The sequence below is a fragment of the Adiantum capillus-veneris genome, chromosome 7, assembly GCF_014529385.1.
Source record: "Adiantum capillus-veneris isolate H3 chromosome 7, ASM1452938v2, whole genome shotgun sequence".
Lineage (NCBI taxonomy): Eukaryota > Viridiplantae > Streptophyta > Polypodiopsida > Polypodiales > Pteridaceae > Adiantum > Adiantum capillus-veneris.
The window spans coordinates 96,050,952-96,195,130 of NC_140937.1; the positions used below are offsets into that span (position 1 = coordinate 96,050,952).

The 144,179-nt window shown below is 42.8% G+C and overlaps 1 protein-coding gene and 1 pseudogene across 1 annotated transcript; one reads left to right on the forward strand and one right to left on the reverse strand.

The window, feature by feature from the left end:
- Positions 1-1,262: 1,262 nt before the first annotated feature.
- Positions 1,263-68,224, reverse strand: LOC147454263 (oxidoreductase, 2OG-Fe(II) oxygenase family protein). The gene is made up of 7 exons (XM_086516295.1): positions 68,037-68,224; positions 31,431-31,570; positions 30,933-31,318; positions 30,154-30,289; positions 29,965-30,031; positions 2,100-2,221; positions 1,263-2,005 (listed from the first exon to the last, which is right to left on the reverse strand). The coding sequence occupies exons 1-7, from the start codon at positions 68,150-68,152 to the stop codon at positions 1,872-1,874; spliced, it is 1,101 nt and encodes a 366-aa protein (XP_086372421.1). The 5' UTR covers positions 68,153-68,224; the 3' UTR covers positions 1,263-1,871.
- Positions 68,225-136,503: 68,279 nt separating this feature from the next.
- On the forward strand, positions 136,504-139,242 carry LOC147454264 (uncharacterized; annotated as a pseudogene).
- Positions 139,243-144,179: the final 4,937 nt, after the last annotated feature.

A 144,179-nucleotide genomic window follows, 5' to 3' on the forward strand; every position in this document is an offset into this window, starting at 1 on the left:
ATCTTAAATCCATACTTCAACCAGAGCATTTTTAACACGCGATCAATGACTGCTGGCTGGCCGAGGCTTTTCATTTTCCAAGTGCTACTTCAATGAGAACTCGATAACCCATAAGTTTTATTTTTGTGACTAACTTGGGAGTTACCCACACATTGTTTGTCGCAAAATAGATGGTGGGTTGCTATTTGTCCTTGAAGAACAAAGCCAAATTTTTTATTTTGCCAAAATTGATAACATATTAGATTATGGTGATAAGTTGTAAGATGAAAAAATCATAAAGATTTATTACAACTTTAACAAAAAAATTATAAATTGAATATAACTTCTCATCAAAATAATAGTTATTATAGACTTCAAGATTTATGTATGAAAAAAAAAAATTATGACAAGAACCACCAATTTTTGTTATAATAAAGCAACCCAAAGTTTGAAAATGTTGAAACAAAAAAAACATTGGTCTTTCAAGGCCTCTTTCATTAACATGATAAGGTTATGAGAACAAAAGATCTATAATGTATCTAAAGCCAACATCTATTAACTGAGCATTTTTCTAAGTTTCAAACTCAAAGTCTTGTAATTTAAGCTCATTTAAGAAAATTTCTAATACATAATTTCTTGAAAAATGATCATTGCTACGCAAATCCAATCAATGTGTGCATATATATTCCCCAACTGTGTCCATATGAAGTAGTTGTATACAACTAAATGAGATAAATCAACAAATTCAAAAGTGGACTAAGCTAAACTTTTATAAATTTAAAAAAAAACATCAAAATGCGCAATTTTTGGGATATGGTATAAGAACCATCAAATAATGTCATCTTTAAGTAATGGAGTGGTAGGTCTAGTATGTATGCCGCATAAAACAATGCAAATTTAGATGAATTAAATGTTTTACGTGGCCGTTAGTTGAATTCACAAATGTTGCATATTTGATCCACACGGCTTTCTATATTTAATTCTAGTCACAAAGATTTTTTTTTCACATGAGTTGAAAAAATGTCAAGCATATATACGAAAGTGGGGGACTATAACTTTTATGAGTACTTTGGCTAACATTTTATAAGGTTGTAAAAGCATTTCTTGAGATCATTTCAGATTTCATGTACCATTCTATTTAAATTTGTGAATAAAAGAAACTAAAGTGTCCTTTTTGGTAGCAAACTAGTGTTAACTAATCCGCTTCAAGCCTCATTAAAACACTTTTTGCAACACAGCAACCCAATTTCAGCCAGGACACTTGCTATCGAACAACCACCGGAAAATGGAAGAGAAAAACAAACTAGCAAGGTGTATCACCACGAGTCATTTAAACAATATAACAAATTCATGAGGTATCTGCCGTCAGTTCATTCAGTTTGATTCTCTCAGCTGTGCAACATGTACATGATTCTATGAATGTCCTTCTAAGTAAACTCTCCAGCTTTTGCAAAATGCTGATACTTCCAGGGAAAACCAATATTGCGATTCATAAAAGCAGGATTTAAGCCGAGTTATCCCATTGCCTTCAGTCTATTGCATTACAATGTTCAGCATGCCTCCATTGCCCTGCTACAAAGAATTGCTCTTTCAAGCAAGTTCAACGGCTTGCATTAGCACAAAACTGATGTTTGTGAGCACTCGACATCAAAATTGGTTAGTAATGGGGTACAATTGGCCTCTCCGCTTAGATTGGAATATGCATTGTATACTCTCCACCAGCTAAAAGTGCACTTTTAACAACCAAGAAATCAGGTGGTCACTTCCCTGCAATCCATCCCAGCTTGTTCTCTTGCAAACAATTGCTCAAAATGACCTCTTCCACGAAAGCTGCAGGAGCAGAGAAAGAGCCACTCTATCCAGACTTCTGACAGATGTCTTTGACTATAACATCAGAAAACTTGCCGAATGTTCAGATTTATCCTTGATGTCCTTATGTAATCTATGAATGTCTGGCATGAAAGATCACAGCTGCTAAAATCTGGCAGATCTGACTCTTTGGGATCCACAAATATACGTGGAATGCCTGCTACAATTAAAAGTAAATACTTAAATCCCTGCACCACCCAAAATCTCAACAAACAAACACACCAAGTATTTGATATGATAGAAAAATTAACCATGAAAGCAGCCCCTAGCAGGTCCTGCCATTAATACTACATCTCCACTTCTGAGAAACATTGCAGTAGGACTGTCCTCTCTTGATGGACCACCCAGTAGAAAGATTGCCTTGCATCCGAAACTGTCAAAAATCCATATCGAAAACTAAGTGTCAAAAGTGGTGGAGACACAAAAAAACACGAACACACTAGAAAAACTATGACAACACAATTAAAAAAAATGCTGATCACTTCCAACAGGAAGGTTTAACCACATGAGCCATTTCAAGATTTTCAGCTGCCTCGTGCCTCCAATAACCTATCATGCTAGGGTATGCGGCCCTAGAGATCCTAGAGCGCCGATGCCAACAAGCACATTTTCAGGAGCACCACCCAAACTGAATATTTTCACACCGGCTAGAGACAGATGGAGAGGCCACCGATCGTGATGCTTTCACAGGTCATCCGCACAAAATCCTTAATTCCAAAATGATATTATTAGAGCAGAGCTACCTACCCAATCCATGTTAGGAGACCTATGTTTCATTCAGAGCATACGATAGCAGCCACAAGATACACTCTCATACACGTAGACTCTCATATAGAGCCTTTGAAGCTTCAAGACAGCTAGTAGAGGCAGGAGAGAGCAGATCAAGGTATTCACAGGTGGTGAAATGATCCAGAGCACAATCCACATTGCCTCAATAAAGAGCATCTACCACACTTCCAGTATCACACGGACTCCCAAGTCCCCATTCACTCACGCCCCACACGATAAGAGAAATCCAGTCCATAGAAATGATGATATCTTGCAGCTCTACAATAGAGACATGGATCAACATACATGGCCTGTTTCATGACATCCATTTGGACAAAGCTGCTGCATACTGTTAGCAGTCAGTGGGATTCTTCAGCCGGCTCCTCCAGGGCAGCGGAGAAGCATCGATGCCTCTTTCTCCACATGGGCACGATCGTCGGTTTTTTTCCGTCAGGATCTAGGCCACATCACATGGCATTATGCACCCCCATAGTGGTTCATTCTACATTCGTCGTACAGACCACCTTGATGTTTACACATCGCCACTCCACTTCCTCTGAAAGATAGGCAATTGAGCATCTCCCGAGGTCTCTTATGTACATAGTATATAGCCCAGTTTCTCCACACACAAGAGACATGACATCTCTGAGAGAGAGAGAGAGAGAGAGAGAGAGAGAGAGAGAGAGAGAGAGAGAGAGATCTGGCAAAGGCTCTCCATGCTGATAACAAGCTGCTCATACATGTGACCAAGGGTGGTCCGGCATAGAATTGTCATGCCCAATGGATAGACCAGAGGTACACACACAACTGCGACTGCTACTAACACTGCCAACTGCTCCTGCACATAAGACCGTGACATTGTGCCCTCCTCAGGGCAGCTGGTCTCCTCCTAGCATCGAGAGAGAAATGGAGAAAGAGAGGTACGATGTACATAAGGCTACAAGCATGGCTGCCATCTAGAGGACATCTTGGTCTCTGCACTCCTAGGCCTGCACCAAGGACTAGGTGCTCTGCCTCTATACTGAATGCCCATGGGGATCGTTGCACATAGCTGCCGGTGACATTGACCTACTACTAGGGATGACAAACGCTGGAGCTGAATGGGAAAACGCAGGGTTGTCTGCAGCAAAAATGATTGGCTGACCTGGACCAAAAATGCTGGCTAATCTGGATCCCTCTCCTAGGGCGGTCCTCCCTAGGGGTGCCTTCCACCCAAGTGACTCTGTGCACACTACCTCCCTGCATAAAAACCCCCAGCGGTCTGGGTCGGGCAGCTGTCTACCAGCCCTCACGACCTAATAAATGGGTAAAATAGCAGGTACGCGCACCATATGCCCAGAAGGACCATGGGAAAAATACCGGCAAGGCTGGGGAAAAATACCCCTAGTCTACAGGAGCCTAATGGCCATGGAAGCAAGCCGAAACCCCGAGCTAAACATGGCTAAACACATCCTGACATGGACAGCCACAAAACAGCCCTCACTCCCTAACACCTGTCCTTTGGAGAAACTTGAACCGACTGGACGAATCCAGAGAGATGCGTGAACTCTAACACCCCCTCTCAGATCCTGGAAAGGAAGACGGACTAGGAAGCTGGAGTGAGCAATTTGCAACTGTAAAGAGAGGGTTTCATGGACGAGGATATCTGCAACAAGTCTCAGCAATAGAAAAGTACCTGTAGCATACAATGCAACTGCTACCCCGAATGACCTCCGGGAAGTAATATGTTGTCTGATGAAAGTAAATCCAGCCCTATCAAGAATCTCCTCAAGTCAACCAACTCACAAGTCGCACAACCAGCATTTGCAGAAAGTAAAAGTATTGGTGTTGACTACTCCAAGAGAATGCATCAAAACTCAAGGTAAAGGCATAAACTATTGGTATTCAAATCATTTCCCGACTCTAAAGTGCTCCACTCTCGAGGAAAGAGTCCGAAACATGCACCTCCGGTCATATACCACATGCCAGAATCTCTAAGCTGCTATGGGAAGTCCATAGAAATCAATTGTCCGATGATGAAGAACAAAAGAGTTGCACCAACCACCATATACAAAGATGAACTACAAACTACATCTGGAGGAACCACATCGGAACAGAGAGTGAAAACTACTTATTGATCTTCATCTATCTGGAATACCGCTCAAGAGAACATCACCCCACTCTTAGAGAGAATCGGGAACAAACATCCAACAAAAAGGAATACACATCAATATTGAGACTACAGCTAATACGGCAAGATCAAGAGACCATGCACCCAAGCTCTAAGAGAAGAACAAGGTGCTATAGAAAGTCACCAATTAGGCTATCAATCTTGTCCGCTACACATGGAACCACCAAAATGAAGGAAGTTGTCACAAATTGCTGACGTGTCAAGCCACTAAAGACCCGAGCCAACATGCAGATCCTTGCCGAGGGGCACAAACCCTAAGGCTGCCCATTGCAACACACATCAACCCTATAGACCCCCGGAGATACTCTCTACCCTGTGGGAACCCCAGAGAGCATCAGAAAATGCTGATGTGTATGATTGTTCCGTAAACTGCGGAGGACTGGCCACATGGCAGCAATACGGACGTCCGTGATTTACGGCGCTTTTTGCGGCCTGCGTCAGAATTTGGCCTTGCTTTTTGCTGCGCAAAACAGCATGAGAAAGAGAGAGAGACTCTTGCTTTTTGAAGGCTCCTTTATTAAAGCACAAGAGCTTGAGAGAGAGAGATTACTTCTGCTTTATTTATGAAAGCTTTTAAGTTTTCAGCTTTTAAAAAGAATACTTTTGGCATCCCTTGTACTCTTTAAATATGTGAGCAGGCCTCTCACAACTCAGAGCATATGGACGCAGAGTCTGAGTGTGAGCGCCTGCCCGCACCCTTGTACTTTGAACACAGATTAATACAAAAAGAAATACCGAAAGGGGCGCCAGTCTTTGGGGCCAATATCTCTAGGCACAGAACTCCGCCGGGCCACTGTTGAATCAATTGTGAACTATGAACTGTTTTGAAGTGGAAATTTGGTGCTGTTGCGGTAGATTCTTGACTTCGAGTGTCCAAGTCTGTTACAGTGGTATCAGAGCACAGCCAATTTTCTCTTCTACGGGAAATCGGATCCCAATTTTTTTTTCCACAGCACCTATGGCTTCAGGCAAGGATCAGTCGACTCCCTCTGCATCCAGAGATGCGGGAAGGGATCACAACGAAGATTCCGACAAGGAGTATGGCCCGCCTCGGCCTACTCAGGCGGAGCGTCGAGAGATGGAGCATCGTGAATTAATCGGCGATGCAACAAAGATGATGCTCAATTTTGCGAAGGACCCAAAATTTGCAAAATATATGAGCGAGACTTCTTTTCAGGAAGTGCATGCGCAGTGGCAGAAAACCACAACACCACCCCCAAAACCCGCTCTCAAGAAACCTTCTGCTCACAAGAAATATTCAGAGAAGGAATTAGAAGAGGTGGTTGATGCACGGATTGCTCAGCTTTTTGACGCACAAAACAAAGCTAAAAAGCACGGCAAAAAGCAGAAGAACGGCACTGACTTCCCGGGTTATTTGGGTCGTCAATCGACATTTGAAAAGGCAAAGAAACAGAAGAAGCGTGTTCGATTTGAAGAAGTCCCAGTTCTTCTTCTTCTTCTTCTTCTGACAGTTCTTCTAGCTCATCTTACTCGAGCAAAGAAGACCACAAAGGCAAAAAGCGAAGCAAGAAACAACGCTTCGGAAAGGGCAAGAAAAAGGCAAAGAAGTCTAAATCTCGCCCGGTGAGTGACAGTTCTACAGAGAGGACTCGTCTACAGACAGTTCAGACTCTGACGATAGCAACTTTTATGAAAAGAAGAAGAATTTTATAAAGCCAACCAATATGACTTTCTGGAAGATAAAAGCAAGAAGGTCCAAGAGTTTAAGGAAGGTGGACAGTCAATTAAATTTGACACGTTTTCGGGATATAGAGATGCTTCAAAGGCTTTGTCTTTTGTACAGTAGTTTGACATCGCTTTCGCGAGAGGACGCTACTCAGAGCACTCTAAGATTGGGAGAGCTGCCTCTTACTTTAAGGGGAATGCTCGAACTTGGTGGTCCACGCTTCTTTTAAACAAGACTGCGCCAGTTAAATGGCTGAAATTTAAGAAGCTTTTTCTTTCTTCTTGGCTGACTCAAGAGTATGAACGCGATATACGAGCTGCTTGGAACCATCTTCGGATGACCAAGAAAGATACAGCGGACGCTTATTACGAGAGATTCTGGAGCTCTTTTCTACCCGTCTCTTCATTCAAGAAGATCTCGTTCAGAGAACAGATTAGGCAGTTTACCTTGGATCTACCTACAGAGATTTGAGATCACTGCTTGGAACAGAAGTCAGCTTCTATTCAGGAGTTGATGAGTCATGCGAAACGGGGTTTTGCCATTCACTCTGGCAGTCTGACCTACCCCACTGATGAGGTCATGACACAACGAGCCGAACAGACTTCAACAAATGAAAGTAGAAAGAGAAAGAGCAACCCAGAAAAGAAGGATGCACGACCCAAGCTTACTCCTCAGGAGAGAGCTCGCTTCATTTGGGAGGGGAACTTGCCATACCTCTAAGTGGCGTGGATGGTGAGATGATCGGTTTTTCCAAAAAAGGCCAGAAAGCAATAAAAAATTCTAATGTGAAACCTTCCCAGCCAGGTGGTTTTCAATTGCCCATAGAACGCAAGGCTTCCTTTATCTTCTCTTCTGTAAAAGGTTGATCTAATACTATTGCATCACCAGGAGAGATAATAGATCGTACAAATTGCAAAAGTTCACAACAACTAGCCTCCAAAACATCCCACAAGACATTCAAAGTAGCGGCAAAAGAAGAAGAAAAGTAGAGTTTAGCACAATCAGCCAATTCTTGCAAAGAATTAGACCATTTTCGTGGGAAAATGTGTACGAAGCATTTAAATGACGTTGCATCCCCTCCGGGGGGTCAAAAATCAGCACAATATCATCAGCATACTTCGAATTAAATCAGGAATTTACAATATATGGTCATTTTAGAAAATGTGAAAAATGTATAACCCAATCTTCACCGTTTCTTTGTATTCATCTTCGATGTGCATTTGTACCCCTTTCGTCTTTAGCAGCTTCTGTTAACTAACGCCGGCTCAGTTAACATTCCCCCCTTCCGATTTTAGTGCCCGTCCTCGGGCACTGTTGAAAAGTGTTCGTGGAGGCTGTGGAAGGTTTTTGATTGGTTGATGATGGGCTGTCTTCATTTTTGTCGTTGATGAGGTTCATTCTATTGTAGGATCTTCATTGGTCCAAATTCGTTTCTGATATGAGAGATGATGTCGCATTTGTCCATTGTAGCAGCATAATGGCGAGGATGGATATGTGATCAGACCGGCCTACATGGACACTCATTTATCGTACACTATTGGTCAAATGTGCACATCATTGCACTAATTAGAGATTGCGACTTGCAAATTTAGAAGTGTACTTGCAGAAGCCAAGATATGCAAGTTGTGTCATATAGAGCTAGAGACAGAGTTACATCATATTTGTCATCGTCCGGTATACTATGAGATACGAGGCCGCTTTCACTATCTATTCAAAGAGGATTTTGAACCGTTGGCTAGAGTCATGAGATATCAAGATCAAAGATGCTTTGCTAGAGCTGCGCAGACATAGGGAGAGTTTCTTGAGGAGACTAGGCAATGGGAGACATTCACAGAGGGAGATCACTGACTTCTTTAGAGCAGGGACTGAGCAGCTAGCTGAGCATGCTTTACAACAGACTTCAAAGCCCACTCATACCAAAGGTATAGTAGTGGGCAGAGCCACTGAGCTCGGGAGAACTAGACGTCCACGTCCTCGAGGGCGACCACGACATCGACGGAGGCTCCATCAGAGGATCAGGACTATTCTAGCACGATATGGGAGACCGATATGGGAGACGCCCAGTACGATTGTTTACAGAGGCGGACATTGACGAAGCTCTTCGGTGACCAATGTAATACTTTCTCGGACATCCACCCGATGTCGGGCATCCTTGGGCATTGATGATGATGATGATGATTTCACTCTGACGATTTTAGTCTTTTAGTTTAGTCTTTCACTTTAGTTCATTTTATCTTTGTACCCAGACATTGGATCACATCCACAAGGATTGTATCAGTTTGGTCTCATAGGTCATTTTGGCCTTTTGAAGACCTTTAATATAACATTTCATTTCATTTCATCTCTCTCTCTCTCTCTCTCTCTCTCTCTCTCTCTCTCTCTCTCTCTCTCTCTCTCTCTCTCTCTCTCTCTCTCTCTCTCTCTCTCTCTCTCTCTCCTCTCTCTCTCCCTCTCTCTCTCTCTCTCTCTCTCTCTCTCTCTCTCTCTCTCTCTCTCTCTCTCTCTCTCTCTCTCTCTCTCTCTCTCTCTCTCTCTCTCTCTCCTCTCTCTCCTCTCTCTCTCTCTCTCTCTCTCTCTCTCTCTCTCTCTCTCTCTCTCTCTCTCTCTCTCTCTCTCTCTCTCTCTCTCTCTCTCTCTCTCTCTCTCTCTCTCTCTCTCTCTCTCTCTCTCTCTCTCTCTCTCTCTCTCTCTCTCTCTCTCTCTCTCTCTCTCTCTCTCTCTCTCTCTCTCTCTCTCTCTCTCTCTCTCTCTCTCTCTCTCTCTCTCTCTCTCTCTCTCTCTCTCTCTCTCTCTCTCTCTCTCTCTCTCTCTCTCTCTCTCTCTCTCTCTCTCTCTCTCTCTCTCTCTCTCTCTCTCTCTCTCTCTCTCTCTCTCTCTCTCTCTCTCTCTCTCTCTCTCTCTCTCTCTCTCTCTCTCTCTCTCTCTCTCTCTCTCTCTCTCTCTCTCTCTCTCTCTCTCTCTCTCTCTCTCTCTCTCTCTCTCTCTCTCTCTCTCTCTCTCTCTCTCTCTCTCTCTCTCTCTCTCTCTCTCTCTCTCTCTCTCTCTCTCTCTCTCTCTCTCTCTCTCTCTCTCTCTCTCTCTCTCTCTCTCTCTCTCTCTCTCTCTCTCTCTCTCTCTCTCTCTCTCTCTCTCTCTCTCTCTCTCTCTCTCTCTCTCTCTCTCTCTCTCTCTCTCTCTCTCTCTCTCTCTCTCTCTCTCTCTCTCTCTCTCTCTCTCTCTCTCTCTCTCTCTCTCTCTCTCTCTCTCTCTCTCTCTCTCTCTCTCTCTCGCGCGCGCGCCTGACACTTGGAGCCTATCTACTATTGTACCTATCTTCAAGTCAAGAGACCCTATGGAGGTTGTACGCATCCATTCTTAAGCAGCAACTCAGTAGATGGGCAGAGAGGGAGAGGATACGCACAGGCGGGCAAGCCAGCTTCAAGAGAGGCTTTTCTACTCTTGACCATATCTTGACACTCAGAACCATCATTGAGGAGGGCAGATCACATGGGAGACGGATCTATTGTAGCTTTGTGGACTTTCGCAAAGCATTTGACACAGTACCCAGAGCTAGATTGATGCGCAGACTACAGGAGATGGGAGTACCTACAGAGCTCATTTGGGGGATCGTGGCATTATACAGGTGTCAGTAGTGGGGCATGTACGCACCTCAGAGGGTCTATCTACACCGGTTCACTCCACTATTGGGGTGAATCAGGGCTGCCCGCTCTCTCCTACTCTATTCAGTATGTATGTGGATGAGGTTTCTGACTACATTGAGAGCGATGGTGATAGAGGTGCACAGCTGGCAGGGACATGGATTCCACTATTGTTATATGCGGGGAACCTGGACATATCTCCACGAAGTGCCCTAAAAAGGCACAGAAAGAACAGAATGACAAGGACAACGAAAGGCCTGAGAGTTCGAGAGCAACTGAGGAACGTGGAAGAAAAGACAAGATGAAAACAGGACTAGTTCCACATTGTGTGGGTACCGATCCCAACACAATGGACGAGAGTACAGAACTTTGTTGAGCTTGGGGCAAAGTGAAAGACCAAGAGGCCCTGATCTTCTTTGATGGAGGAGCCAAGGCCAACTTCATTTCACCGGAATTGGCGGCGTGGCTCGAGATCACTCCCGATTGGATGGGACCACTTGCAGACCGGCAGGGACGTAGCCATTACACCTATCATTGGCAAACTTCGGTTGCATTGTCAGGGGTATTTGGGGCATGAGCACTTTTACATAATGCCTTTGGAAGGTTGTGGTGTTCTCATAGGAATTCCCTGGTACCGCAAGAACAACGCCGTGGTCGACTATCGGGCGAGGAAAGCGACTTTGACTATAGAGAAGGGCAGAACCATTGTACTTGACATTAAATTGAAGGGCGAGTCTGTCCCTATTGTATCGGCTTCGGCCATTTCTAAATTAATGAAATCCAGTCTGTTTGTTTACTCGATCTTTATGAAAGAATTGAGTGATAAGGATAGGACAAATATGTCTAAACTTGATAAAGAACACCAAGATTTTCTCCACTCTCACGCCGATTGCTTCTCAGAGGGCCTACCAGGCGAGTTACCACATGCTCGTCCTGAAGATCATACCATTGATCTGATACCTGGAAGCACACCACTGAACCGGCCACCTTACCGTGTGAGCCGAGCACAAAATGAAGAGATTATGAACCAAGTGAAAGACCTCTTGGAAAAGGGTCTTGTCTGGCCTAGTACTTCACCGTATTGCTCTCAAGTGTTGTTGGTTTTGAAGAAAGACGGACCTTGGACAATGCGCATCAATTATAGAGCTCTCAAATGTTGCTAAATTGGCTTTATCTTTTAGAAAAATAATTCTAAATGAATTATTGGATTTATAAGTGAGAGGGATTTCTCGCTTGGAACACCAAGGAAAAATAATTCTAAATGAATTATTGGAATTTTAAGTGAGAGGGCTTTTCTCACTAGAGACATCCGAGTACAGAGTATTCCTAGTGCGTCATTCAAAGTAATGACGGGAACACTGAGAACGGGAATATCTGTAAGGCCACCAGGAACGGGTACTTCTGATGCGTCACATCGGATGGGTGACAGGGAGCATCGGAAGAAGTATCCGACCATCCGGGAACGGAGATCTGTGATGCGTCATAGGATGGGTGACATAGAGCATCGTGAAGGAGATTGTACCGTAAGTTCGGTAGGAAAGGACTAGGTGATGGGTATTCCTGATGCGTCACAAGGTGGGTGACGGGTGCATTGGAAAGGGAATATCCATAGTCGGGAGGAAATTCCGAACTGTGTTAGAATTGTGCACAAGGAAGAAGCAAGCACTTGAATGAAGATCGGTTTAGAGGAAACTTTGAGGAAAAACAGATGCTTTTTGAGAAAGCGGGATTGCTTTTCGAGAAAGCAGATGCTTTCCCGCGAGGAAGTCTATGTCTGCATTTCAACTGTGCATGTGATTGCATCCAGGGACGCCTGGGAAGTGCTGTGAAAGCATTCTTTTTAACTTATAAGGTTTTATTGAGTTTTTGGGCAGGTTCAAACTATTTTTTTTAAAATACGCTCGCCGCCCACTTAATAAGTGGGCAGCCATCTAATAAATAAGGCAACAGATCAGCCAGCGTTTTCTCTCTCTTTTTCTGGCAGAACAGAAAAAAAAAAAAACGGCCGCGATCTCTACGCGAGCAGCTATTCGTGCTCGTGGCTAGGAGCTATAAAAGCATCACATGCCCTCACTCAGAGGGGAGGACCAATCTTTGCAAGGAGGAGATGCTGCTGCAGATTTCAGCCGTAAAGAAGACGTTGCCGGTGATGCCCATGGCTGCCCCAAGTGTACCAGATGTCGCCAAGACCCAGTGCGCGAGTTCCCTCGCAAAGAAGTGCCTACGAAGCGTGTTTCCATAGAGACAAGTTGCTGTTTTTCTCTGTTTTCAGCCCATAAACGTCGTAGACGGGGCTAATTTACAAGAAGGAACCCGAGAACACACCTCTTTTGTGTGTAGGATTGGAAGAGAGGATTTTCTATGGAGAGATCTCTTCCGGGGAATTGCTTTTCGAGAACGGAGTTGCGTTTCGAGCGTCGAGACTTTGAAGGTAACGATTTTCATGTTATGAACTCTGAGTATTTGTTTGCAGGTGTACTTCCTCTTAGTGAGGGAGCAGGAGCAGAGGAAGGTATAAGCCTCTGCAGGAGAAAAGCGCTCTGAGGAACTAGAGCCAGATCAGCCCAAGGGTTTCGTACCCGAGTTTGGGAAGTAGATCCACGGAACGGAGAGAGGTAGTCTCTCAAGTTGTGATCCGGAAGTTGGGATTCCCAAGTAAGGATTTCGTGTCCGGGAAAGTAGAGTTGTTCTGCGGGAAGAGGACTCTGGAAAGAGAGTTGGAAAAGAGTTGCAGGGATGCCATGCCCTGAGTCTGGAAGGTGAGATCCAGAGGCGAGAACCTTGATTCTCGAGGAATTGGAATAAGGAATGGAAGTTCCTTGGAATAGGGTTTTGCCCTAGGAATCGGAAGCTGAGGCTTCCGGGAACCATCAAGTCTTATTCTAGAACGAACGTGGTAATACATTCGGTTCAAGTGCTTGTATAGACTTCTCCTCAGTAATAACGATACTATTACGGGGGGGGGACCAGCCCATCTTCTGGTCCCGAGTACTGTGTCGATCTTCTCACTCTCTATCTCTCTCTCTATTTATTTCTCTCTATATCCTCTGGCTTCAGTAATAAGTGATAAATCCTATTTATCCGAATGTATTTTATATTGTTATGCGCTCCCGTTTGTGACATCAACAAAATCACCATCAAGAACGGATTTTTGATCGATGATATACTCAACAGATTACAAGGATCCTTGTGCTTTAGCAGGATTGATTTAAAGAGTGGATATCATCAGATCAGAATCGCGCCGGGAGACGTCTACAAGACAGCATTTCGGATGACTTTTGGGTTATTTGAGTTTTTGGTGATGCCTTTTGGCTTAACCAATGCTCTTGCGACATTTAACCGGATGATGGACAAGATTTTTCGAGAGTGCAGGCTATTTGTTGGCACTTTCTTTGATGATATCATTGTTTTCTCCAAGAATGAGGCAGAACATAGAGATCATCTGCTTCAAGTCTTTCAGGCATTACGAGATCACAAGTTAGTGATTAATGCAAAGAAAAGTGAATTTTTCCTACCAGAGATACACTTTTTGGGACACAATGTCTCAGCAGCAGGAGTGCAGATGGATCCGGCCAAGATAGAGACTATCCGTGATTGGCCCGATTTAAAGAATGTCCATGAAGTTAGAAGCTTCTTGGCATTGTGTTCGTACTACAGGCAGTTCATTCGAAAGTTTGCAGAGGTTGCTTCCCCTTTGCATATCTTGACACAGAAAGGAGTCCCTTTCTCGTGGGGACCCACAGAGGTGACTGCCTTTCAGACTTTGAAAGAGAAATTGACTACGGGACCAGTTTTGACTTTGCCGGACTTGCAAAAGTTATTTGAAGTATATTGTGATGCTTGTGGTCGTAGTCTCGGTGCGATCTTAATGCAAGAAGGCCATGTCATTGCTTACGAGAGCCGATTGTTCTCAAGGCCGGAATTGACAGCACAGATTTATGAGAAAGAGCTTTTGGCGGTTATCCATGCTCTTACTCAGTGGCGACATTACCTACTCGGAGCAGATTTTACTGTCTTTACAGACCATCAGAGTTTGCGCTACTTCTTGTCACAGAAGCAGCTATCGGAAAAGCAGATGCAGTGGGCGAACATCTTGCCACAGTTTCACTTCCAGATCGTCCATGTTCAGGGACAGAAGAATTTGGTGGCAGATGCTTGGTCTCGAAAGCCGTTGGTTCTAGCTATTTCTGCGATACATCATAGGAGCTTCGAGGATATGGTCGACCAGTATGCCATAGATCAAGATTTTGCAGACGTTTTCACACAGATACGGAATGGGGAGACAGTAGCGGGATATTCCATTCGGGATGGCTACTTGATGAGGAAAACCATGTTGTGCCACAGCCGTTGAGGAAAAAGGTTATGACTGAATGCAATTGTCCACCTTTTACGGGTCATTGTGGCATTGCTACCACCATGAAAGGGGTAGAGAGATACTTCTTTTGGCCGAGACTCAAGAAGGATGTGGAAGAGTTTGTGCGCAGTTGCCTGGTATGCCAAAAGGTCAAGTTTGAGAGGCATAAAGCACAAGGATTGTTACAGTCTTTGCCCATACCCACCCGCCCCTAGGAAAATATTGCAATGGATTTCATTTTTGATCTCCTGAGAACACAGAGTGGTCACGATGGTATCTGGACTGTTATTGACAGATTTAGCAAGCAGGATCATTTCATTCCAGTGAGGAAAACAGTCAAGCCGGATCACTTAGCGAGAATGTTTGTGGCCCAGATTTTCAGATTACATGGCATGCCTGAGACAATTGTCTCCAGCAGTGACCCAAATTTACGAGTTTGTTTTGGAAGGCAATTTGGGAGAACTTTGGCACGCGGTTGCAATTCTCTTCATCGTTCCACCCGCAGACTGACGGGCAATCCGAGATTGCCAATTCAGTGGTTTTAGATTTATTGAAGTCTTATATCTTGGATCAGAAGACTCAATGGGAAAAGTATCTACCTTTGGTGGAATTTGCCTACAATAACACGATACGCTCTTCGACACGGAAGGCGCCATTTGAGATTGTTGAAGGTGTTGCGAAGGTTCCACCCTTCCTAAGCACGAAAGATAAGATTTTTGAAGCGGATGAGTATACGCGCGACTTAGACACGGCTTTTGCCAAGGTCCGCGAGGCTTTGCAGAAATCTCAAGAACGACAGAAAAAGGCAGCGGATCACCATCGTCACGATTTGAAATTGAAGGAGGATGATTGGGTGCTCTTACGTTTGAGAAGGCACGCCTGAGAAAGGAGAAGGGAAAGGAGAGGCTTTTTCCAAAGCTTAGTATGCGATACTACGGACCTTTCCAGATCTCTGAAAAGATCAATGATGTCTCCTTCCGACTGAAACTGCCTGACACTTGGAGGATTCACAATGCATTCCACGTGAGTCTCTTGAAACCTTTTAAAGGTGATGTGCCTGATGATGGGGAACCTGATGAGCAACCCGAAGTGGAAGAAAACGAGGAGATCCTTGTTCCTGAACAGATTTTGGCACATAAGTACACAAAGAATAAAGGTAAAGTACGAAGGCGGTTCTTGGTTAAGTTCAAAAACTATCCTACATTGGATGCGAAGTGGATGGAGGAGGAGGACCTAGAAGATACTCCTCAAATTGTGAAACTTTACCTTGAAGCTTTTGGTTTAGCATAGTCTACTCCAAATGGAGCCCAGAATTCAGCTTGGCCGAAGATCTAGTGCAGTGGGATGCACAAGAGGGGAGTTACTCCGCTCCTTTGTCAACAGATGCCTTAATTTTTGTATATTAAAGTCACTGATGTCTCTTTGAGCTTCAGGGATACTAAGAGCTGATAGTATTCTGCTGTATGACTTTATGAAATGGAATTCCTGAATATGAAACTGATTTGTTCTTGACTTGTTTGTAAGTGCATGCAACATTTTGGTCTAATTGATCTCGAATAGACATGGTTGCAATAGGGGTTAGTCGATCGGCCATCTATGAGGTCCCGATGGATCTAAATGCGATTGCTAGCTACATTGCCGATAAATCATGGTCTAAGATCCAAATGAATGTTGAACGTCATGTGATGTCCTGTGATGTCTAGTGATGTCCTATGATGTCGTGTAATGTGACTGTCGATTGGTACACGTGCTAGATGTGTGTTCCTAGTACGTAGGTACTAGCAATCAGTGTCTTTATGGCTTCTGTCTGTTTTGTAGGTGTAATCGAGGGCGATTATAATGCTTTCAAGAGGGGGGTATGTCACAAACTGATGACGTGGCTGCCCATTGCAGCACACATTTAACCCTACAGGCCCTCGTAGATACTCTCTACCCTGTGGGAACCCCGGAGAGCATCAGAAAATGCTGACGTGTGACTGTCCCGTAAATTGCAAAGGACTGGCCACGTGGCAATAGTACGGACGTCCATGATTTACGGTGCTTTTTGCGGCAACCTGCGTTAGATTTTAGCCTTGCTTTTTGCTACGCAAAACAGCATGAGAAAGAGCGAGACTATTACTTTTGAAGGCTGCTTTATTAAAGCATAAGAGCTTGAATGAGAGAGATTCCTTCTGTTTATTTATGAAATCTTTTAAGTTTTCAGCTTTTAAAAAGAAGCTTTTGGGGCTCTGCTTTTGGCATCCCTTGTACTCTTTTATATGTGAGCAGGCCTCTCACAACTCAGAGCATCTGGACACAGAGTCCGAGTGTGAGCGCCTACCCGTACCCTTGTACTTTGAACGCAGATTAATACAAAAGGAAATACCAAAAGGGGCGCTAGTCTTTGGGGCCAATATCTCTAGGCACGGAACTCCGCCAGGCCACTGTTGAATCAATTGTGAATTGTGAATTGTTTTGAAGTGGTTATTTGGTGCTGTCGTGGTAGATTCTTGACTTGGAGAGTCGAAGTCTGTTATTACAGGGACCCCGTCTGATGGGGCCCAAGTGGCTAGGATTAAAATAAAGCAAGAGCGCACACACAATGACTTGCACATAAATTGATGACGTGGCAGGACTGTACAGTCATCCCGCGAATTGCATTGACATGCCAACGTAGCAACTGTACGGACATCCACGTTTTCCGTTGATGGTGTGGTAACTCTACAGATTTCCATGAAACGCACTGGCAGCTTTGGGCGTCAACTTTTGGGACCAAATGCTGTCACAAAATGTGATGACGTGGCTGCCCATGTGTACACACACACCTTGCACAAGCCTGGAAAATACAGAGACGCTAAAATGCTGACGTGGCTGACTGTACCGCTGCACGATCCCGAAAATTGCGGAAGGCTAGACACGTGGCAGGCTGTACGGACTTCGGCAGATTGCGGCGTGTTTGGCGGGCTGATCAGCGGCAGCTTTGCTGCTTTTCCTACGCAAGGAGAGAGAGACAGCCTTCTCCTTTATTCTACGCAATTGAATAGAGAGAGAGAGAGAGAGAGAGAGAGAGAGAGAGAGAGAGAGAGAGAGCTTTACTTTTTGAAAGCCTTGCTTTAATTTACAAGCAAAAGAGAGAGAGAGAGAGAGAGAGAGAGAAAGAGAGCGAGAGAGCCTTGCTTTAAATTTTTAAAGGCTTTTAATTTCCAGCTTTTGGGCTCTGCTTTTGGCATCCCTTGTAAACTTTTAAAAGAGTCTCTGGGCTCTCACACTCTCAGAGCATCTGGATGTAGAGTCTGAAAGTGAGTCCCGCCCGACTTACTTGTACTTTGAACACAGATTAATTGTCACGTGACACATCCCAACCCTATGTGTCCGTGGACAAGCTACACCACAACAGGGTTCCCGTCAATCAAGTTAGTTTAGATTAGCAGTGATCTGGCACTTTTGTGAGTCTATTCGTAGACCGTGCATGCCTAGTCACTTAGCATAGATGCATATCCTCCGGTTGCACGCAGCATGATCATTGGAATTCCCATCAGAATCCATTAGCATCAGTTAGGGGAATTTTCCATTGCATTTAGCCTATTTTCCTATTTTTGGTTATTTTCAATTATTATTTTTAAGTGACTTTCCAACAAAAGTAGGTAGGGCAATTTTGCTAAGTTAATATATAAGCAAACCCAAGTTACCACTTTCTGGAGAAGAGGCAGCAGAAGCTTCCCGCTCAACAGACAACTTCTCAGCAGTACCCCCCCCTCATGACCCCCTAGCGTTTTTGCATCCTGACCCCATCCTTGGCGATCCCTTCCACAGCAGGCCATCACCATCCATCTTCAGCCCCTAGGGTTTGCAGATCCCCGCCATCGCCAGCAAATTCATCAAGCTTCCCTAGCGTTTTCCCAAAACAGCCCAATCAACGTTTTTGGATTGCAGAGCCAGATCAGCCTAGCGTTTTTGGCTAGCAGCAGGACCAATCAGCGTTTTTGTTTTCAGCCCTAATCTGCATCAGACCACAGCGTTTTCAGCCTTATGCACAGTAGCAGATCAGCCCCAATTTGGTTGCAGATGTTCCCCCATTTTCAGCCATAAAAACGCAGCCAAAACAGTCATTTTCAGCCACCGAAACAGTCCCGAATTTCAGCAGATAGAAGACCACAGATTTCAGCCATCAAGTCGTCGTTGTCATCACTGTCGTCGTCACCGGCATAGTCCCATTGCATACGCATTGTACACCTTTGTGCAATCAAAGTAGACCACTCTCGCCGACGAGAGTGGGGCCTTGGGAGGAGGGTTTTACAACCTCTCGGCTGTCGTATCTCTTCTCTCTCCTTCTCACGGTCTCATTCACTTGCACGCACAATATCCACTCACTTTGTTCGTGATCACAGCACTCTACAAGACGGAAGGCTCTCTCCTTCCCTAAGAACTAAAAGGAACCTTGAGCAAATAAAGATCACTAATCTTGAGAAAATACAACATTCATTCCGTTGCACCTAACATTGGTATCAGAGCTTTGGAAGTGTTCTGCATTACTCAAGGAAAGAACCACAAGAACCACAAGAATTTTTTTTTGCTTGTTGCGATCGCACGAACCCAAGTTTACTTGGACGTGGCGATTCCTAACCGTGTTTTGTTGAAGAGTGACAGGAATCCCAAGAAAGAAGGGCTTGTCCAGCCTCCCCTTGTGTCTCTTTTCACTCATTGAGAGCGGACCGTGCATTTAGCGGCCGGCCAATCGACGTGAGGTGGGAAAAAGCAACCTTGGCGTGAGCGCAAGGCCACCAATGGGTGCGCCCACAGAAAAGAGTAGAACTCGGGTGAAGAGAAGATCCTTCTCAACGCGATTTGCAAGAGAAAGAAAACCTCAAGAACCTCAAGAACCCAAGAACCAAGACCCTCAAGAACCCAAGTTCCTCGCGAGCTTAAGACCCCAAGATCATAGTGCATGGTCGTCACCCGAAGCGGAATGGATACTTCGCATACAGGTGATGAGCATGAGAGAGGCGACAAAGACTCGTCCCCACCCGGAGATGATTTCTTCAACCCTCCCCCTTCGCCATCTACGCAACCAAGTGCTATGGAGGCACTAGTCAAGCAGATGATGGCCATGACAGATAGACAAGAAGCAAGTCGCCTTGCTCAAGAACGTGAGCGCGATGAAAGAAACGCAAGACTTGCCGCAAAACAAGAAGAAAATCGACTTCCTAAGGAACGTGAGCGCGATTAAAAAAACACAAGACTTGCCGCACAACAAGAAGAAAATCGACTTGCTCTCGAACGCGAGCGCGATGAACGAAATGAACGAAAAGCAGAAAAGGACGCCGAGCGTGAAGCTCAAAGGGAGATTCGCAATCAAGAATTTATTTCCCAATTGCTAGCCTCGAAGACCGAACCACCCAAAGATCGTGGGAGTTCGTCAAGTGAAGCAAGCCACGACGCGGATTCCAACCATCCAGTTACAGAAAGTTGACTTTTAATAAGTATGACGGTAAGATGGATGCTACAGTTATTCATTCTTGGTTGCATCAATTTAATGCTTATTTTGCGACAACTAAGAAGACAGGGAATAGCAAAGTTTTGACGGCAGCTATGTACCTTGCCGGTGATGCCATCAATTGGTACCACGCATAGCAAGAGGCACAGCTAGCCGCGCACCTAGAGGCAACCGACGATTTCACGCCCCTCTCTTTTAGTTGGGCTGATTTCCAAGACAAGCTCAAGGCGCGGTTTATACCACCTCAGTACCTTGCACGATTGAAGGACGATTGGCGCGCTCTCAAGCAAAATGGTATGCCGGTTATGTCTTTTTCTAATCGTGTTTTGCAGCTAGGTACCCAATTACGCATGTCCGATGATGAGCGCAAAGAGGCTTTTCTCTTTGGATTGGACGAGTATATCAAGTACGATGTCAAGGTATTCGATCCAATCGATCTCAACAAGGCGATAGCGATTTCTCTCGCACAGGAGATGAAGCACAACAAGGGAAAGCCTAAGGAGAACAAGATTTCCACAAGTACCTAGCAGACTTCTCAGAACCCGCAGAACGGTAAGAATGGTAAGAATGATAACTCTTCTAACCAATCTTCCAACAGTCTCTCATCAAAGAATTCTTCCAATGAATCTAAGGGTAAGGCTAACACAACTGCTAAACCTAAGCTTACTCCAAATGAAAAGGTAGCACAAGGAATTGTAGGAGGATACATCACGTCGGAAGAACAAAGCACTTATTCTAAGGAAGGTCGTTGTTTTCATTGTCACATTAAGGGTCACATAAAACGAACATGTCCTAAGCTTGAATCGAATGAATCTAAAGAACCCACAGCACCCACTACATCTGTCAATGCAATGAATGATAACACGATTGTGCCCAAAGTTTCTCAGGACCCTCCCATTGATGATTCTCTCATTAAATGTTATGGTCGTACCTCGGGGCACCGTTTTGTCATATTGTTTGACCCAGGTAGTATGCATGATGTGATCAGCTCCTCTCTTGTTGAGAGAGCCCGCCTTGAAGTTAGTCCCAGATCTCCTATCAAGGTCTCTGGCTTTCGTTCTGGTATGGACGCTCTCATCACAGCGGAGTGCCTTGATGTGTTGTTTGCAATTCAATAGACTGCCTTCACTAGAAGATTTGTTGTTTCTCCTGTCTCAGGATGTGATATGATTTTGGGCATTCGATGGTTTCGTGAAACTGATGCTTTCATAAATTTTGTGGCTAACACTATAACTCTCAAGCCGACAGTGATTCTCCTACTGTCTTTCATGGAGTGGACACTGCTCCTTCTCCATCTCTCATTGCTAATATGCAGGACAAGGTTGAAAGGATTCGAGATAAGGAGACTCTCTCAGTCTCTTTTTCTCCACAGCATGACACACAGAACTTGCATGATTATGAGAAGCATGATGATTTGAATGATAATGATTTGCATGATAATTTGGATGAAAAAGACGAGCATGATGAATTGCATGAAGATGATGTGATTGTTCACAAGGATGATGAGTTAGTGGATGCTTTTTCTAGCGAAGCTAACCTCGTTGTAGATTCGATCAATCACCAAGAATTGATCTTGGCTTTCGAGTCAAGGCCCACAGATCCCCCACAAGAAGATTCGATAGATCCCGAAGAACCGATCTTGGCTCTCGAGCCTTGGTCCAAAGAACCATCACAGGAAGTATTATGTGTTTGCATGATTGATATGCACGCATTGTTCGAGTGTTTCATTCGTGAAGGTTTCCTGTATTTTAGTCAGCATCGTTATGTGATCCCTTTTCCTAGGCATGACATATTGTATGTTGAGCACGTTTCTCTCATGGATGAGCACGAATGTATGCGGATTGTTCATGAAAAGTTGAAAAGTTTGTATATAAGGAAGTCACATTCCATGTCTCTTCCTTGGCATGACACATTTTCCGAACGAGCACATGATTGTATGAGCACCAAGCATGGGCATTTCCATTGTGATTTGCCACAGTGGATTGATTTTGATCAAACAGAAAAGATTCGAGCGCATTGTTTGCATGTGTTTGATGAACGGGTTGTCACTCCGTCTCTATGTTCATCGACATGGCATACACAATCTTTAGAGAAGACAAGATTTTTTTCCTTCACTTTACATGGAATGGGTATGTTCATGGTTTTGTGTTGGAGATGGTTTCAGGAATTTTCAGCCATGGAGATTCTTGAAGACGAAAGAAGCAGATCTCTAGACGAAGTTGACGCAAGAAAGGAGATTCAAACGACTTTGTGTCGCTCTCGCCGCGACCCAAAGAAGCAAGCATTGCAGACCTTTATGAAGTTCAAGTACCGCTCGACCCACACAGTAGAGTGGGCCGACGAAGAGTCCCTTCCAGGATTCCGGATGCTGTTGGCGATCTCTCTCGACGCCATACAGTTCGGTACCAGTACCTCACTTTAAAAAGGAGGGGATGTCACGTGACACATCCCAACCCTATGTGTCCATGAACAAGCTACACCACAGCAGGGTTCCCGTCAGTCAAGTTAGTTTAGATTAGCAGTGATCTGGCACTTTTGTGAGTCTATTCGTAGACCGTGCATGCCCAATCTCTTAGCATAGATGTATATCCTCCGGTTGCACACAGCATGATCATTGGAATTCCCATCAGAATCCATTAGCATCAGTTAGGGGAATTTTCCAGTGCATTTAGCCTATTTTCCTATTTTTGGTCACTTTCACTTATTATTTTTAAGTGACTTTCCAACAAAAGTAGGTAGGGCAATTTTGCTAAGTTAATATATAAGCAAACCCAAGTTAGCACTTTCTGGAGAAGAGGCAACAGGAGCTTCCCGCTCAACAGGCAACTTCTCAGCAGTACCCCCCCCTCATGACCCCCTAGCGTTTTTGCATCCTGACCCCATCCTTGGCGATCCCTTCCACAGCAGGCCACCGCCATCCATCTTCAGCCCCTAGCGTTTGCAGATCCCCGCCATCGCCAGCAGATTCATCAAGCTTCCCTAGCGTTTTCCCAAAACAGAACAATCAACGGTTTTGGATTGCAGAGCCAGATCAGCCTAGCGTTTTTGACTAGCAGCAGGACCAATCAGCGTTTTTGTTTTCAGCCCTAATCTGCATCAGACCACAGCGTTTTCAGCCTTATGCACAGTAGTAGATCAGCCCCAATTTGGTTGCAGATGTTCCCCCATTTTCAGCCATAAAAACGCAGCCAAAACAGTCATTTTCAGCCACCGAAACAGTCCCGAATTTCAGCAGATAGAAGACCACAGATTTCAGCCATCAAGTCGTCGTCGTCATCGGCATAGTCCCATTGCATCAATCCATTGCATACGCATTGTACACCTTTGTGCAATCAAAGTAGACCACTCTCGCCGACAAGAGTGGGGCCTTCGGAGGAGGGTTTTACAACCTCTCTGGTGTCGTATCTCTTCTCTCTCCTTCTCTGAGTCTCATTCACTTGCACGCACAATATCCACTCACTTTGTTCGTGATCACAGCACTCTACAAGACGGAAGGCTCTCTCCTTCCCTAAGAACTAAAAGGAACCTTGAGCAAATAAAGATCACTAATCTTGAGAAAATACAACATTCATTCCGCTGCACCTTACATTAATACAAAAAGAAATACCGAAAGGGGCACCAGTCTTTGGGGCCAATATCTCTAGGCGCGGAATTCCGCCGGGCCAGTGTCGAATCAATTGTGAACTGTGAACTGTTTTGAAGTGATCTTTTGTGGTGTCGTGGTAGATTCTCGACTTGGAGTGTCCAAGTCTGTTACAAATGCCTTTGAACTGGAAGCTTTTCATGTAAACTGCTTTTAGAGGCCAAGGGCCTTTAAATATGACTCATGGGCTCTTACTCTGCCAATCTACCCGTGCGAGATGCAAAGCAGAGCCATGAGAGTTCTACCTTGTTGAAGCAATATAAAGAAACACCAAAAGGAGCGCCAATGTCACGAAGTGATGACATGGCATGGCCAACTGGAAGAGAAATGGCTGAGTGGACAAGAAACACTAAACGGACCAACTTAAAGAACTATGGAGCACCGGTCGAGAGGCTTAAAACCCTAAACACCATAATCTTGACATCTGGAAGAGATTTCCGTAAATCGCGCTAACATGTTGACATGGCAGTCCATACGCATGGTGACGTGGCACGACTACACGGATTTTTTGGATTTTGCATTGCTGGTGCCACGTGGCATGTTGCACGGACTTATTAGCCACTCCCACCCTTTGTCCATCGCGCATCGGGTGCGCTCCCGTCTTCATCGCTCTATCTTAAAGGTGCATAAGCCATAAAGAACCCCAGATTACACATGGGTTTTCGTGTAAAATCTAACAAAGATAACACCTCTTGGTGGGCAGGTAAAGAAAAGTTGGAATTGAAGAAAGGAATGAAGAAGTGGGCAAATTTTTCAAAAGGGAAGTTTGCCAGAGTGAAGTACAAACGTCAATTGCAGGTTGACATATGTGTGAAAAGATTGATGAAGTGCTTCAGAGACCCGAGATTTGAGAAATACCTAAAGATTTACACGATGGATGAAATTCGCTCGAGATGACGTGAGGCCATTGATCCTCCTCTCAAGTCGAGAAGAAAGCTGAAAGGACAGACGAGTGCAGAAAAGCGGAAGCTGTACTTGCAAAAAGAGTTAGTCAAAACTCTTGAAAAGAAGATAAACCAGATACTGAAAGGCTTAAAGCACTCTCAAAAGAAAAGGAAATAGGTGGGTTTCCCCGGTTATTTGAGCCGGAAGTCGAGTTTCGAGGTGGCAAGCAAATCCAAGAAGCGTGCTCGTTTCAAGGATTGCCTCTGATTTTTCTTCGTCTTCAGAAAGTTCCGACAGTTCGCCGTCCAGTAGTTCTAGAGAGGATGAGAAAAGACGGAAGAAATGGAGAAAAAGAAAGAACAGCAAGAAAAGTAGATTTCTAAAAAAGTCAGGAAGGCATGGAAGGCCATCTAGCAGTTCGGAGGAGGAGAGCTCGTCCTCTTCTGACAAGTGAGCAGATGAGCAAGAAGACCAAGGAGTTCAAGGAGGAGGATCAGGCCGTTAGGTTTGAGACGTTTTCAAGCTATCAGGACACCCTTCAAACCCTTGAGTTTGTACAGCAGTTGGACATCGCCTTCTCAGGAGTTGTTCACGGAACACTCTAAGGTGCGAAGGGCGGCATCTTACTTGAAAGAAATTGCATGGACATGGTGGTCTACTCTTGTTACGCAGAGAAACACCTGCGACGTGGGTAAAATTCAAGAGAATTTTCACATCAACTTGGATATCAAACGAATATGAAAGATGTCATCACAACTTGGCATCATTTGAGAATGATTAAGAAAGATACATTGGATGACTACCGCCAAAGGTTTCGGGATACTTATTTGCCAGTGTCTTCGAATCAGGAGATTACTTTGAGAGACTAGATTGAGTGCTTTTACTGTGGTTTGCCAAAAGAGATTCGAGAGCATTGTCTGTAACAGAAGTCTGACTCTATTCAGAGACTTACAGGACATGCTAAACAACGATTTGGGATGCATGCCGGCTCATTGACTTATCCTCTGGACAGGACAGCATCCATCTCATCAGAGCAAGAGTCTTCCAATAAAGAGAATAAATCAAAGAAGCCAGATGACAGATCATCACAGGATTCCGGAGCAGTACGAGCATCGAATGATAGCGCATACAACGAACTAAGGGAACCTGATGCAAGGTCATCAAAGGAGAACGAGGAAAATTATGAACCCAGTGAAAGAGCTTCTAGAGAACGGTCTCAATCCGCCCAATACATCACCTTATTGTTCGCCAGTGGTGTCGGTTCTAAAGAAAGATGGATCTTGGAGAATATGCATTGACTATCCAAATTTGCTCCTAGGGAAGTCTATAAGACTAACACCCAGGACGTCTCTTGGCTTGTACATGTATTTGGTGATGCCTTTCAAATACTCCAGCAATGTTTAACAGGATGATGGACACGATTTTCAGAGAGTATAGGTCATTTGTGGGTACCTTTTTTCGACCACATCATCGTCTTCTCAAGAATGAGGCAAAGCACAGACACCATCTGTTACGCGTTTTTCCATGCACTGAGGCAACATCGGTTGGTGGTTCATGGGAAGAAGAGCAAGTTTTTCTTACTCGAGATCCATTTTTTGGGACACATCATCTCTGCGGAGGGTGTCAAAATGGGCCCAGCCAAGATGGAGACCATTAGAGATTGGCCCAATTTGAAGAATGTCCGAAGCTTTGTGGGTTTTTGCTCTTACTACCAACGGTTCATTCGAAGATTTGTGGAGATTGCTTCTCCTCTACATGCTTTGACACAGAAGGGGTTCCTTTCGCAGAGGGGACCATTTAAGATTCATCTTTCAAGACTCTTAAGGAGAAGTTGACGACTTGCCAAGCAAAATCCATTTGAGGATATGAGAGCCAAACGTTTTCCAGACCAAAACGGGTTGCACAGATTTATGAGAAGGGGCTTTTGGCAGTCATTCATGCTTTTACTCAGTGGCGACACTTTCTACTTGGAGCCGATTTGGCAGTGTTTCACCTATCATTAGAGTTTGCACTATTTCTTGTCTCTGAAACAACTTGCAGATGTAGTGGGCAAACACTTGGTCACAATTTTACTTTCAGATTGTGCATGATCAGGGACAAAAGAGTGTGATGGCGGATGCACTCTCTCATAAGCCTTAGGTTTTAGCTATTTCGACAGCTCATCACCACACCTTCGAGGATATGGTAGATTAGTACACCACAGATCCAAATTTTGCAAGCATCTTTGATCGACGACAGAGTGGGGAAGTGGTTGCGGGCTATCTGCTCATGGAAGGCTCTTTGATGCAAAAAAAACTACTTGTGTGTGACACAAGCATGGAGAAATAAAGTTTTGACAAAGTGCCACAGTCCACCTTTTTGGGTCATCGCGGCATAGAAACCACCAGCGACAAGTGTGCAGCGGTTCTTCTACGGGCCGAGGATCAAAAAGGATGTGGATGAGTTTGTTTGATATGCCAAAAGGTCAAGTTTGGCAGGCATAAGGCACCAGGTCTTTTGCAACCTTTACTGGTCCCTAGCCAACCATGGGAAATTATAGCAATGGATTCCATTTTTTATCTTCCCAAGACTCTGAGTGGGCAGGATGACATTTGAATAGTCATCGACAGATTTAATAAGCAGGCTCATTTTTTTTCGGTTAGGAAGACAGTTAAGCCCAATCATTTGGCTAAACTGTTTGTTTCACAGATTTTCCGATTACATGGTATGCATAAGTCCATTGTTTCAGACAAAGATCCCCGATTTACTAGTTTGTTTTGGAGGGCAATCTGGGAGAACATTGACACGCGGTTGCAGTTCTCGACTAACAGGCAATTTGAGATAGCCAATTCAGTAGTTTGGGACTTTTTGAAGTCCTATATTTCGCATCAAAAGGCTCAGTTGGAAAAGTTTTGCCCGTGGTGGAGTTTGCAGACAACAACACAGTGCATACAGGGAAGGTGCCATTTGAAATCATCGAGGGTGTTGAGAAGGTTCCACCTATTCTAGGCACCCGGGATAAGATTTTTGAAGCAGATCTGTATGATCTAGATTTGGATACTGCTTTTGCCAAGGTGCGCGAGGTTCTTGAGAAGTCTCAAGCAAGGCATAAGAAGGCAACGGACAAGCATCGACATGACTTGCAACTGAAGGAGAATGATTGGGTGCTTTTATGGTTTAAGAAGGGACGCCTATAGAAACGGAAGGGTAAGAAGCGGCTTTTTCCAAAGCTAAGTATGTGATACTATGACCCTTTTTAAATCCAAGAGAAGATCAATGATATATCCTTCAGATTAAAGTTACCAAATACTTGGAAGGTTCACACTGCATTTCATGTGAGTCTGTTGAAAACCTTTCAAAGGTGAGGTGCCAATGGACAGAGAGTCACCTAGGGCTCTAATACCATGTCAAAGGTAGCAGCGGAAGATGCAATGAAGACAAGAACAGGCTCGTGATCCAATGGACACCTTGACTCCAATCTAGAACACCTGCAATGCCACATACAAGAACACGGCACCTATGGAGAAGAGAGATCACCTAGTTAGAAAGAGACAGGACATCTGAGAATGAGAGAGAGAGAGAGAGAGAGAGAGAGAGAGAGAGAGATCAGGGAAAGACTCTATGTTGATAACAAGCTGCTCATACAAGTGACCAAGGGCGGTCCGCCAAAGAACTGTCATGCCCAATGGATAGACCCGAGGTACACTGTCACAAGACAAGCACCACGTGCCAATAGAAAAGAACAGACTGAACAGACTTTTAGCACTTCAATAACAACTAAACTGAACTAGAGAGAGAGTGCACGTGACACGGAGTGGTGGAATTCCACCCCAAAGAGTATTGGCCCCAAAACCTTGGCGCCCCTTTCGGTATTTCTTTATACTATTATAACTCAATACAATGCCGGTACTTCAATCCCTACACCTTCTCACCGAAGCGTGCCAAAGAATGAGCCCTAGCCTCATATTTAAGGCCCTTGGCATGAAAAGCAGTTACAGTGAAAAGCTTCAAACTCAAAAGCAATTGGTCCAAAAAGCTACAACAAAAAGCTGCCAACGTGATTTACGGACATTCGAACTGCCACGTCAACAGTCAACGCAAAACGTGAAAATCCATACAATCTGCCACATCATATGTCAGCACAAAATCGGGGTTTTTCGTATTGTTCTGCCACGTCATCAACTCTCTACGCAAAGTGGATCTTGTTTTATTTTATATCCTTTGCGTCACTTGGGCCCCATCGGACGGGGCCCCATAAGTTGGTGGGAACTTCAACTTCTTCTACTTCTTAGGGTTTAGGCCCCTCGACCGGGATCTGCAAGTTGGCTCAGGTCTTCAGTGGCTTGACACGTCAGCAGTTTCTTGAAAGAGAGTAATCGTCCGCAATTACCATATATCTGCAAAACAACTCAAGTTAGCTAAAAAAAATCCGCAAGACATTCCGAGGGACAATCAGTTTGCTCTTTTTGTTAATGAGTTGGCTTATCCTTTCTGCTCTTTTTGTCAAGGAGTTGGCTTCTCCTTTCACTGGTTTTTTGTAATGTCTGGGGCATTTCTGCTTTCTTTGGAATGTCGGGCGCATTTCTGCTCGACAGAGCCTTGGTTACAGCCTGATGAACCACGCTACACATTCCAATCAGCCAAGTATACGCATAATGATGGTTTCTTACCTAAGGTGCACAACATGTTCTCTCCGACCAATTTCCTGTGGTGTTTCAGAGGCTGGAGCAGCTTGTGGATATATTGAGGTTCCTCTAAAGTTCGATAGCTACTTTCCGAAACACTCTGTGTTCAAAGCTCACATGTCTCAGATCATTGACAGATTTATTGTTGTATTGCCCTCGTTTGGTCTTCAGGCTTAGGATATATATGTTGCCAATGTCCATAGGTGGCACTGCAATGTGGTGTTCATAATGCATGTGCTTCCACTCTGGATATCATGCTAAGTAGGCATATAACAAAAAGAAAGAAAAATGCGGAAAAAAACTATACTAGCTTTGGAAAACTTTTATGACTCCTAGAGTTGGGACTAGAATGATAATTAACCATTAGAAGGTGGGATTTTCTGCCATATCAATGCTAGGAATGTCCATTTCATCCTTGAGGGGGGTGTGGCATGGAAATATCTAATTTTTGTTTCCCTCCTCTGTAGACTGCCCACTTTCCATTCTTCATGGCTTCTCTAGCTTTTCCTAGTTCTTCTAGTCTATTCTTGAGTTGAAACAGGGTCGTTTCATCAGCCATCCCTCAAGGTCTGCTTCGTAACAGCTATTTTCTCTCCCATGTTACTGTAGGTAGCTGCCTATTTACATTTACTGCAATGAGCATAGGATCTCCTAGGTCAGAGAGAGAGAGAGAGAGAGAGAGAGAGAGAGAGAGAGAGAGAGAGAGAGAGAGAGAGGAGCCATTCAAATGCATTCTCAGGAAAATAAAGGGAGCAGCTGATCTGGAAACTATGTATATAAATAATGTTGCCACCAAAGAAAATTCGAAGTGGAACATAAGATCTCTAAACACACCTGATGCTCACAATTGGCTTACTCCAATCCTTTTCCATATCGTCAAGGTGCCCTCCCAGCATATCATCTAAGCAAAAGAAGAGTGTTCATCAATGTAGTAATTTCTTTTGTATAATACTTGAAACTTCTAATCCACACCAATGAATAATTGAATTCACTGCCATTGCCGACATTAGTATTAGCAATTACCACATCCAAAATAATTCACAATGGCAGCTTCAGCATGAAATTGGGAATTATTCATAGCAGGCTTTGCAAGCTTGCTCGCCAGTTCATAAAGGTCTTGTGGTATCTTATTGTGAGGTAGAGACAAATCATAGGCCCTCTGTAAACACCAGGGAGATGAAAACATTAGTGCATCTCTTGCTAATCCTTGCATATGAAAGTTTTTCTTATGAAGAAACATCCAAATCCACCGATGCTTCATTCCGTACCACTACATCAATGCAAAAATATAGTTTTGATGAACCTAAAGCAACGAGATTGCTTATAAATTCTTTCAATTTTCTAATCTGTACTTTTAGGTGCCACACAGATGAAATGGGACATAATCTGCCACCTCACGGTCACACTCACAACCCAAGCCAATTAATCTTCCCCGTTCTCGGCCGCTAAGTACCTTTGTAACTATACTTTCTGAGGATATTAGTAGACATTTGCTTTTGATGAAATGATGATGCAAATCCCACACTTCACATGCCATTTACTTGAGGCTTGATTTGTATCATGAGCACTTCAATCATTAGTGAAATATCTATAAGTGCACCCAACCATTTGCTCATTCTCCGCCACATAATATGCAACTTACATCATTCAAAGGCAACAAGACCGCCAAACACACTTAGCTTCTGAAACTTTTTCAGTCGGCCTTTGTTACTAATAACAAACCTTTTTCATGCAACATGGCAACAAAACAACAGCTCATTCATTCAACAGTCATAAACTGTCCACAATGAATTGAAACAAACCTTTGACCAATCAAACTGCAATCCAAGTGTGGCCCATCGCAGCTTACGAAGAAGGTTTTTCATGGGTATCACCATTGAGTGGCTATGTTTGTTGCTCTCAGACGTAGAAACTTCTACCGCGCTCCACATAGTTTGGTCAAGAGCTTGGGGTGTGACAGTTGAGTGGGAGGCGTGCTTGCCGAGCATGGCAGGAGTAGAATTGTTGCTTTTTTCTGTTGGCTGCTCTATCGTTTCTCCACTTTGAGCTCTACTCCACAAATCAGAAATCGGTCCATAAGTAGCAGTGTGATTGGTCCGATTTGGCGGCTGAGGAAAGGTTGTAAGACTCTCTTCGATCCAATGCATCTGTTCTTCCACTCCCAAGGCTTCGGGAATAAAATAGAATCCTGAAAGTAGTTCAAAAAATATTGCATAAATCATATTACATTGTGCTTCAAGAGATGCCAAAGGTGATGCAAATTCAATATCCATACAACTCCTTTCGATAATATGTCATACCGGGATGTTTCTCCATCATGAAAACAGGCCACTGCAACCCCTCATCTACCCTTTTTATACCACTTTCCTTCGTGAGTCTGCTGCACCTAATTTTTCGAAAGTCTAGTACCTCCGACAAGTCTGTTGGTGGAACTGACTCCCTGCCCAAAGTTCAAGATAAAAAGTCTTCATACATTCCCACTTGTTATATACAGCCATACAAACATCAACAAAGTCAAACACCAAGCTTTTCCATAGTTGAGACATTTCTCTTAGCAGATACGGGTACCGAAATCTTCTACTCCTGAAACCAGCATTCAAGTATAGACAACATTGACAGCCGGTACCAAACTTATCATGCCGGTACATAAGCCTTAAAGTATGTACACACACGAGAGAACAAAGTAAAATTTAAATTGAGAGTTTTGGCATCCAATCATGAAAAAATGCCCTTCTACTAGCACCTTGTATTTGGATTTGAATTGTTAAAAGTTTCAAATTCCTGTCAGTCGGTGGTGGCTCCTGTATCTCCCAGGAGCTGATTAGGGAGTGAGGGCTGTTTTGTGGCCGTGACTGGCCGTACCTCAGGTAGACGGACTTTTTCAATCGTGCACTCCACTATTGTGCCCACTCAGTAGGCTGGCATGAGGCGGGACCCCTATTCCTAGGGTTACCCAAGGTCAAAGTCTCCTACGTTTTGCATTTCCCCTTCTAGAATGTGGGCGATATGTTGCTTAAGCCTTAAGTGACTTTTACACCTTTTATTAGGGCCTTGGCATATATTTTAGGGTCGTGGGGTTTTCCATGTGGGTAGGGCATGGTGAGTAGCAGAGCTTGCTAGCATTTGGGTCACACCCTCTCTCTAGCATGTGTCTGATCACTTCTCTCTAGAGTTTTCTCTCCCCAACGTTTTTTCTCTCCTTGGCGTTTTTGCCAGTGATCCAGCTCTCTCTCTCTCTCTCTAGTGCTTCATCTCTCCACTGCTCCCTCTCCCCTACTTGCAGGAAGAATTTCATATTATACCACTTGAGGGTTGTGATGTGTTATTGGGTATCCCATGGTGTTACAGGTTGCATGCTATGGTGGATACTTACAGCAAAAAGATTACCCTTGTACATAAGAGGAAAGACTCATGTCCTTGATGTAAATCTTAAAGGCGATAATGTTACCACTTGTTTCTGCTTCTGCTATTTCATCTGCAATAAAGAATCATCTTTTTGCGTACTTGATCTTTGCAAAAGAAGTACCTGAAGTTGTATCCAATTTGTCTACCTTAGATAGAGGTAAGTCAACTTTTTTGAATGGTTTCAGTGATTGTTTTTTGGATTCTTTGCCAAGGGAGTTATGTGAAGAACACGCTTACTATGTGTGTTTATTCATACTTAAACTTAGATGAAAACTGAACTCCGAATAGAACTTGATAACAAGAGACTCAGAGACTAAATGTGTTTGATTGATTGAAATGTGTTACAAGGGCGTTCTTATATAGAACCTGAAGAGACATGACCATAGGTCAAAAGACACGACTCTAGGCCAATAGTCATGTCCATCTGCTGTAGAGTCATGACCATTAGGCGTAGAGGTGCAGCCATTCGCTAAAGAGGCATGGCTATTCGCCGAATAGGTGCGACTCTTGGACGAAGAGGCTCATCCTTTCAAGAACAGGGGTCTCTGATCTGGTACATCTTCGTATCTGCAAGAGAACCAAGCGAGGAAGGTAATACAAACATAAAGAATACGTCACAATCGTGACATTTCCTCCCGTTTAAAATAAAACCTTGTGTATTAAATTATAGACATTCGTTTATCAAAGAACTCTTGTAGAAGTTGAGGGTATTGTTGCATCTCCTCATCTATTTGCCATGTAGAATCTGATTCATCAAGATCCATCCACTTGACTAGGAATTCTATAGTAATCTTCCGTCTTGTCTCCTTTTGACAAACATCAAGAATAAGTTTTGAAACTAGAATCAATTGTTCTTCTTCTATTTTTGGAACATAAGATGAGACATCCCGAATAATTGAATCTCCTCTAATATATTTCTTTAGCCAAGAAATATGAAATGTTGGATGAATTTTTCCCCATGCTCGGAAGTTCAAGTCTGTAACTGACTATAGAATACTTCTTCAAAATCTTGAAAAGACAATAATATTCGGGCCATAACTTAAGATAGACAGACTTCATTGTCTTATATCGATGGCGACGATGTTTATTTGCTTGCTTTTGATAAGTCTGTCGAACATGTGTCAACTTGTCCTTGATCTGAATAAGAATATCTTGCATCTCATTTACCAATTGATCTGCCAAAGCAACCTTATGTTGTATCACAAAATTTGTAGGAATCAATGGTGTATGTCCAAAGGCTGCTTGAAAGGGAGTCATGCCAATTGCTGAGTGAAAGGAGTTATTGTAAGCGAATTGCACCAATGGCAAATATTCTTCCCAAGAATTAAGTCGAGTCTTTATATAATGTCATAACATTTCCTCCAATATTTGATTCACTCATTCAGTTTGCCTATCAATCTGTGGATGATAAGCTGAACTGAATAAAAGATCCATTCCCAATGATTTGAATAAGGAGGTCCAAAACTTTGGATCTCAATCTCAAATGATTGATTTTGGTAATCCATGGATTCGAAGTATATGTTGTACAAATAATGAAGCAATATCTGGTGCTGAAGCAGTAATTCTGCAAGATATGAAATGTGCCATTTTGGAAAATCGATCCACCATAACCAATGTCTGATTATTGCATTTTGAAGATTTGGGCAACGTTGTAATGAAGTCCATGTTGATGCTTTCCCAACATTCATTTGGAATTGGTAAAGGTTGTAACAATCCTTGTAGTAATTGTTGCGACGCCTTCATAGTTTGGCGAGTGACAAGCTTTGACAAAGTTCACCACATCTTGCTTCATTTGAGGCCAATATTAAACAGTTGTCAACAGTTTGTACGTTTTGTTGATGCTTGGATAAGCAGCATAAGGTACTTCATGATATTCTTGAATAATTATCTTTCGCAAACACGAATTATGTGGTACACAAATTCTGTCCTCATAATACAACAAATCGTCTTCTATTGTATATGTTGCAAGTCCACTTCTGCCTGTATAGGAGTGTTTGTTCGAAGCACTAGAAAAACTTCAGCAAAATCTCGATCAGTCAAGTATTCATCCTTAAAACAATCAAAAATATCAAATGTAACTATAGATATCACCATATTCGTAGCTTGAGGCATTCTACTAAGTGCATCTACTGCCGAATTTTGAAGTCCTGGCACATATATGACCGTGTGGAAATTTGCCAAAAATTCCACCCAACATCCTTATCGAGGATTCATAACTGGTTGCGTAAAAATATATTGTAATGATTGATGATCCGTCTTGACAACAGTCAGCTCCCAAAAGGTAATGTTTCCATGTACGATATGCATGGACAATGGCTAGAAACTCTTTGTCATAGACTAGATAACGGATCTGTATAGCAATAAATGACCCTCTCATTTTGCATTAATACGCCGCCAGAAGCACGATCTGAAGCATCTGTCATCACAAGAAATGGTTTTGTGGGATCCGCAATGGCTATGACTATAGTTGTTGTCAAAGCCTGTTTGAGATCATTAAAAGATTTCTCTGCTTCTGAAGACCAAGTAAGCTGGAGCAGCAATGTCCGAAAATTTGTAAACCTTGGTATGATAAAAATTTGCTAATCCCAAGAATGAGTGAACATCAGATATTGTTGTTGGAAGAGGCCACTCCACAATGACTTTAATTTTTTGAGGGTCAACTACTGTTCCATCAACTGATATAACATAACCAAGAAAAAATTTACTCTTTTTCTTGTTGACATAAAGCACATTAGTCCGCAATACTAAAAACACCAAACGAAGATATTTTTTGTGTTCTGCAATATCCTTGCTAAAAACCAGAATGTCATCCAAGTAAATGATGAGAAATTTATCTATATATGGACCAAAAATTTCATTCATTAAGGTCATAAACAATGCAAGAGCATTGGTTAATCCAAAAGGTATTACCAAAAATTCATAATGTGCATATTGTTATGAATGCCGTTTTATACTCATCACTTGCTTTGATTCTGATTTGATGATAACCAGACTTCAAGTCGATCTTCGAAAATACTTTAGCACCCAAAAGTTGGTCAAACAATCCATCAATCCGTGGAAGAAGAAATTTGTTTTTAATTGTTAATTTGTTTAATGCGCGGTAGTCCATACACAAGCAACCATCTTTTTCTTTACCAACAAGATTAAAGCACCAAAAGGGCTTTTACTTGGACAAATATGACCTTTATCTAGTAACTCTGCCAGTTGTCTTTGACTTTCCTGAAATTCAGAATATGAGACTCGATACAGAGCTCATGTAGGCGGAGCTCTACCAGGAATTAGATCAATCGGATGATCTATTGTTCTACGAGGAGGTAAGGTGCTCAGCAAATCATCAGGAAAAATATCCAAGTAGGGTTTATAAAAAGGTTGCTCAAGGTAAGCTGTTGGTTTTGGTGTTGGTTTGGATTGGACTAAATCAGCTACGACATCTTCGGTGCTACGTATCATCAAAAGTGTTGTGAAGTTATCGGGTTTTCGTACCATCCATTTAACTTGTAGTGCAGAAACAACAGTCACCGATTGTACGCGGAATAAGTCGGTCAAAGTAATAAGCTGACCATCCTTGCAAAGGGTTATAGTATGTCCTCGGAAGCTGATAAGAGGATCATATCAGTATGACCAACATTGGCCAAGAATCATATTAATCTACAACGAGGTTAGCTTCGCTAGAAAAAGCATCCACTAACACATCATCCTGGTGAACAATCACATCTTCTTCATGCAACTCATCATGCTTGTGAGAAATCACATTTTGATCATGCAAATCATCATGCTTGTCATTGTCATCCAAATCATCATGCTTATCATTGTCAATCAAATCATCATCATGCTTCACACAATCATGCAAATCCTGTGTGTCATGCTGTGGAGAAAAAGAGATTGAGAGAGTCTCCTTATCTCGAATCCTTTCAATCCTGTCCTGCATATTAGCAATGAGAGATGGAGAAGGAGAAGTATCCACTCCATGAAAGACAGTAGGAGAATCACTGTCGACATTGAGAGTTATAGTGTTAGCCGCAAATTTTATGACAGCATCAGTCAAAACCACTTAATGCCTAAAATCGTATCACATCCTGAGAGAGGAGAAACAACAAATCTTCTAGTGAAGGCAGTCTGTTGAATTGCAAACAACACATCAAGGCATTCCTCGGTGATGAGAGCGTCCATACCGGGACGAAAGCCAGAGACCTCGATAGGAGATCTCGGACTAACTTCGAGGCGGGCTCTCTCAACAAGAGAGGAACTGATCACATCATGCATACTACCTGGGTCAAACAATATGACAAAACGGTGCCCCGACGTACGACCATAACATTTAATGAGAGAATCATCAATGGGAGGGTCCTGAGAAACTTTGGGCACAATCGTGTTACCATTCATTGCATTGACAGATGTAGTGGGTGTTGTGGGTTCTTTAGATTCATTCGATTCAAGCTTAGGACATGTTCTTTTTATGTGACCCTTAATGTGACAATGAAAACAACGACCTTCCTTAGAATAAGTGCTTTGTTCTTCCGAAGTGATCTATCCTCCTACAATTCCTTGTGCTACCTTTTCATTTGGAGTAAGCTTAGGTTTAGCAATTGTGTTAGCCTTACCCTTAGATTCATTGGAAGAATTCTTTGATGAGATACTGTTGGAAGATTGGTGAGAAGAGTTATCATTCTTACCATTCTTACCGTCCTTACCGTTCTGAGGAGTCTACGAGGTACTTGTGGAAGTCTTGTTCTCCTTAGGCTTTCCCTTATTGTGCTTCATCTCCTGTGCGAGAGCAACCGTTACCGCCTTGTTGAGATCGATTGGATCGAGTACCTTGACATCGTACTTGATATACTCGTCCAATCCAAAGAGAAAAGCCTCTTTGCGCTCTTCATCCGACATGCGTAGTTGGGTACCTAGCTGCAAAACACGATTAGAAAAAGACATAACCGGCATACTATTTTGCTTGAGAGCGCGCCAATCGTCTTTTAACCGTGCAAGGTACTGAGGTGACATAAACCGCGCCTTGAGCTTGTCTTGGAAATCAGCCCAACTAAAAGAGAGGGGCGTGAAATCGTCGGCTGCCTTTAGGTGCACAGCTAGTTGTGCCTCTTGCCATGCGTGGTACCAATTAATGGCATCACCGGCAAGGTACATAGCTACCGTCAAAACTTTGCTATTGCTTGTCTTCTTAGTTGTCGCAAAATAAGCATTAAATTGATGCAACCAAGAATGAATAACTGTAGCATCCATCTTATCGTCATACTACTGAAAATCAACTTTTCTGTAACTGGATGGTTAGAATCCGCGCCATGGCTTGCGCCACTTGACGAACTCCCACGATCTTTGGGTGGTTCGGTCTTCGAGGCTAGGACTTGGCAATCAATTCTTGAGTGCGTAGCTCTCGTCGAGCTTCACACTCGGCCTCCAAAGCCAATCTATGAGCGGCACAATCGACCTCCAATGCTGCGTTTCGTGCTGTTGCTTCTTCCTTCCTTAGTTCTTTTCGTTCTTTTCTTGCGTCGCGCTTGCGTTCCAAAGCAAGGCGCTTGTCTTCCTGTCTATCCATCATGGCCATCATCTGCTTCATCATTGCCTCCATAGGGTCTGGCGTAGATGGCGAATAGGGAGGGTTGGAAAAATCTCCTGGTGGGGAGAATCCTTCGTCGCCTCTCTCATGCTCATCACCTGAATGCAAAGTATCCATGCCGCTTCGGGTGACGACCATGCACTATGATCTTGGGGTCTTAAGCTCGCGAGGAACTTGGGTTCTTCAGGTTCTTGAGGTCCTTGATTCGTGAGAATCTTGGGTTCTTGAGGTTCTTGAGTCTTGAGGGTCTTGGGTTCTTGGGTTCTTGAGGTTTTCTTTCGCTTGCAAATCGCGTTGAGAAGGATCTTCTCTTCACCCGAGTACTACCCTTTTCTGCGGGCGCACCCCTTGGCGGCCTTGCGCTCACACCAAGGTTGCTTTTTCCCACCTCACGTCGATTGGCCGGCCGCTAAGTGCACGGTCCACTCTCAATGAGTGAAAAGAGACACAAGGGGAGGCTGGACAAGCCCTTCTTTCTTGGGATTCCTGTCACTCTTCAACAAAACACGATTAGGAATCGCCACGCCCAAGTAAACTTGGGTTCGTGCGATCGCAACAAGCAAAAAAAAATCTTGTGGTTCTTGTGGTTCTTTCCTTGAGTAATGCAGAACACTTTCAAAGCTCTGATACCAATGTTAGGTGCAGCGGAATGAATGTTGTATTTTCTCAAGCTTAGTGATCTTTATTGCTCAAGGTTCCTTTTAGTTCTTAGGGAAAGAGAGAGCTTTCCGTCTTATGGAGAGTGTTGTGGTCACGAACAAAGTGAGTGGATATTGTGCGTGCAAGTGAATGAGACTGAGAGAAGTAGAGAGAAGAGATACGACACCGAGAGGTTGTAAAACCCTCCTCCGAAGGCCCCACTCTCGTCGGCGAGAGTGGTCTACTTTGATTGCACAAAGGTGTACAATGCGAATGCAATGGACTCATGCAATGGGACTATGCCGATGACGACGACGGTGGTGACGACGACGACTTGATGGCTGAAATCTGAGATCTTGTAATCGCTGAATTCGGGGACTGTTTCGGTTGCTGAAAATGACTGTTTTGGCTGTGTTTTCTTGGGCTAAACTTGGGGGGACTTTTGCAACTGAATGGGGGCTGATCTGCTACTGTTCCATATGCTGAAAATCTGCGTTTTTAGGCTGCAAACCAAAAACGCTGACCTGCTGTCCTAGTGTTAGTGATTTGCTGAGCGTCTGCCGCCGAATGGCTGGAAACAGGAAACGCTAGGACTGCTATTCATCTGCTGATGAAATCGCTACAAAGTTGATGTCTGCTCTGCTGAATGCAATGAAGAAAAACGCTGAATTGACCAGCAGATCCAGCGTTAGTAGATGGCTGCAAAAACGCTGAGCTTGCTGGACAAAAACGCTAAGGCCTGAAGTGATTCTGTCGCGGGAAAACACCGAGGGCGGGGCTGATCTGCAAGGGGACTAACGCCAGAAGGGGGAGGACTTCAAGCGATGCTGATGCTCTGTGAAAACGCCGAGGAAGTGGGAGGTATGGCGATGGGGGTTCATGAGGGGGGGTATTGCTGAGAAGTTGCCTATTGAGCGGGAAGCTCGTGCTGCCTCTTCTGCCAGAAAGTGCTAACTTGGGTTTGCTTATATATTAACTTAGCAAAATTGCCCTACCTACTTTTGTTGGAAAGTCACTTAAAAATAATAAGTGAAAATAACCAATAAATAGGAAAATAGGCTAAATGCATTGGAAAATTCCCCTAACTGATGCTAATGGATTCTGATGGGAATTCCGATGATCATGTTGTGTGCAACCGGAGGATATGCATCTATGCTAAGTGACTGGGCATGCACAGTCTACGAATAGACTCACAAAAGTGCCAGATCACTGCTAATCTAAACTGACTGAACCCTGCTGTGGTGTAGCCTGTCCACGGGCACATAGGGTTGGGATGTGTCACGTGACAAATGAAGTGAGCTTGCTTGCTAAATCTGTCAATGACAGTCCAAATGCCATCATGCCCACTCTGTGTCTTCGGGAGATAAAAAATGAAATCCATTGCAATACTTTCCCAAGAGCGGGTGGGAATGGGTAAAGGCTGTAAATAGTTTCCCTGTGCTTTATGCCTGTCAAACTTGACCTTTTGGCATACCAAGCAACTGCGGACAAAGTCGTCCAAATCCTTCTTGAGTCTCGGCCAAAAGAAGTAACGCTCCACACCTTTCAAGGTGATGTCAATGTCGCGGTGACCGTGGACAATGGCATTCAATCAGAACCTTTTCCCTCAACGGTTGTGTAACGCACAACATCGTTTTCTTCATCAAGTAGCCATCCCGTAGGGAATATCCCGCTACTACCTCCCCATTCTGTATTCGAGTGAATACATCTGGAAAATCCGGATTCGTGGCGTACTAATCAACCATGTCCTCGAAGATTCTATGATGAATCACGGACATAGCCAAGACTAACGGCTTCCAGGACAAAAAGCATATGCCACCAAGTTCTTATGTCACTACACATGGACAATCTCGAAGTGAAATTGTAACAAGATGTTAGCCCACTGCATCTGCTTTTTCCGAAAGCTTCTTCTGTGACAAGAAGTAGCGTAAACTCTAATGATCAGTAAAGACCGTAAAATCGGCTGCGAGTAAGTAAAGTCGCCACTGAGTAAGAGCGTGGATCACTGTCAAAAGCTCTTTCTCATAGATCTGTGTTGTCAATTCCGGCCTTGAAAACAATCGGCTTTCATAGGCAATCACATGGCCTTCTTGCATTAAGACCGTTCCCAGACTACGACCATAAGCATCACAATATACTTCGAATGGCTTTTGCAAGTCCGGCAAAGCCAAAATTGGTCCAGTAGTCAATTTCTCTTTCAATGTCTGAAAGGCAGTCAACTCTCTGGTCCCCACGAGAAAGGGACTACTTTCTATGTCAGAATGTGCAAAGGGGAAGCTACCTCTGCAAACCTTTGAATGAACCGCAGGTAGTAAGAACACAAGGCAAAGAAGTTTCCAATTTCATGAAAGCTCCATTAATGCACATTGCTCTTTTGCAGATTGTCACCCTTTGGATCCCTATTTTCCCTCCTTTGGATCCCTTTCCCTCCTTTGGACCCCTCCTGAGAACAGTCTGGTAGCCTTACCAATATTCTAGCGTTTACTCCCCTGGTACCTCCCCATATAAAAAGATCAATTTAACATGAGAAAAGCATTTGGGAGAATTAGATATTAGTTTTTAGGACATTACCTCTCTCTTGAAATCATAGTCGTCCTCGACTATGAGGTAGAGAAGATAAAGCCTAGTCATAAGTCCGTTTGCTAGCAGGTAGAGGATCCCTATTTTACCCTACGACACCATTCCAGAATGGATGACTAGTCCATTCGGTGCTTGCGAGCCTTAGCTGCCGCAAGCATGTCTGCACGTCAGAGTCAATCATCGGAACCCTAAGTCGCACTATCATTTGATTCCGCTTTCTCACGAATCCTTTGATAAACTTGCATCTGGTTCCCTTAGTTCGTCGGAACCCTCTGATTCTCCAGAATCCTATGATGAGATATCATCTCGTTCCCTTGATTCATTCTCTTCACTGGTAGATTCTTGCCTTTTTGAGGTGGATACTATCCTGCCCTTCGCATAAGTCAATGAGCCAGCATGCATTCCAAATCCTATGATGAGATATCATCTGGTTCCCTTGATTCATTCCCTTCATTGGTAGACTCTTGCCTTTTTGAGGTGGATACTATCCTGCCCTTCGCATAAGTCAATGAGCCGGCATGCATTCCAAATCATTCATGTCTCCTAAGTCTCTAAATGGAGTTAGACTTCTGGTTTAAAGTATAGTCTTGAATCTCTTTAGCAAACCACAGCAAAACCGCTCAATCTGGTCTTTCAGAGTAACTTTCCAAAACGAAGACTCTCGCAAACAAGTATCCCAAAATCTCTGGCAGTAGTCATCCAATGTATCTTTCACAGTCATTTTCAAGTGATGCCAAGTCATGATGACATTCATCGACACCGTTCCTTTGAAGTAATATGCCGCATGTCGCACCTTGGAATGTTCTGAGAGCCACTCTCCAGAGAAGGCGACGTCAAACTGTATGGCTGGGTCTATCTGTACCCTTTCTACTGAGACAATGTGTCTCAAGAAATGTATCTCAGGCAAGAAAAACTCGCTCTTTTTTTCACATTTATAAGCAATTTATGCTTCCTCAGTGTCTGGAAAACCCACAAATAATTGTTATTCTGTGAAAATCCAAAAAATCGTCCTGAAAGCTATCTTGTAGACGTCTCCAGGAGCAATATAGATCTGATGATAATCACTCTTCATATCAATTCGGCAAGTAGAATTCTGAAGTCTGTAGAGTATATCATCGATCCTCGTAATGTGGAAATCTGTTCTAGTTCACTATTTCTTTATCTTGGCCTCGACTAACGCTGTAAGGTGGCCAGTTCGGTGGTGTACTACCATGAATCAATCATGTGATCTTCACGACGTAAAGGAGGTAGCTCGCTTTGTACGCCTTCAGAGAAACGGTCGGCCTCTATTGCAGAAAAAATCTTGTTGTTTCTTTTCAAGGTCAAACATATTTAACCTTCAATTGTCATTCAGTTCTCTCAAGAAAAATCGAGTAAAGAAACTAAATTTCCGTAAGTACAATCTCTTTGCCCTTCATTTGTTAAAGTCGCTTTCTCAGCCCGATAGTCAACCACGGCGTTGTCTTTGTGGTACCAAGGGATTTCGAGGAGGACGTCACAACCTTCCTAAGGGCATTATGTAGAAGTCCTCGTGGCCTAAATACCCCTGACATTGCAAACAAAGTTTGCCAATCTTTGTTTGCCAATGATCGGTGAAATGGAAACATCCCGTCCGGGTGCCTCTGCCTGTGGCTTCAGCTTGTCAAGAGTAATTCCAAGTTGAGCCACCAATTCAAGAAATTGGCCTTGGCTCCTCCATCAAAGAAAAAATGAGGCTTCCTGGTCTTTCACTTTGCCCCAAGGGCGACAAAGTTTTGTACTTTCATTCATCTAATTCGGGTTGGGCCCCACGCAATGTGGTACCAGTTCTGCTTTCATCTTTCCTTTTCTTCTGCACTCGACTGCTTCTCTGTAACATTCAAATTTATCTTCTTATGGTCCTTTGGTTCAGCTTCTTTTCAAAGAATTCTTGTCCATCTCTTTCTGAGAGTATAGGTTTTGCTTTTCTGCACTCGTCTATCCTTTCGGCTTTCCTCCCTACCTAAGAGAAGAAGCAATGGCTACATGCCATCTCGAGTAAATCTTATCAATCAGGTAATTCTTCAAGTGTTTCGCTAATCTCGGGTCCCTGGAGTACTCAATCAATATATTCACACATATGCCAATCTGCAGTTGATGTTTGTACTCCGTTCTAGCAAACTTGTCCACCGAAAAAAATTTACCTAAATCTTCTTTCTTTTCTTCAATTTCCGTGCCGGATTTTCAACTTTTCTTTGCCTTCCCACTGAGAGGTGTCATCTCTGTCAGATTCGTCACGAGAACCATGTATAATCTGGGATTCTTTACGGCTTTATGACCTGTAAGATAGAGCGATGAAGACGGGAGCGCGCCCGATGCGCGATGTATGAAGGGTGGGAGTGGCTAATAAGTCCGGGGTCGGGCCACGAAGATTCTTTCCCAAAAGCTGTGTGCGCTGCAAAAAGGATCGGATCCTCCGTAGAAGAAGAATCTTTCTGTGCTCCGATACCACTATAACTGTCACGTGCACATCTAACCCTATCTGTACGTGGACAAGCTACTTCATGACATGGGTTCAGTTCACTTAGATTAGGAAGTGATCTGGCACTTTTGTGAGTCTGTTCGCAGACCGTGCATGTCCAGACACTTAAGGTAGATGCATATCCTCTGGTTGCACAAGTATGATCATCAGATTTTCATCAGAACCCATCAGGAGCATTTTTACAGTGCATAGACCTATTTTGCATTTTTCCTATTTTAGCCAATTTTCACTTATTATTTTTAAGTGACTTTTATTGGAAACTGGGTAGGGCAAATTAGCAAGTCAAGTATATAAGAAACCCTAGCGCTAGCACTTTCTGGCAGAAGAGGCGGCAAGGACCAGACATCCAACAAAGCACCTTCTCAGCAAGACCCCCCCCCCCCCCCCCCGGGCGGATGACCTAGCGTTTTCAGCCAAGAACAGCCATCGTTTTCTTCCATTGCAGATCAGCCCTAGCGTTTTGCAATTGCAAGCAAACCTAGCGACAGCAGGACTCATTATCATTAGCGTTTTTGCAGCAGGACACACATCAATCCTAGCGTTTTTTGAATTTACAGAACATCCTAGCGTTTTGCAGATCCTCCGCAACAGAGTCAGCCTTTTGCAATTTCAACAGATAGAGTCAGCAGTAGAACCCCCAAACCTCGCAGATCTCACCTTCCCGCAGCAGATCCTCGCTGCACTATCAGATCAGCCAGCATTTGTAGATTCAGCCCGCAAAACGCGGATTTCAGCATCTACGTTTTCAGCACGTCGTCGTTGCATCTTCGTCATCGCCGTTGTCACCGACATAGAGTCAGAATTCAGCAGATACAAGATTTGCAGATTTCAGCCATTAGCGTTTCCAAATTTCAACCCATCTCGTTGTCGTCCTCATCGTAGACGACATCGTCGGCAAGTCCAAAGCATTGTAAAGAGTTGTGCAATCAATAGTAGACCACTCTCGCCATAGAGAGTGGGGCCTTCAGAGGAGGGTTTGACAACATTTTGGTGTCGTATTCTTCTCTCTCTATCTCTCAATCTCAGTACCTTCATTCACAGTGTTTATCCACTTTGTTGTGATGATTTGCACTCTCTCACTAAAGGAACGGAAGGCTCTCCCTTCCGTAAGTAAAAGGAACCTTGAGCACAGCTCGGAGCACTCATCTTGAGCAAAGTTCAACATTCACTTCCGCTGCACCTTACATTGGTATCAGAGCTTTGGTAGTGTTCTGTATCACTCAAGGAAAGAACCACATAATTATTTTTTTGCTTGTTGCGGTCGCACGTAACTCGGGTGTGGCGATTCCTAATCGTGTTTTTGAAGAGTGACAAGAAACCCAAGAAAGGAGGACTTGTCCAACCTCCCCTTGTTTCTCTTTTCACTCATTGAGAGCGGACCGTGCACTTAGTGGCCGGCCAATCAACGTGAGGTGGGAAAAAGCAACCTTGGTGTGAGCGCAAGGCCGCCACGGGTTGCGCCGCGGAAAAGAGAAGAGCTCAGGTGAAGAGAAGATCCTTCTCTAACATAGACTGCAAGCTAAAGAGGAACTCAAGAACATCAAGAACCCAAGAACCAAGAACCACAAGACCCAAGTTTCTCGCGAACTTAAGAACCCCAGACTTCAGTATATGGTCATCACTCGAAGCGGAATGGATACTTCGCATGGAGGTGATGAGCATGGAGGTGGCGAAGAAGAATTCTCCCCACCATGAGGTTTTTCCGACCCTCCCCCTTTCCCATCTACGCCAAGGATTATACCAAATCCTATGGAGGCTTTGGTCAAATCGATGATTGACATGATGTTACAACAAGAAGTGGATCGCGTTGCCTTGGAAGCACGCGAAGAAAGAAAGGAAGCTATTGAGCTTGAGCGTGAGCAAGCGCGCTTGGCAGCCGAAGCAAGAAAGGAGGCGGCTAAAGAAAGACGAGAGGCCTTGGAGGCCGAGAGTGAGATACAGAGAGATCTACGCATACAAGAGTTGGTCCGACAAGTTCTCACCTCGAAGTCCGAGTGAAACCAGCCTGTTCAATCCAAAAAGGGCGGTAGACTTTACTTTAAACCTTGATTTAGCTTTCACCCATTTAATTTGTCGTCCACTTTACCTGTACTTTCAAGACACAACAAAGGGGAGAGGGATATAGGCTGCTAGATTGCACCTGTATGAGTAGACCGACACCAGATTGGCCCCTAACTTAGGCGCCCCTTTCGGTATTTCTTTATTGTTCAAAAGAGGGAATGAACGCTGTGGATCCCTACAAGCTGCCCCGCACACACTTGGCTGAATTTCAACTGTTCCGGCCCGATTTCGGCAACATAACTGTACTAGGACCCTTCACAGTCAGTATTCCCACCCATTGACTAACTTTCCCGACGCATACGGGCACTTTGCAAAACCTGGCGAGAATCTGCAGCATGCTGAATTCTCTGTTTTCAGCCCCGAAACTGCGCCAGATCACCTGTACAACGGTCCCCTTGCGTCCCCCCACCTCCTGGGGGTATTAGGGACCGTTTAGGGCCAAAACCCTAAACCTGCAAAAATACACAGCAGGCTGTAATTTACTGTTTCGGGCTCCGTTACGCGTGCCAGTCGCATCCGTAGCAAGTCCTCGAGCTCCCGCACCTGTAGGGCTACTTGCCCTTTGAATCGGACGAGATTTCTGGCGTGAAACCTCTCCGAATTCACCTGCACCTGCGGGGGATTAGCCGCTAGCTAATCCAGTACCTGTGCAAGAGGCTCTTGCCTCGGCAATCGCGCATGAACCCACACAACTGTACATTGGTCAAATGAAGAGCCCACTAGTGGGGCATAACATACTGCCAAAGGGGAGAGAGAAGGCAGTGCGTAGCGTGCAGGGCATCACTCCTGGCACCGCACTGTGCATAAGAGGGAAAGCAAGCACTCCATAGCTCTTAACCTGTGACAAAATCTGAAAATGAGCCTCTTTGCTCTTCAAATTCAGCGCCCCCTTCTTTTGCATGAGGAAAGTGCACCAGAAGGTGCCACTTGGCACATTTATAAGCATTTTCCCGTTTCGGGGTTGCCGCCTAAAAATCTCCCAACCGGTTGCCCAGTTGACTTCACGGCAGAGTAAGAAAATGTTCCCCTTGTCATTCCGGAGGTAATGACGCAAACACATTTTCAGGTCCCAAAATAGCAGTTCCCTAAATTTTAGGAGATGCTGCCATTGTATCTTTCTAGGTCATCCGACCCTCTTTGTACACTGTGGCCACATCCGGAACTGAAATGTAGCCTCTGTAGCAAAGGATTCCACTTTGGCTAGTCAATGACCCCACTTTGGCTAACCATAGTCCTTGTCCAACCTTAGTGCTCTCTTGCCCTCAGGCCTAGACTCCCTCTGGACAGTTCCACACTAGCTATGCAATGCAGGGCAGTTAGATTTCCCGAGGGGTGTTTCCAAAAAGTGAAAGTAAATAGATAATAAGAAAGAAATCAACAAAAAGGATAGATAGTAGTCACACGCTGGTGACATACCCCCCTCTTGAAATCTCAAACGTCCTCGTTTGCATCTATGTCATGTATGCTTACAGTCAACATTGATGCATTCAACACCTGTCGACACATGTACGACACATACATGCTCATTGTCAACCGTGGTGTATTCAACACCTCGTCGACTCATGTATTGCCTGCGTGTAAACCCTGTCCCAATGACATAGTGGTAGCTACACATTTTGCCACTGTCTTATAGTACACGTTGGATCCCGTAACACTTTCGAGCATACCCAAACCAACAGTTTAAGAATGCAGTTACACATGTACTCTTTAATAGAAGCAATTACTGTATCCTTGACAAACTGACAAGAAATACTCACTTCTATAGCACTAACCAAACTTTTGGACATTCCATAAGAGCAATTGCCAAACTGACAATTTGTACAGCTCTAACATTCATGTAACAAGTATTTCATTTGAGCTCACTTTAAATACCATGTACATCATTTGTTTCAAAAGCCATTGTCACACTGACAATCCATGTAGCTTTGAAACTCAAGGGGTCAAGGTAGGTTGCAAATCCAAGGCTTCAAGGTAAAGTGATAACACAGTTGGTGACTCTACAAGTTCACCTTCTTCCATCCACTTAGCATCCATTGGTGGATAGTTTCTGAACTTTACCAAGTAACGCCTAGCAACCTTGCCTTTCACTTTTCTTTCCTTATGTGCCAAAATCTGTTCGGGAACCAAGATCTCATCAAGTTCCTCGACTTCCGGCTGATCTTCAGCTGGCATATCTTTTGGCACATCACCCACATAGGGTCTGAGAAGACTCACATGAAACGCATTATGAATCTTCCAACTGTCAGGCAATTTCAGCCTATATGCAACATCACTGATTATGTCGCACACTTGAAAAGGCCCATAGTAACGCATGCTGAGCTTTGGAAACAGTCTTTCCTTGCCCTTCATCTTCTTTAACCTTGCCTTTTCAAAGAGTAAAAGCACCCAATCACCAAGTGAATATACCACTTCACGACGGTGACGATCAGCTGCCTTCTTTTGCTTTGCCTGAGTCCTTTCTAAGGCCACTTTGACCTTCTTGTACATTTCATTCATGTCCTGAACATACTTATCTGCTTCAAATATCTTGTCCTTTGTATGCAGTATGGGAGGAACTTTCTTGTCACCTTCAACTATCTCAAAAGGTGCCTTGCCAGTTGATGAATGCACTGTATTATTGTATGCATACTCCACCAATGGCAAATACTGCTCCCACTTTCCTTTATGCTCTGACACATAGCACTTCAGCAGATCTAGGACATTAGAATTTGCCTCTTCTGACTGCCCATCTGTTTGAGGATGAAATGACGAAGAGAATTTGAGCGTTGTGCCCATATTCTCAAACAAGCCTCTCCACAACAAACTTGTCATGCGTGGATCACGGTCGCTAACAATCGACTGTGGCATGCCATGATACTTGAAAATATTGCTCATAAACAAGCGTGCCATCTGCTCTGGTTTTATCTTCTTCCTGACAGGAATAAAATGAGCCTGCTTGCTAAATCTGCAAATAATGGTCCAAATACCATCGTTTCCTGCCTGCGTTCTCGGAAGATCAAAGATAAAATCCATAGCAATACTTTCCCATGGTTTATCTGGAATAGGTAGTGGTTGCAATAACCCTGGTGCCTTTTGCCTGTCAAACTTGACCTTCTGGCAAATTAGGCATTCTCGCACAAAGGATCCACATCTCTTCTCAATGTAGGCCAATAGAAGAATGTCTATAACTGTAGCATCGATACCACGATGCCCTGCATACGGTGGGACATGACTCTCTTCCATAACTTTGCGTGGCAATGGCTTTGTGACACACAATCTACCATGCATCATCATGAACCCGTCTTTAAGAAGATAGTGTTCATGACGTTGTCCATCCATTAGTTGCTCGAAGACCCTTGCAAAATCTTCATCATTTGCATACTGTTCTCTCATATCATTAAGTTCATGATGATAAGGAATTGACACAGTTGAAATTTGTGGCTTCCTTGACAAGGCATCAGCCACAACGTTCTTCTTGCCTTCCACATGCACAATCTGAAAATGAAACATGGACAAGATATTTGCCCATCGCATATGCTTCTCAGATAACTTTGTCTGTGTCAAGAAGTATCGCAAGGTTTGATGGTCCGTTTGGACAACAAAGTCTGCACCTAGCAGGTAGTGTTTCCAACTTAAGAGCGCATGAATCACAGCCAGTAACTCTTTCTCATAAACCTGCATGGTCATCTCTGGCCCTTGCAAAATTCTGCTCTCATAGGCTACTACCCTGCCATCTTGCATTAGCACTTCACCAATGCTACTACCATAGGCATCACACTGGACCACAAATGACTTCCTAAGATCTGGCAACACAATGACTGGATCTGAAGTCATCTTTTCCTTTAAGAGATTAAAAGCTGAAATCTCTTTCTGTGTCCATCTAAAGGTGACTGCCTTCTTTTGAAGAGCATGTAAAGGTGAAGCAATCTCAGCGAAATTTCGGATAAACCTTCCGTAATAGGAGCATAGTCCCAAGAAACTTAGGACATCGTGCACCGTCTTCAAATTTGGCCATGACTTGATCACTTCAACTTTTGCAGGATCCATTCTGACACCATCCTTTGAGACAATGTGTCCCAGAAAGTGGATCTCTTCCAGAAAAAACTCACTTTTCTTTGCATTGATGAGCAACCTATGACTGCGTAGCTCTTCGAACACAATGGCCAAGTGATGCCTATGATCCTCTTCATTCTTTGAGTAGACTATCATATCATCAAAGAATGTACCAACAAACTGCTGGTGTGGACGAAAAATTCTGTCCATCATCCTATTGAACGTAGCAGGAGCATTTGTGAGACCAAAGGGCATCACTAAAAATTCGTAAAGGCCAAACGTCGTTCTAAAAGCAGTCTTGTGCACATCCTCTGATCTAATGCGCATCTGATGGTACCCACTCTTTAGATCTATCCTGCTAAATATAGCTGCTCCTTCTAATTTGTCCATAATATCATCAATTCTAGGTATAGGGAACCTATTCTTGATGGTATTCTTGTTCAGTGCACGGTAGTCTATGCACATACGCCATGAGCCATCCTTTTTTTGCACCACCAACACTGGAGAACAGAATGGAGATGAACTGGGCTGAATCAGCCCCTTTTCTAACAGCTCCTGTACTTGGCCCATTATCTCTTTCTGCTGAGCCGCACTAACCCTGTACGGAGGCTTATTTGGTGGGCTACTGCTTGGCACCAAATCTATCGCATGGTCCTCAGGTCTCTCTGGCGATAATTGAGACGGTAATGAATCGGAGAAACAGTCACTATACTGTTGTAAAAACATTGACCTTTCTTTATCTAACACAGATAAATTTGATTCATCACAATCTCATACTTCACGTGCAAAAACCAAGTACGCAGAAAGATGCTTTTTCATTACAGAAGTAATAGCAGAAGCTGATACAGTGGGAATGGACTCCCCTTTAAGCTTTACATCCAGAATGTGAGTCTTTCCCCTGCTCTGTATAGTGATCTTTTTGTTGTAGGCATCAATGATTCCCTGTACACGAAACAACCAAGGAATACCTAACAACACATCACATCCGTCCAGTGGCATGATGTAAAATTCTTCAGCATCTACATAGGACTGGATATGTAGACGCAACTTTCCAATGATGGGTGTCACAGCCTCTGTATGGCCAAGACATGCCAAACCTGCCTCTGCTGTATACCCCATCTCTTCAGGTCCGATTCCCAACTTTGAAGCCAATTCTGGGGAAATAAAGTTGGCTTTGGCACCTGGATCAAAGAAGATAAGCATTGTTTGATCCCTGACCTTTCCCCATGCTCTGCAAAGCTCACTTGCATCTGAATTTGGCTTGTCGCCCACCATATCTAGCACTAGACCAGCCATGGGCTTCTTTCCTTTCCTATCCTCCTTGTCTTCAGAATCAGCTGGCCTTTTCTTTGTAGGACAGTTGTAAGCAATGTGGCCAGACTGCTCACAGATAAAGCATTTGTTCTTTGACCTCAGGACCTTCTTTTGCTCTTCAGACTTGCGAGGAAAACGTCTTTTCCATTTCTTCGCTGGTCCCTTTTCTGATTCAGCCGAAGCTTTACCTTTCCCTGCATTGGCTGGCTCCTGAGTCACTTTAGGAACCTCCTTGGAAACATACTTCTTTGCTGAATTTTTCTTGGCTGATCCTTCCTTGACTTCTCCCTTGAACAAACCATTGCCAGTGTTTGCTACCTCGATGAGCTGCGTCAAAGTAGTGACTTTTGTCTTCGTACAGTACTTTCTCAATCCTTTAGGTAGGCCACAACAGTATTTTTCAATCTGTTCTGTCAATGGCACAAACCTATAGGAAGTTACTGGAAGTAGAGCTTTCCAAAACTTCCGATTGTAATCATCCAGATTTCTGCAAGTGGCAGCATTAAGCTGGTGTCATTCTGTCAAAGTCATCAGATAACCATGCTGCTGCAAAAATCTGCTTGAAGTAAATCCATGTGGACGGAGCTTGCCCTTGAAGCAATAAAGTTGTCCACCATTGTCTCGCATTCCCTGTCAAGAAAGTGGTTGCCTTGCGGACCTTTGAAGCCTCTGTAAAGTTTCCCCCTGCATAGGACTTGTCAAACTGCTGGAGGAATGAGAGAGCCTTCTTCCTGTCATCAAACCCTGTAAAGGTCGTGAATGTCACACCTTTGCCACCTTCTTTGTACGGAGTTGGCCTCTCCAGCGGCGTCAAATTGTCATATGGAAGTGACTGAAACATGGGAACACTGTTAGGGTTCATTTGTGTTCCCTAACCGCAATTAAGTTGACCTGGAAATGCCATATTTGGCTGCTGATTTGTAATTCCAGCCATACCAAAATTTGCCTGTGGCATCCCAAATTGGCCCTGAGTGCTCTGAAACCCTGGTAGCATGCCCGTGACACCATACATGGGGTTAGGCATCATCGTTTGAGCACCCCCAAACATTGTTCCTGGCGTGTAAAACTGATTTTCAGGTGCATGACCAGCCATGCTCTGGAATACCGATCCACCTCCAAAATAGCCAGGGTGTACTGAAGGTGGTGGGAAGACCTGTTGCATAGCCTGTAGGTTGCTTCCCTGCCCATTAGAACCAGCTATAGGCTGCTGAAAGGTGGCGGACTGAACTGGTACAGCTTGAAAGACTGGCATCTCAGCCACCTGTTCTTGCACCTTAGGCACAGGTTGTGGAGACTGCATGTTCGCCGTCAAGTGTACAGGTGTTTCCATTGACTGTGCAGTATGAATCACCTGTGCTTGAGTCTTAACAGGCTTTTGAATATGATCCAGTGACCCAACTTGCTGAGAGGAACAGGAGGTTGCAGAAAGGCTAAAAACCTCGGATTCTGCATTACTTGTGTGAACATAGCCACAGCAGTAGCCAACTGGGTCCTGAATATATCATCATCCGTCTGTGGTGGTCTTGAGGACTCACCCACTTCATGTGTCTGTTGACCCTGTGAAGAGGAAACCTCTTCAGTCACATCATCTGGTCTGTCAGTCATAATTGCTATTCCCTGTGTCTGGTCTATTATCCCCTGTGTCTTCAAGCCCAAACTGACCAAGGCTCACTTCTATGGGAAAAAGTGATTTAATCCCGTCGATGGAACCATGAAACCGGCCTGTTCAATCCAAAAAGGGCGGTAGACTTTACTTTAAACCTTGATTTAGCTTTCACCCATTTAATTTGTCGTCCACTTTACCTGTACTTTCAAGACACAACAAAGGGGAGAGGGATACAAGCTGCTAGATTGCACCTGTATGAGTAGACCGACACCAGATTGGCCCCTAACTTAGGCGCCCCTTTCGTTATTTCTTTATTGTTCAAAAGAGGGAATGAACGCTGTGGATCCCTACAAGCTGCCCCGCACACACTTGGCTGAATTTCAACTATTCCGGCCCGATTTCGGCAGCATAACTGTACTAGGACCCTTCACAGTCAGTATTCCCACGCATTGACTGACTTTCCCGACGCATACGGGCACTTTGCAAAACCTGGCGAGAATATGCAGCACGCTGAATTCTCTGTTTTCAGCCCCGAAACTACGCCAGATCACCTGTACAGCGGTCCCCTTGCGTCCCCGAACCTCCTGGGGGTATTAGGGACCGTTTAGGGCCAAAACCCTAAACCCGCAAAAATACACAGCAGGCTGTAATTTACTGTTTCGGGCTCCGTTTCGCATGCCGGTCGCATCCGTAGCAAGTCCTCGAGCTCCTGCACCTATAGGGATACTTGCCCTTTGAATCGGACGAGATTTCTGGCGTGAAACCTCTCCGAATTCACCTGGACCTGCGGGGGATTAGCCGCTAGCTAATCTAGTACCTGTGCAAGAGGCTCTTGCCTCGGCAATCGCGCATGAACCCACACAACTGTACATTGGTCAAATGAAGAGCCCATTAGTGGGGCGTAACATACTGCCAAAGGGGAGAGAGAGGGCAGTGCGTAGCGTGCAGGGCATCACTCCTGGCACCGCACTGTGCATAAGAGGGAAAGCAAGCACTCCATAGCTCTTAACATGTGACAGGTGTCACAAAGTGATGACGTGGCGGACAACAGAAACCCTAAAATTCCTGCAAACCCTAATTTTTGCCAAAAACCCTAAATTCCGGAAATCGCGGAGGCGGATTATTATTATAAAATTAAAAAAAAAAAAATTGGAAAATGATGAGCGACGCGAATTTTGCTTTTGCTTTTTTTTTTATATAAAAAAGAGAAAAGACTCTCTAAGAGAGAGAGAGAACTGATGCTTTTGATTTTAAAAGCTTTTGGGGCTCTGCTTTTGGGCATCCCTTGTAACCTTTAAATTAGTGGTGAGGGCCTCACTTCTCAGAGCATCTGGACGCAGAGTCTGAGAGTGAAACCCTAACCGCTCTCTTGTACTTTGATGATTGATTAATATAAAAAGAAATACCGAAAGGGGCGCCAGTCTTTGGGGCCAATATCTCTAGGCACGGAACTCCGCCGGGCCAGTGCAAATCTATTGTGATCTGTGAATTGTTTTGAAGTGGTTATTTGGTGATGTCGCGGTTGATTCTTGACTTGGAGTGTCCAAGTCTGTTACAGTGGTATCAGAGCACGGCCGATTTCTCTTCTACGGGAAATCCGATCCCCGAATTTTTTTCCGAGGCACCTATGGCTTCAGGCAATGATCAGTCGACTCCCTCTGCATCTGGAGATGCGGGCTGGGATCACAACGAAGATTCAGACAGAGAGTATGGCCCGCCTCGGCCTACTCAGGCGGAGCAAAGAGAGATGGAGCGTCGTCAATTGATTGGCGATGCAACAAAGATGATGCTCAATTTTGCCAAGGACCCGAAGATGGCAAAATATATGAACCAGACCTCTTTGAAAGAGGTACAGATGGAGTTGCAGAGAACCACAACACCACTCCCGAAACCCGCTCTCAAGAAACCTTCTGCCTCCAAGAAATATACGGAGAAGGAACTAGAGAACGTGGTTGATGCACGGATTGCTCAGCTTTTCGACGTGCAAAAGAAAGGCAAAAAGCACGGCAAAAAGCAGAACAAAGGTACTGACTTCTCGGGATATTTCGGTCGTCAGTCGACATTCGACAAGGCAAAGAAATTGAAGAAGCGCGTCAAGTTTAAAGACCTACCCAGTTCTTCTTCTTCTTCTTCTTCTGAGTTCTTCTAGCAGCTCAGATTCGAGCGAAGAAGACAGAAAAGGTAAAAAGCGAAGCAAGAAGCAACGCTTTGGAAAGGGCAAGAGAAAGGCAAAGAAGGCTAAATCTCGCCCAGAGACTGACACTTCTACAGAGGACTCGTCTACGGACAGTTCAGACTCTGACAACGGAAACTTTTATGCGAACAAGAGGAATTTTTACAAAGCCAACCAGAATGACTTTCTCGAAGATAAAAGCAAGAAAGTTCGAGAGTTTAAGGAAGGTGGCCAAGCACTTAAGTTTGATACTTTTTCGGGATACTCCGATGCTTCGAAGGCTCTGTCTTTTATACAGCAGTTTGACATCGCTTTCGCGGGAGGACGCTATTCAGAGCACTCCAAGATTCGGAGAGCTGCCTCTTATTTTAAGGGCGATGCTCGCACTTGGTGGTCCACGCTTCTATTAAGCAAGACTGTGCCAGTTACATGGCTGAAATTCAAGAGGCTTTTTATTTCTTCTTGGTTGACTCAAGAGTTTGAGCGAGATATACGAGCTGCTTGGAACCATCTCCGGATGACCAAGAGCGATACAGTGAATTCTTACTGTGAAAGATTCTGGAACTGTTTTCTACCTGCCTCTTCATTCAAGAAGATCTCGTTCAGAGAACAGATTGAGCAGTTTACATTGGGTCTACCTACAGAGATCCGAGACCACTGCTTGGAACAGAAGTCGGCTTCTATTCAAGAGTTGATGAGTCATGCGAAGCGGGGCTTTGCAATTCACTCTGGCAGTCTGACCTACCCCACAGATGAGGTCACAACACAACGAACCGGACAGACTTCTGGGAATGAAAGTAGAAAAAGAAAGAGCAACCCAAAGAAAAAGGATGCACGACCCAGACTTACTCCTCAGGAGCGGACTCGCTACATCAGGGAGGGGAAGTGCTTTGGATGCGGGGAAACTGGACATATCTCCGCGAAGTGCCCTAAAAAGGCACAGAAAGAACAGAATGACAAGGACGACGAAAGGCCTGAGAGTTCGAGAGCAGCTGAGGACCGTGTACGAAAAGGGAAGATGAAAACAAGACTGGTTCCAGATTGTGTGGGTACTGATCCCGACACCATGGATGAGAGTACAGAACTTTGCCGAGCTTGGGGCAAAGTGAAAGATCAAGAGGCCCTGATTTTCTTTGATGGAGGAGCCAAGGCCAACTTCATTTCACTGGAATTGGCGGCGCGGCTCGAGATTACTCCCGATCGGATGGGACCACTTGCAGAGGCAGTTCTAGCGGCACCCGACAGGGACGTAGCCATTACACCTGTCATTGGCAAACTTCGGTTGCATTGTCAGGGGTATTTGGGGCATGAGGACTTCTTCATAATGCCTTTGGAGGGTTGTGATGTTCTCTTAGGGATTCCCTGGTACCACAAGAACAACGCCGTGGTCGATTATCGGGCGAGAAAAGCGACTTTGACTACAGAAAAGGGCAGAACAATTGTACTTGATATTAAACTGAAGGGCGAGTCTATCCCTATTGTATCGGCTTCGACCATTTCAAAATTAATGAAATCCAGTCTGTTTGTTTACTCGATCTTTATGAAAGAATTGAGTGGTGATGATAGGACAAATATGTCTAAACTTGATAAAGAACGCCAAGATTTTCTACACTCTCACGCCGATTGCTTCTCAGAAGGCTTGCCAGGAGAGTTACCACCTGCTCGTCCTGAAGATCATACCATTGATCAGATACCTGGTAGTACACCACCGAATCGGCCACCTTATCGTGTGAGCCGAGTACAGAATGAAAAGATTATGAACTCAGTGAAAGACCTCTTGGAAAAGGGTCTTGTCCAGCCTAGTACTTCACCGTATTGCTCTCCAGTGTTGTCGGTTTTGAAGAAAGACGGATCTTGGAGAATGTGCATCGATTATAGAGCTCTCAACAAAATCACCATCAAGAACAGATTTCCGATTCCTAGGATCGATGATATACTCGACAGGTTACAGGGATCCTCGTGCTTTAGCAGGATTGACTTGAAGAGTGGATATCATCAGATCAGAATAGCGCCGGGAGACGTCTACAAGACAGCTTTTCGGACGACTTTTGGGTTATTTGAGTTTTTGGTGATGCCTTTTGGCTTAACCAATGCTCCTGAGACATTTAACCGGATGATGGATAGGATTTTTCGAGAGTACAGGCTATTTGTTGGCACTTTCTTTGACGACATCATTGCTTTCTCCAAGAATGAGGCAGAACACAGAGATCATCTGCTTCAAGTCTTTCAGGCATTACGAGATCACAAGTTAGTAATTAATGCAAAGAAAAGTGAATTTTTCCTACCAGAGATACACTTTTTGGGACACATTGTGTCAGCGGCAGGAGTGCAAATGGATCCGGCCAAGATAGAGACTATCCGTGATTGGCCCGACTTGAGGAATGTCCATGAAGTTAGAAGCTTCTTAGGACTATGTTCGTACTACAGGCGGTTCATACGAAAGTTTGCAGAGGTTGCTTCCCCTTTGCATATCTTGACACAGAAAGGAGTACCTTTTTCGTGGGGACCCACAGAGGTGACTGCCTTTCAGACATTGAATAGAGAAATTGACTACGGGACCTATTTTGACTTTGCCGGACTTGCAGAAGTCATTCGAAGTATATTGTGATGCTTGTGGTCATAGTCTGGGTGCGGTCTTGATGCAAGAAGGCCATGTCATAGCTTACGAGAGCCGTTTGTTCTCTAGGCCGGAGATGACAGCACAGATTTATGAGAAAGAGCTTTTGGCGGTTATCCATGCTCTTACTCAGTGGCGGCATTACCTACTCGGAGCGGATTTTATTGTCTTTACAGACCATCAGAGTTTGCGCTACTTCTTGTCACAGAAGCAGCTTTCGGAAAAGCAGATGCGGTGGGCGAACATCTTGTCACAGTTTCACTTCCAGATTGTCCATGTGCAGGGACAGAAGAATGTGGTGGCAGATGCTTTGTCTCGGAAACCGTTGGTTCTGGCTATTTCCGCGATACATCATAGGAGCTTCGAGGATATGGTCGATCAGTATGCCACAGATACAGATTTTGCATATATTTTTACACGGATACGGGATGGGGAGACAGTAGCGGGATACTCCCTTCGGGAAGGCTACTTGATGAAAAAGACTATGTTGTGCGTTACACAGCCGTTGAGGGAAAAGGTTATGACTGAATGCCACTGTCCACCTTTTACGGGTCACCGCGGCATTGCTACCACCATGAAAGGGGTAGAGAGATATTTCTTTTGGCCGAGACTCAAGAAAGATGTGGAAGAGTTTGTGCGCAGTTGCTTGGTATGCCAGAAAGTCAAGTTTTGACAGGCATAAAGCACAGGGATTGTTACAGCCTTTACCCATACCCACCCGCCCCTGGGAAAGTATAGCGATGGATTTTATTTTTGATCTCCCGAGAACACAGAGTGGTCACGATGGTATCTGGACTGTTATTGACAGATTTAGCAAACAGGCTCATTTCATTCCAGTGAAGAAAACAGTCAAGCCGGATCACTTAGCGAGACTGTTTGTGGCCCAGATTTTCAGATTACATGGCATGCCTGAGACAATTGTCTCCGACAGAGACCCCAGATTTACGAGTTTGTTTTGGAAGGCAATTCGGGAGAACATTGGCACGCGGTTGCAGTTCTCGTCATCGTTCCACCCGCAGACTGATGGGCAATCCGAGATTGCCAATTCAGTGGTTCTAGATTTATTGAAGTCTTATATCTCAGATCAGAAGACTCAATGGGAAAGATATTTACCTTTGGTGGAATTTGCCTACAATAACACGATACACTCGTCGACAGGGAAGACGCCATGTGAGATTGTTGAAAGTGCTGCGAAGGTTTCATCCTTCCTGAGCACGAAAGATTAGAAATTTGAAGCGAATGAATATTCGCGAGATTTGGATACGGCTTTTGCCAAGGTTCGCGAGACTTTACAGAAGTCTCAAGAACGACAGAAAAAGGCAGCGGATCGCCATCGTCGCGACTGGAAACTGAAGGACGATGATTGGGTGCTCTTACTTTTGAGAAGGCACGCCTAAGAAAGAAAAAGGGAAAGGAGAGGCTTTTTCCAAAGCTTAGTATGTGATACTATGGACCTTTCCAGATTACTGACAAGATAAATGATGTCTCCTTCCGATTGGAACTGCCAGATACTTGGAGGATTCATAATGCATTGCATGTGAGTCTCTTGAACCCTGTTAAGGGTGATGTGCCTGATGATGGGGAGCCTGATCAGCAACCCAAAGTGGAAGAAAACGAGGAGATCCTTGTTCCTGAACAGATTTTGGCACATAATGATACGAAGAAAGGTAAAGTCTGAAGGCGGTTCTTGGTTAAGTTCAAGAATTATCCTGCACTTGATGCGAAGTGGATGGAGGAGGAGGACCTAGCAGATACTCCTCGGATTGTGAAACTTTACCTCGATGTTTTGGTTTAGCATAGTCTACTCCAAACGGAACCCAGAAACTCAGCTTGGCCGAAGATCTGGTGCAGTGGGATGCACAAGAGGGGAGTCACTCCACTCCTTTGTCAACAGATGCCTCGATTTTGATACTAAAGTCACTGATGTCTCTTTGAGCTTCAGGGATACTGAGAGCTGACAGTATGCTGCTGGATGACTTTATGAAATGGAATTCCTCATTATGATACTGATTTGTTCTTGACTTCTTGTGAGTGCAGGAACTGATAGACGAAATGACTGCAGCATTTTGGTCTACTTGATCTCGAATAGACATGGTTGCAATAGGGGTTAGTCAATCGGACATCGATGAGGTCCCGATTGGACCTAGATGTGATTGCTAGCTACATTGCCGATAAATCATGGTCTAAGATCCGAATGAATGTTGAATGTCATGTGATATCTGGTGATGTCCTGTGATGTCGTGTGATGTGACTGTCGATTTTGTACATGTGCTAGATGTGTGTTCCTAGTACGTAGGTACTAACAGTCAGTGTCTGCTAAGACGGTTTATGGCTTTTGTCGGTTTTGCAGGCGTAATCACGGTCGATTACAATGCTTTCAAGAGGGGGGTATGTCACAAAGTGATGACGTGGCGGACAACAGAAACCCTAATTTCTGCCAGAAACCCTAAAATTCCTGCAAACCCTAATTTTTGCCAAAAACCCTAAATTCCGAAAATCGCGGAGGCGGATTATTATTATAAATTTAAAAAAAAAAATGAAAAATGATGAGCGACGCGAATTTTGCTTTTGCTTTTCTTTTTATATAAAAAAGAGAAAAGACTCTCTAAGAGAGAGAGAGAACTGATGCTTTTGATTTTAAAAGCTTTTGGGGCTCTGCTTTTGGGCATCCCTTGTAACCTTTAAATTAGTGGTGAGGGCCTCACTTCTCAGAGCATCTAGACGCAAAGTCTGAGAGTGAAACCCTAACCGCTCTCTTGTACTTTGATGATTGATTAATATAAAAAGAAATACCGAAAGGGGCGCCAGTCTTTGGGGCCAATATCTCTAGGCACGGAACTCCGCCGGGCCAGTGCAAATCTATTGTGATCTGTGAATTGTTTTGAAGTGGTTATTTGGTGCTGTCGCGGTTGATTCTTGACTTGGAGTGTCCAAGTTTGTTACAACAGGCTGAAAATGAGCCCTTCTCCTCTCTACAATCAACGCCCCCTTCTCTTGCATGAGGAAAGTGCACCAGAAGGTGCCACTTGGCACATTTATAAGCATTTTCCCGTTTCGGGGTTGCCGCCTAAAAATCTCCCAACCGGTTGCCCAGTTGACTTCACGGCAGAGTAAGAAAATGTTCCCCTTATCATTCCCGAGGTAATGACGCAAACACATTTTCAGGTCCCAAAATAGCAGTTCCCTAAATTTTAGGAGATGCTGCCATTGTATCTTTCTAGGTCATCTGACCCTCTTTGTACACTGTGGCCACATCCGGAACTGAAATGTAGCCTCTGTAGCAAAGGATTCCACTTTGGCTAGTCAATGACCCCACTTTGGCTAACCATAGTCCTTGTTCAACCTTAGTGCTCTCTTGCCCTCAGGCCTGGACTCCCTCTGGACAGTTCCACACTAGCTATGCAATGCAAGGCAGTTAGATTTCCCGAGGGGTGTTTTCAAAAAGAGAAAGTAAATAGATAATAAGAAAGAAATCAACAAAAAGGATAGATAGTAGTCACACGCTGGTGACAGGGACCGTTTAGGGCCTAAACCCTAAACCTGCAAAAATACACAGCAGGCTGTAATTTACTGTTTCGGGCTCCGTTTCACGTGCCGGTCGCATCCGTAGCAAGTCCTCGAGCTCCCGCACCTGTAGGGCTACTTGCCCTTTGAATTGGACGAGATTTCTGGCGTGAAACCTCTCCGAATTCACCTGTACCTGCGGGGGATTAGCCGCTAGCTAATCCAGTACCTGTGCAAGAGACTCTTGCCTCGGCAATCGCGCATGAACCCACACAACTGTACATTGGTCAAATGAAGAGCCCACTAGTGGGGCATAACATACTGCCAAAGGGGAGAGAGAGGGCAGTGCGTAGCGTGTAGGGCATCACTCCTGGCACCGCACTGTGCATAAGAGGGAAAGCAAGCACTCTATAGCTCTTAACATGTGACAGGCTGAAAATGAGCCCTTCTCCTCTCTAAAGTCAGCGCCCCCTTCTCTTGCATAAGGAAAGTGCACCAGAAGGTGCCACTTGGCACATTTATAAGCATTTTCCCGTTTCGGGGTTGCCGCCTAAAAATCTCCCAACCGGTCGCCCAGTTGACTTCACGGCAGAGTAAGAAAATGTTCTCCTTGTCATTCTGAAGGTAATGACGCAAACACATTTTCAAGTCCCAAAATAGCAGTTCCCTAAATTTTAGGAGATGCTGCCATTGTATCTTTCTAGGTCATCTGACCCTCTTTGTACACTGTGGCCACATCCAGCACTGAAATGTAGCCTCTGTAGCAAAGGATTCCACTTTGGCTAGTCAATGACCCCACTTTGGCTAACCATAGTCTTTGTCCAACCTTAGTGCTCTCTTGCCCTCAGGCCTAGACTCCCTCTGGACAGTTCCACACTAGCTATGCAATGCAGGGCAGTTAGATTTCCCGAGGGGTGTTTTCAAAAAGTGAAAGTAAATAGATAATAAGAAAGAAATCAACAAAAAGGATAGATAGTAGTCACACGCTGGTGACACCGAGCCGGCCAAAGATGTTGGTAGTTCATCAAGTGGTGCAAGCCGAGATTCGGACTACAACAACCCCGTCACAGAGAAGATCACATTCAGTAAGTATGATGGTAGGATGGATGCTACGATTATTCATTCTTGGTTGCATCAATTTAATGCTTATTTTGCGACAACTAAGAAGACTGGAAATAGCAAGGTTTTGACAGCAGCTATGTACCTTGCCGGTGATGCCATTAATTGGTACCACGCATGGCAAGAAGCACAGTTGACCGCGCACCTAGAGGAAGCTAAAGAAGGCACGCCCTTTCCTTCAATTGGGCCGACTTCCAAGACAAGCTCAAGACGCGGTTTATGCCACCACAGTACCTAGCACGGTTGAAAGACGATTGGCGCAGTCTCAAGCAAAATGGTATGCCAGTTATGTTTTTCTCTAATCGTGTTTTGCAGCTCAGCACCCAATTACGCAAATCGGATGATGAGCGCAAGGAGGCTTTCATTTTCAGGTTGGACGACTATATCAGGTTTGATGTCGAAGTCCTCGACCCAATCGATCTCAACAAGGCAGTAGCGATTGCTCTCGCACAGGAGATGAAGCACAACAAGGGAAAGCCTAAAGGAAACAAGACTTCTCCAAGTACCACTCAGACTCCTCAGAACGATAACAACGGTAAGAATGGTAAGAACGGTAACTCTTCTAACCAATCTTCCAATAGTCTCTCAGAAAAGAACTCTCCAAATGAACCTGAGGGTAAAGCAAAGTTCAAACACAATTGCTAAACCTAAGCTCACTACATCTGAAAAGGCAGAACAAGGAATTTTAGGAGCATACATCACGTCGGAAGAACAGAGCATTTATTCTAAGGAAGGTCGTTGTTATCATTGTCACATCAAGGGTCACATAAAAAGAACATGTCGTAAGCTTGACTCTAATGAATCTAAAGAACCCACAGAACTCACTTCCTCTGTCAATGCAATAAATGAAAACACGAGTGTGACCCAAGTTTCTCATGATCCTCCCATTGATGAGTCTCTCATTAAGTGTTATGGTTATGTGAAGGGTCAACTTTTTGTCATGTCGTTTGACCCAAGCAGTATGCATGATTTGATTATTGACTCTCTTGTCGAAAGAGCCTGCTTGGAGGTTAGCAAGACATCTCCTTTCGAGGTGTCAAGCTTCTCTCCCGTTATGGACTCTCTAATCACGCACGAGTGCCTTGATGTTTTGTTCACTGTTCAACAAGCGTCCTTCCACAGAAAATTTGTAGTCTCTCCTCTTTCACGATGTAATATGCTTTTGGGCATTCGATGGTTTCGTGAACATAACCCTCTCATTGATTGGGCAGAAAATACGTTCACTTTCAATGCCAAAAGTGACTCTCCCATTGTCATTCATAGAGAGCAAGTTGTTCATTCTTCATCTCTCATTTCTAATGTGTAGGCGAAGATTGAAAAGAATCCGGAGAAGGAGACTCTCTTAGTCTCTTCTTTTCCAAAGCATGACACACATGATTTGCTTGATAATAATAAGCATGATGATTTGCATGATCAAGATGTGTTTATTCACGAGCATGATGATTTGCACGATAAAGATGTGATTGTTCACAAGGATGATGGTTTAGTTGATACTTTGTCTAGTGAAGCTAACCTCATTGCAGATTTGATCGATCATGAAGAACCGATCTTGGCTCTCGAGTCTAGGTCCCAAGAACCTCCACAAGGGGCGCCAACGTTTGGGGCCAACAGGGTGTCATTGTCTACTTGGGAGCACTCTAGCTACCAAGTCGTAAATTGTTGTGAAGTAGTGAATTCCAGCTACAGGTTTATTTGTGAGGTTACTTTGTGTCGTAAAGTACAAGTAAAGTTAAACAACGTATAGATTGGGTGAAAGCCAAAGTTTACCGTCCTATAGTAAAGGCTACAGGTTGATTTCACGCATTCTGGGCTAGCAGTCTTCCCATACATCCACCATTTTGACAACCATTTGGACTAAGCTGCTACATACGCTTTGCAATCAGTGGGATACTTCAATAGGCTCCTCAAGGTCGAAGCAGCGTAGATGCGCCTTTCTTCACACATGGGCGAGATCGTCACTTCTTTCCAGTCGGACCATGCCCACATTACATGGCATTATGCACCTCCCCAGTGGTTCATTTTACACTCATCGTGCAAGCCACCTTGACATTTACATAGCCCTCACATTGTTATCTCGCTTTTGTACTTCCTTTGGGTGATAGGCCATTGAGCATCTCCACAGGTCTCTTTTGTACACAGAATACAACCCCTTTTCTCGCCACAAAAAAAAGAGACGGAGAGTTCTTTTTACGACTATTAGCGGCCCAGGTCGGCCTATGAGACAAATCAAATATACATGTGTGTCATCCATCCATCGAGAAAGGACAAAAGTACAAAAGTAACAAAATGTGGTCATGTGGTAGGGAGGAGGAGGTGATTCATGGGAGGCTAGGATACAATATACATGGATATGTGGGGGGGGGGGGGGGGGGGGAGCTTTATCTCTGGGGGTATGGATGCACATGTGTATGCTCATGGAAGTATAATCATGAAGTACATCAAGCTGACTAGCTCCAACCTATGTCAAACTCGGGGTGTAAGATCTCATACATGGCTGGGCGTGGTGTAAGGGCTACCGGTCTGTCAACATCTGAGCAAATCTCTCCTTGGCTGCCTGGTGGTGGCAAGTCTGGATCTCTTTGATCTGTATTCGATGCAAGGCTGTTTACGTACATACGTACGAATCCATCCGTACAAGTCTCTTTTTTTCTTTTCTTTTTTTTGGGGGGGGGGGGGGGGGGGGGGGGGGGGGGGGGGTTGGGGTCTGAGCCATTCCATACACTTTTGGGCACAAGGAATCATTCAGTTATATTGGTGTGTTATTTCAGATCTCATTTGAACTTTGATATGCCTGTTTTTGGTATTGGTGTGTTATTTCAGATCTCATTTGAGCTTTGATATGCCTGTTTGGAGTTCAGTGTTCAATGTCATCTAAAGTCTCTTGCAATAGTTACACAGTATGACCATATGTAGATGTCTTGTAAAACATGTCTTTAAATCAGAGTTACCGGGGAACGCCATCCCATGGGCAGGGAACGCCGGAACGGCGTTCCGGGGGGGTTACATGGTCCGGAACGGCTGGGAATGGGCAGATTTTCAGATTTTGGTGATTTGTCTTGTGAGCCTTCCCCTTGTTAAATGTCCCTTCCCCCACCCCTTACCTTCACTATGCACACAAGTTTTCAAGGGCCAAAGCTAAAGCTCTACCCTCTCGACTCTCGACTCTCAAGCTCTAGCCTCTTTCAAGCTTTGAAGTCTAGACTCTAGAGTCTACAAGGCTAAAAGCTCTCCGCCTCTCTCTCAAGCTCCCTCCCTCTCTCTCTCAACTTTAAGCTCTCTCTCGAGTCTCTCCCCCCTTCCCTCTCTCCCCCTCTCAAGCTTTCAAGTCTACACGACACACGTTTGTCATAGTAAGACTGAATGGTCTTCAAATCAAGTGTTTTGTGAGTGTTAAGAGTCAAAGGACTCTGATACTACTTCTATTCAATCACAAAGAGCTTGAAATTGCATTATTTGGGTGTTTTTATGCCTCCCGTTCCGCGCCGTTCCCGTTCCGGGCCCCTCCCCGTTCCCCCGTTCCGCGGGGGATCCCGTCGCCGTTCCCGTTCCGCGTTCCGGGTAACTATGCTTTAAATGTCTCTAAAAGCTTATGCATGTAATCTTGTTTTTAATTGGAAATGTCCAAAAAGTTCTGTAAATTGAGGTTTTATAACAAGAGTGACAATGTAACCTTTAATGGCCTAAAAACTTGTGTGTAGCGGAAATTAACATGAACATAGTGGGCATTTCATTAGAATAGATTCCTAATGAGAATTACAAGAGTGCTTGGGTGGAGAGAGCAACAAAAAGCATAACACCTAGTTAGATAGCATCAACAATACTTTCAAAAGAGAGAGAAATTAAGCTATTGACAACAATTGAGGACCGGATTTGCATGGAGCCGGTCCCCTCTCCAAAAGGCTTTGTATTATGGTTTCTCCCATCAAGAGAGACATTGTACAATACAATTCTTTGTGTTCCTTCAAGACTAGCTAGTGCAATGAAGATGAAAGCTTCATGCACTAAGCAAAACACTTAGCAAACACAACTTAAATTATCCCCGGTCTCAAACCCAAGACCTCACACCTTCGAAGATGGTGAGAGCTAGCAGGGTATGAGAGTAGATTGAGAGGAAGAAGGAGTATCTTACGAGAAAGATGTACATCTCCTCACATAATCACTCATATTAGCATAGCTTAGCTTAGTAATTAGCATGGTAGAGGAGATGAACATGCATTGAAGCTTGGCTCTTGGTTGGATTTGCATCCACATGCCAAGAGTGTGTCGATGTAGGCTTCTATCTCACAAGCTTGAAGTAGGTGATGAGCTCTCCATTAAAGCTTGGGAAGAGAGTCTTTTCTTTCTTCACACATGAGATTGTGTGAGTGTGTGTGTCATAATGCCTTGCAAAAATCAGCCCCCTCTCTCTCTTGGGCGACCCTCTTGCTATTTGCTCTTGCTTTTCCCCCATTGGACCTCCCCAAGTCAAGCCAATGGCTGTTAAGCAGCATAAGTGATAGCCTTCTGACATGTGTCCCTCATTCCCTTTGTGTAAAGGGAGCCTGTGTGTGTGTGTGGCTTTCTCTCTCATCCCCTAGAAGAAAGGCTCGCCCCCTCCCAAGTAGGGATGTACAAAGACTTTTTTGGTCACACACAAAGCATCCAATTCCCCTAGGGTTGACCTTTGGACATAACTTTTGAATTTTGGAACCTTAGCATTTTGGAAGTCTTAATAGGCTGAACCATAGGGTCTTTTTAGCCCATTGTTGCACATGGCTCTTTTGCAGATGGCCCCCCCTTTGGATCCCTACTGTGGCCAGTCTGCTAGCTTAACCAATATTCTAGCTTTTTCTCCCCTGGCACTTCCCCATATTAAATGATCAGTTTAACATGAGAAAATCATTTAGGAGAATTAGATATTGATTATTATGATAGACAGCATACAATACATGCAGATCTGCCACGTCCAGTGCGTTTGGAACCACCTTGATTCGATAGTCTCGCAGCTCTCTATCCAGAAGCTTTTTGGCGTCTCCTAGCTCTACCAGTCTCAGCTTGCTGTAGTGTATCCCCTCTCTGTGTCTGCGTGACAAGTGGAGGTAGGGTTGTCCTTTGGAAGAAGTTCGTAAATTGTGACTGTCTACCACCCTCTAATGCCACTACAGGTGTCAGCAATGCCTCTCTATGTCTATGTATCTCCAATAGAGAGTTTTGCTTGGCCTTGTAAGGTTCGTCGAGATGTCAAAGGGCTTTGTGCCCATATTGTGCCAGTTTTGTGTCAGCCTCCATGGGCACTCTATCTTTTCGGTATGTGACTCTTTATATTTCTTTTATCGAGTCGTGCACGAACACTTGGAATTGGGGAAAGGGGGCAAGATCGGTGTAATATGTACTCACTCTTGTTTAGAGGTGCCTAGCAAATCTTCTCTTGCTGCCAGACTCCCATCTTCCACCACAACCTTTGACATATTCGTCATTTACTCTCTCGCTTTCCTAGTGGTGTTTTTAGAACTTCCAAAATCATTTCTGGTTGTTTGGAAAACAATAATCATCATTCCCACAAGATATGCTTGGGTCAAATTTTGGATGCATTCGACAATTCAGAGATCCCATGCTCTTCTCGTATTTCATAATGAAGCTGCCGATCGTTTTTCCTTAAGTAAGAGGCAGATGATGGTTGATTCAAATTGCAGATGCTTCTAAGCTTTCTACTTTTGATAGTATTGTGAAAAAAGTCTGCCTGTGTGTGTGTGTGTGTGTGTGTGTGTGTGTGAGAGAGAGAGAGAGAGAGAGAGAGAGAGAGACCTGTGCTTTGTCGAGCGCGCAGAGGTGGAAGAGTGCTTGTAGAATTTGTAGCGCTTCTCCGCCCTCCTGAACGCAGTTCGCTCGGCATCGCCGACTTGAGCATCTAGGTAGCCCATCTGAGCAGTGCGAAGTGGAAATTGCTTTCCAGCCAGTGACGTGGAAACTATGCACGAGGTCCCGGGACTTCTCATCGCCGTGGGTTTTAATTTTTGACGATGATGGGTGGGATTTAATTTATTCTGTTATCTATACTATGTATTAAGGATGTTATCTATACTATGTATTTAGGAGACCGGTTTTCCAGTGCGATGTGTCGCAATTTCTTTTATCTGGCTTCAGTGAGGACAGTGTGCACACAGGGGGGGAGAGAGAAAGAGAGAGAGGCGGCCGAAGGCCGCCAGCCACACTAGTCCTCCTGAAAGCAGAAGGAAATTGGAAGCAAAGAAATCTTGCTATACTCAAAATAGCAAGATTGACTTCTTTTGAAGTCTAGGTCTCTCTCTCTCTCTCTCTCTCTCTCATCCACAGACGCCCCCCCCCTCTCTCTCTCACTCCCTCTTTAGTGAGAGCTCTTGTAGGAGCGCAAGTCGGAGGGCTCTCTCTCTCTCTCTCTCTCTCTCTCTCTCTCTCTCTCTCTCTCTCTCTCTCTCTGTGCATCAGAGCTCAGGTAGTATCGACTTCGCGTGGAGGTATAGCTAAGGGGGGACATTGTCCACATGGAGCTCGTCTTACCTGTCGCAACCAATGGGAGCTTTGCGGTAGAGGGCAACTATGCCTTCGATGAGGTGTAGTTGTCGTAGGCAAAGGGAGGTCGACGACAACGATGCCTTGGACGTCGTAGGCTGAGTCAATTCCCTTGAGTGTCGCTTGTTAAAATGCCACATAGTGGCATTTCAATAAAGCTACTATAAGGAAATAGGGCGTAGTTAATAGTTTAGTTAATGGAGAGAGATAATTTTCATACACGAGAGAGATTAGAGAGAGAGAGAGAGCACACACGATATACGTGGTTCACCCAATGTAGGCACCTTGATGGAACTGTAGCAATGAAGCAAGGTGCATGTGAGGCGGTGAGAGTGAAGCAAGACGAGAGTTCCATGTGGTTCCATTGAAAAAGATTTAAACAACTCCTCTTTTAGGTCTTTGATATCCTACATGTTAACACTTGCAATCAGCATGTCATCAACATACAACATTAGGATGATGAACTTCCCATCTCCCAAATTCTTCGTGTAGACTCAGTGATCTGAGTTGCATTTCTTGAATCCATGATCCAACATCCATCGATCCAACTTCAAGTACCACTGTCTTGATGCTTGCTTTAGACCACACAAGCCCTTCTTTAATCTGCAAACCATTTTCTCCTTACCTTTACTTCATACGCCTTTGGTTGAAGCATGTACATTTCCTCCTCTAGGTCACCATGAGGAAACGTCGTATTTACATCCATTTGCTCAAGATTTAAGTCATGAGCAGCCACAAGGCTTAGGACAAGCCTAATTGAGGTCATTTTTACAAGAAGAGAAAATATTTCATTAAAATCAATACCTTTCTTTTGAGAAAACCCTTTTACCACAAGCCTGGACTTGTACCTTTTCCTCCCACCTTCTTCTTCCTTCAGCTTGTACACCCATTTGTTCTGTAGTGTCCGCTTACCTTTAGGCAACTCAACCAACTCCCACGTTTGGTTGCGATGTAATGAGTACATATCCACTTGCATGCTCTTCATCCAACCTTCTTTGGATTCTTGTTGCATATCTTCTTCATATGCTTCCCGCTCTCCAAAATCTAAGACTAAGAGATGGTTGAAGGAAAGAACGAACCTTTCCGGAGGACTACATGCTCTCGTAGATCTTAGGGGCATAGGTTGAGGCTCCTCATATGGTTGACATTGTTGCACGTTGTCACCGCTTACAGTCCTTGAGTCTTCACCGTCCTCAAGCTCCATGTACTCATCACCTGTATCTTTTGTTTGTTTTCTTTCCAAATAATCTTTGTACATATTTTGTTCGTTGAAACTTACATCACTACTTCTAGATTTTACAATCTTCAAGATTCCATAGGCGATACCCAAAGTCAGCTTCTCCATAGCCAATGAAGAAACACTTTTTGGACTTTGCATCTAGCTTTGACCTTAGGCTTCTATCTATGTGCATAAAAGCTTCGCACCCAAACACTTTGAGAAATGCATAATTCACCGGTCTATCTGTCCATGTCTCTTATGGGACTCCTCCATCCAGTGTTGTTGAGGGTGACCGGTTGATTAAGTACACAAACCTACTTACTGCTTTCGTCCAAAGCTCAAGTAGTAGGCCTGCATGTAGCCGTATGCTTCGTGCTCGCTCCATGATTGTTATGTTCATCCTTTCCAAAACGCCATTTTGTTGAGGCATCCTTGGGTTTGTTCTTTGTGTTGGAATTAGGGTTGCAGAGAAACACATACAGCTTGGAGAAGACGAAGGAAGCTCCAGGCACACAATAGAGAGTGTGTTACTTAGTATGCAATGGAAAGATAGATAGCCCTAGAGTGATGGGCGTATATACAATGCTCGGGGGGGAAAACCTCCTAAAGAGGGAAAAAATGCCTCAACGGTCCTAGTGTGTTCACACAAATCACTACCACATGTAAATGGTAACAAATCCCCCTGGAGTGATGTGGTGAACAAGACCTGGCACATGAGTAAAGGGAAGTGCCATGCCCTGAGGACATGATCAGTCCACAAAGGGGAGTAAGTCCAAAGCTTTGCGGAAAGCTTCAAGCTTCTCACGAGACAATGCCTTTGTGAAAAGATCTGCAAAGGTTGTCCTGTGTTGGCACATAAGCCAAGCTGATCTCTCCTGCTGAGAGCCTCTCCCTAACATAGTGGTAATGCACCTCAATGTGCTTTGTGCAAGCATGAAAAACTGTGTTCCTCGCAACTGCCAATGCGCTCTGACTGTCAGTGTAGATAGTGTTGGCAGTGTCATGTCCAACACCCAAATCAGCCATAAGGCGTCTGAGCCATACACACTCAACTGTAGCTGTGAAGACTGCCCTGTACTCAGCCTCACAACTCGAAGTGGCCACAGTAGGTTGCTTCTTGCTCAACCATGATATACATGAACTGCCAAGCATGAAACAAAAACCACTTGTGGACACTCGCGTGTCAAAACAACCAGCCCAATCTGAGTCCGAAAAAGCATGTAAGTCTAGCGGCAATGATCCCCCCTTGGGATAAAACAAGCAAAGATGTAAAGTGCCACTAAGGTAGCGGAAAATCCTCTTGAGAGCCTGCCAATGCTTAGACCCTGGGCTATGTATAAATCTGCTAGCCTGTGAGACTGCAAACTGTATATATGGCCTCGTGTTGCATACGTAAATGAGGTAGCCAACAGCAGTTTGGTAAAGAGTGACATCAGCAGGATCGCCAGCATCATGTAGACTCAACTTCAAACTTGTTTCCATGGGAGTGGCAATAGGTTTGCAATCCTCAAGTCCAAACTTACATAGCAATGTCTCTATGTAACTTTTCCGACACAAGGCAATACCACCACCACACTGCTTAAACTATATGCCCAAGTAATGATGCAACAGCCCTAAATCTTTCATCTTGAAAGTAGCATTCAAATAAGCCTTAAATTCAGCAATATGTCTCTCATTTGGTCCAGTGATCAGCAAATCATCGACATAAAGAACCACAATGAGAAGTACATTACCCTCACGCTTTACATACAATGTGCTTTCTGTTGGACTGTTACGAAAGCCTCGTTTAACCAAATGAGTGTCAGCTTTCTCATACCAAGCACGAGGAGATTGATTCAACCCATACAAAGCCTTCTTACATCTGCACACTTTGTCCTCTTGTCCTTTTATGACAAAACCACGAGGTTGCATTACATAAACTTCCTCAAATAGGTTACCATTCAAGAAAGCTGTAACAATGTTTGATTGATGTACATCCCAACCAAAATGAGCTGCCAATGCACATAGAAAACGCACAGTGGTCATACGACAAGTGGGAGCAAAAGTCTCTTCATAATCTATGCCTTTTTGATGTGCATAACCCTTTGCAACAAGTCGAGCCTTATGGCGATCGATCTCACCATCCGGCTTGCGTTTCAACTTGTAAACCCACTTCGTACCAATGACCTTTTTGCCACGAGGCAAATCACATAAATTCCATGTGTCGTTTTCTATAAGTGCATCATATTTTGATTGCATGGCAGCCATCCAATTTTTTGAATTCTGTGCTTCATCAAAAGATAGAGGCTCCTCAACATCATGTAAGCTAGACATAGCCAACGCATAACAATTTGATGCATAAGGGGCATGGCAAGAACCTGAACGAGTTTGACTAGACAAAGGTGCATCCAATTTACTGTCACGCAAAGTGTGCACCAGCCATTTTGGCATACCTCTAGCCTGCTCATTTTCACTCCTTTCCTCATGAAGTACATCATGTACATTTGCATTAGTAATAGGCTGATCTGTAACATTTTCAGAAACCCCCATAGGCTGTACATTTGCCTCATTGGAAATTACATTCGTATTTCCACCACTGAAGAGAGGCAACTAAGTGTCATAAATGTCATGTGAGCTTACATTACTGTCTCTAGTACATGACATCAAGGGCTGAACAGAATCTTCCACAAACACTACATCCCATGAAACTAGAATACGCTTTGTTTATGGATGATATAGCCTATAACCTTTGCTTTCAGCACTATAACCAACAAAAATACATTTGACAGCCTTATCATCCAATTTTTTACGCTGTGTTTGTGGCACCAAAGCATATGCCAAACATCCAAAAACACGCATATGCTCAATAGAAGGCTTTCTATCATGCCATGCTTCATATGGAGTAATAGACTACAAAACTTTCGTAGGACATGTGTTAAGTACATAAGTGGCACACATGATGGCCTCAAGTAAAAAAGAATGCGGCAAAGCTTGACTTTTGACCATACATCGTGCCATTTCCGTCAGTGACCTATTTTTCCTCTCAGCAACACCATTTTGCTGAGGTGTATAAGGCACTGTACATTGGTATTTTATCCCACGACTAGCTAGAAATGCATTAAATTCATGAGACATATACTCCCCCCCCTCGATCGGAACGGAGGGTGCCCATAGTACATTTCGAGACATTTTCAGCCATAGCCATAAATTGTTTGAAGCACATAAAAACTTCGAACTTCGTTTTAAGTGGAAATACCCATGCATGCCTGGAGTAATCATCAATGAAAGTCACGAAGTAAAGGTAATTGCCCAAGGACGGGGTTTGCATGGGCCCCCAAACATCACTATGCACAAGCTGCAACCTGCATGTGGCCCGAACTGAACCATCCTTTGGAAACTTAGAACGCTGCATCTTACCCAACCTTAACAAACATGTTTGACAGGTGCTTCAAGAGGCGGCAAAGAATTAATCATATCAGATTTCTACAAACGCAGCAAACTTGCAAAATTCAGATGACCAAAACGTGCATGCCAAAGTTTTGCATCTGAAATAGCCCTTGAATCTGCAACAGCATTTGCAAAATTTTGTCCACACTTGTCATACAAAGTGAGCTTATACAGCCCACGACACAAAAGGCCAGATGCAACAATTTCATCACCAAAACTGAGATCATGAACTGTACATGTGTCATCCACAACTTTGACTACAAGTCCAAGTCTAGCAAGTGCGGATACAGACAAGAGATTCTTCTTGATCCCAGGTACATAAAGTGCATCAACAAGTGTGAAAGAACTGCCATTAGCAGCAGTAAGCACAATCTTTCCAACTCCCTGAACCGGATAAGAGGCATTGTTGGCACAAGTGCCTAAATTCCCATGAGGGACAGACTCGAGAGAGGTAAACAATTCACGATGTGAGGTAATGTGCTTTGTAGCACCACTATCGAAATATCACACATGTGAATCTGCAGCAATCGACAAGCATGCATCATGGACAGCAGGATTGTAAGTGCACTCTGCACTAAAAGCCCATTCTACATCAACATCAGCATTCCAGTCTCCTTTCACAGAAGACTCAACAATGGCTGCATTTGTAGTGGAACCACCCTCTTTCTTCTTAGCCTCTTTGGCCTTCAACTTAGGACACGACTTGATCAAGTGATCATTAGCTTTACAATAATGGCAACGCATCTTCTTTTTGTCCTTATCACCAAAATTTCCAGACGAATTGCTGCCAGCAAAAGCATTAGGAACAAAAGTTTTGCCACTCGCAGCAGAACCATAAGAAGTGGCCGCATTGCTGTTACCACCCTTTCTTTGAGAAGCAATAAAAGCCTGTTCAACTGCACGCTGCCTAGTTCTGTTTTTTCTGGAAAGTGACTCTTGCAACAACAATGTGCATAAACATGATTTCCTTGGGTCATCAATCTCCAAGTACTAGCAAAATTCTGGTAGGAATCTGGTAAGGCATCAAGAACAGTTGCACAAGGGAACTGCCTGAAATGACTTCACCCTGCAGAAATAAGTTGCTCATTGATATCCTTGACACTAGCAAGGAAAGTGTCCATATCATCTTCCTCATGCATAATCTTCGATTCCAACTCTTTATGCAACAAATGTTACCATATACATGTGGTAGTGATGTGTGTGAACACACTAGGACCGCCGGGGCATTTTTCCCTCTTTAGGAGGTTTTTCCCCCCGTGCATTGTATATACGCCCGTCACTCTAGGGCTATCAATCCTTCCATTGCACACTAAGTAACACACTCTCTATTGTGTGCCTTGAGCTTCCTTCATCTTCTCCAAGCTGTGTGCCTTTCTGTGCAACCCTAGTTCCAATAATTGGTATCAGAGCAAGTTGCGTCCTCCCGGGCTTAGTCGCCAGCTGCTCCAGTACACGCCTGCTCACTTTCTCCGATTTCAGTGAGCTTTGGCGAGCGTTCGCAGGTCGACAAATATTTCAAGAGATATCGTAGAGCTCGGTCTGCTCAGATTTTTTATTTGGGCTCATTTCGGCCTCCGTTTCCACTAAAGGCTACTAGTACTGCACAGTCTATTTCGTCATTTTGTGCAGAATTTCTTTTAGTGCCGTTTTTTGCATAACAGGTGCCTTATAGTCTTCTACGGTTTGTGCTATATAGCACGTGTTGTTCCCGCTCCGTTTCTCGTATTTTCGGGCAGTTTTCACATCAGGTGCAACATTTACCATGGCTGACAACAACAACACAGATGTGTTCAAGATGTTTGCTGCTGAGGACAGGTTGGATGGGGACAACTACCCTATGTGGGCTTATATGATGAAACATGTTCTTGTGTCAAAGGGCGTCTGGAACATTGTGCAGGGCATTGATGTACGTCCTGGTTCTGAGGATGTAGGCAATGTTGAGGATGTTGCAGTTCTTGCTGCAAGAATTGCTGCTGTTAGAGTTGTTTTGCCTACGGCAGAACAAGCTCGTTGGGATGTTAAGGATGCGCATGCACATGCATTGATTGCGTTGTCTGTGAAGCGCACCATTGTTCGTCACATCCGTTCAGCAAAATCTGCAAAACAGGCTTGGGATATTTTGGCTGGTCTTTATGCAAGTCGCAATGAGCCTAAAATTGCTTTGCTGCGTAAAGAGCTGGAGTCAAAGATTATGCATGAGGAAGATGATATGGACACTTTCCTTGCTAGTGTCAAGGATATCAATGAGCAACTTATTTCTGCAGGTGAAGTCATTTCTGACAGTTCCCTTGTGCAAACTGTTCTTGATGCCTTACCAGATTCTTACCAGACTTTTGCTAGTACCTGGAGACTGATGACCCAAGGAAATCCTGAACTTGTCAAGTTTGATGCATTATGCACATTGCTGTTGCAAGAGTCACTTTCTAGAAAAAACAGGACTAGGCAGCGTGTAGTTGAACAGGCCTTTATTGCTTCTCAAAGAAAGGGTGGTAACAGTAATGCAGCCACTTCTTATGGTTCTACTGCGAGTGGCAAAAATTCTATTCCTAATGCTTCTGCTAGCAGCAATTTGTCTGGAAATTCTGGTGATAAGGACAAAAAGAAGATGCGTTGCCATTATTGTAAAGCTAATGATCACTTGATCAAGTCGTGTCCTAAGTTGAAGGCCAAAGAGGCTAAGAAGAAAGAGGGTGGTTCCACTACAAATGCAGCCATTGTTGAGTCTTCTGTGAAAGGAGACTGGAATGCTGATGTTGATGCAGAATGGGCTTTTAGCGCAGAGTGTACTTACAATCCTGCTGTCCATGATGCATGCTTGTCAGTTGCTGCAGATTCACATGTGTGATATTTCAATAGTGGTGCTACAAAGCACATTACCTCACATCGTGAATTGTTTACCTCTCTCGAGTCTGTCCCTCATGGGAATTCAGTCACTTGTGCCAACAATGCCTCTTATCCGATTCAGGGAGTTGGAAAGATTGTGCTTACTGTTGCTAATGGCAGTTCTTTCACACTTGTTGATGCACTTTATGTACCTGGGATCAAGAAGAATCTCTTGTCTGTATCCGCACTTGCTAGACTTGGACTTGTAGTCAAATTTGTGGATGACAGATGTACAGTTCATGATCTCAGTTTTGGTGATGAAATTGTTGCATCTGGCCTTTTGTGCCGTGGGTTGTATAAGCTCACTTTGTATGACAAGTGTGGACAAAATTTTGCAAATGTTGTTGCAGATTCAAGGGCTATTTCATATGCAAAACTTTGGCATGCACGTTTTGGTCATTTGAATTTTGCCAGTTTGCTGCGTTTGCAGAAATCTAATATGATTGCTTCTTTGCCACCTCTTGAAGCACCTGTCAAACATGTTTGTGAAGGCTGTATTTTGGGTAAGATGCAGCGTTCTAAGTTTCCAAAGGATGGTTCAGTTCGGGCCACATGCAGGTTGCAGCTTGTGCATAGTGATGTTTGTGGGCCCATGCAAACTCCGTCCTTAGGCAATTACCTGTACTTTGTGACTTTCATGGATGATTACTCCAGGCATGCATGGGTATTTCCACTTAAAGCGAAGTCCAAAGTTTTTATGTGCTTCAAACAATTTCTGGCTATGGCTGAAAATGTCTCGAAATGTACTATGGGCACCCTTCGTTCCGATCGAGGGGGGGAGTATATGTCTCATGAATTTAATGCATTTCTGGCTAGTCGTGGGATAAAACACCAATGTACAGTGCCTTATACACCTCAGCAAAATGGTGTTGCTGAGAGGAAAAACATGTCACTTACAAAAATGGCACGATGTATGGTCAAAAGTCAAGCTTTGCTGCATTCTTTTTGGCTTGAGGCCATCATGTGTGCCACTTATGTACTTAACAGGTGTCCTACGAAAGCTTTGCAGTCTATTACTCCATATGAAGCATGGCATGATAGAAAGCCTTCTATTGAGCACATGTGTGTTTTTAAGGATGTTTGGCATATGCTTTGGTGCCACAAACACAGCGTAGAAAATTGGATGATAAGGCTGTCAAATGTATTTTTGTTGGTTATAGTGTTGAAAGCAAATGTTACAGGTTGTATCATTCGCAAATAAAACGTATTCTGGTTTCACAAATGTAGTGTTTGTGGAAGATTCTGTTCAGCCCTTGCTGTCATGTACTAGAGACAGTAATTTAAGCTCACGGGACATTTATGACACTTTGTTGCCTCTTTTCAGTGGTGGAAATACGAATGTAATTTCCAATGAGGCAAATGTACAGCCTATGGAAGTTTCTGAAAATGTTACAGATCAGCCTATTACTAATGCAGATGTACATGATGTACTTGATGAGGAAAGGGTTGAAAATGAGCAGGCTAGAGGTATGCCAAAATGGCTGGTGCACACTTTGCGTGACAGTAAATTGGATGCACCTTTGTCTAGTCATACTCGTTCAGGCTCTCGCCATGCATCTTATGCATCGGATTGTTATGCTTTGGCTGTGTCTAGTTTACATGATGTTGAGGAGCCCGTGTCTTTTTATGAAGCACAGAATTCAGAAAATTGGATGGCTGCCATGCAATCAGAATATGATGCACTTATAGAAAATGACACATGGACTTTATGTGATTTGCCTCTTGACAAAAAGGCCATTGGTACAAAGTGGGTTTACAAGTTGAAAGGCAAGCCAGATGGTGAGATCGATTGCCATAAGGCTCGACTTGTTCAAAGGGTTATGCACAGCAAAAAGGCATAGATTATGAAGAGAATTTTGCTCCCACTTGTCGTATGACTACTGTGCATTTTCTATGTGCATTGGTAGCTCATTTTGGTTGGGATGTACATCAATCAGACATTGTTACTGCTTTCTTGAATGGTGACATATTTGAGGAAGTTTATGTAACGCATCCTCGCGGTTTTGTCATAAAAGGACAAGAGGACAAAGTGTGCAAATGTAAGAAGGCTTTGTATGGGTTGAATCAATCTCCTCGTGCTTGGTATGAGAAAGCTGACACTCATTTGGTTAAACGAGGCTTTCGTAACAGTCCAATAGAAAGCACATTGTATGTAAAGCGTGAGGGTGATGTACTTCTCATTGTGGTTCTTTATGTCGATGATTTTCTGATCACTGGACCAAATGAGAGACATATCACTGAATTTAAGGCTGATTTTAATGCTACTTTCAAGATGAAAGATTTGGGGCTATTGTATCATTACTTGGGTATACAGTTTAAGCAGTGTGATGGTGGTATTGCTTTGTGTCGGAAAAGTTACATAGAGACATTGCTATGTAAGTTTGGACTTGAGGATTGCAAACCTATTGCCACTCCCATGGAAAGAGGTTTGTAGTTGAGTCTACATGATGCTGGCGATCCTACTGATGTCACTCTTTACCAAACTGCTGTTGGTTGCCTCATTTATGTATGCAACACGAGGACAGATATTCAGTTTGCAGTCTCACATGTCAGCAGGTTTATGCATAGCCCAGGGTCTAAGCATTGGCAGGTTGTCAAGAGGATTTTCCGCTACCTTAGTGGCACTTTACATCTTGGCTTGTTTTATCCCAAGGGGGGATCATTGCCGCCGCCAGACTTACATGCTTTTCAGACTCAGATTGGGCTGGTTGTTTTGACACACGAGTGTCCACAAGTGGTTTTCGTTTCATGCTTGGTAGTTCATGTATATCATGGTTGAGCAAGAAGCAACCTACTGTGGCCACTTTGAGTTGTGAGGTTGAGTACAGGGCAGTCTTCACAGCTACGGTTGAGTGTGTATGGCTTAGATGCCTTATGGCTGATTTGGGTGTTGGACAGGACACTGCCAACACTATCTACGCTGATAGTCAGAGCACATTGGCAGTTGCGAGGAACCCAGTTTTTCATGCTCGCACAAAGCACATTGAGGTGCATTACCACTATGTCAGGGAGAGGCTCTCAACATGAGAGATCAGCTTGGCTTATGTGCCAACACAGGACAACCTTGCAGATCTTTTCACAATGGTATTGTCTCATGAGAAGCTTGAAGCTTTCCGCAAAGCTTTGGGCTTACTCCCCTTAGTGGATTGATCATGTCCTCAGGGCATGGCACTTCCCTTTACTCATGTGCCAGCTCTTGTTCACCGCATCACTCCAGGGGGGATTTTTACCATATACATGTGGTAGTGATGTGTGTGAATACACTAGGACCGCCGGGGCATTTTTTCCCTCTTTAGGAGGTTTTTTTCCCCGTGCATTGTATATACGCCCGTCACTCTAGGGCTATCAATCTTTCCATTGCACACTAAGTAACACACTCTCTATTGTGTGCCTTGAGCTTCCTTCATCTTCTCCAAGCTGTGTGCATTTCTCTGCAACCCTAATTCCCCAAATGATGTGTGTGAACACACTAAGACCGTCGGGGCAATTTTTCCCTCTTTAGGAGGTTTTTCCCCCGTGCATTGTATATACGCCTGTCACTCTAGGGCTATCAATCTTTCCATTGCACACTAAGTAACACACTCTTTATTGTGTGCCTTGAGCTTCCTTCATCTTCTACAAGCTGTGTGCGTTTCTCTGGAACCCTAATTCCAACAACAAAGCAATTTTAGCCTCATTGCAACTTGCATAAAGACTAGCCAAAATATCCCAAGCCTGTTTTGCAGATTTTGCTGAACGGATGTGAGGAACAATGGTGCGCTTCACAGACAACACAATCAATGCATGAGCCTGCGTATCCTTTACATCCCAACGAGCTTGTTCTGCCGTAGGCAAAACAACTCTAATAGAAGCAATGCTTGCAGCAAGACCTGCAACATCCTCAACATCGCCTGCATCCTTAGAACCAGGACGTACATCAATGCCCTGCACAATGTTCCAGATGCCCTCTGATATAAGAACGTGCTGCATCATATAAGCCCACATAGGGTAATTGTCCCCATCCAACCTGTCCTCAGCAGCAAACATCTTGAACACATCTGTGTTGTTGTTAGCCATGGTAAATGCTGCACCTGATGTGAAAACTGCCCGAAAGTAGGAGAAACGGAGAGAGAACAACACGTGCTATATAGCACAAACCGTAGAAGATTGTAAGGCACCTGTTATGCAGAAAACGACACTGACAAAAATTTTGCACAAAATGACAAAATTGCCTGTGTAAACCTGCCTGTAGTGGAAACGGAGGCCGAAATGAGCCTGAATCAAAATTTTGAGCAGTCCCAAAATATTTGTCGACCAGCGAACGCTCACCAAACCTCATTGTAATCGGAGAAAGTGAGCAGGCATGTGCTGGAGCAGCAAGCGACTAAGCCCGGGAGGACGTAACCTACTCTGATATCAATTGTTGGAATCAAGGTTGCAGAGAACCGCACACAGCTTGGAGAAGACGAAGGAAGCTCCAGGCACACAATAGAGAGTGTGTTACTTAGTATGCAATGGAAAGATAGATAGCCCTAGAGTGATGGGCGTATATACAATGCTCGGGGGAAAAAACCTCCTAAAGAGGGGAAAAATGCCCCGGCAGTCCTAGTGTGTTCACACACATCACTACCACATGTATATGGTAACACTTTGCCTCCGAATGCCGTTGCTAACACAAAAGCTTTTAAAAGCTTGGTTGTAATGTTCGTCTCCATTGTGGATCTGAGACATTTAAGCTTGGTACCTGTTTCATTCTCCAAAAAGGCTTTCCACCTTTGTAATATGGAAAACACATCGGATTTATTTTTCATTACATAAACCCATGTTTTCTTAGCTGCATCGGCTATGAATGTTACATAGTACAACGAGCCACCAAGGGATGGTGTACTTGCAGGACTCCAAACATCAAAATGAACCAATTCAAGTTTTTTATTTTTTCTTTCATTTCTTTTTTTTTGAAATTTTACCCTCTTTTGTTTATCGTAAACACAATCTTCATAGAACTCTAAGTCCACTTCTTTCAAACCTGGTAGAAGCATCTTTGATTGAAGGATTTGCATTCCTTTGGCACTCATATGCCCAAGCCGGTAGTGACACACTGCACAGTCAAATTTTGTAGATGTTGACAACTTGAAGATTGCGTGCTAACAGTACACAAGTAAAGTTTACCAATCTTTTTTCCTTTGGCAACCACCAAAGATCCCTTTGAGATCTTCCAACGTTTGTTTCCAAATGCAGTGTTGTGACCTTCATCGTCCAATTGTCTTGTAGAGATCAATTTTTTGCAAAGAGAAGGAACATGCCTAACATCTTTAAGCTTCCACTCATTTCCATTAGCAGTCTTGACACAAACTGTACCTTTGTCGACAATTTCACAAGCTTCATCATCTCGTAAGTGTACATACCCAAAATTACCTTTGGTGTAATCTTGGAAATGCTTCTTATGTGGTGTCGCATGAAACGAAGCCCCGGAGTCTAGTATTCAGGAATTAGACACATTGTCTAATGAGAGAATTATGGCATCTTGCTCTACTTACCTGCCACATTAGCCTCCGATGTTGGCTTGTTATCAAGACTCCAAATCCTTCTTCTCCTTGGACCATCAATCCTTCTTGATGTGGCCCTTCTTGCCATAGCTCCAACATTTAAGAATTGACTTTGTGTGACTTGGTCCGCCTTGAGCGATCACGACCCTTTTGGTTTTTGAACCTCTCCTTCAATCTTTCCCTCGTTTTTGCTGACAGTGCAGCACTTGATGATTCACATGTGCTTCTCCTTTGCATTTCCTCGCTTGGGAGAACACTCACAACTTCATCAAAATTAAGAGTATTTGTGTCAGAGACAAAGTTACTTACAGTTATCACAAGGTTGTTCCAACTATTTGATAGAGATGATAGTATAGGAGGGCTCACACTTCGTCCTCAAAATTGACCTTCATCGATCAAAGTTGACTTATGTTGGTGTTAAAGTCGTTTGGGTGTTGTGCAACTGAATCAATCTCTACCATTTTTAGATTGAACAAGCGCTTTATGAGAAATACCTTATTGGATGCCAATGGTTTATCGTATAGGCCGTCAAGTGACTTCATTAAGTCCTACATGGTCTTAGTCTTCAAAACATTGAAGGCCACCGTTGACGCCAAGCTTAGCCGGATTGTTTCTAATGTCGTTCGGTCAAGGACGTTCCTCGGACAATCCATGCTTCATATGCCATTGTTGCAGACTTCTTTGTAAGACCGCCAAGAGGCAATTAAAGGTCCTCCCGATAGAGATAGTCTTCAATCTTCACCTTCCAGTGTTGGTAGTTTTTTTCATTGAACTTTTTGATTTTGAGCTTACCTTCTTCCACCATTACTCACACTCAATTCAAGAATCCTTTTCTTAAGATACTTTAGTTATGATCAAACCTTGCTCTGATACCAATTGTTAGGAAATAGGGCGTAGTTAAGTAGATATTAGAGTAGTTTACTTAATGGAGAGAGATAATTTTCACACACAAGAGAGATTATATAGTAGAGTAGAGAGAGAGAGAGAAAGAGAGAGAGAGAGAGAGAGAGAGAGAGAGAGAGAGAGAGAGAGAGAGAGAGAGAGAGCACGATATACGTGGTTCACACAATGTAAGCTACGTCCACGGGAAAGCATCCACTCAATGGCTTAGTACTTCAAACTAGAAGTAGGTTACAAAGGGATTATATCCTTAATGGAACTCCTGTCTTGCTTCACTCTCATCACCTCACATGCACCTTGCTTCATCAACTTCACAATGCATTTTGTGTGTAGAAGAGGCATCCTTTTATAGACCAAAAAGACTGTTCTCTCTCATGAGAGGCAGTCGTGTGTAGCTACCCTTATGTAGACAAGTCCGAGTTGAATTCTCTCATGCGTCCATGTCTGGGCGCCCTTGAGAAGACAAGTCCGTCTAGAAATCAACCACCTGCCATTGAATTTGACCACCGGCCAAAGACTTCTGCCCACTGACCACCGGCCATTGACTACCCGCCACCAACCAATCGGCCCTTTTTCGATCGCTTTTCGATCGCCGTCTGGGCATAATATTCTGGCAAAGAAGGGAATATTCTTATGAAAAGCTCGAGACTGGGCCTGAATTTTTTATTTTTTGGTGAGTGATTTTTTTTACACACAATGGCTTCTCCTCATAATGGGGGTCTTACAAATGTGTGTTTTTGAAACTAAAAGTTACGAGCGGTAAATCAGGCTCCATACTTAACAATCTCCCTCTTGGAGACTGATCTCCACATCAAACCTGTGATTGATTTCCATCCTGGCTTCTTATCTTTGAATGCCGATTGATGATGAGCAAAAGCTCAACTTCTCCTTGTTGACCACCTTTGTAAACTTGTCTGTAGGATTCTCACTTGTGTGCACCTTTCCAAGCTTTAGTTGTCCCTCTTCCAAAAGAGTACGTATGAAGTGATATCTCACCACGGTGTGATTTTTCCTTGAGTGAAAGGTTGAATTCTTCACAATATGAATGGGACTTTGAATGTCAATGTACAAGACACAATTGTCTTGCTTATATCCAAGCTTTTCCAAGAATCTATGAAGTCACATAATTTCTTTGCTTGCCTTCGTCATTGCTACATATTCTGTTTTCATGGTCAAAAGTGAGACCACTTTTTGTAGCTTTAATGCCCAACTTTTTGTTGTGCCTCCAATTGTGAAGACATAGCCAGTAGTGTTGTCATAAAATCTAATATATAGCTTTATCCAAATGATTTTCTCATGTTAAACTGATCATTTAATATGGAGAAACAAAAGGGAAACAAGAGCTAGAACATAGATATGAGTTTTTAGGCCAAGCTCGACACGGGGCCCAACGGAGATGGTTCCATCTCAGCAAGGGCTCACAAGGAGTTGGTCTACTGAAGAACAATGTTTGCATGATGGAGATTGGAAGACCTTAGGGTTAGCTTCATTAAAACCCTCCAATGGTTAGTGTAAAAATCCTTAGACCTTAGGTTAAGCTAGGTTCATGTTTTAAGTATTAATAATTAAGGTGCTTGGTATGCTTGATAGCTAAGGTACTTGGCCAAGCTGGCCCTGTGCTTGAGGTGTCCAAGTCCAAGTCAAAGTTGAGCCCTACAAAGAGGAGGGCGAGCCTACAAGCTAGGGATATGAGAGAGAGAGAGAGAGAGAGAGAGAGAGAGAGAGAGAGAGAGAGAGAGAGAGAGCCCATGCTCATACTAAGTCTATGCATGTTGACTAAGGTGCTTGAGAAGCTTCCCCATGCTTGGAAGGTAAGGGCTCAAGGAGCTTAAGTCAAAAAGGGTCCCTACAAAGAAGGGGGTGTTACCATATACATGTGGTAGTGATGTGTGTGAACACACAAGGATCACCTAGGCATTTTAGGAGGTTTTTTTCCCCGTGCATTGTATATACGCCCATCACTCTGGGGCTATCTATCTTTCCATTGCACATTAAATAATACACTCTCTGTTGTATTCCTTGAGCTTTCTTTCGTCTTCTCCAAGCTGTGTGTGTTTCCCTACAACCCTAATTCCAACAATTGGTATCACAGCAGGTCACGTCTTCCCGAGCTTAGTTGCCAACGTCGCCAGAACACCCCAGCTTGTTTTCTCAGATTTCAACAAGCTTTGGCGAGTGTCAGCAGGTCGACAAAAAATTTGGGATAGCTCGCAGAGCTTGGTTTGTTCCGAATTTCATTTCGGGCTCATTTCGACCTTCGTTTCCACTACAGTTAGGTCTGCACAAGCAATTTTGTCATTTTGTGCAAAATTTCTTTTAGTGTCATTTACTCCATAACAGGTTCCATACAGTCTACTGCGGGTTGTGGTATATAGCACGTGGTGGTCTCACTTAGTTTCTCCTCATTTCGGGTAGTTTTCACATTAGGTGTATGCATTTTCCATGGCTGACAACAACACAGATGTGTTCAAGATGTTTGCTGCTGCTGAGGAAAGATGGGGACAATTACCCTATGTGGGATTACATGATGCAACATGTACTTGTATCAAAGGGAGTTTGGAACATTGTGCAGGGCATTGATGTACGTCCTGGTACTGTGGATGCATGCGATGTTGAGGATGCTCCAGGTTTTGCTGTGAGGGTTGCTGTTGTCAGAGCTTTTTGCCTACGATTGAGCACGTTCATTGGGATGTAAGAGATGCGCAGGCTCATGCATTGATTGCATTGCCTGTGAGTGCACTATCACTCCTCACATCCGTTCAACAAAATCTGCAAAAGAAGCTTGGGATATTTTAGCAGATCTTTATGCAAGCCGCAATGAGGCTAAAATTGCTTTGCTGCATAAAGAGCTGGAGTCAAAGATTATGCATGAGGAAGATGAAATGGACACTTTCCTTACTGGTGTCAAGGATGTTTAATGAGCAACTAATTTCTACAGGAGAAGTCATTTCTGATAGTTCACTTCATGCTTTGTAGATTCTTACTAGACTTTTGCTAGTACTTGGAGACTTATGACCCAAGGAATTCATGAAGTTGTCAAGTTTGATACATTATGCACATTGTTGTTGCAAGAGTCACTTTCCAAAAAAAAAAAAGACTAGGCAGCGTGGAGTTGAACAGGCTTTTATTGCAGCTCAAAGAAATGGTGGGAACAACAATGTAACCACTTCTTACGATTCTGCTATGAGTAACAAAACTTTTGTTCCTAATGCTTCTGTTGGCAGCACTTTGTCTGGAAATTCTGGTGATAAGAGCAAAAAGAAGATGTGTTGCCATTATTGTAAAGCTAATGATCACTTGATCAAGCAGTGTCCGAAATTTTAGGCAAAAGAGACTAAGAAGAAAGAGGTTGGATCCACTACAGGGTCCAATACAAGTGCAACGATTGTAGAGTCTTTTTTCAAAGGAGATTGTGATGCTGATGTTGATGCAGAATGGACATTTAGTGCAAAGTGCACTTATGATCTTATTGTCCATGATGCATGTATGTTAGTTGCTGCAGATCACATGTGTGGTATTTTGACAGTGGTGCTACAAAGAACATTTCACATCGTGATTTGTTTACCTCTATTGACTTTGTCCCTCATGGGAATACGATGACTTGTGCCAACAATGCCTCTTATCTTGTTCAAGGAGTTGGAAAGATTATGCTTATTGCTGCAAATGGTTGTTCTTTCGTACTTGTTGATGCAGTGTATGTACCTTGGATCAAAAAAAACCTTTTGTCTGTATCTGCACTTGCTAGACTTGGTCTTGTAGTCAAATTTGTGGATGTCAGATGTACAGTTCATGATCTTAGTTTTGGTGATGAAATTGTTGCATCTGGCCTTTTGTGTCGTGGGCTGTAAGTGTGGACAACATTTTGCAAATGCAGTTGCAGATTCAAGGGCTGTTTCACATGCAAAACTGTGGCATGCACGTTTTGGGCATCTGAATTTTGCCAGTTTGTTGCGTTTGCAGAAATTTGATATGGTTGCTTCTTTGCCACCTCTTGAAGCACCTGTCAAACATGTTTCTGAAGGCTGTATTTTGGGTAAATGCAGCGTGCTAAGTTTCCAAAGGATGGGTCAGTTCGTGCTATGTGCAGATTGCAACTTGTGCATAGTGATGTTTGTGGGCCTATGCAAAATCTGTCCTTGGGAACTTACTTGTACTTCGTGGTTTTCATTGATGACTACTCTTGCATGCATGGGTACATCCGTTGAAATCTATGTCCAAAGTGTTTATGTGCTTCAAGCAATTTCTTGCTACGGCTGAAAATGTCTTGAAATGCACTATGGGCACCCCCATTCTGATCGAGGGGGGGAGTATATGTCTCATGAATTTAATGTATTTTTGGCTAGTCGTGGGATAAAACACCAATATACAATGCCGTATACGCATCAACAAAATGTTGTTGCTGAGAGGAAAAACAGGTCTCTTACGAAAATGGCACGATGTATGGTCAAGAGTCAAGATTTACCACATTCGTTTTGGCTCGAGGCTGTCATGTGTGCCACTTATGTACTCAACAGGTGTCCTACGAATGCGTTGCAGTCTATGACTCCATATGAAGCATGGCATGATAGAAAGCCATATATTGAGCACATGCGTGTTTTTGGTTGTTTGGCTTATGGTTTAGTGCCACAAGCGCAGCGCAGAAAATTAGATGATAAGGTTGTCAAATGTAGTTTTGTTGGTTATAGTGCTGAAAGCAAAGGTTACATGTTGTACCATCCGCAAATAAAGCGTATTTTGGTCTCACATGATGTTGTGTTTGTGGAAGATTATGTTTAGCCTTTGCTCTCATGTACTAGAGATAGTAATGTAAGCTCACAGGACATTTATGATAGTTTATTGCCTCTTTTCAGTGGTGGAAGTTTGAATGTAAATTCAAATGAGGCAAATGTATAGCCTATGGGGGTTTCTGAAATGTTACAGATCAACCTATTACTGATGCAGATGTACATGATGTACATGATGAGGAAAGGGTTGAAAATGAGCAGGCTAGAGGTATGCCAAAATGGTTGGTGCACACTTTGCGTGACAGTAAATTGGATGCACCTTTGTCTAGTCAAACTCGTTCAGGTTCTTGCCATGCCCCTTATGCATCAAATTGTTATGCGTTGGCTATGTATAGCTTATGTGATATAGAGGAACCCCTATTTTTTGATGAAGCACAGAATTCAAAAAATTGGATGGTTACCATGCAATCAGAATATGATACACTTATAGAAAATGACACATGGACTTTATGTGATTTGCCTCTTGTCAAAAAGCCATTGGTACAAAGTGGGTTTGCAAGTTGAAATGCAAGCCGGATGGTGAGGTTGATCGCCATAATGCTCGACTTGTTGCAAAAGGCTATGCGCAGTAGAAAGGCATAGATTATGAAGAAACTTTTGCTCCCACTTGTTGTTTGGCTATTGTTTGTTTTCTATGTGCATTGGCAACTCATTTTGGTTGGGATGTACATCAATCCGATATTGTTACTGCTTTCTTGAATGGTGACATTTTTTAGGAAGTCTATGCAACGTAGCCTCACGGTTTTGTCAAGAAAGGACAAGAGGACAAAGTGTGCAGATGTAAGAAGGTTTTGTATGGGTAGAAGCAATCTCCTTGTGCTTGGTATGAGAAAGATGACACTCATTTGGACAAACGAGGCTTTCGTAACAGTCCAACAGAAAACACGTTGTATGTCAAGCGTGAGGGCGATGTACTTCTCATTGTTGTTCTTTATGTGGATGATTTGCTGATCATTGGTCCCAATGAGGCACGTATTTCCAAATTTAAGGCTGATTTGAATGCTACTTTCAAGATGAAAGATTTGGGGCTGTTGCATCATTACTTGGGCATACAGTTTAAGCAGTGTGCTGGTGGTATTGCCTTGTGTCATAAAAGTTACATAGAGACATTGCTCTGTAAGTTTGGACTTGAGGATTGCAAACCTATTGCCACTCCCATGGAAACATGTTTGAAGTTGAGTCTACATGATGGTAGTGATCCTACAGATGTCACTCTTTACCAAATTGCTGTTGGCTGCCTCATTTATGTATGTAACACAAGGCCGGATATTCAGTTTGCAGTCTCACAGGTCAGCAGATTTATGCATAGCCTAGGGTCTAAGCATTGTCAGGCAGTCAAGAGGATTTTTCACTACTTGAATGGCACTTTGCATCTTGGTTTGTTCTATCCCAAGGGGGGATCATCGCCGCTAGATTTACATACATTTTCAGACTCAGATTGGGCTAGTTGTTATGACACACGAGTGTCCACAAGTGGTTTTTGTTTCATGCTTTGCAGTTCATGTATTTCACGGTTGAGCAAGAAGCAACCTAATGTGGACACTTCCAGTTATGAGGCTGAGTACAGGGCAGTCTTCACAGCTACGGTTGAGTGTGTATGGCTCAAACGCCTTAAGGCTGATTTGGGTGTTGGACAAGACATTGCCAACATCATCTACATTGACAGTCAGACTGCATTGACAATTGCAAGGGAACCCATTTTTTCATGCTCGCACAAAGCACATTGAGGTGCATTACCACTATGTTAGGGAGAGGCTCTCAGCAGGAGAGATCAGCTTGGCTTATGTGCCAACACTGGACAACCTTGCAGACCTTTTCACAATGGTATTGTATCATGAGAAGTTTGAAGCTTCCCGCAAAGCTTTGGGCTTGCTCCCGTTTGTGGACTGATCCTGTCCTCAAGGCATGGCACTTCCCTTTACTCTTCGTGCCAACCCTCATTCATCACATCACTCCCAGGGTGGATTTGTTACCATATACATGTGGTAGTGATGTGTGTGAACACACTAGGACCGCTTGGGCATTTTTTCCCTCCTTTAGGAGGTTTTTCCCCTGTGCATTGTATATACGCCCATCACTCTAGGGCTATCTATCTTTCCATTGCACACTAAGTAATACACTCTCTGTTGTGTGCCTTGAGCTTCCTTCGTCTTCTCCAAGCTGTGTGCATTTCCTTGCAACCCTAATTCCAACAGGGGGAGAGTCCCAAAGCTAGGGATAAGCTTGAATTGACCTTCTAGTCACCCAAAGGGCACCCCTTCCTCAAGGGACACAAGGACACATGTCAGGCTCTCCCTATGCTTAGCCACATGTGGTGCTTGAATCCTATTGGCTAGGCTAAAGAGGGGTCCAATGAACATTTAGTTATTTAATTAATTGTTTAAAGCATTTATGAAACCCTCTCTCTCAAAGGGGAAGGAGGACACTTGTCCTAATGCTAGCATGGTTGCTTGATATGCACTATGCATGTGATTGGCTAGGATTGCAGGGGTCGAATCAAATGCAAGCTTGAGCTTCTTCTTCTCCGAGCTTGTTGTTGAGAAGTTGAGAGCCTACACCAACACTCTCGGCTATGGAATGCAATTTAACCAAGATCCATGCTTCAATGCTTAAACTTTCCATCTTCTCCATCTTCATTACTATGCTATTATGCTATGCTAAGCAAGAAGAGTGATGATAAGTCATATGAATGTTTCTTCTTCCTCTTCCCTACCCTCATTCCCTGCTAGCTCTCTCCACCTTCAAAGGTGTTTGAGGTCTTGGGACTGAGGCCAGGGATAAGTTAATGCTTTTGATTAGCTAAGTTACGCGCATAATTGTGGTGCATGAAGCTCTCTATCTTCATTGCACATCAAGGTCTTAAGGAACACAAAGCTTGTATTGTATCAAGTCTCTCTTTATGGGAGAAATTATAATACAAAAGCTTTTTGGAGGGGGCAACGGCTCCACATAAATCCGATCCTCAACTGTTGTCAAGTTCTCTAATTTTCTCTCTTGCAAAAGTATTGTTCATGCCAAGTTAATTAAGTCTAATGTTTGTGCTGCTACCACTAGTTAAGTTCACCCTCTATTTTCTCAAAGTAGTCTTATAAAAATGCTCACTATTGTTCTCTTAATTTCGATATTCTCAATGTTCATAGGCCATTTCCATTACATTGGTATCATAGCTATTGGTTTCTCTTTCTTGCTTAAGAAGAGAGGTCCTTAAGTCGTCCATGAAAGGTTGGACTTGTTCATTGCAATAGGGTTAGTGGGACAAGGATCTATCATCTTGGTAAAAAAGGACTTAGTTTGAGGTACATCGTTGGGAACTATAGTCTTAATAATGGAGTATCTCGGGGCTTGTCTTTGGCTTAACCATTATTGAGTTACTAGCAAGCTCAACAAGAACCATAATCAACCGAGCAATGCTAGACCCTCTCCACTAGTCTTTGCAAACAACGGTCTCTAAACCAGGGGTGTGGCTGCTTGAGAACTAATTTTCAAAGGTAAAGAAGAGTAGCAACTAAGGTTTTTGAGGGTACCAAAGCACAAAGTAATTTATACATAAGTTTAATTAGCATGGTTGATAATAACCAAGAGAGTAGAATCTTAATAATGGAGTATCTCAGGGCTTGTCTTTGGCTTAACCATTATTGAGCTACTAGCAAGCTCAACAAGAACCATAATCAACTGAGAAATGCTAGACCCTCTCCACTAGTCTTTGCAAACAACTTTCTCTAAACCATGGGTGTGGCTGCTTGAGAACTAATTTTCAAAGGTAAAGAAGAGTAGCAACTAAGGTTTTTGAGGGTAGCAAAGCGCAAAGTAATTTATACATAAGTTTAATTAGCATGGTTGACAATAACCAAAAGAGTAGAATGAATATTGACAGCTTTGATTTTGCACATGAAGGTGCTAATGATGATGCTCCCACGTTTTTTAATTATCTTGTTACTAGGTTGCAACAAGCTATGGGCAACCCTGCTTTGCAAGCCGAAGTTACTCAACAACTTTGTGCTTATGGGATTTCCCTTCCTCTCCAAGAGGAGAGAGAGCTTAGGAGGCCTTCTTGATGAGAATCCCAAAAGAAGACTCTCTCCCATAAGAGAGGAGGAATCCAAAGAACAAGAAAGAAGTGAATCACAAAGTTCCTCTGAATATGTGGCTCCACAAAGAAGGTAGTCTAGACAATCTTTAACTTCTCCCAAGAGGAAACGGTCAACCCATAGTTCTTCTCCTCGTCACTCCGAAAGGAAAGAGAGGAAACAAAGGAAGAAAAAGGCAAGAAAGAGGCCACCCTCTTCTCCTTCTTCTTCACCTCTCTTCAGATGAAAGCAACAACTATTCTCCTAGAGAATACAAAAGGAGAGGACATTGCAAATCCTACCCTGCCTGGAGAAGGTCCCAAAAACTTAAGAAGTTCAAAGAGGGAGGAAAGAGTATCTCTTTTCTCACCTATGATGGAACCTTCAGTGCTACTGACAAAGTATTGGCCTTCATCCAACAATTTGACATGGCCTTTGGAGACGAGGGCTTCACAGAGATGAGACTCCTAGAGATTCCACGATCGAAGCTCCAAAAGAGGATGCTCATTGCAAAGGATCACCTCTCTCCTATGCTTGGGGAAAGGTAAGGGAGCATGATGCCTTATCTTGTTTGACCTTGGCTTTACTCATAATTTCATATCAACAAAGTCGGCCACCAAGTTAGGCATTCAAGCTCATGAGATGGGAGATGTTGTTGTAGCGTTGTAGCTGATGGAGCCTTCAAGGGGCAAGAAGCTGTAGTTATTCCATTGATTGGGAAATTGAGGCTTCATGTCCAAGGCTATGTTGGCAAAGAAGATTTCTTCATGTCTCCTCTCAAACATGAAGATGTCATCCTAGGAGCTCCATGGTTTGACCGTATGGCTGTTAATGTAAAGTTTCCTAAAAGAAGGTTGTATTTCAAGTACAAGAAAAAGAACATGTACATAGATGCCAATGAGCCTAATCATACCATACCCCTTGTAAATTCTCCTGCTTTTGGTTTCTGCGTACATGATTTTGTCAAACAATCCATAAAAGGTCGTAATGTTTTATCAAATAAAAATGGTAGGAATCAAGAAGAGTTAGACTTGTCTAATTTTCTAAAATGGATTCCAAGATGTTTTTATCGATGATATCCCTATGGACTTACCTCCAAAACGAGGGGATGATGACCATCGAATTAAGCTCCTACCAGGAAGCTCACCGCCTAACAAGCCTCCTTATCAAGTTTCCCAAGCTCAATAAGAGGAGATCATGAGGCAAGTACAAGAATTGGTAGAGACAAAGGGATGGTGAGGCCTATCTCCTCCCCCTTTTGTTCTCCAATCCTTTTAGCCATCCTTTTGTTCTCCAATCCTTTTAGTGCAAACGAAAGATGGTACATACCGCATGTCTGTGGACTATCGAGCGCTAACCCATATCACTATCAAAAGCAAATTTCCCGTACCGCAGGTAGAAGATCTGTTTGATAAGCTATAAGGTTCGACCTACTTCAGTAGGATTGACCTTAAAAATGGCTATCATCATATAAGGATAGTGAATGAAAATATCATAAAGAAGCTTGGAAGACCTTAGGGTTAGCTTCATTAAAGACCTCCAATGGTTACTGTAAAAGTCCTTAGTCCTTAGGTTAAGCTAGGTTCATGTTTTAAGTATAAATAATTAAGGTTCTTGGCATCCTTGATAGCTAAGGTCCTTGGCCAAACTGGCCTTGTGCTTGAGGTGTCCAAGTCCAAGTCAAAGTTGAGCCCTACAAAGAGGGGGCGAGCCTACAAGCTAGGGAGATGTGTGTGTGTGTGTGTGTGTGTGTGTGTGTGTGTGTGTGAGAGAGAGAGAGAGAGAGAGAGAGAGAGAGAGAGAGAGAGAGAGAGAGAGAGAGAGAGAGAGAGAGCCCATGCTCATACTAAGCCTATGCATGTTGACTAAGGTGCTTCAGAAGCTTCCCCATGCTTGGAAGGTAAGGGCTTGAGGAGCATAAGTCAAAAAGGGTCCCTACAAAGAAGGGGGTGATCCCCAAAGCTAGGGATAAGCTTGACTTGACCTTCTACTCATCCAAAGGGTACCCCTTCCTCAAGGGGCACAAGGACACATGTCAGGCTCTCCCTATGCTTAGCCACATGCCGTGCTTGAATCCTATTGGCTGAGCTAAAGAGGGGTCCAATGAACATTTAGTTATTCAATTAATTGTTTAATCATTTTCCAAGCCCTCTCTCTCATAGGGGAAAGGAGGACACGTGTCCTAATGCTAGCATGGTTGCTTGATATGCACTATGCATGTGATTGGCTAGGATTGCAGGGGTCCAATGAAATGCAAGCTTGAGCTACGATGAGGGGTCGACCAAAGCAAGCTAGGGGTGTGCTTGGGGGGTATATTCTCTCTCACACACACTCACATGATCATTCTCACTTGGTGAAAGTGAAAGAACTTCATCTCCTTCTCCAAGCTTATTGAGAAGTTGAGAGCCTATATCAACACTCTTGGCTATGGAATGCAAATTCAACCAAGAGCCATACTTCAATGCTTAAGCTTTCCATCTTCTCCATCTTCATTACTATGCTATTATGCTATTCTAAGCAAGAAGAGTGAGGAAATATTTCTTTTTCATATGAATGTTTCTTCTTCCTCTTCCCTACCATCATTCCCTGCTAGCTCTCTCCACCTTCGAAGGTGTTTGAGGTCTTGGGACTGAGGCCGGTGTCGGAAAGTGTGTGGTCTAGCTGGGAAGGTGCGGAACCTCTGGCTGTGAGAGTTCGTGATGAGAGTCACAAACCCTTTGCGAGAAAGCGTTTGTGGAGAATCACCAACCCTCTTTCTAAGGGTGACAGAGAATCTAAGAGCGTTTGTGATAGCAAAGTCACAAACCCTCTTTCCTATCGTGCTTGGAATTTGCTTGTTTTTGTAGTCGAGATTATGATGAGAGGATCACCAAATCACATTCAACTTCACTTAAAAAGACCATTGAAAAACACTAAAGTTTCAGCCATGAAACCTTGATGCTCATACAAGCAGAATTCTCAATCAAAACCCAAACCTCTTTGGTGGTATCATGTAGCCTCGCCCCCAGTTACATAGTCATAGCATCAAACAGTTGAAAGGAATGCTCGAGCTTCCACCTTCACGAAGACAATTTTATGATTTTGCAGAGATTTAAGAGCTTCTAAAGTGAAGCCCACACACCATTTTGATAAGGGGAAACCCTAATTCACTCCCTCACTAGCTCAGATACAAGATTTCGAAGAGGCGGGACTGCCCTACACATAGATTGAGCAACCATGGAAGCCATTACAAAGTAGAGAAAAATTTATGGTTTTTTCTGTAAAAAGCCCCCTTCTCTCTCTTCCCCACAGCATTATCAGCTGATGTGTCAATTTTTGGGCCATTTTGCCACTTTAGACCAAAACTAGGTCATTTTCAGCTCATTTTTGACCCAAAAAATGCCATTTTTGATGCGAAAAATCCCAAACAGAGTCAGACAAATCCCTAAATTTGTGGGATCACTCGCATAAGCATAAAAAGCATAGATAAGCATGATTTTTCATCCATATACCATTTTGGGTCACTTTCCATGCAATTCTGCAACGACGCCTGTTAGCTGCTATTTTTGGCAGTTTTTGTCCACATCAGTCTTTATAGGCGAGATGAGTGTGCCACCATAAAACACTTGGACTATGTACATTGTTAAACCAAATTAGGCATCTTATCAAGTGAAAAAGAACGCAAATGAGCCACATCCAGGGTCACGACTCCCCGGATAGATATGTACATGATAGCGACCGCAGTAGCCGCTTTAGCATATATCAGATATGTACATGGTTACTTTTATTTGCATACATCGAGAAGTGTCAAGAGTGAGGTGAATGTTTTTATTTCACACTATGTACGTGCCACAACACAACACCGGGGATAAGTTAATGCTTTCAATTAGCTAAGTTATGGGCATAATTGTGGTACATGAAGCTCTCTATCGTCATTGCACCATCAAAGTCTTAAGGAACACAAAGCTTGTATTGTATCAAGTCTCTCTTTATGGGAGAAATTATACTACATAAACCTTTTGGAGGGGGGAACGGCTCCATATGAATCCGGTCCTCAAATGTTGTCAAGTTCCCTAATTTCTCTCTCTTACAAAAGTATTGTTCATGCCAAGTTAATTAAGTATAATGGTTATGTTGCTACCGCTAGTTAAGTTCACCCTCTATGTTCTCAAAGTAGTCTCATAAAAATGCTCACTATAGTTCTGTTAATTCCGCTATTCTCAATGTTCATAGGCCATTTCCATTACAAGTGCTCCTTCGAGTATCTTTTTCACCTTCCATATCTGCATCAGCATATCCTTGTAAGAAAATATCGGTGCCTCCAAAGCATTTGTTGGTGTTCCCTTTACAAACCTAAGTATCCACTTTACAGCTTGCCAACGCTCTTTACCTGGATTATCCATGAACCTACTCACAACTCCCACTGCATGTGCAATATTTGGCCTTGTCCAGACCATAACATACATTAGAGAACCTACCAATGCAACATATGGAACTTTAGATATATAGGCTATCTTCTCTTGTGTCTTTGGACACATTTACTTGGTTAGTTTAAGTGAATAGAAAAAGGTGTAGAAACCAATTTTGCATATTGCATTGCAAACCTTTCTAGTACCTTCTTGATGTAATCCTCTTGAGATAGATTTACTGGCTTCTTCTTCCTATCCCTTGATATCTTTATGCCAAGTATCCGTTTTGCAACATCTAAATATTTCATTGAAAAAGATTTAAACAACTCCTCTTTTAGGTCTTTGATATCCTGCATGTTAGTACTTGCAATCAGCATGTCATCAACATACAACATTAGGATGATGAACTTCCCATATCCCAAATTCTTTGTGTAGAGGCAATAAGTTGAGTTGCATTTCCTGAATCCGTGATCCAGCATCCATCGATCCAACTTCAAGTTCCACTGTCTTGATGCTTGCTTTAGACCATCCAAGCTCTTCTTTGATCTGCAAACCATTTTCTCCTTCTCCTTCACTTCATACCCCTTTGGTTGTAAATTTCAACCTCTAGGTCACCATGAGGGAACACCGTATTTACATCCATTTGCTCAAGATTTAAGTCATGAGCAACCACAAAGCTTAGGAAAGCCTAATTGAGGTCATTTTTACAACAAGAGAATATATTTCATTGAAATCAATACCTTTCTTTTTGAGAAAACCCTTTTACCACAAGCCTAAGGTTTTCTCCACAAGCCTGGATTTGTATATTTTCTTCCAATCTTCTTCTTCATTTAGCTTGTACACCCATTTGTTTTGTAGTGCCCACTTACCTTTAGGCAACTCAACCAACTCCCATGTTTAGATAAGATGTAATTAGTCCATCTCCACTTGCATGCTCTTCATCCATTCTTCTTTGGATTCGTGTTGCATAGCTTCTTCGTATGATTTCGACTCTCTAGAATCTGAGATCAAGAGATGGTTGAAGAAAGGAATGAACCTTTCTAGAGATCTACTTGCTCTTGTAGATCTTCGAGGCATAGGTTGAGGCTCCTTAAATGGTTGACATTGTTGCAGATTTTCATCGCCGCTTGCACTCCTTGAGTCTTCAGTGTCCTCAAGCTCGATGTACTCATTACCTGTATCTTTTGTTTGCTTTCTTTCCAAGTAATCTTTGTACATATTTTGTTCGCTGAAAATTACATCCCTACTTCTAAAGATTTTACCATCTTCAACGATTCCATAGGCGATACCTAAAGTCAGCTTCTCCATAGCCAATAAAGAAAAACTTTTTGGACTTTGCATCTAGCTTTGATCTTAGGGTTCTATCTATGTGCATAATCACACGCAAACAAAGCTCAAGCGGTAGGCCTGCATATAGCCGTATGTTTCGTGACCGTTCCATGATTGTTATGTTCATTCTTTCCAGAATGCCATTTTGTTGAGGCATCCTTGGGGTTGTCCTTTGCCTCCGAATGCCATCGCTGACACAAAAGCTTTAAAAGCTTGGCTACAATATTCCCCTCCATTGTCGGATCTGGGGCATTTAAGCTTGGTAACTGTTTCATTCTCCATAAAAGCTTTCATAATATTTTGGTAAAAGAGGAAATATTCCAACGAAAATCTTGAGATTGGGCATGAATTTTTGGTTTTCTGGCAAGTGATTTTTCTTACGCACGATGGCTTATCCTCATAATGGGGGCCTTACAAATGTGTGTTTTTGAGACTAAAATTTAGAAGGGGTAAATCAGGCTCCATACGTAACGGCTACTAACCTTACAATCTTACTCTCTTTGTCTACTAACAAAGTAATAAAAATAGAAATAAAGCCAAATTACCAAAATACCCCTTTAATTTGTGGAATTTTCCAAAATACCCCTCAAATTTCATTAATTACCACAATACCCTTGTATCTATTTTGGTTAGATTGTTCAAAATTTTATAATCTTTATTCCTTTTTGACAATTGAGTTCCATTTTTGAGTGCTTAGCATGTAATTTGTCACAAATTACCTATCTAAAATAATGAAGCAATTCATCTCCAAAGCCTATGTAACCAACTCAAATTCTAGTTTTTGCATCTTGTATTGATAGACAATCAATCTTCTTATGAAAAGCTACAAATTTTTTATTCTTTGGAGATATTTAATCTCACAAACAAGGGCATTTGGGGAATTTTGAAAAATTTCAAGGGAATTTTAAGAATTTATGACAAAATATTGTGGGTATTTTGGGAAGTTTTGAAATTTAGGGGTATTCTAGAATTTTCACAAATTAGAGGGGTATTATGGTAGTTTTCCAAAAAATAATGCCACTCGCACCATTAGACTATACACATTATAAGAGTTAGAATATGCTAAGAATCCAACAAGGACTGTCTACGAAGCCTTTGAGGATACTTGAAAAAAGAAGAATGTCACAATATGGGTACAACAGGTGCCGCACGCATGTGAAGCACACATGTTATCCTTAAAAGAAGGAAACTACATAGTTACACATGACAAAGCAACCAAGCGGCGCAAGGCCAACCCTCTTTGATCTCTCTCTCTCTCTCTCTCTCTCTCTCTCTCTCTCTCTCTCTCTCTCTCTCTCTCTCTCTCTTCCCCCCTTCTCGGTGGCTGATTTGGTTCGATGCTCAAAAAGGTGTGATCGTGATGAGGGGCTGAACGATTTTTATTTCACTCGAGGTAGCCTTGGTGACACATGCCCATGAAGGATCATGGTGTGGCTTGGTGCAAGCACGGCAAGCGTGCAATTCAGCTAAGGTGCCCGCAATGTACGAGATCAAGTGTTTGTATGGCAGCGGTGGCAATAAAGAGACTAAACAACAATGCTAGGTGATAGTAGGTATAAGGTAAGCATATGAAATTAGGCAACAAGGTGCATTTGAGGGTCTACAATTGTCATATTGAAGGTAAACTTGTAGCTCAATAGAAGTGTTGGTGGATTTGGTGATCAATGTGCAATTCTGGCATGGGATGCTCCACCAATGTTGCAAACATAACTCCTACCATGCAGCAGGGTTGGATAATGAAAATAAGAGGATATATTCAATAGCCTTACAATTTGTCAAATGTATTAGGGACGTGGAATCTAGAGGGATGCAAATATCTAATCAATGGTTGGGTGTACAACAATGGAGTGGTGAATCTTACCACAAATGACAACAGCTGAAAGGGCGCCAATAAAGCGGGGGACATGCTAATGTTACCTACAAAAGGTGTGAACATGCTTAGGTCTATCAATTACTATCCGCCATCATCTCCTCTCTCTCTCTCTCTCTCTCTCTCTCTCTCTCTCTCTCTCTCTCTCTCTCCTCTTCTCTGCGCCTATCCGTAGGAAAGGTTGAGACATTAGTATAAATAATTTCATGCAACCAATTTTAGTATATATGAAGCAAGAGCAGGATAGAGAAGCAGAGGAATATGTAAAAATATGAACTAGAAGCATACAAAACAGCAGGACCAGCAAGAAGGGCACTACAAAATGCAAACAAGCATCGATGAAAAGTGCAATTTGGTGAGGGAATAGTAGGACCATCAAGATGGGTAATACAAAACGCAAACAAGCACCAATAAGAAGGGTAGTTCGAATTTAAATAACGAGAGAGAGAGAGAGAGAGAGAGAGAGAGAGAGAGAGAGAGAGAGAGAGAGAGAGAGAGAGAGAGAGAGAGAGAGAGAGAGAGAGAGAGAGAGAGAGAGAGAGAGAGAGAGAGAGAGAGAGATAGTCTTCTTGGCACGTTGATCATAGCTTTTGCACAATTCAAATGGGCAATGAAGTAGCTTGTAGTTGACAATGGGCTCTTGTTTGATGGGTTTTTACAAGCTTCATCTTTAGAATTCAACAAAGCTTACGCTGAAAAGCTCATGCTGGATAGCAAAAATAGCATGCACTAAACTTCTTTTGAAGGAGAAATTCAAGACTAATTTCTTAGTTCTAGATGTCCAGGAAGCATAGATGTCCAGGGATCATATGAAATGCTTTTAGGCAGAGTATGGCTCAAAACTGTTGGTGTGATGCATGATGATGCCAACCAAACAGTGAAAATCCAAGGATTCACTATGGAGCAAAGAAAATTGATAGGATGTTAGCATCAATGAAACTTTTTCCTATGACAAAAATCAACCTGACTGATGTATGATGGATAAAGAGCAGGCTGAGACAAAAGAAACAATACCTAGATTAGTTCACAAGGTCAAACACTAGGGAGAGAACAATTCTATTGGATGAACGAACACCAGATTAGTCAGATTAGGCAAATCCTGACAAGTCCAATTTCAGATCCACAACTGAACCCTGTCAAAAGGATGAGGTCAAATTGTTGAAATAATTGAGGGGGAGCTCGGACTAGCAGATCTAGGAAACCCATTCAATGAATATGCAGCAAGACTTCAGTCAGAAAAAGAGGTAGAATCAATGGCCAAGAGAAAGGGAGGAGGCTCAAATTGGTTGCTTCTAGATGATCAAGAAGTGGAGGAATAAGAATCTCGACACAAATGAGAATCCAAAGATGGTCAATATTAACAAGCATCTGAAGCTTAAGGAAAAGGCTAGAGTGCTATTTGAGAAGTACAAGGATGTGTTTTCTTGGGAACACACCGACCCGAAAGGTGTTGATCCTGAAGTATGCTAGCACAAGATACCATTGTATCCTGATGCCAGATCAATTAGACTACAAAGATACAAAATGAATCCCAACTAGAATGTCAAGGAAGATATCGACGGCCTTCTAAAGGCAGGGTTCATCATTGAGGTTGCGAGCAATGACTGGCTATTTCCAATTGTGGTGGTTCCTAAGAAGAATGGGAAGTTAAGGGGGTCTGTGTAGATTATAGAAAGCTTAATTCTCAGACTGTCAAGGCCCTTTCCACTCCAATTTATAGATATGCTACTTGATGAGATTGCCGGCCATGATATGTATAGCTTCATGTATGGATATAGTGGCTATAATCAACTAGAAATCGTACCTGAGGGTAGGGCCAAGACAACATTTATCATTGAATGGGGAGCATTTATGTACCTAGTCATGCCATTTAGACTCTATAATGCTCCATCTACATTTCAAAGGAGTATGATGGAGATATTCAGTGAGTTTTCTCAATCACAAATTCTTGTTAATTTTAGTGGGTGATTTTACTATCTTCTCCAGTGAAGAAATGCATATTCTTTTCTTAGAGATGGTCTTTGAGAGATGCAAAGAAGAGAAGAAGATTTGTTTGAACCCATTCAATTCAGATTTCATGGTATGGAAGGGTTAGCTTCTAGGACATATTGTCTCTAGAAATGGTATTGAGATGGCCAATGATAAAATTAAGTGTGTTCAACAAGCTAGAGCTCTGACAAATGTATTTGAACTGAGTTTTCTGGGACATGTGAATTTCTATAGACGGTTTATTCATATGTTTGCACCAAAAGCTCTTCCTCTATATGAATTGACCAAGAAGGGGAATAAGTTCATTTGGACCCAAGAATGTAAACAGAGTTTCTAGCACTTGAAGTAGGCAATCAACAAGAAGCCAGTTCTTTGTCAACCAGATTGGGATGTAATCTTCCATGTACATGAGGATGCATTTGGGATGGCGAAGGGAGGTATTCCACTACTGAGAGGGAAGCACTAGGAATGCTATTCAGTGACAAAGTTCAAACATTATTTTTTGGGGAAGTTGTTTCACTTTTACGTGGATCATTAGGCACTCCTCTTTCTAATCAACAAAGTGATTGTTCAAGGCACGTGATTAGGTGGATGATGTTTCTCATGGAATTTGAGTTCAAATTCTTCCATAAGCCAAGAAAAATCCATTATGGTGCTGATTTCCTATAGAAGGAAGCTCAGAGAGATCATTAAGAGATTAATCAATTGATGCCAAACTTTTTAAGAATATAACTATAGAAGGACCAGATCCTTAATGGCAAGACTTCCTTCAGCTGGGAGGATTTCCAAATGATTGGTCCCAGGCAAAGAAAAAGGCACTAAGAATAAAAAGTCTTAACGTTCACCATCATTGGGGGAGCCCACTACAGATTGGGCATTGATGGAGTTCTCTGAAGACGTGTACATATGGGAGGAAGGATGCAAGTGATCACAGAGGCCCATAGTGGAGATGAAGCTGGGCATTTTTCTATTGAAATTACCTACAAGAAAATACTATAAGCAAGCCTCTAAAGGCAAACAATGATGGTGGATGTCAAAGCATTTTGCAAAACTTGTGACATTCGTCAGTGGGGATGGGAAGGCCAACAACAATTGACATGGCACCTGTGACTCCAGTGCAACCATTGGGAGTATTTATGAAATGGGTATTGGACTTCATGGGTCCATTTAAGAAGATTACTCCTAGCAAGAACAGGAATATCAGAATGGATACGTCCTATGTCAGCACTTGTTACTAGGTTGCAACAAGCTTTGGGCAACCTTGCTTTGCAAGCCGAAATTACTCAACAACTTTGTGCTTATGGGATTTCCCTTCCTCTCCAAGAGGAGAGTGAGCTTAGGAGGCCTCTTGATGAAACTCCCAAAAGAAGGCTCTCTACCATAAGAATCCAAAGAACAAGAAAGAAGCGTATCCCTAAGTTCCTCTAAAGATGTGGCTCCACGAAGACGGTGGTCTAGACGGTCCCCAACTCCTCCCAAGAGGAAACGGTCAACCCATAGTCCTTATCCTCATCACTCCAAAAGGGAAGAGATGAAACAAAGGAATAAGAAAGGCAAGAAAGAGGTCACCCTCTTCTCCTTCTTCACCTTCCTCCTCTTCTGACGAAAGTAATAGCTATTCTCCTAGAAAATACAAGAGGAGAGGATATCGCAAATCTTACTCTGCATGGCGACGGTCTCCAAAAGCTCAAGAAATTCAAAGAGGGGGGAAAGAGTATCTCTTTTCTCACCTATGATGGCACCTTTGGTGCTACCAACAAAGTATTGGCCTTCATCCAACAATTTGATGCGGCCTTTGGAGACGAGGGCTTCATGGAGTCCTCCAAGCTACACCATGTAGCTATGCACTTCCAAAAATCTTCTCGTCAATGGTGGGTTAGACTTTGTGGCAACGGCGAAGCCCAAAAGACATGGAGAACTCTACGAGTTTCAATCATGAAGAAATTCCTTGAAAACGATGCAAAGGAAAAAGTTCTTACCAAATGGCGGAGTTTGAAGCTTCTCTCCAACGAGTCTATCCAAAAATATATGGACAAGTTTTGGGTTTTACATCTCAAGGCTACTGTCTTTCAAAAGATAGACTCATCGAGAAAAAGCAACAATTTTGTACGGGATTACCTCCCTGAAGAAATGGCTGAGTATGTCAAATCCCAATGTCTTGGTTCTATCCCCAAAGTAATCCACTACACTATGGTTTCCTTGCGCATCATTTCCAACAAGGGCCTAAAAGGAATGCCAAGCCCATGGAAAACAAAGATCCAAATGATGCAAAGGGGAAGAACAATGCCCAAAACTCTTCCCAAGGCAATTCCAACAACAACAACAACAATCGGTCCAAGGAGAAGGGAGTTTACAAAGGTAAAAATAAACTCTCTCTTGAAGAGCTAGAAGCTTTTCGTAAGGACAACAAATGCTTTAAGTGTGGGGAGCAAGGACATGGCTATTGTTCTTGCCCCAAAAGAAATGCCCGTAAGGAGACTCCTAGAGCTTCTAGGATCAAAGCTCCAAAAGAGGATGCTCATTGCAAAGGATCACCTCTCTTCTATGCTTGGGGAAAGGTAAGGGAGCATGATGCCTTCATTATGTTTGACCTTGGCTCTACTCACAACTTCATATCAACGAAGTTGGCCACAAAGTTGGGCATTCAAGTGTTCAAACTGGGAGATACTGTAACTGCCGATGGAGCTTTCAAGGGACAACAAGCCTCTGTTACTCCCTTGATTGGGACGTTGAGGCTTCATGTCCAAAGCTACATCAACAAATAAGACTTTATTATCTCTCCTTGTTGGGGTATAAAGCCCAATGTGGTCGCCCAGGTAAGTGGGCGGGCCGCCAGGTATGTACACATATTCTTTTGTAAAAACCTAATAAGAACTCACTATGCTCTACACATTACAGTAGAGCGAGTTCACCATATCGTCGTGCTCTTCTTCTCGCCCTCTCTCTCGCGTCGCACTTCCGCTCGTACTCCTTCAACTGGTATCAGAGCTCAGATCGAGGCTCGGGGCAGCACTGCAGGAAGCTAGAGTCACCAACTCAGATTGGAGTGAAATTCGACAGGCGAAGACACGGCCCCAAATCTCATGGGTAAGCTTGAAGGGCTTGGTGTGCTCAGAATTTCATTCTGAGGTCATCTCGGTCACCGTTCGGCTTCGACAAAGTTCTGCGCAGGCCATTTTCGACTACGTGGCCTCAGCGGGTGCAGATCCGACTCTGCAAATTTGGGGTTTTCGGCCTACGACTGTAGGTGTTGAGGATATCGACACTCCCAGAGTGTTGATTTGTGGCTGTCTAATCATCGAAGGACGGCTCACAGTTCTTGGAGGCGTGTCACATACGACACGAGCGCATCTACACACAGACTGTAGGCGACATCCACTAGTTCATCAGGTAGCTTGTGTTTGCTGCTTGATATTCCAGATTTCATCCTGACATTGCAGGTACTTCCACATGGGATGTATTGTCAGAGATGATGTATGTCTGTTGAGGGTTTGCTGGCTGTGAGTCACGCAGCAAACAACCGTCGCAGCGGTTACAACATACAGTGGGAAATTTGTGGATGTATGACTTTGTGGGAAGTCTATGTACTGTTAGATTTACTGCAGCCTTTGTTGAGGGTCGAGTGAGGTTTTATTGAGCCGGGGGATTCTCGAATGTTGAGATCCTTTCGGTGATACAGGTCTTGGAGCGATCCCTCGAGCACCCTTAGATAGGCAGCTAGGATGTATTGACTGTGAGTTAGACAGTTGGGATTGCATCTTTGCTTTACTGCCGTTGAGGCATTGTCGTAGTCTATGCTTACAGCACAGTGACAGGACAGTCAGAGATAGTACAGGTGCAGGACAGGTTTACCCACATCTTACAGTGTTAGAGAGACAGTGGTTTTTTGAGTTGTTTTTTGGTCTGTTTTTAGTACACCAGAGCCATTTTACAAAGGAGACTCTGCCAAAATTTCTGCAGAATCTGAAGCTTTCTTGGTTCATTTGACAGGTTGATATTGGTTCAGAGGTCAGTTTACAGGGGAAACTCTGCCGAATTTTTCCCAGGAAAGTAAACTTCTGTGAAGCGTAGCTATGGCTGGATCACAGGACACTGCTCTTTACAATATCAAGAAACTGGATGGAACCAATTTTCCATTGTGGAAGAAGCATATTATCAAGCATGTTAAAGCTGAGTGATCTTTATGAGAAGCAGAGTGCAGCTTCACAGGTATACTTGCTTAAGAAGCTTGTTGACTTGAAGATGAAAGAAGGGACACCTATGTCCAATCATCTGAATGAATTCAACACAATCTATAGTCAATTGTTAGCTCAAGGTGTCAAGTTTGATGAACCTGTTAGAGCTATGTTCCTGTTGATCACATTGCCGGAAAGTTGCGACACTTTTCACACAGCTTTGAGTAATTCTGCACCTCCAGATGGTTTGAACATAGCAGGTGTAGAAGGAAGTCTGCTTACTGAAGAAACCAATAGAAAGACAATGGACAAAGGCAAAGGAACAGCCTTAGTTGTCAGGGGAAGGACCAAAGAAAAGTACAAAGGTGGAAAGAGGAATCAGTCTCGTAGCAAGTCCCGCAGTGCTAAAGGCAAGAGTGACATAGAATGCTACCATTGTGGAAAGAAGGGTCACATGAAAAGAGACTGCAGAGAATGGAAAGCAGAAAAAGGCAAAGAGAAAGCTGAAGACCATGGTGAGAAGAACAAGTCCTCAGTGAAGATTCAAGAAATAAATGTGACAAACATTGTTGCAGAAGATGACAGTCTAGTGTCAGGAGACATCTACTTCTTGAAGAATACAATGGAATCATCTCTTCTTACAACATCTGATGGAAATGCACTGAGTGACTCGATTATAGACTCAGGGGCATCACTTCATGTGTCTCCAAACAAGGAGTGGTTTACCTCTTATGTGACCACTAAAGATCATGTTCGGCTAGGCAATGGGCAGACATGTGAGATCTTAGGTGTTGGAGATGTTCAATTGAAGTTTCAGAATGGCTCTTCTTTCACGCTGAAGAATGTGAGACATGTTCCCGCAATTACAAAGAGCTTGATCAGCACAGGTTTACTTGATGATGCTGGCTACGTCACCACTTTTTGACAGAACATGTGGAAGATATCCAAGGGTTCTATGACAGTAGCACATGGAGTAAAGTCTGGAGGACTTTACATGATTTATGTATCAAATGTCTGTAAAAATGTAATCAATGTAACCGAGCAGCCGAACGTTTCTTTGTGGCATAGTCGGTTAGGACATATGTCCAAGAAGGGAATGGAAATCTTGTCTCGTTCTGGTTATTTGCTTGGCTTTTCATTTAATGATTTTGAATTCTGTGAACATTGTCTATGTGGTAAGCAAACACAGCAGCCACATAAGCATAGAAGCAGTAGAAGAGATACACATTTGGCACTTGTTCATAGTGATTTGTGTGGACCTATGCCTAACCTATCTCTAGGGGGAGCTTCTTACTTTATGACATTTATAGATGATTACTCGAGGAAAGTATGGGTTTACTTTCTCAAGCACAAGGATGAAGCGTTTAGTGTTTTCAAAACGTTTGTGACACTTGTGGAGAATCAGAGTGGCAAGAAGCTTAAATGCTTACGCACTGACAATGGTGGAGAGTATGTTTCAAAGGCCTTTCAGGACTTTTGTGAGTCAAAAGGTATAAAACGTGAACTTACTGCTCCTTACAATCCTCCTCAAAATGGTGTTGTTGAGAGGATGAATAGGACCATACAAGAGAAGGTCAGAAGTATGTTGTCTAATGCACAGCTGCCAAATGGGTTTTGGGCTGAAGCTGTATCAACAGCTGTTCATCTTGTAAATAGATCTCCTAGCAAGGTTTTGCAGAAGGATTCAGTGCCAGAGATGGTATGGTCAGGCAAAATGCCCTCATACAAGCATCTCAGAGTCTTTGGCTGTGACGCATATACTCATGTTCCAAAGGAATTTAGGAATAAACTTGAGCCAAAGAGTAGAAAGTGCATCTTTCTAGGCTATGGTAATTCTGGTGAGATGGGGTACAGACTTTGGGACCCCGAATCCAGAAAGGTTGTCCGCAGCAATGATGTTCACTTTAATGAATCCAAATATCATTCTAAACCAGAGAGGGTTGAGGAGATTAGAAGAGTTGCCTTCCAAGAAGATGGACCTGCACGTGCAAGACAAAATGTCAGGGCTCAAGAGGAGCAAGGAAAGGATAGAGTGGAACCACAGGTTGTGGCTGAGCCTGAGCCACCTATTGTGCGTAGATCTGGACGTGTCACGCGACCTCCTGATAGGTTTGTTCATCTATGAACTATGTCATGTTGACTGATTGCAATGAGCCTTCATGTTACGAGGAAGCAGTGCAAATGAAGGACTCCGGGAATTGGCAATTGGCCATGCAGTCAGAGATGACAGCTCTGCATAAAAACAAGACATGGAAGCTAGTTAAATTACCACAGGGCAAAAAGGCTCTACCTTGTAAATCGGTTTACAGGTATAAGATCACCGCTCATGATAGTCAGTCAAAGTACAAAGCAAGGCTTGTTGCCAAGGGATTTAAGCAAGAACAAGGCATTGACTTTGATGAAGTCTTCTCTCCTGTGGTCAAGATGACTACATTGAGATGCTTTCTTGCATTGGTTGCCATATTAGATTTGGTGTTGCACCAAATGGATGTCAAGACAACGTTCTTGCATGGTGATTTAGATGTGGAAATTTACATGCAGCAGCCAGAAGGGTTTGTTGAGAAAGGCAAGGAAGATTGGGTATGCCAGTTGTTAAAGAGTCTTTATGGCTTAAAACAATCACAGAGGGCATGGTACCATAAATTCCACAAGTTTATGCTTTCTCAAGGCTACAAACGTAGTGAGTTCGATCACTGTCTATATACAAAGAAGGCTAAGGATGGTAGTTGGCTGATCCTTATTTTGTATGTGGATGACATGTTGATTGCTGGCAAGCACTTGGAAGAAATTTCAGCTTTGAAGTCAAAGATGGCAAAATCGTTTGACATGAAAGACATGGGTGAGGCAAGTCATATCCTTGGTATGCGCATTGAGAGAGACAGATCAAAGAAGTTGATTTGGTTATCTCAAACAGAGTATATTGACAAGGTTTTGCAACGTTTCAATATGGAGAAGGGAAAGGCACTAAGTGTTCCATTGCCACCATATGTGAAACTTAGCAAACAAGATTGTCCCGTGTCTGAGGAAGAACAGGTTGAAATGGATAAGATTCCATATGCGTCTGCAGTGGGTAGTTTGATGTATGCAATGATTACTACTTGCCCAGACATTGCATTTGCAGTGGGAGTAGTAAGTCGATACATGTCAAACCCAGGCAAGAAACATTGGGAGGCAGTGAAAGGAATATTGAGATACCTGAAAGCTACAAAGAGTATGCGTATATGCTATGGGAGTCAGGAGCTAAGTGTAAAGGGTTTTACAGACTCAGATTATGCAGGTGACTTAGACAACCGAAGGTCTACGTCAGGGTATGTCTTTACATTGGCTGGTGGAGCAGTATCATGGCGTTCTAGACTACAAGATTGTGTTACTCAGTCTACTACAGAGGCTGAATATGTTGCAGCATCAGGGGCCTGCAAAGAATCAATTTGGCTTAATCGACTAGTAACAGATTTGGGAATCAAAGAAGAGATGCCTGTGTTATATTGTGATAGTCAAAGTGCTATACAATTGGCTCGCAATTTAGTTTATCACTCAAAGACAAAGCATGTGGATGTGAAGTATCATTTCATCAGGGAAATGCTCGAGGATAAGCAACTTCAGCTTGTCAAAGTTCACACCATAGAAAATCCTGCTGATCTACTTACAAAAGAACTTCCCTCAGAGAGCTTTGCGCATTTTCGCAAGCAGTTAGGTGTAGGGTAGTACATCACTTCTCTACATCTCTTGTATATTAGCTTGTATAGTAGCTTCTCTCACACTTAAAGTACCACATTGGACTTTAAGTGGGAGGTTGTTGGGGTATAAAGCCCAATGTGGTCGCCCAAGTAAGTGGGCAGGCCGCCAGGTATGTACACATATTCTTTTGTAAAAACCTAATAAGAAATCACTATGCTCTACACATTATAGTAGAGCAAGTTCACCATATCGTCGTGCTCTTCTTCTCGCACTCTCTCTCGCGTCGCACTTCCGCTCGTACTCCTTCACTCCTCTCCAACATGAGGATGTTATCCTAGGGGCACCATGGTTCAACCGCATTCCTGCCAACATGAAGTTCCCTAAAAGGAGAATCTACTTCACATACAAGGAAAAGAGCATGTATATAGGTTCTAGTGAGTCTGGTTGTACTATACAACTTGTAAATTCACCTGCTTTTGATAAGTCAATGAAAAGCTCAATTTTTGCGTACATGATTTTTGTCAAAAAGTCTCTAAATGACACTAATGTTTTATCAAATGAAGATGGTAGGAATCAAGAAGAGTTAGAATTTTCCATTTTCTAAATGGATTCCAAGATGTTTTTATTGATGATATCCCTATGGACTTACCTCCAAAATCAGAGGATGATGATCTTTGAATTGAGCTTCTACTAGTGTGAGATCTCCCAACCCCACCGACACCCAAGTGGGGTGGGATCCTTGACAGGTCTCTAGGTCTAATAGAAGTTAGAGTCGCTAAACCAAAAAATATTCTAGGGAATAGACCTTTTACCATTGACAATGGCTTGGATCTATAGCCCCAGAAGAAGACCTAGTCTTGTCTCGCAGTGGAAACGTGACAACGTTTTTTTTTGAAAACTCTAAAACTATTTCGGCCCTATAAATTTCACAATTTGGGCTAAGGTATCCTTAACCAACGCTTTTTCCCCCCTAACATATGTGAGGGCACAGCTGGTGGACTCCTCTTCCAAGTGGAGAAGTTTCTAGACGTTTTAGTGCGCGGGAATGGATAGTTACCTGACTAATCAGGTACACCCGTCCATGATTGACAACCTTAGTGAATCCCCACTTACCACCCCCACACTCACACATGATACTTTGTTATTTAATTACTACCATGTTCTTATCACAATTAAAATAATGATTCCTTTTATCTTTCATAATAGTAATTCATTAAAACAACCCTTGAAAGCAACATTAAAAGCCATTCTTTTACAAACAAACATCTTTAGACTTAAGACAAGGTAATGTCAATCTAAAGTATCTTTGACCAGTACTGGCTTGTCTCAAGAACACCTATACAGGGGTGAAAAAAACGGCACCCATTCCTTATTTATAAAACCGGGGTGGCAAAGACATCACCGAAAGTTCGGTTGCCCATACGCCAACCAATTGCCCATACAATCAGGTGGTTCCTCTAAGATAAAAACAATATCCTAAGTAGTATCCACAAACACAAACATGCACGGGGCGTACACAGTTCCAAGAAATCAAAGAGATGTCTTGAGACAAGTTGTCTTAAGGATGATCAAACATTCTTACCTAGGTCAACTAGTCTTAGCCCAAACAATTCTTTTCTAATTACAAACAATACTCGTTGGTTTCTTGGAAGTGTCCTTCCGTTTTCGGCCAATTAGTCCTTTTTTGATTCTTATTCCCTCCTTACGTATGCAATGTTAACTTAAAAAAGAGCTTAAAATTATTTAAAGACTTAATTAAAGAAATGGAACCCACCTGGGACTGGTCATCCGTTTGCTGCTGCTGTGCTGGCGCCTGAAGACTACCAAGCAAGATATCTTTAAACATCCTACCTAAATTACCTCCAAGTGTACTGAGTGTAAATCTCACATGGCAGTCAATTAGCTAAAATAATTATCTATTCATGAAATTTTTATCTCAGGTTCCTTTGCTAATTAATATATAATTATCTAAGTGGTTAAACTAATTTTTCCCTTCAATTTATGTTCAAATACAGAGAATTTTGGCCTAATTAATCAGATAAACTAATTTCCTATGCATGGCCTAATTATCACAGCTTTTTGACATTGATTTCTAGCTTTAAATTATCTACGTAATTTAGTTAATTTCTCCCTTCAATTTATGCTAAAAAACAAACAATTTTGGCCTAATTAATAAGATATTTTATATGCATGGCCTAATTATCAAGGCTTTCTAACATTGAATTCTAGCTTTGATAATTACTGTATGTTTTTATAAGTAGTTTATCTAATTTACCCCTTCAATTTATGCTCAAAAATAGAGAATTTTACCCTAATTAATTAGATGAACTAACTTTTTGTGCTTGGTGTAATTATTAAGGCTTTTTAACATTGATTTTTAGCTTTCATAATTATTGTATAGTTATTTAAGTAATTTAGCTAATTTTTCCCTTTAATTTATGCTAAAAAATAGACAATTTTGGCCTAATTAATTAGATAAACTAATTGTCTATGCATGGCCTCATTATCACAACTTGCTAACATTGGTTTCTAACTTTGATAAGTACTGTATAATTATCTAAGTAATTTAGCTAATTTTCCCCTTTAATTTATGTTAAAAAATAGACAATTTTGGCCTAGTTAATTAGATAAATTGATTCTTGTGCATGGCCTAATTATCAAGTCTTTCTAACATTGATTTCTAGTTCTGATAATTACTATATAATTATCTAAGTAATTTAGCTAATTTTCCTCTTCAATTTATGCTAAAAAATAGACTTTTGACCTAATTAATTAGATAAAATAATTTTTTGTGCATGGCCTAATTGTCACCACTTCTAACATTGATTTCTAGCTTTGATAATTATTGTATAATTATCTAAGTAATTTAGCTAATCTACCCCTTTAATTTATGCTAAAAAACATATAATTTTGGCCTAATCATCAGATAAACTAACTATCTATGCATGGCCTAATTACTTGGTTTCCTAACAAGGTTTCCTAGCTCTGATAATTATCGTTTTAATTATCTAAGTGTGTTAACTAATTTCCCCTTTATTTTATGATTTAAAAAAAGCTAATTTGTGCCTAATTAATTAGGTAGATTACTCAAAAAATTAAGATCTAATTTCCATGGCTTCTACACAGTATAACCAAGCTCTTAAAATTATACTATAATTATTTAGCTATAAAAACTAATTTTCTTCATAAATCAACCCAAAATTAATCAGTTTTAGCTTAATATGTAGTAATTAATTAATTAGATTATTAATCAAGCTTAAGAAATTAGTGAGCAGTAGTCTAATGATAATTTAGAGAGTAATTTATAATAGAGAATGCCTAATTAATAGATTAATTAGGAGAAATTAATCAAAACTTAAGCTATTTTTCTAATTAACTAAAATCAGACTAATTACCTCAATTAATTACAAAGAGTTTTTGCTGTCTAAGTAATTTGTGAGAGGTTTTCTCTTATACACAAGAGAAATCTGCCAGGACTCCGAGTCTCAGTTCAGAGTCTCAGTTCAATTGTGAAGAGAGGGGGTCTATTTATAGGTTTTAGGGCTCATAGACTGTTTCTGGCAGTTATTTGCACTTCAAGGCAGCCCCGAGCCTTCCCCTAGCACCATTTGCTCTAATTCTAGCCTAGGCAAGTTCATTCTACCCCACACAGGCCCCAGATATACCAAATCAATTTCTGCTAATTTTCAGACCTATTACAGCTTAATTTGTAAAATATCTGTAATTATCTAGAAAGTTCTATAAAAAAAGTATTTTGCAGCAATGATTACCAAGACTTTACAATTTACTTAGTTAATTTAGTTAACATTATAATCTTCCAGTGGCCATAACTATGCCAGTTTTTGTCGGAGTTCAATTCTAAAAATTTCTAACCATAGTAAATTCATGATTACGGTTCCCAAAATACCAACATTTGCCATGGTCGGACAATTCTACATTACTTTCTTAACAAATAGATCAATTTGACTAGGCTTTATACAATATCTAAGGTTTTAGGAACTGGAAACCTTACAACCAGGAAGCTCACCACCTAGCAAGCCTCCTTATAGAGTTTCCCAAGCTCAACAAGAGGAGATCATGAGGCAAGTACAAGAATTGGTAGACAAAGGGTTGGTGAGGCCTAGCTTTTCTCCCTTTTGTTCTCTTTTCCTTTTAGTGCAAAAGAAAGATGGTACATACCGCATGTGTGTGGACTATCGAGTGCTAAACCATATCACTATCAAAAACAGAGTTGCCATACCGTGGGTAGAAGATCTTTTGATAAGCTACAAGAGTTTACCTACTTCAGTAGGATTGACCTTAAAAGTGGCTATCATCAAATAAGGATAGTGAATGAAGATATCCTAAAGACCGCATTCCATACGACGTTTGGTCTTTATGAATATCTTATCATGCTTTTTGGTTTGACAAATGCTCCATCATGGTTCAATCGTTTGATGGAGAAAATATTTAGACCCTACCGCAAGTTCACTGATGATATCATCATCTACTCCAAGTCCTTGGAGGAGCACAAGCAACATCTCTAGGTGATTTTTCAAGCCTTGAGAGAGAACAAGCTTTTTATTAATCAAAAGAAGAGCGAATTTTTCCTTCAAGAGATTCAATACTTAGGTCATATTATCTCTCAAGAGGGTATCCATATGGATCCTTCAAAGTTGGAGGTAATAAAAGCATAGCCTAATCCAAGGAATCTACATGAGCTAGGAAGCTTTATTGGTATATGTGCATACTATAAACGCTTCATTACGCAAAATTCTCTCAAATAGCTGAACCATTACATGACTTAACAAAGAAGAGCGTTAAGTACTCATGGACTGCTAAAGAGCAAAATGCTTTTGACAAGCTCAAAGTGAAACTTACCTCCCAACCAGTGCTTACGGTTCCGGATCTTTCAAAGCCATTTGAGGTCCAATGTGATGCTTGTGGTGATTGCCTTGGAGCACTCTTGCTTCAAGAAGGGCATGCCATAGCATATGAGAGTCGAAGGCTTAATGCCAATGAACAAGTCTTGGGCATATACAAAAAAGAGCTTTTAGCTGTTCTACATGGCACCCTAGATACATGGAAGCACTATTTATTGGGGACTCCATTTATTTTGCGAACGGACCACCAAAGTCTCAAGTACTTCATGACGGAAACCAAGCTTTCAGACAAACAAATGAGGTGGGAAAATTTTCTTTTGCAATTTTATTTCCATAATGCTCACATTGCTGGTAAGCACAATGAAGTGGCCAATGCACTTTCACGATGACCCAGAGTCAATGCAGTGTCTATAGCAACTCACAATGATCTATCTTCTATGATAGATGAGTATGCTACCGACCTTGACTTTAAAGACATAATGTCAGCCCTTGCATTGGGAAAGAAAGAAGAACCATTCACTTTGCAAGATGCTTATCTTGTCCATGGAAATAGGCTATGTGTCATTCATTCCCTTCATGAGAAAGTCATGTATGAACCCTTCTCCCTATACGGGGCATAGAGGCATTCAACCTACTCTTTGAGGAGTAGAGACGTACTTTTACTGGCCTACCATGAAAGTAAACATACAAGAGTATGTTTCAAAATGTGTGGTATGCTAAAAGACCAAGTATGATAGAGGGAAGCAACATGGATTACTCCAGCCATTGCCAATCCCTAATTCACCATGGGAGAGTATGTCCATGGATTTTATCTTTGGATTACGTGAGTCTATCCATGGGAATACAGGAATATGGACAATAGTCAACAGGTTTAGTAAGCAAGCTCACTTTATTCCTGTCAAAAAGACTGTTAAGACACACCAAATGGCATCTCTCTTCATATGTCATATTTTTAAACACCATGGATTGCCAACATCCATTGTGTCAAATAGAGATCCTAGAATGACCAGTAATTTTTGGAAAGGTCTCTTTGGAAATTTAGGTACAAGATTGAATTTCTCTTTGGCCTATCACCCACAAACGGATGGCCAAAGTGAGATAGCCAATCTTACAATTCTCGATCTACTAAAGACTTATGTTACAAAAGTAGATCAACACTCACAATGAGAGAAGTACTTACCCCTTGTAGAGTATGCATATAATAATACTATCCATACTACCATGGGGAAGGCACCTTTTGAGATCATAGAGGGAAGACCTAAAAGTCACTAGCTACTTAAAGTACATGGGAAGATCTTCGCTGGCGATGAGTATAACCGTGACCTACAAGAATCTTTCCAAAAGATTAAGGAGGCTATATCCATCTCTCAATAAAGGCAAAAAGATGTTGTTGATAAGCACAAAAGCGCCTTAACATTTAAAGAAAATGATAGGGTCTTTCTCAAGTTTCCCAAGGCTCGATTAAGGCAAACGACGGGCAAAAATCCTATGGGCCATAAAAAATATTATGCTAAACTAGCAAAAAGATACTATGGTCCTTTTTAATTCTTGAAGCCAATCAACGAGATGGATTATTGACTCAAGTTTCCCAACCATTGGCTCATACACAGTTCTTTTCATGTGAGCTTACTTAAGCCCTACAAAGGAGAGCCACCAAGAGAACCAATTATTGGAGACCCACCAAAAATCAAAGACCAAGAAGTGGTGCTACAACCCGAAGCTATTCTTTGGCATGAAGACAAGGTTCTATGGCATGGTAAGATTATCCGACAATATCTTATTAAGTTCAAAAATTATCCTTTTGAAGATGCTAGATGGATGCAAGGAATACAGCTTAAGGATAGTATGAACCTTGTCAATGCTTACAATGCTACTTTAGAGTAAGCAAATGTACATGTTTCTTTTAAATGATCAAAGTGTTTGTCTTATAAAACTAATTCTCTTTTTATTGTCCACAAATTCATGTAGTATGCATGCTTAGAATCATGTTTGTGATGACGATGTCTCTCAAACACCAAATAGAATTTGTCACTCTACTTTGGAAGAATGAAATGGACTCAAGAGCAGACATGCTTGCGATAGATAAGTCTCCCAAGCCCCAAATGGACTAGTCATTCATCTTGGAATGATGTCGTAGGGTAAAAAGGGATCCTCTACCCGCTAAGCAACATCGACTAATGACTAAGGTTTTATCTCTTCTACCACATAGTCGAGGACGACTATGATTTCAAGAAACAAGTAATGTCATGAAATCTAATATCTAACCAACCCAAATGATTTTCGCATATTAGACTGATCATTTTATGTGGAGAATAAATGGGAAAAAGGGTTAAAATATAGACATGTGCTTATGGATCAAGCTCAACATGGGGCCAAGGTAAAAAGGGTCCAAATGAGAGATGGTTTGTCAAAGAGCGAGGTTAGATAATGGAGCTTAAAGACCTTAGGGTTAGCTTCATTAAAGACATCCAATGGCTAGTGTTAAAGTCCTTAGACCTTAGGTTAAAGCTAGGCCTTTGCTTGAGGTGCTTGATGCTTAAAATGCATAAGATGCTTGATAACTAAGGTGCGTGCTTGAACCTAGGCATGTGCTTGAAGTCAAACCTAATTCCTACAAGGAGGGGGAGAGCCCTTGAAGCTAGGGGCATGAGAGAGAGAGAGAGAGAGAGAGAGAGAGAGAGAGAGAGCCCATACTCTTACTAACCCTGTGCTTGATGGCTAAGTGCTTAAGCAAGTAGGGGGCCAGGTTGCTTGGGCTTGAAAGTCAACATGCAATCCTACAAAGGAGAGGGCAAGCCATGCAAGTAGGGGAGGTGGTTGCATGACCTCTCCTTCTCCCAAAGGGCACCCCTTGCTGAAAGAGGCAAATAGTACACATGTCAAACCCCTAGCTTGGTTGCCACCATAATGTACCTAAAGCCTATTGGTTGACCCTTAGCTCTAGAGGTCCAATCAGGAGTTATCTAATTAAATTAATTGATTAGGCATTTATCAAGCCCTCTCTCTCAAAGGGGAAAGGAGGACACTTGTCTAAAGACTACCTCTACTGCTTGACTTGATCCAGGCTTGAGATTGGCTAGGCTTGAGAGAGCTAATGAGCTTCAGGCATGAGCTAGAAGAGGGGGCCAACCCAAGCAAGGAGGGGGCTAGCTTGAGGGGTATACTCTCCCTCTCTCTCTCTCTCTCTCTCTCTCTCTCTCTCTCTCTCTCTCATTGTGTGAAGTGAAAAGTGCAAGAGCTCCATATCCTTCTTCATCATCATCACAATTATGCGACGGTATGCAAGAAGAGTGATGATAAGTGAGAGAACTATCTCTTTCTCGTATGTTACTTCTTCTTACTCTTCCCTACTCTCATTCCGCGCTAGCTCTCTCACCTTTGAAGGTGTTTGAATCCTTTTACAAAGTTTATTCTCGTGATGCATGAAGCTTTCCATCTTCATTGCATCACCTAGGTCACAAGGAACACAAAGATTGTATTGTACCAAGTCTCTCTTGATGGGAGAATCTATAATACAAAAGTCTATTGGAGGGGGGACCGGCTCCACATAAATCCGGTCCTCAAATGATGTCAAGTTCTCTACCTCTCTCTCTTGAAAAAGTATTGTTCATGCCAAGTTAATCAAGTCTAATGTTTGTGTTGCTATCGCTAATTAAGTTCACCCTCTATGTTCTCAAAGTAGTCTCATGAAAATGCTCACTCTAATTCTCTTATTTTTTCTATTCTCCAAGCTCATAGGCCATTTCCATTACATGTTACTAGCACTTTTCTCACGAAAGATATTTGACGTCAGACTCTTGATACTAATGGGCATAGTGGTGCATATATGGAAAGTGAAAGTAGCCACAAGAACTATCAAAGGCAGAAAGGTCATAGTCTCAGTTCACAGTCGTTTTCAAGATCGCAAGAATGGAGATAGCAAGAGTCGTGGACGTGATAGAAGGAACATTGAATGCTACCATCATCACAAGAAAGGACTCATAAAGAAAGTTTTTTATTCATCGCAAAGAGAAAAGGGTAAATACATTGTCGTAAGTCGTGTATTATCTCTAACCCTATCCCTCCATTTTCATTCTCTCGCTATCTAGTTTCCCCTTCACTCTCTCTCTATCTCTTACCATCGTTTCTCTCTCTCTATTTATCTTCCTATCTCTATCTCCCCTCCAATCCCTTTCACCCCTCTGTAACTCTTATCCGTTCTCTCTCTTCCTCTTTTTCCCTCCCCCTCTTTTCTCCCTCAATTTCTCTATCTCTTTATCTCTCTTAAGCATTCAATTTCTCTCAATCTCTCCTCTTCTCTCTCTTTTCTCTTTGCTCTCTGTCTCTATCTCTAGCCCTCTACACATTGATGTAAAAACAAAATTTTTTAGAGTTATGGAAGGTGTTTTTGTAGCAATATTTTTCAAGTGTACATGTTTACAAAAGTTGACTCTCATCTCTTATTTAGATACAATATCTTTCAGCACTCACAAGGGTTATTCTTCTTCAACAAGGTCCACAACCACTATAAAAAATGATCCAAAATCTCCTAAGTGTGGAGATAGCAACACAACCACCAAAACGACATAAAAAACCATGATCATAGCATACTTGATATCCTTTGCAAGAGACCGTAAACAAACAAGGTGAAGACTTACGGGCACTTGCAATGGAGAATGTCATGCTAAGGATTCTTGTGGTTGAGAATAAGAATCTCAAGAGGACACTCGAGATGCAAACAATATGTTTGATGCAACTTGAAGAGGAAAGTCAAGGAATGTAAATGCTATCTTGTGAACTTTAATGCTTTGAAGGAGTGCATGAGCAAAGTAGAGCATGACCATGTATTGAAAGAGGAGAAATTTGACACCATGAACCAGGATGTATGTGACACGAAAAATATATGCACAAACAAGTCTTGGGCTGATGTATGTGGCAGCAATGTGGTTCCTAATTCATCCCTCATGCAAGCTATGGCTCAAACAAAGAATGTTGAGAATGTGTATGTGGAGGAGTTGAAGGAACGGGAGCGACGTTCCAAGAACATTGTTATTCATGAAATTCCCAAAGAGAAGTTAGGGATGTCTCCTTCTCTTGCCATTGTTATCAAAGATTTCTTCAAAACCCACTTTGGCATGTTTAAAATGTAGAAAAAGTTTCTCTGTCTACTTTGAAATGCAAACATATTTCTGGTTTGGAGTATACTTTGCGTGTTAAAGTCAATAAGTTTTGTCCTCATACATTGGAACGATCTATTTCTTTAGTTCATGATGTTGAAGCTACATAATATAAAGATCCAACTCCAAAAGGGCAACCAATCAGAAGGAGTTATTCTTCCATTCACCACCACAATGTACAAACCCTACTACACATCACTCAACCGAGGACCAACGGCACCAGTGGACAACAATGGACACAACATTACAATCAATATGAATCACAATCAAGCAATTTCAATCAAACCGGTTTTGAAAAAAAGAAGGTAAATAGAAATGTGTGGAATTAGGGTTGCAAGAAAACACACACAGCTTGGAGAAGACAAAGGAAGATCAAGGCACAACTGAGAGTGTATTACTTAGTGTGCAATGGAGATAGATAGTCCTAGAATGTTGGATGTACGTGTTCACCTACATCACTACCACATGTATAAGGTAACAAATCCCCCTTGGGAGTGATGCGGTGAATGAGAGCTAGCTCATAGAGTTAGGAAAGTGCCATGTCCTGAGAACATGATCAATCCACAAAGGGGAGTAAGCCCAAAGCTTTGTGAAAAGCTTTGAACTTCTCACATGACAATGCCTTTGTCAAAAGATCAACAAGGTTGTCCTGTGTTGGCACATAAGCGAAGCTGATCTCTCCTGCTGAGAGCCTCTCCCTGACATAGTGGTAATGCACCTCAATGTGCTTTGTGCAAGCATGAAAAATTGGGTTCCTCACAATTGCCAATGCGCTCTGACTTTCAGTGTAGATAGTGTTGGCAGTGTCTTGTCCAACGATGAATCTCAAAGGTCGAGCGAGATTTTCCGAGCAATCCCTAAAGTGAGCGAGATAGGGCAAGGCACATATACAAAACAAAAACCAAACATGATTTCTTAGGTGACTTCAAGCACAACAAAAACTGCCACATGGCAACAGGAAGTCGTTCGTGTCTACGATTCTCTCTATTTTCTTGAGCAGCGTTTAGAAATACCAAACGTCGACTTTGATCTCAGCCTGCCCTCAATGAGATTGACACCCTCCTCCTCAATCCGCCCCATGGACCTCCATATCTGTGCTACACGAGAATGGGTAGGCATGATTCTCTCTCTCTCTCTCTCTCTCTCTCTCTCTCTCTCTCTCTCTCTCTCTCTCTCTCTCTCTCTCTCTCTTTCTCTCCCCGTTGAACACTGCCTTCTGCTTACTATCTCATTGTCCCAATCGGGAAGACCATTGACATCTTCCTCTTAAGTTGTGTCACAACTGCCTCGCACAAAGCTGTGTGCAGACATATGTGCATGAGCGGCACCAACACACCCTTAAAACATTTTGCAAACATATCCTCGACTAGCACATTGCATTTTCCATTTTTTCTGACAAAGAAAGACGCACATTGACAGCCACTATACCATTTCCTTTTTACATTTTTTCAGATGAAGCAAGCAACAATAGCAGGTGGCACATTAAATAAGTAGCATTGTTTGTTAAAGCTTGCTTATAAAACAGGCACATTTCTGGCGACGGAATTCACTTGGTGTCTCTTAGGGATAGTGATGGTTAGCACACCATCTTCAACTACAGCTTTCACATCATCAATTTGACATTATTAGGCAGTTAAAATTGTCGAACAAAATGGCCAAGCAATCTCTCTGCGGCATACCATGTCACGGATCCTTTCTCTTCCACATTCTTGAACTCCCCACTGATTTCCAAGGTACCATCTTCATGCATATGCACTTGTACATCCTTTTTACTGATACCAGGAACATCCAATTTAAAGATGTGGGCGCTGGAAGTCCTCTCTCTCTCTCTCAACCTGAAGAGAGAAGAGAGAGAGAGGATAGATAGAGAGAGAGAGAAAAAGAGAGAGAGAGAGAGAGAGAGAGAGAGAGAGAGAGAGAGAGAGAGAGAGAGAGAGAGAGAGAGAGAGAGAGAGAGAGAGAGAGAGAGAGAGAGAGAGAGAGAGAGAGAGAGAGAGAGAGAGAGAGAGCTAAGCCAGTCTCCATCGCTTTTTTTTTTTGATAAAGAGAAATTACACCGAAGCACGTACAGATCAGAGAGAGAGAGAGAGAGAGAGAGAGAGAGAGAGAGCGAGCGATGTCAAAAGAAGATCGATGGAGACTTGCTTAGCTCTCTCTCTCTCTCTCTCTCTCTCTCTCTCTTTCTTTTTTTTTGGAAAGCAAACTAAACTAAATAGGTGCTACGATTTTTTTAAAAGAAAATAGGATGCGAATCAAACTAAATGCGAATGCTATCTCTTACTCCCTCTCGACTGAAGCATGGATGCCCTTTCTATTCCAAGCCAAGCATGCTATAGTTGCATGCAGCAAGATCCCTTCTTTGACATATGCAATGATACGTGGGCAGTGAACTCTCTCTCTCTCTCTCTCTCTCTCTCTCTCTCTCTCTCTCTCTCTGCGTCTCATAAGCAATCTCGGAGTGAATTCTCTATTGTTAGGCAAGGATTGTGGTGCCAGGAAGGGGGATCTTGATCTCTCGTAGTGTAACCCGTGATAAAGAGAGGTAGATTGCACAGACACTGTAGACATGGGTATATAGAGATCCATGCAGTGCTTAGGAGAGTGGCAAAAGCGACACGCTTGGGAGGAGAGTGCAGGGACGAGGAGGAAGCAAGGACGAGGAAGAAGCAGGGGTGAGGGGCGACGAGCAGAATATTCTCACTTAATGGATTTTATTTGAAGTTGAGCGAGTAGGAGCTATGTAGGAGCTATTAGCAATTACAAAAGCAAGAGCTTTAGGTTTACAGAAGCTAATCCACAGCAGCCAAAAAACTAGTGCTAGTAGAAGAATAAGATCGCAATTCCCACCATCGAGCACAACAAAAAGATACAATATGTGCACTAATTAAGCTAATCTACAGCCGAAAAACTACTGCTAGTAGTAGCGTAATTCCCACCGAGAACAACAAAAAGATACAATATGCAATGATGGGACATTTTTTTCTATTGAGTCCTATATTTTTGACTCATCGATCGGCACTGCCTTCTCCTCAGCTGCCTCACTGCCAAAATGCTCCAGGTTGGAGAGCCCACCCTTCTTTGCCATTTCGTGGTATCATTCCATCCCCATCTGCTCTTTTCATGTCTACCCTCTCTTAATGCGCCCTTCCGCAAGGCGCCGCTCCTGTGCTTCCAAGGTCTTGCCTCCAGTGCCTCCAAGAATGACCGTCTCTCTAGAGCAGGCCTTCTGGTCAAGCTCCTCGCGAGATTCCATCGTCTTCGACGGTGTGGTTTCTCTTGAAAAAAACACAAGGCTGATAGCAAAGATAACTAACCGCCTCAAGCGAGTAGGTTGCACCCATTTCAAAAAAGAAAATACTTTCAAAAGAATGCATATTCCTTCTCATTCTTTCTCGTAAGCTAAAAATTTTGCATGGCGACGAACCGGAGTCTGCATTGGGTATTACAGGTCTTCATGACCCGTGGCCTTACAAGAGAGAGTCAAGGCAGAGTTTGCTACTCGGGGGTTGCTGCCATGTAGAGAGGAAAGGGTAGAGAAGGATGCCGCAGAGAGATTGTTGCTTCAGCTCGTGCCCATTCTGTCTACCCAGCTCTCGCACTACCTTCGCCTTTGACACGCAACCCCCTTGTTGGACCCCTTGGAAAACTACAACCATGAGGGTTGTGATCAATCCTATCAGGGAGGCAGAGGTTGAGGGGTTTCAGAGGTTGATAGCGGCACTCGAGCACAGACGATGGTGCAACTACAACAGGGTCGGGCAGTGCTCGGCGGATAGAGGACAACGAGAATGGAAAGGAGGGCTCGTGATTGTGATAGACGTGCTAAAGGAATCTCACAAGAAACTTGTGCTTTTATTTAAGGAAGAATGAGTGTTGGCTTATCTCTCTCTCTCCCTCCCTCCCTCCCTCCCTCTCTCTCTCTCTCTCTCTCTCTCTCTCTCTCTCTCTTTCTCTCTCTCTCTCTCTCTCTCTCTCTCTCTCTCTCTCTCTCTCTCTCTCTCTCTCTCTCTCTCTCTCTCTCTCTCTCTCTCTCTCTCTCTCTCTCTCCCGGCGCGCGCTGTTTCAGACAGTTTTTTTTAAAAACTGAGAGAGAGAGAGAGCGCGCGCTGTTTCAGACAGTTTTTTTTAAAAACTGAGAGAGAGAGAGAGAGAGAGAGAGAGAGAGAGAGAGAGAGAGAGAGAGAGAGAGAGAGAGAGAGAGAGAGAGAGAGAGAGAGAGAGAGAGAGAGTCCCGGCGCGCGCTCTTTCAGACAGTTTTTTTTAAAACCTGAGAGAGAGAGAGAGAGAGAGAGAGAGAGAGAGAGAGAGAGAGAGAGAGAGAGAGAGAGAGAGAGAGAGAGAGAGAGAGAGAGAGAGAGAGAGAGAGAGAGAGAGAGAGAGAGAGAGGTTGGGTTCAGACGAGGTGAAGGTAGCGTGAGGGGACAAGGCGTGTGTCCTCTTTGGCAGACACCCATTGGGCAAAAGAAAACATGTGATCTCTAGACCCTCCTTGTTGTGTAGAGTTTGCACCATTACAATAGAGTTTGCTAGCCTGTCTCATGTGAACATCACGAGCGGAGGCACAGAGAATGCCGACAGGCTCGTCTGAACCCGCCCACAGAGAGAGAGAGAGAGAGAGAGAGAGAGAGAGAGAGAGAGAGAGAGAGAGAGAGAGAGAGAGAGAGAGAGAGAGAGAGAGAGAGAGAGAGAGAGAGAGAGAGAGAGAGAGAGAGAGAGATCATGCATACGCCTGTTACATTGGCTACTGAGGTGGCTATGGAGCTGCTAGACAAGGCAAGCTCACCCAAGTGGCCGACAAATGCGACGGCAATAAATTGGAACGCCATTTGCGAAAAGTTGACAGCAATCATTGGGCCTGCTAGGCAACCCTGAAGCTTCACCTCTTTCCACATAACCTCCCACTTAGGGTTCCAGAACCTTTGAAAACCTGTAAGCTCTTCATGGGAACATATAATGCTCTTGTTCATGCCAGGTGGGCCTCCAGAAGAGTCTGTGTTGTATTCCCTAAGGCTAAAGTCTTCATGAGAGGTTATGTTATGGGAGTCTCCAGTAGTACTCGTGTTACTTCGATTGAAATCAAAATATACGTTGTGGTTGTGGTCGAGGCCGCCATGGAAGCTTGGGCTCAATATTTGGCTATCAGGAGGAGAGGAAGGGAAAAAGTCTTGGGCACTTTGCCTGGAGCTCATTGTGTGGGTGCAAAGGATGACGTACTTCAACACAAGGGAAGCTTGAATTGATAGTACGTACGTGTGGTGGGTCGAGAATGGAAAGCTTCAGGTGAGGTTAATAACACAGAGTGCTTCAGGAAGATGGATACCTAGAAGCGCAGGGAGGTAAGCCTCGTCTACCTTCTCTCCTCCTTCAAGGACGCATCTCTCTCTCTCTCTCTCTCTCTCTCTCTCTCTCTCTCTCTCTCTCTCTCTCTCTCTCTCTCTCTCTCTCTCTCTCTCATCGACTTCTGCCCGCATACTGGCCAAAGTGGGCTGGCAAGCTCAAGCTCAAGCTACAATTTTTTGGTAGGAGAGAAGAGGCGAGCACTCTCTCTCTCTCTCTCTCTCTCTCTCTCTCTCTCTCTCTCTCTCTCTCTCTCTCTCTCTCTCTCTCTCTCTCTCAGCTTGCTTGCGTCAACTTATAGCCAAGGTAGGTTGCGAAACAGTTCCCCAACCAAAAACTTAGCAAGCTGGACTCGAACTCTCACTGCTTCACATGCGCATCTTCCAATCAACTGCGCTAACAACGTAGGAGGCTACATAGTACTGCCCGACATAGTGCAGCGCATTAATGAAAAAATTTAACCAAGGCCCCAAAAACCTGCCTGGCCACGATTTGTTAATGATTGTGTGTCATTGACCCACGCTATTGCTCATGCCAGCTTGCTATAGTAGATGACTCCACGTCCTTCCTTTTGTCAGTCCTGTCCTTTGTCTTTGCAATTGGCATCTCTTGGGATTTGTATCGTACTTTTTTTTTCAAAAATTGTTGGGACATATTGGCATTTTTGAAATTGAAAAGGGTATGATATTAAGCTGAGACACATTTTTCCGAAACACCTAAGAATCAATGGGAAAAAGGAGAGCATTGAAAATCTCCACATAAAATTTAGGATTTTTTGAGGGTTTAACACTTTAATCTGCCAAATCTAACCGGTTTCCTTCTAGGTGACCCTCAAAACTAACCGAGAATTTTTAATTTTTGTGCTTTAAAATACACTAAAGACCGGTTTTCTATGGCACTTTTGTTGAAAATCGATCGCTAATTAATGTGCCCCTGATAGTGATATTGTTTCTCATTTTTGACACACGCACACACACACACACACACAGAGAGAGAGAGAGAGAGAGAGAGAGAGAGAGAGAGAGAGAGAGAGAGAGAGAGAGAGAGAGAGAGAGAGAGAGAGAGAGAGAGAGGTCTAAGCATCTTCTCTCACTTAGCGTCGTTCTTTCATGATCCATTGCAAAACAATGCGTTCTCAATACGATGCAGCTCTTTCCCTCATCTAGCTAGTAAGATTTCCATACAATCTTATCTTGAGCAAACACAAGCTCAAAAAAGATTGCATTTTTTTGCAACAAAATTACTATGCAAAGTCACTACAACGGCTTCCCCTCTTGTTGAAACTATCGTTTCAGATGTGAAGAAGACTCCAATACTACCGTTTAGAGTAGTGCATGGCTTTGATCTTCATAGATTGGAGAAGAATTTGCCTCTTATAATTGGTGGTGACATGAATATTCCACATGAGCAAGGATGTAAATCATATTCCAATTATAATGTGCTTGTCCATTGAGTGGTGAATGTTTGAGAGAGACAAACACTTGCTCGGGTTTGTCCTTGCTCGGAAAAAGTCGCTCGGTGTATGGTAACACTCTTGTCCAACACCCAAATCAGCCATAAGGCGTCTAAGCTATACACACTCAATTGTAGCTGTGAATATTTCCATGTACTTAACCTTATAGCTGGAAGTGGCCATAGTAGTTTGCTTCTTGCTCGTCGACCATGATATGCATGAACTACCGAGCATGAAGCAAAAATCACTTGTGGACACTCGTGTGTCAAAACAAACAACCCAATTTGAGTCCAAAAAAGCATGTAATCTGGTGGCAATGATCCCCCTTTGGGATAAAACAATCCAAATGTAAAGTGCCACTCAAGTAACAAAGAATCCTCTTTGTTGGGTTAAGGTGGATAGGTTAGTGTGCCATTCATGACAATGTCATGCTTTGGAGAGGTTAGTGTAGAGCTTGAGAGAGAGACTATTGTACAATACAATAGGGTATATTGCAAATGATAAAAGCTACATTATTATTTAGCAAAATGTGCCTCTATAATAGGCTTATACAAAAGAGACAACCTTTTGACACATGAGCACAAGATGTGGCTGCCTATGCACAAACACAAGTGGCTTTTCTTCACACATGGGTGACAAGGAGTTCTTCACATGGGTTATTGACACATGACACTTTTCTAGGTGAAAGAGATTTTTCATACAAGAGATGCAACAAAACCTCGCATCCCAACAATCCTCCCCTATGTGGTTTTGGTTGCACATCACTCACACAATCCTCCCCTCAAAACACACTAGGGTGAGGCACACAATTCACAAGCCTCCCCTTGATCAGAAAGTTGCCTCCCCTAGACACAAAGGGTGTAGGCATACAAAACATCAGGGTGTAGGCACACACAAGCCTCCTCTGGCACAAATAGAGGGTAAGGTGAAATTGAGGGAATGCTCACACTACATCATCACAAACCAAGACAATATTTTTTTTGTTATCTTTGTCAGAATCTCCAGAGGTGGCAAGATTGATTTTTTTTTGGTTTGATCTTTGAAATGCTCTTTGTGATTGGTAACCTGTGAAGATTTATTGTTGAACAGCATGGTTGTTCTTGCCACAAATGCGACAAGTGTTGATTTTATAGCAATCCTTTGAAAGGTGATTTGTTCTACCACAGTGTGTGCACTTTAAGTTCCTTTTGTGATTGACTGTTGTTGACTCCCTTTGAATTTCTTTTCGTGTTCTTGAAGAGAGTTTATTACATCTTCAATTTTAGGGATTGGGTCTTTCTCTTTAAGTACTGTTATAATTTGGCCAAAATTTGCATATGGTACTATTTTGAGAAGCACAGCAATTTGATCTTCATTATCTATAGGTAATTCTATATATATCAAATGTGTGCAAATATTTTTGAGCCTATTGACTAGAGATGACACATCTTCTCCAAGCTCCATAAGCAATCCGTAAAGTTGCATCTTTAATGCAATTTTAGAATTCTTGGCAATAGCACCAAAATGTTGTTCTAAGGTTATCCATGCTTCATGTGCAGTGGTGCAATCATCCAAATAATGCACAAAGCTTTTGTTAAGTGAGGTGAGTAGAATGCCAAGAGCTTGCTCATCATTAGCTGCAAATTGCACTAAGCTTTGTCGTGTTTCACTCTATCATCGTCATTTGCTGGCTTAATGACGGACCATAACTGCTTTCGCATTAAGTAGCCTTTAGTTTCTATCCACCACGTGTGGAAACCATGGCCGTTAAATTTGTCGATGTTTTCTCTCCCATTGTGGTGCACCTTAAGTGATGTGGAGGAAGGTCGTACTCTATAAAAAAGAGTAGTGTCTAGTCCTTGTGTTAGTTTATACACTAATTACCAAAGGAGATTACATTTTTTGTTGTTTCAAGTGTGAAGTCACTCTTCACGGATGTGAAGTACCTCTTCACAAATGAGAGAGACATCGGAAGCTGAATTGCTTTTCATGAGTCTCTTTGAATATTTGAAACCTTTGTGAAGCCTTGAAGTTCGAATTGAATCCTTGATGCCTTCGATGTGCGAGGGCAATTAACAAGGGTAGATGCTTCAAAACAAACTTTGAAGACAAATCTAGAGCAAGTGTGGGAGGTTCATGTTATTGCTGCACATGCTTGAGAGGACGTGGTGTGAACCAATGCTTGTGAACCTTTATAAAAAAAATTTGCTAAGTTGAGTTGTTGATGAGCTGGCAAATGGGATTTGATGGTGGCCGATTATGGAGGCAGATGCACCATTAGCATGGCATGGCCTATGGGCTGTTGGCGGGCCAGAGCATCTAGCAGGTTGGTGCAGACGGATGGTACATCACAATTCGATCTGAGCAAGCAGTGTTTGATGATGGTACACACACAGGGTGCTCACAAAGTGAGCCTTGCAAATGGTTGGCAATGGGGCAACGAGGCTGTATGGCATTAAGGATGGCAGGGCTCTGATCAACTACAGCTGTGGATGTTTTGTAGGCAAGGACACATACCAAAAGAGGTGTAGTAGGTGGTAGATGCCGAGTCAGCTCTCGACAAGGGAGACGAATGTGGAAGTGGGCGGGGTTGAATGGAGCTTTAGAATGTGCAAGATGGAGCAGTAAATGGTAGCGGGGCTGAGTGGGCAGCGGGAGGATGAGGCATGCATGGTAGGGTTCTGAGGTTCCTTGGCTCAGGTTTATTGAGGCTTTGCGTGCCTGTACTTAGACGTAGGAGCGGGTGCAGAGATGGGCTTCACGATTGTGTCAATTCAAGGCTCGTGCTTCTCTTCAAGTCGGATATGAGTACTTGCTGACGAAGGGGTACAACTTTGCAAGGTTTCACTGGTGATGAGGATGCACACTAAAGAGTCAATGGCTTGGGAGTGTGGTTGTGTGAGGGTGGTGGGGCCGAGTGCAGGCAACGTGAGGGCAATCGGGTAGAGAAGGCTTGGCATGATGCAAGCTGGACCCACTAGGCTCTTTTTATCAATGTGTCAATTAGGGGTGGATCCCAAAATTTTTGTATTCGTAGCCCCACACACACACACACACACACACACACACATGATTAACATATATGGTTAGTACTTCAAATCTCAGCCAAATTCAGAGGTTGAGTAGTCTAGTGAAAGCTCTCGCAAAGCATAATTAAAGCACACAACTAAAAATCAAAATGCAGCTCTCCGTTTATACAATAAAATCAAGCAAAATCATACAAAATTAGTGCAAAGTAGAGCTTAATTGACACTAATTATTAAATAATTAGCCAAGAATTGAATTGGTAGGAGCTCAATTACCGCAATCAGTTAGTGTATAAAGCAAAACTAGGTTATAATACGTACTTATTGAGCCCAAAACCTATTGCAATCACTCATGTAAGGATAGTGGCTCTATGCATTAAGCCATGAACTTGCCCAAGACAAAAGCAATTAACAAATAGATTAGAGCTAATCTACATGCAAATGCAAAGAAATTGATTCATTTTTGTGAGCAAGAAGGAGACCCACAAAATCTAGCATAGAAGGAAATGCCTAGGATCTAATCTAATCTAAGCCATGCTCTGATACCAGTTGTTGGGTTAAGGTGGATAGGTTAGTGTGCCATTCATGCCAATGGCATGCTTTGGAGAGGTTAGTGTAGAGCTTGAGAGAGAGACTATTGCACAATACAATAGGGTATATTGCAAATAATAAAAGCTACATTATTATCTAGCAAAATGTGCCTCTATAATAGGCTTATACAAAAGAGACAGCCTTTTGACACATGAGTACAAGATGTGGTTGCCTATGCACAAAGACAAGTGGCTTTTCTTCACACATGGGTGATAAGGAGTTCTTCACATGGGTTATTGACACATGACACTTTTCTAGATGGAAGAGATTTTTCACACAAGAGATGCAACAAAACCTCGCATCCCAACACTCTTGACAGCCTGTAATGCTTAGACCCTGGGCTATGCATAAATTTTCTGATCCGTGAGACTGCGAACTGAATATATGGCCTCGTGTTGCATACATAAATGAGAGTGCCATCGGCAAGATTAAGAGCATCATGAAGACTCAATTTCAAGACTATTTCCATGGGAGTGGCAATAGGTTTGCAATCCTTAAGCTAGTCCAAACTTACATAGAAGTATCTCTATGTAACTTGTATGACACAAAGAAATACCACCATCACATTGCTTCAAGTGTATGCCCAAAGTAATGATGCAACAACCCCAAATCTTTCATCTTGAAAGTAGCAATCAAACCAGCCTTAAATTCAGCAATATGTCTCTCATTTGGTGCAATGATCAACAAATCATTCATATAGAGAGAACAACAATGAGAAGTACATCAGCCTCATGCTTAACATACAATGTGCTTTATGTTGGACTGTTACAAAAACCTCATTTGACCAAATGAGTGTCAGCCTTCTTATACCAAGCACAAGGAGATTGCTTCAACCCCATACAAAGCTTTCTTACATTTGCACACTCTATCTTCATGCCCTTTAATGACAAAATGATGAGGCTACGTTAAATAAACTTCCTCAAATATGTCCCCATTCAAGAAAGTAGTAGCCTGATGTACATCCCAACCAAAATGAGCTGCCAATGCACATAGAAAATGCACAGTAGTCATACAACAAGTGGGAGAAAAATTCTCTTCATAATCTATGGCCTTTTGTTATGCATAACCCTTTGCAACAAGTCGAGCCTTATAGAGACCAATCTCACCATTTGGCTTGCGTTTTGACTTGTAAAGCCACTCGTGTCAATGGCCTTTTTTCCAAGAGACAAATTACATAAAGTCCATATGTCATTTTCTATAAGTGCATCATATTTTGATTGCATGGCAGTCATCCAATTTTTTGAATTTTGTGCTTCGTCAAAAGAGAGAGTTTCCTCAACATCACATAAGCTAGACATAGCCAAATCATAACAATTTGATGCATAAGATGCATAGCGAGAACGTGAATGAGTACAACTAGACAAAGGTGCATCCATTTTATTGTCATGCAAAGTATCCACCATCCATTTTGGCATACCTCTAGCCTGCTCATTCTCAACCCTTTCCTCATCAAGTACATCATGTACATTTGCATCAGTAATAGGCTGATCTGTAACATTTTTAGAAACCCCCATAGGCTGTGCATTTTCTTCATCAAAATTTACATTCAAACTTCCACCACTGAAAAGAGGCAACAAAGTGTCATAAATGTCACGTGAGCTTACATTGTTGTCTCTAGTACATGATAGCAAGGGCTGAACATAATCTTCCACAAACACAACATCGTGTGAAACCAAGATACACATTGTTTGCGGATGATACAACATGTAACCTTTGCTTTCATCACTATAACCAACATAAATGCAAATGACATCCTTATTATCCAATTTTGTGCTCTGCTTTTGTGGCACCAAAGTATAAGCGAAACAACCAAAAGCATGCATGTGCTGAATAGAAGGCTTTTTATCATGCCATGCTTCATAAGAAGTCGTAGACTACAAAGCTGTCAGGACAAGAGCAAGGCCGGGCTAGGCAGTGTGGAAAGGGAGTCCAATTAGGGAAAAGGGCTAGGAGCCATGCTATATAGTGGGTGGTTGGGAGGTGGACTCCAAGGCTCTAGTTCCCCTTGCCTCACATTGGTATCAAGAGCCAGCTAATTGGGGAAAGGCGTGGAGAGCTTTTTCCACATGCATGAGGGAAAATCCATGGAGATCCCTCCTTGACTGCTCTCGACGAGACAATGTGTGTGGGAAACCCCGCTTTCAAGGAGAAGGGCCGAAACCAGACCTGCACCAAACCTTCCTCTCTCGGGCTTGACAGGATCGTGCGGGCCTGCTGGGCATTTCCCGTGCCTGTGGCGAGTGGATTCAATCAACACCCAAGGCGCTGTGCAATCTCTTTCCGCTCGTGCTGCCCGTGAAGCCGCCATCGATTGTGCAGGCATTTTTTTCACATAGTGGGCGCCCAACCCTTTGGGTTAGTGGCCAACTTCAATTTTTTTTAAAAATTAGGGGTCGCTACCCACAACAGGGTACCCCCCCCTCCCTCGTGTGAAGCTTCGGGCGAAGCTCGACATATCGACAGGGCAAAGGCAGTCCGTGGCTCGCAGACAAGGCTAGGAAATACCAAGCAAAAGTTGATAGTTCTGCTTTCTATACTACATATAATCTTTTCGTAGATTCATTCAAGTCGTCTTCAAGTTCTCCAAAATACAAAGATCAGTGCAGTACTGGTGCTCAAGGCAACCACACCTACACTAACGAATTGTTTTCTTGGAACACGGAGCAAGATTACATCCTCAGCAATAATTGGAGCACGAACAAAATTAGCAAGGCTAATTACTGGTATCAACGGGATTCTTTATCGATATTTACCGGTTGCGGTACATCCTACATCTAGGGAACATCTTGTCGACATCAGGTATTTTTTTTGCTATTCCTTTCACTGCACTATGTCGCCATGGATTCAAATATCAATATGAATTTTGATTTCAAGCAAAATATGCCTGATCCTGCCCATGATGTCTTGCGGCCGGATGCTCTCATGGAGAGTGCCCGCGACGCTACGGCAGGTGACGACACTTATGAATTACTTGATATTCAAGAATTTTGTGCACTTCAGACACGCATATCAGTCATGGAAGGAAGTTTTAAATCTTTAAAATGAAAACATCACTAAATTATCCACGTTAGTGATCCAATTAATGCAACAGCAGTCCAAGGGTCCTGCTGACACGCACATGCATGAGCATGTTGCTACACAAGAGCAAGGCCCTTCTGATCAGGGACAAGGTCCATTTACCGATGCTTTTCACACTCTCACGGAAAAAGAGGTGAATGAGTTGTTGAAAAACACCAAACCACCGACTTTTAAGGGAGAAGATCAAGACCATAATAAGGATGAAGTGAATATCTTTCTCAGCAATTGGGATGGAATTCACGCCTTACGGCGTACTCCAAATGCAGTCAGAGCACTGCAAACAAGTTTAACTCTGGAAGGCAAGGCCTACAAATGGTGGATGTCTCTCAAGGAGAAGAACATCATACCACAGAGTTGGGCAGCTTTTGAAACTATGTTTTGCAAAGAATTCTTGCCTACAAATGAGGCAGATCGGAATTGGACGGCTTGGGACACCTGTTCCATGCGCCAATACCCATCATTACTTCAATATATATCTCACTATCGGGATGTTATCCTCAAGTTGGAAGGCCTAGACACCTTTCAGCAAGTACGTGCGTTTATCCGTGGGTTGACGCCAGAGCTTAAGAAGTATGTCAAGACTGAAGACCCTAAAACACTTGAGGAAGCCATAGTGAAAGCACATATTCACGATGATCCATATGAAAATAAATCACATCATAATCATGTGTCTGGTAATACACATGGTAATACATGCACACACTACGGGCACAATAAAAGGAAATTTATAGTAGCCAATTCAAAAGCATCTAAGAAACCCAAGGGGCCCAGAGGTCCTCTCTTTCCTGAGGACTTTGATAAAGCTAAGAAGGAGAAATTATGTTTTCAATGTTTAGGAAGTGGTCATGGAAAAAAGGATTGTCCCAAGGGAAATCTGCTGCTCATGGCAAGGAGAAAGCAGTGCACATGGTGCAGCTGTTGCCTCTTGAGTCTTCCTCACGATTCTCTACAGTGGAAGTAACACACACCGAGGTGGTACATGAATGCTGTCTCACAGCTTCCATGTGGCAACAGACCTTCGGACCACATGAGTTAGTACGTATGCACGGATCTTTGCAAGGGCACAAGGTGCGCATCTTGGTAGATGATGGTGCTACTCACAATTTTATCAATTATGGATTGGTGAAAAAACTCAGATTGCCTCAAACTCCGAGTACTCACCGCTATAAGGTAGCAATGATGAATGGACATGATACTAAAATCTGGGATACTCAAGTCCGAGCTGTTCCGTTGGAAGTACAAGGCTACTCCACATCCTTGTATTTTTAGGTTATGAACATGGAGAGGGAAGACGTGGTCCTTGGTAGGAAATGGTTGCATAGCCTAGGACCATCATTGAAGCGTAGCTATGAGCACAACAGCTTGATGTTCGAATCCCATGGCACACATGTGTTGTTGTTAGGAGAGAAGGATGTACCTTCTTCACCATTGATATGTACTGCTGAGCTTATGTAGCTCATTTCTGATAATGAAATAGATCAAGTTTTATTGTGTTACTCATTGTCTCATTTTCTCTCTAACATTGAATCTGTTGAACATTCCTCAACGCCGCATGCTTCTCTCTCATCTCTTCCATCAATGGCTACTTCCCAACAAGCAAAAGTTGCTACCGAGTTAAAAAATTTACTAAAGGAATTTCACGATGTTTTTCCTAATGATTTTCCACCACGATTACCGCCGACACGATCGGTGCAACATAGCATCGATGTGGTTGAAGGCAGTAAACCTGTCAGTAAACCGCCCTACCGTATGAGTTACTCTGAAGCTGCTGAAGTGGAATGTCACCTTGCTGACTATCTTAGCAGAGGGTTTATCCAACCTAGTTCTTCACCATGGGCTTCTCCTATCCTATTAGTGAAGAAAAAAGACGACAATATGCACATGTGCGTAGACTATCGTGGCTTAAATGTAGTTACTGTTAAGAGCGAGTACCCATTGCTATGCATGGATGAGTTGTTCGACAAAGTCACTCATGCTCGTATTTTTACGAAAATAGACTTGCGGTTAGGTTATCACCAAGTCCGTATTCGACTTGCTGATATACACAAAACTACATTCCGAACAAGGTTTGGACACTATGAGTTTTTGGTTATGCCTTTTGGTTTAACCAATGCGCCCGCAACATTCATGACACTTATGGATAGTGTCTTGAAGCCATACTTGGGCAAATCTACCATCGTCTTTCTTGATGACATTCTAATGTACAGTGCTTCTGAAGAAGAACACTTACAACATCTGAGGCAGGTGTTCGAATTGTTACGAACAAATAAATTATATGCCAAGGAATCTAAGTGTGATTTTTTAAAAGAAGAAATTCACTATCTTGGGCATGTTATTTCAGCTAATGGGCTATATATGGATCAATCCAAAGTGGATACAATCCGGCAGTGGCCTTCTCCTAAAAATCTGGAGGAGTTACATATTTTTTTAGGATTTGCATTTTTTTATCGAAGGTTTGTTAAAAACTATGCTAATATTGCTGCTCCCATGACGGATCAGCTGAAAGGCAAAGGCAAAGCTTTTCAGTGGGGGACCCGCTCAATAGCACAGTTTTGATACGCTCAAGGATGCATGAGCTACAACTCTGATACTAGATATTGTAGATCCTTTGAAACCATTCGTTTTGGAAACGGATGCCAGTGACCGTGCTATTGGAGTAGTCTCGTTACAAGACGGACGGCCAATTCCATTTAAAAGCAAGAAGCTTGATGCAGCATAGTAGAACTACTTTGCTTATGAGCGCGAACTCTATGCAATAGTGTCGACCTTAAAAACATGGCGGCATTATTTGTATGGTGCTCAGTTTGAGATTGTGTTTGACCATGAAAGCATCAAATGCTTTACACAACAAACGGATTTGAAGGGTCAAAAAGCCAAGTGGGCCGAGATTCTTCAGGAATATGACGCCAAGTTCCGGTATCATTACAATGTGGTGGTTGACGCTCTAAGTCGTATGTCGGAGGTCAATTCTCTTTTGTTCTTTGTAGTGAATTTTTGGATTCTCTAAAGGGCAAATATGAGCATGATGAAGCATATTCCAAAGTGTGGACCCATGTACAAATGAGGGATCCTTCTCACTCCAATGATTGTGTGTAACGTTAACCTCCACACATAGTTCTCCTCTATTGAGTAATGAACTACAGTGATGGAAGAATTTCACCATCGACAATGGGTACCTACTCCATAAGGGGAGAGTTTGTGTACCGACGAAAACAGACATTCGGTGCCAAATTCTTTATGAATGTCATGATAGTCCAAGTGCAAGGCACCTGGGTATTAGAAAGACTTATGCTCTCGTACGATGGCAGTTTTACTGACCAGGTTTACATGGCTTTGTCCAAGCTTATGTCTTGCATTGCAAAAAATGTCAAGTTAACAAAACAGAGCGCCTGAAAGCAGGAGGACTCCTACATCCTTTGGAGATTCCCAATGTAAATGGAAAAGTATCTCTATGGACTTTATTGTGGGTTTACCAACCACTGTACGAGGTCATGACTTGGTGCGGGTGGTCGTAGACGGGTTGACTAAACTATGCAAGTTTATTCCAACCAAATCAACGATTAACACTAGGTTGGTAACAGGATAGATTTATGTCCTAGGACACTTTTATGTCCTGTTAACTCGCAATTTTGCCTGAATTAATTCTAAAAATATAAATAGGACTAGTACATGGGACCAATCCTCAAATTTCTCAAAAGACTTGAAAAAAACTTGGAATTAATTTCAAACCGGTTGCATGCCAGCAAGGTTGGGTAATTAACTCGATGAATAATTCAATTGATGGATTTTATGACAATTGGCCAATTGTCCATGGCATGTCGTGCAAGAAAAATGCTTCCATGCGCGTGCCTAGGCTCTAAATTGGGGGCGGATCTTGACCGTAGGTTGAAGAGGGGATCCAAGGGTTGAGGGTGAAAGCCCCAAAACCCAAAATTGAGTGAGCCCTTGAGCGGGGTCTGGCAAAAACCGATTTTCCCCCTCTTGGAGATGCCAAATTTTGCAACGTAGATGGCGTCAAATCAGAGGCGTTATGCTGCAGGGGAAGTTGGTTGCAGACGCGCTGGACGCTACCCACAGTTTTTTCAAGCCCAAGAAGGTGCACTCTTGCAGGTCCTGGCAGTTTGGTTTGGGGCATCATGGGCTGAGCAAGAATTTGGAGAAAAGCATACAGAGGTCTTCTTTTTTGGTGTCTTGCAAAAATACTCAGTTAAAAAGAAGAAGTTCTCTTGTCGATTTGAGGGGGATTCAAAGGATTATTCAGCTTCATGGGATGATGTTGCAGAATTTGTTGTGCGGAGCTCTCAACGGGTGCATTCTCCTCAAAGAAATTGTGAGGTAAGACAAGAATCTACACCTCCACCTTCTTCATTTGGAATTGGTGAATCAAGTCATGCACCTATGCTATCAAAACGTAATTTGGGGGCTGCAAATGATTTTGATGCCTCGCTTGTTGGGGGGGAAGAGAACATAACGCATGTTGAAGAAGAGGCTGAAGAGACTCCACTTGACCCAACCCCACTTGGTAGGCGTCCTGGAAGACCACCTAAATCACGTAAGCGGGGTAGACCAAAAGCATCATGCATGCCTACAAATGGCACACCTGAAAATGTATCACCCGAATATAGTAAATCTGCATGTGGTGGCCGACCTAGAAAATGTAAGCCTTCTCATGCAGGGGGCATACCTGGCCCTTCAAGCAGCCCATTTGATGTTGCTAATGATGATGAAAGTGATGATAAGAATGCATCAGAAGGTGAGGGGGTTGAATGTGGTGACAATGAAATATTGGAAGCCGAGGGTCCTGTACTTGATGACTCTCTTGATGGAGATGCACATTTTGTTGATGTGATTCCTCCACAGTGGAAGAGTGGTGATGAATTAGAGCAAGAGCCACATGGTACATTTCGGGCTCTTCCACCTTTCAATGGTGTCAAGGGACCAGACTTGGGACATATGCCACGTGAATTTTGTGAGTTTCATTTGTTTTTGATGCTCTTTCCACTTGACCTTGTTGATCATGTTATTAGTGAGACTAATGCATATGCCGAGAAAGAGAGGCAAAGGTGTGGCCGGTTGCATGACTCCATGCGAAGATGGGCTCCAATAGATCGGCATTCTTTCCTACGCTTCATGGGTGTAGCTTTGGGCATGGCACTACACTACATGCCGTCAAAGAAACATTATTGGAAAGATGAGGTAAGAGGCTCCCTTCTATTTCCTAATTTTGGTGAAAAGATGAGTCAAACTACATTCCAGCAAATCAAAAGGTTTTTGCATTTACGGGACAATGCACAAAGACCACCTCGGGGAACTAGAGAGCAGAGGTTATGGCAATTGCTTGAGCTAGAGGAGAGGTTGAATTACACTTTTCAAAAGCATTATAATTTAGGTCAATGTGTGACTGTGATGAACGCATAATTCCTTCTAAGTGTAAATTGAATCCATGCAGAGTTTACAATCCCAAAAAGCCTCATAAATTTGCTATCCAGGTTTGGAATCTATGTGACTCCGCCATGGGGTATAATTTTGCATTTCAAATTTATGACAAGATGCCATGTACTGAATTGTCTTTTTATGTTGTTGCAAATTTGGTGAAGACATTGCCAAGAAAAGGGCACCATGTATTCTTTGATAGGTACTTCACATCTGTGAAGCTTTTGGAGCACCTAAGAAGTGAAGGTCAAGGTGGCACCGACACTTATGTATGTAACAAGAAGCACTTTCCCGCCACCCAAATGTTGCATTTGGGTAAGAGAGCACGGGGTGCTTGTCGGTTTGCTTATTGTAAGAAGCAAGGTCTTGTTGCTTGTTCTTAGATGGACAAAAAAGAGATTCTTTTTGCTTCTAATTGCTATGGTGTGCAAAAAGGTGAGGTGTTGCGCTTGGTTGGGGATAAGAGATTGCCTTTCTCATGTCCGGCACTTGCCGTGAAATATAATGCATGCAAGGCTGGTTGTGATGTCTTTGATAGCATGGTTCTTGGTAGTGGCTATACCTTGCAAAGTACAATGCACGGTTTTAAGTGGTGGCATGCAGGTTTTTGGGGTCTCATGGATTCTGTTTTTACAAATTGCTGGATTATATGGAAGGAAATGTATGGCAAAAAGGATGTGTGTAGATTTGACTTTATGCTCCATACGCATGAGCAGTTGGTGGACAATGCATTTCGGCCTTATGTATGCAAGAGGCCAGTTGTTGAGGATGCATACAATGGTCACTTTCCTATCCGTTTTCATGATGTAGCCAACAAGTACTGTGTCGTTCATTCAGCTAAGCGAAAGAAGCTTCTTTCGGAGCTTAAGGAGGTTGATAGCTCAAAGCCATCACGCACCATTTGGGGATGTGGTAAGTGTCAAAAGGTTATGTGTGCTGACCCTTGCTTCAAGGAATTCCATGCAAGGGTTGTTATCGACTTTCTTTATGATGGGCGCTCAAGAGTCTCTAGACGACGTCATCCACCCTTATGTAACTTCTGTGTATCACTCTCTCTTTATGTGTAGGTATTTTTTGCATACATGGCTGGTTTTTGTGCTCATTGACTCCCTTTTTTGTTTGTTTGCAGGAAAGCTTTTGCAGGTGGGATGCTATTGGCTGGTTTTTGATGTAAAATGCTGGTTTTTGCTGCAGAATGCTGGTGTATTTTTCTACAGAACAGGTTTTGTACTCATTGACTCCTTTTTTTGTTTGTTTGCAGGAAAGGGTTTGCAGGTTTCAAGCTATTGGCTGGTTTTTGCTGCAAAATCCTAGTTTTTGTTCATGGCTGGCTGTTGTTCATGGCTGGTGTTCGGCGATGGTTGATTTTTGTTTATGGCTGGCTTCTTATCATGGCTGGGTTTTGTTAGGTATGTCTATTATGCAAAAACCTTTTGTATTAGCTTTCTTCTTGCTTGTATGGATGTATCATCATGGTTTTTTCCCACTTGTGATATGGTTATGGCATCATAAGCCTGCTCACCTTTGCGTCATGTTTATGGTATCCTGCAGGCAGCGGCTTATACCTTCCTTTTGGTAGCAGCGGATACACATGTAGTGGCTAAAGAAACTATTACATGGAAGATTGTGTTTTGATTGCAGTGGTAGCAGATAGTGATGATAGACATTTTGGCCAGTTTTAGTGCGACATGGATATTATGTATCACCTATATGAGGCATTTTGCCAAGTCTTTTGTCACTTGGAATTGTGCTTTGCATTGCTGTTTCTGCATCCGGCTCATGACATGCTTGGTTATGGAAGGGATTCTAAATTGTGCCAGACTTGGTGATTAGGTTTCTTCATGTCTTTGCCTCATCAAGTGTGTTTCACCATGTATATCTTTGCATCAAGTTTGTGAGATGCTTTATGCGTATGTATTGAGATGATAATTTATCTTGCCATGTATTTTGAACATGGAATTGCAACATGTGCTAAGCTATGGTTATTATGGCTTTAGTCGTCTTGGTGCATAGCCCTATCAACTTCATCTTTGTTGGTTTAATTCTTTCTATCTAATGCGACCTGTTGATAGGTGAATAGCCCTATCAATTTTATCTTTGTTGGTTTAATTATTTCTATCTAATGCTTTTGTTTTGTGCTAGGCTTGATCATGGCCAAATCTGCCCTTCATCTCTAGAGCAAATGACAGAAACTTGGTTCGTAGAGTTTCGTATGGGTGTATGCTCATGGGTGCGTGCGTGTGGGGTGTGTGTGTGTGGGAGTATATGTTCATGCGTGGTAGTATTTGTGGATACTATGCATGATGTAGCTAAAGGGTTATATCGTCTTGTGGTTCACAACCATGAGCTTATAGCTGCACTTTTTTGTTGTAGGTGAATTTGATCTTTTCCTGGATTCATCTAGGTATATATTAGTTGTCTTGGTCTTTATCTTGCCTTGTATTTTTGTCTGCTTTTATGTTTTTGTTGAAACATGGAATTGGAACATGTGCCAAGTTATGGTTATTATGGCATTGTTGCCTTGTTATGGCTATGGCTATATTACAATGCAATGAATAGTTTTGAAGATGTTAGAATGCTTATTATGGCTACTGTTTTGGCCAATGTACATATGGTTCTTTTCCAAATGGTTGTATGCTATTGTTCATTAGGTCTATCTATCCTTGCGACTATGTTCATTGTAACTTATGTTGGTTGAAGAGTGGTATGTGCAACTTTGTGGAAGTGTGGTGGTAATACCAACAGGTTATGCATGTTGAGATGGAAGCATTTGTATTTGGTTATAGGTTGGGACCTTGACATGTTATCTTTGTGTTACTTTGAACGTCTCTACTAAGAGATTTCTTTATCTTTGAGGAAGAAAATACTTTGTTCTATAATGTTTTTGAATTGCTATTGTGCATATTATTTTCATGCCATCTCTTTTTCATTGTGTATTATATATACCTTATCATTAGAGCTTGATACAAGCCTCCAATTTTTTTCCTGTGCAATATAACCTACTAGTATTACAATGTTTTGTAGTTGGGAAATAGAATGTCGTGAATAATCTCCTTCTCATTATGAATGGAAAAGGCAAATAATTGGCTTCTTTGTGTCGATGACATCTAGGAAAGAGTTATAGTTCTCATGAAGTGGATGGTATACTAAATTGAACTCTCGTTTAGGTATTTGTAGCCCGACATGTGCGTACACCCCAAACTGTCTAAAAAACATGCTAATTTGGAGTAAAATGTAAACCATCTAGTAGAATTTTTGAGGTAGTGAGCACTCATTTATTTGAAAGCTATAATATTGTAGATCCCTAGAAAAATGTCAGAATGGCTAGACCAATTTTTATTTTAGAGTACCAAGTGATGTACTAATGAGATTCCTTGTTTTTTGTTGTTTGTTCAAATGCACTTACTTTGAGAGCTCTGTTCTCCCATTGGATTGTACATTTTACCATACTTATAATTTTTCCAAAAGCACATGGGTATTGTGAATGGAGTCATCTTCTAGGAATTGTAAAGTTTTTCTTAAACCCTGCAAAGGACACTTTTATGTCCTGTTAGGTTACCAACCTAGTGTTAAGACTCCAGAACTAGTCAAATTATTTGTGGACAATCTATACAAGTTGTATGGTTTGCCAAGTAACATAGTCAATGATCGAGATCCCAAGTTTAACAATCATTTTTGGAGGGCTGTGTTCAAACAATTGGGTACACAACTAAACCTCAGTACAATCGACCACCCAGAAACAAATGGTCAGACTAAACGAGTTAACCAAGTGCTAGAGGATATGCTAAGAGCATACGTTAGCAAGAAACAGTCAGACTAGAAATAATATTTACCTATTCTCAAGTTTGCCTACAAAAGTACTAAGCATGGCACAACTAGATTTAGTCCTTTCATGCTCATGTATGGTTTTCAACCTAGGTCACCTGTTACGGTGGGGTTGGCAACCAAAAAGCTCCAACAGGTTAAGGGTTTTCTCCAAGACCACATGGATATGCTGAAACTCGCTCGTCAGAATGTCCGACAAGCACACGATCGGTATAAGAAGTATGCTGATGTGAAACGTCGGCAAGTTACCTTCGAGGAAGAGGAGGAAGTATTTTTACATGTGCCAGAACATTCAAAAAGTCTGAAAACTGGGCCAACACCTAAATTATCTCTACGATATTGTGGGCCTTTCAAAATACTCAAGCGAGTAGGTGATCGTGCCTACAAATTATTGCTCCCTAAACATTCTCGTATTCATTCGGTGTTTCATGTAAGCCGTTTACGTAAGCGGTTAGATGGGGATGACAATGTCATTGACTAGCAGATTTTGGTTGATTTTGTTAAACCTCCTACCTTACTGCATTAACCTGAACGCATTCTTGACTGTCATGATTTACGTACGCATCATCATGTACGTCAACAAGCCTTAATCAAGTGGAAGGATTGACCTGAGGAAGGCACCACTTGGGAAAACCTTAGTGTTCTTAAGAAGAAGTTTCCCACTTTTGTGGATGAAAACTCTTCTTTAAGGGGGGAGTAATGTCAAGACAAGGGCAAGGACGAACTAAACAAGGGCAAGGCCGGGCTAGGCAGTGTGGAAAGGGAGTCCAACTAGGGAAAAGGGCTAGGAGCCATGCTATAGAGTGGGTGGTTGGGAGGTGGAATCCAAGGCTCTAGTTCCCCTTGCCTCACAAAAGCTTTTGTAGGACACCTGTTCAGTACATAAGTGGAACACATGATAGCCTCCAGCCAAAATGAATGTGGCCAAGATTGAGTTTTGACCATACATTGTGCCATTTCCATGAGAGACCTGTTTTTCCTCTCAGAGCAACACCATTTTGATGATGCGTATATGGCACTATACATTGGTTTTTTGTCCCACGACTAGCCAAAAATACATTAAATTCATGAGACATATACTCCCCCCCTTTTGAATGAAGGATGCCCATAGTACATTTCGAGACATTTTCAACTATAGCCAGAAATTGTTTGAAAGCACATAAACACTTCAAAATTTGCTTTAAGAGGATACACCTATGCATGCCTGAAGTAATCATCAATGAAAGTCATGAAGTAAAGGTAATTGCCCAAGGACGGAGTTGCATGGGCCCACAAACATAACTATGCACAAGCTGCAACCTGCATGTGGCCCTAACTGTGAACCATTCTTTGGAAACTTAGAGCGCTGTATCTTATACAACATACAACCTTCACAAACATGTTTGACAGGTGCTTCAAGAGGAGGCAAAGAAGCAACCATATCAGATTTTTGCAAACGCAGCAAACTGGCAAAATTCAAATGCTCAAAACGTGCATGCCAAAGTTGTGCATCTGAAACAACCTTTGAATCCACAACAACATTTGCAAAATTCTACCCACACTTGTCATACAAAGTGAGCTGAAATTGAGATCATATATTGTACATCTCTTATCCACAAATTTGACTACAAGTCCAAGTCTAGCAAGTACAGATAGAGACAAAAGAATCTTCTTGATCCCAAGTACATATAATGCATCAAGAAGTGTGAAAGAACTGCCATTTGTAGCAATAAGCACACTCTTTCCAACTCCCTGAACAGGATAAGAGGCATTGTTGGCACAAGTGACAGTATTCCCACGAGGAACATACTCAAAAGAGGTAAACAAATAACGATGTGATGTAATGTGCTTTGTAGCACCACTGTCAAGATACCCACACATGTGAATCTGCAGCAATTGACATGCATGCATCATGGACAACAGGATCATAAGTACACTCTACACTAAAAGACCACTCTATATCTACATCAACATCACAATCTCCTTTCATTGAAGACTCTACAATAGCTGCACTTGTATTGGACCCTGTAGTTGACTGCGCCTCTTTCTTCTTAGCCTCTTTTGCCTTCAATTTTGGACACTGCTTGATCAAGTGATCATTAGCTTTACAATAATGGCAACGCATCTTCTTTTTTCCCTTACCACTAGAATTACCAGACAAAGTGCTTCCAGAAGAAGCATTAGGAACAGAAGATTTTCCACTCGTAGAAGAACCATGAGAAGTGGTTACATTGATGTTACCACCTTTTCTTTGAGCAACAATAAAAGCATGTTCAACTGCACGTTGTTTAGCCCTTCTTTTGGAAAGTGACTCTTGCAACAACAATGTGCATAATGTATCAAAATTGACAACTTCAACATTTCCTTGGGTCATAAGTCTCCAAGTACTAGCAAGAGTCTATTAAGAATCTGGCAAAGCATCAAGAACAATTCGCACAAGGGAATTG

Bases quoted from the DNA above. Each gene is read 5' to 3' on its own strand.
- LOC147454263 (XM_086516295.1), bottom strand. From the start codon at position 68,152: ATGGGCTACCTAGATGCTCAAGTCGGCGATGCCGAGCGAACTGCGTTC. The intron at 31,319-31,430 runs GTATGACATATT...AACTACTTTCAG, and splicing joins CATGATGGAGAAACATCCCG to GATTCTATTTTATTCCCGAA. The intron at 30,032-30,153 runs GTAATTGCTAAT...TCTTTTGCTTAG, and splicing joins TGTGAATTATTTTGGATGTG to ATGATATGCTGGGAGGGCAC.